The sequence below is a fragment of the Peromyscus maniculatus genome, chromosome 3 (genome assembly GCF_049852395.1).
Source record: "Peromyscus maniculatus bairdii isolate BWxNUB_F1_BW_parent chromosome 3, HU_Pman_BW_mat_3.1, whole genome shotgun sequence".
In the NCBI taxonomy this organism is placed as follows: domain Eukaryota; kingdom Metazoa; phylum Chordata; class Mammalia; order Rodentia; family Cricetidae; genus Peromyscus; species Peromyscus maniculatus.
In genome coordinates, this window is record NC_134854.1 from 112,175,054 (window position 1) to 112,318,828 (window position 143,775).

The following is a 143,775-nucleotide window of genomic DNA, read 5'->3' on the forward strand; positions in this document are numbered from 1 at the left end:
AGCATGGTGAAAAGAAATCTGCTGCACGAATGTGAAATAAGTCCATAAGGCCTTGGAAAGGTATGACTCTCATGCTCAGCAGCCAGTGTCAGCTTCGATAAGGGCTGTCAATTCATTAAGCCAAGTTTGAAATCCACAATGTATAGCATAATAAACCAAACATTCCAACTTTTACAAGTTAATCTTTGTCCTCTCAGAATTTCTAAGAGATAAACAGTACACAAGAGCTGGAAAGAAAGGGAGACACAGACTAAAAAATAAGAGCACCAAACCCTTAAAGGAACCTACACACAATCTACAGCTACCATGTTTAACAAGGGAAGACTTGGGCTTTCTCCTTAACCTCAGGCAAGGACATTACTCTTACCACTTCCATTCAACATACACTGCTGAGTCCAGCCAGTGCAATAAGAAAAAGAGGGTTGGCAACAAGGCTGAGAATAAAAGCACTTGGCATACAAATCTGACCCGAGTTCAATCCCCAGGACCCAAACTGGAAACCGATAACCAACTCCCAAAAGTTGTCCTTTGACCTCCATACACTCACCACGAACCTGAGCACATGCATGCACATGAAGATTAAAAAAAGGGGGGGGGGGGGACTGGAGAGATGGCTCAGAGGTTAAGAGCACTGACTAGTCTTCCAGAGGTCCTGAGTTCAATTCCCAGCACCCACATGGTGGCTCACAACCATCTGTAATGAGATCTGGCTCCTTCTTCTGTACACATAATAAATAAATAAATCTAAAAAAAAAAAAAAAAAAAAAAAAAAAAAAAAAAAAAAAAGGAGAGAGGTGGGCATCCAACTTAGAAAGGAAGAAGTAAAAAGTCATTTGCAGACATCATCTTAACCACAAAATATCCTAAGGAATCAACAAAAAAAGTTTAAAGGAACTAAACAGTCTGCAAGATCAATATGCAAAAATCAACTACATACAAGCAAAGGAAAACCCAATGATAGAATTAAAAAAATACTTCCACTCACAATAACACCAAAAGAACAAAACCCTTTCGAATAGACTGAAGGAAAGAAGCGCACTACTGTGCACTCAAAGCCAAAAGTATTGCTGGGAAAATGAGGGGAGACATACTAACCTGAGACAGTTTTCATACCCACAGGCAGGCAATGCCACTGTTAAACAAATGTGGTGCCTGGGGAGATGGCTCAGGAGATAAAGCACTTGCCCCTCAAGCATGAGGACTGAAGTTTGGAATCCCAGGACCCACATAAAAGCCAATGAAACATGGGGGCCACCTGTATTCCCAGTAGAGACAGGGAATTCTGGGGTATGGTGACTGTACAGACTAGCTAGAAATGGCAAGTGCCAAGTTCATAGTGAGACTCTGCTTCAGTATAGGAAAATTGAGAGCAACTGAGAACCTACAGTCAATTTTGAGTCTCTACAAGCTCATGCACACATGTACATATCACCCATGCACACACAGTACACACATTCACATGCAAAAACAAAAATAGCAATTCCCCAAAGTGGAGTATCCCAACAGAGTTCTTTGTACAAAAGTTGGCAAACTAATCTTAAAATGTAGTACATACACATGCAGAAGGTTCAAGACAATTTTGAAGAACAAGGCCAGAGGTGTTGTACTGCCAACTTCTGAAACTATGGAGCTATAGCAATCCAGACAGAGTGGACCAGGCACAAAGACAGACACAGGGATCAATGGAAAGAACTGAGTATCCAGAAATAACCTCCTATTCACTCGATGCATTTTATGAAGGCTCCACAGTAACTCTGTGGGAAAAACAAGTCTTCTCAACAAACAGTATAGTAAATAAGTATCTCAAGCAAAAAACAAATATGTATTTCTCAGGGTTCAGCAAACTGATACTTGAGTCAAGTCCAACCCACCACTTGACGTCCTACACAGGTTTTCAGTGGCACATAGGTATACCCATGCATTGATGGCAAAACTGGGCAGTTACGATAGACTTTCTGGTCTATAAAACCCAAGTACTTACTATGTCCTTCCTAGGATGATTTTGTCAATCTCAATTTTAAAACTACCTCCATATACACCATACACAAAAACTAACTCTAACAGATGATGGACCTAAATAGCAAAAACTATAAAACTCTAAGTAGAAAAAAAAGGAAGACATTTTCATGACTTTAAAGTAGGCAAAGTTTTCCTAAAGACAATACCAAAAGTACAATCAATGGTTTTTGAAGTTTAAAATTATAAACCCTTGCACTTCAAAGACTGTTATAAAAACAGAAGCAAGCCACATATTGGAAGAAAAAAGCTTCAAATTAGAATGTAAGAAAGGGTTTGGATCCAGCAAAGAGAAAACATTACTCAATGATTAAAAAAGACAACCCAATTAAAATTGGAAAAGACCTGAATAAACATTTCACCAAAGAAAGTATGTGGGCAGCAAAAAAGCCCATAAAAGATGCACATGAATCCTTACTAAAGAAACACAAATTCAAAGGGCTACATGGGTGCTATTTCACAGCACTTCTAGTCACTACAATTCAAACAACAGCAAGAACAAATGTGGGAAGGAGATGAACTTGAACACTCAGGTACTGCTAGTAACACCAGAAAATGGGATAGTCTCGTGAGGAACAACCTAGAAGTTTCTTAAAAAGTTAAACTTAACCCTTTAAGAATGACCCAGAGAATAGACTCTCAGGTTTCTAGCTATAGGAAATGACAACAATAACAAATGTCCACAGCAGCTTTATTCATTATGGCTCAGAATGGAAACAATACAAATGTCCACCAATGACTGAATAAATGAACACGCTATATATCCATACAATATAGTAGCCTTCAGCAACTAAAACTTTCACATGACAGGCATAGACCAACAACAACCACAACAGAGCACTGCCCAAAATGTTTAGCAGGAGCCAGAGAGATGGCTCATTAGTTAAGAGAACTGGTTGTTCTGAGAACCTGGGTTCAATTTCCAACATCCACATGGTGGCTCAAAACTGTATGGAACTCCAGTCCCAGGGGATCCTACACTCTCCTGCCCTTTGTGGGCACTGCACATATGTGACACACAGATATACATGCAGGCAAAATACTCATACACATAAAATTTTTTAAAAAGGAAAAAGAAGAAAAAGTTTAGCTGGGTGTGGCTTAGTAGTGGAGCTCTTGCCTAGAATGCACAAGACTGGGTTCTATCCCTCCCTACACTACAGAAAAAAAATTACACTAAGCAAAAGAAGCCAAGCATCTAAAATACACAAACCCACCTACACGGATTATCCAAAAAAGGCAAACTTACAGAGGAAAAAGGAATAATTGTCACCCAGGGTTGGGGATAAGCAATAGGGAGTGTCCTGGACACAAGATAGCTTTCAGATCTCATAAATGTTCTATAAGTAGATTAGGTGACAGCTGCCCAATCCTGTACATTTACTAAAAAATTTTGAAATGGTAAATTTACATTTAAAATACATCTCAGTACAGTTTAAAAAAAAGAGAGAGAGAGAGAGAAAAACAAAAATCGACATCACCCTTGAAGGCCACTCCTGACTAGAGATCTGCAATGTGGCCTCCAGACTAACGTGTTCACAGCCTTGCCTGGCATCCAGGGCCCAGGCTGATCCTGTCACATGGCAAGCCTTGTAAAGCATCTTCACCCCTCACGGAGGCCAACCATTCTAATGTTGCTTCAGAGTCAGAGCTTGAGCCAAGTCTTGCACTAATTCACTGTATGACCTTTGGGTTACTTCATGTTGCTGAACCGGCCTCCTCCTTTGTGAGATTCAAATGACATCTGACTTCTAAGATGGATGAGGACAATGACACAGCACAAGGTCAGCATGTGCAGAAGAAATGTCCTTAATACACTTGGCACAGCATTAGCACAGTAAACATATGTATTCTTCCCAGGGCTAGCTCAGGTCATACCTAATCTATGTCATCTCCTCAGTGAGGCATTTTCTCAACAACCCACCTCAAACAAATATAAGTTTTGCACGCTTTTAATTCCTTCTCAGAACCTAAAGCTTTTAAATGTTTTGCCTTTTTGTTTTCTCTCTAGTCTCCAAGATGGCAGAGCACCTGGCTTTGTTCCTCATCGTTGTAAGACCAGACCAGTGTCAGGTAAATAATACATTGGCAGCATCGCTGAGCGGCTCCGGTAGTGCTCTGGCAAGTAGCCTCCCTGGCATCTGAATGTTTGGGGACTGTCTCCTGTGTATCTGACTAATCTTTCATCGTATTTCCCTTCCCCAGTGGTCCAGAATCTGCCTCATAGGTGTAATGAGTAATGATAAAGTTTATCTAGCCAGAAGGATGGAATGAGCTGGAATGAGCTCAGGCACCCGGCTGAATAAGTGGGTTCCTGAAGTGTGTGGTGCAATAGGAGGTGAATAGCTGAAAAGGAGAAGTGGTTTGGGAACTATGAGGAGTCTGAATTTCAACAATCAGCCAAGTTCAGCTGAATTACTAGGATGGCAGCTTATACAGGTGGAAAAGAAAAAATAGGCATTTATAAGACATTGTTGCCTTCTCTTAAAAGACCGTGAGGTTCAATGTACTGACCGAAACAATCTTCATGTATTTCATGCATGCTTGCTCTGAAATCAGGAGTTGAATATAATTGCAGCATTTTGCATTAATTAAATTTCTTTTACCTTCCACAGAATTAGGGCTTGAACTCACTATGTAAATGTATTCAAATTCACATGCAAATGAGCAAGGCCCTAACACTTGATTTTAAGGAAACAAGAGCACTGGGATCAAGCCCCAGGGATTAAATACAAGTGGTCTCTAAGAATACTTAATTTCTTCTGAAAGAGCTAGGGCAGACATTCTCTTTTGGAATCTACCTCTTATTGACTTCTCATATGTTCACTAGAGCAATTGCTTTATTGATCTGATTTTAAAATTTTTATTATTGATTTTTACTTATCTGCCTAAAGACCAGGTAAACTCCTCAACCCTCAAGTAACTACTAATAACAACAGACCCTTCACCAAGTATTTCTTTACCTTAATGTCCTTTCTTCCACCTTCCTCTTTAAAACCAGGCACACTGGACATGGTTTTCCCAACATGGGGCCAAGCACCTCACTGACTACCCCTAGACAAGCCATTTAGTCTCCCAGATTAACTATAAAAGGAAGCTAACAACTATTGAAGTTCCACTCAGTTTAATTACCTGTAAACTAAATAGAGTACTAGCATCCCTGTCAGGCCAGGCAGAAGCAAAGTCAAAATTTCAGGCTGCCAAAACATGTATCATCAGGCTGGAGGAAGTCTGATAGATCTTAGTTAGTCCCAAATGCTACTCAAGTGGTGCCTTAGGAAGGCCTTAGCATCTCTAAGCTTGATTTTCTATCTTTACATTGTTTACACTAGGATGTGGAAGGATGATTCAGTGATTAAAAACGCTTATTGATCTTCAAGAGGACTTGAGTTTTGTTCCCAGCACCCAGAGCTGGCAGCTCACAATAACCTGTGACTCCAGTTTCAGGGAGTTTGACATCTTCTTTTGGCCACCCTGGGGACCTGTATGCATGTGGGACACATACAAGCAAGCAAGCATGTGCACATACACACAAAAATAATTTTTTTTAAAAAAAGAGAGAAAATGATTTTAAAGACTTTTTACTCTACAGAATTATTATGAGAACAAGAAAAAAATGTCAGAGTCGCCTCCAATGGTACTTCTCTAAACCTGGGAAGACTCAGGCCTGCATCGCCCCCCCCCCCCAAACAAGAGACCCAGTGACAAAGGTGAAAAATATCCTGAGCCAAGGCTATCTTCCTCAATTCTACCTCAACTTCTTACCTCTCAGCCTTCAACAGAAGCCATCTTCTCCCACTTAATTCTTGCCCCAAGCCAATACCACCTGGGCAGGACCTAATATGCTGCACATTCTGAGAGGCCCTGACAAAACATCCTGCATGTCTTCTCCACAGTTTCCTTGGTAGTACCCAGGATAACCTGCCCCCTTTTATCTCAAGCGGGGCAAATGAAACTCAATAAACAACTCCTTCATGTAAAGTCACACAACTAAGGAGCTTAGATGTCAGACTCCTGGAAGCCTTTTTCTGAACCTCCTCTCTAATTCACCTAGACTCAACTCAGAGTATTTGGTTTATTTCATTGAGTTCACTCATGTAAGCACTTAACTATTCGCCAAGGACGCACTATGTGTCATGCACAGGTATAGAAGGAGGCAGAGCACAGAGGTTTTAGAAACAGCTCTGGAGTTGACCTACTTCAGTACTGGGCCTCTTGCTTTGTTAACTACGAGACCTTGGACAAGTTAGGCCAATAGCACCTCTTAAGTGACAAAATGGGCTCAGAGACCACACATGTGGTGGTGTGTGACTTTAATCCTAGCACTCACGAGACAGAGGCAGGCAGATCTGGGAGTTCTGGGCCAGCCCGAGTTAAATAGTGTGACCCTATCCCAAAACAAACGGGGAGGGGGAGGGCACTAACAATTCTACTTCTCATAGGTCTGTTGAAAAATAAGTATCTGTAAAGGGCTGCCATTCTGCACTAAAACAGGAGCTTTTATTCTTCTAAGTTCTGGGGATAACGTCATGAATCACACAAGAACTTCAGCCAAGGAAGCAGCTAGAGCTCTAACGGGAAACGCAATTTGTTTCAAACTGTGCTGAGTGCTGTGAAAATCATAAACGTGTGACAGTGGTGTGGGAAGCTGCTTGAGACTCTGTGGTCAAGGAAGGATTCTTCGATGACATCTGAGCTGTAACATGATGACAGCCAGATTAACAACTGAAGAAACATCAAACAGCTGGGATCTTCTGGGAAGAACAAGGAGGTCCTGAGGCAAAATAAGAGTATGTATGAAGGTGAGGAACAGGCCAGGGAAGGGATGCAGAGGTCAGGGGGCACTAGGACACCTTGTAAAAGCAAGTGAGGTGTTCCCTCCTCCTCGACAAGGTAGACACTCACTATTAAGGTTTCAGGTAAAGGGTGGATGAGGTATATGGTAGTTAAAATTCCCCCCTGTGGGGGCCTCACGAAGGCACGTGATCAAGATTGGAAATGGAGGAACACCTTCAAGAAGTGCTACAGCACACGCAACCAGACGCACACGCCAGTCGAGATGGGGTGGAGTGCGGAACACATCCGGAAACCGGAGAGTCAAGGCAGTGGAAAAACGACTTGAGGCGGCCGGCTGCCCCTGGGTGCCAGCGGCCTCCCCCATCTATCTGGTCCCCGAACGGCGGCTCCCGCTCCCGCCCACACGCTCCTCGGGCCCGCGCCCTCCCGCCGCGCCGCTCACCCGGATGCCCTGCAGCACCCGGACCCGCTCCTCCTCATCCATCTCGAAGGACACCCTTCGGGCCTCGGCGCTCTCGGCGCTGCCCATGACAGGAGGCGTGCAGGGCGTACGGCCACGCGAGCCGGCTCCACAGCAACCAGGACGACGCCGCTCAGAGCCCTACGCTCTTCACTCGGGACACAGGCCAGCAACACCGCGTTCTATTGGCTGCTGCTGCTAGCGCGCGTTGCCTTGTGGGAGTTGTAGTCTAGCATTCTAGCGCCATAAGAGGCTGGGGGGGGGGGGGCGTGGTTCTCAGAGGCTGAGGTCCTTTGGGCTGGAAAATTGGATGGAGGGCCTAACAGACACTGAGGCAAGGTCAAGGTTTCTTATAAATGTTGTCCCGAAAGCAAAGCAAAGGTCGTGTTCTGAGAAGAAACTAGCAAGGATGCTGAGGCAACTGTCCATTGTCTGTGTTCAAGTTAAGAAGTACTCAGCTGCCAAGTACTGAGCAACGACCTACCCCCCCCCTCCCCCGGGAGAACTGCCTTCCTAGGCTTCAGTCATGAAGGAAACAAATTCCAAACACAAGTGAATTTAATGTAGTACATGGGAAACTGCACTGTAATGCCGTGAGACAAATTAGTAAATCATGGTAACCTCATAGGGGGAGCATTTGAGACCTAAATATGAGTGTAGTCATCCATAAGAAGGCCTTTGTGTACACAAACTGCTCTCCCTATGGCAGGGTTCAAGAGGTCAGACTTGGACATGGGGAAGATAAAGATTTTATAGCTTAGGGGTAGGGAGTTTCCAAATGGGAGGTTGGGCAGGCAAATAGTTGGAGTTATAAAAGCACCTCTTGTGAAATAAAAATATGGTTGGAAAAGTGGTCCTAATAAGATAGTCATAACAAGATGATCATAACAGCAGATAGTCATAATAACCTTTTGAAACAAAAGCATGGTTGCTGTTTCCTGGCACAGGCAGTACAGAACCATTTGTAGTTAAGGTTACAGGTGGGGCATAGCCCAATCCTTGAAAAACAGAGATTAAATCATAAACAGGAATTATCCTAGTTTGTCTTTACTATAAGATAGCTTTGAAGCCTAAGATAAAGGTAGGCTGGTTCATCATTCTCCTCTTATGATCCTGTCAAATCATTGACAGGGTCTTAGCATTTTTTATCTGGGGGGAAATAAAATTTGTAATGCACCAAAAGATTAATAGCCTATTTATAAATTATACCTGTTTGGTTAGCATAGAACAAATTTTATAAGGCCATATAATCTTGTTATGCCAATAGGTACTATAGGCAGCCATCTTGTCCCCTCTTGTTGGAATCTTAGATGGTCTTTTAATAAAAAAAAAAAAAAAAAAAAAAAAAAAAAAAAAAAAAAAACTCAGAGCCAGATATATGGTGAAAGCTGAAATATCAGAGAAGAACAGCCAGCCACTAGTTCTTACCTCTATGAGAGTCTCAGCCTAAAGAGAGTGAGTTCCTGTTTCCTCATGCCTTATATACCTTTCTCTGCCCAGACATCACTTCCTGTGATTAAAGGCCTATGTGCTTCCTAGTACTGGGATTAAAGGTGTGTGCTACCACTGCCTGACCTCTATGTCTAATCTAGTGGCTGGCTCTATACTCTGATCCTCAGGCAAATTTATTAGGGTACACAATATATCACCACATTTCCCCTTTTTTGTCCAAAATAATAAAAGAAGGTTATAACAAATATAAGAAAAACTATATACAATAAGTATATACAACATATATAGTCAAGAATTACATTAACAATGTCCAGTCCATTAACATTTGACAAATTCAAACAAAAAAACTCCATTATTTATTCTATCTTGGTGAGTCAAAATGTTTTACCTAATTCACTTTCTATCCTAATTTGTATTTCCAACCAAAAACTATCTTTTGACATCTTTCAAACTTATACACTTTACACCTCTTTAATGAGTTTCTTTTCTGAATTTGTTAACAAGGAAAACTATAACTGTCTAGTCTTCAACTCCCTCAGAGACCTGAGAAGAAAATAATATTAACTGAGTAAGCAGGAAGTGCAAACAAGCGACTTCCAAAAAACATGAGAAACAACAGAAATAGCTGGCTTCCTGGACAGTCACCAGAGGTTTCTCTGCAACACTGGGGCATCCATCTTCAGCCTACAAGTCTAGCATATCTGACAGACTCATCTGTGAAGCAGGATTTTCTAAAAGGCTTTCCTACCTTGTCTTGGCAAGGTTCAGCAGTCCTTTCTTTTGTGTCCTGCTTGTCCATCTTGGAAAGCATACAATCAGCAGTCAAGGAAAGGCACTTTCTTGCCCAGTGGCTAACTTTTGCCACAGAGAAAGTAAACTCCATATGGAGTTTCTTGAATGCCCATTATCTTCTCTGAAGTATATTGGTGCTACCAGGAACAGACATGTTTCATTGTCATAAAAAAAAAAGAATCTATGTTATTAAAACATCTTAAATGCCATATTCTGTAGCTCTCTGAAGTGTTTGAAGATGACCTGTCTATCTAAAATATATCACTGTTTGACCTTGAAAACAAACCTAATTTGACTAACTACAAGTTCAATTCTAATAGGTAACTAAATACTAACCTGCATTTCTTTATATTCTAATAAGTTGGTTCTAATTCTAATAACTTTCAAGGAATAGCAATTTGCATTGTTAAATCAGATGTATAGGTAGAATATCTTAAACAACAGTAGGAATGTATATACAGTATTTTCTAAGAAAATCAATATCAAATTTGTATTGATATACATAATTTGTATACAATATACAAAAATCCAATCCAATGTAAAATATTTAAAACTAGCAGTTGCTTTTTAAAAGTAGATTCAATAACTTACCTTTTATCTTATCATATCTATATCCTCCCCCTTTTTCATTTCAGAGTAGAGTCAACAACCTACTCTTTATCATTTTTTTTTTTTTTTTTGGTTTTTCGAGACAGAGTTTCTCTGTGTAGCTTTGCGCTTTTCCTGGAACTCACTTGGTAGCCCAGGCTGGCCTCGAACTCATGGAGATCCGCCTGCCTCTGCCTCCCGAGTGCTGGGATTAAAGGCATGCGCCACCACCGCCCGGCTCTCTTTATCATTTCTACATCTTTTTTGAGAGTAGATTCAATAATCTACCTTTTATCATACCTATATCCTCTTTTTTTCCTTTTCTTTTTTTTTAAACAAGAACCCAGAATCTAATTTCCTTTGTTTAGCTTTTTTCCTGACCATTAACAATTAACAACTTATAACCAACCATCCCAAACAATGACAATTATCTGTAACTCATTGAAGGACCAAAAACTACCCACCCCACCTCTCGGGAGTGTGGGCATCATGTTCTTGAAAGTACTTCCTGCTGTCTGAGGGTGAAGGTATCTTTAAGGGGTTCTGAAAAAAAAATTGTGGATTAATTGTCAAGTCCTGGGAGAGGTAGCTCTATCATTTGTTGTCCAGTCTCTACATAATAGGAAAATGCAGGGCTCGTCTCAAGTCCTTGCTTGAGTAGTCTGTGAAGCTAGATTATCTCAACTAGCCATCTCAATATTGTCCTGAGCAGTTTGTAGTCTGAAGCTGATCTTTGGGTTATGCTTGTCAGCTTAATGGTGCTATCATTGTCCTGATGGAATCGTCATTGTGGGGTCCCACCATCTTTTTGGAGACGTAAAAGTCACTATTAGGTGTGGTCGTGGTTCACTGCAGAAAATCTTTTTCCTGGGACATTTTTTTCTCCATGACTTGTCCTTTTCCTTCAGATGTCTCATTTTTCCAGTGTTCTTCAGATTCCTTAGCCTTCATTCTCCCGAAGGACAAAAAAACCCTTTCTCCAACCCTAACTTTGGGGATGTTCTAAATCTATCAATTTTGATTTATGGTTTCTCCTTAAATTTTTGTTTTATTTTCTAAGCTGTTCTATCATCCAGAGCAGTATTTTTTTACATTAGGCATTAGGTTCTTTAATTGCTCTGGGAAGCAGTTTCTTCCATGATGGCAGGAAAGGACTGAACTGAATTTGACATGGGGGTCTGTGAGAGGCCCCTCAAGGAGTTTCCCAATGGCAAAGGCAAAGGATTACCTTGTCTGTTCCTTGTTGATCTACATTTGTTAGTCCAATGTCTGCCTTTGCCACACCTTCTGCATAGTCCAGAAGGGAGGGGCATTCTGTTGGGATTATTTCTTGAGAAAACATTATTTCTACAAATGCCCTGTTTACAGTCCCTTTTTAGGTGACCTTGTTTATCACAGAAACATCTGACATTACTATTTTTCTTCAAACCTCTGGAAATCACCTCTCCTATCCAAGTATCATCATGGTCATGAGATTCAATACTCATTGTATCTCGGATCCATTTCTCCAGGCGTGCTGATCTTGCCTTTAACAGCCTAGTTACCCTATTGCATTGTGCATTAGCATTTTCAAAAGCCAGGGATTCAATTATTATCTGTCTAGCTTTCTGAATTTGGTATCATTCTATTTACTGAGGAAGACAACCTTTGTAAGAAATCAGTGATGTTTTCTTTTGGGCCCTGTATAACTTTTGTAAATGACTCAATTTTCTTTACTACTTCTTCAATTCTGTCCCAAGCATTTAAGGCTGCCATTCGGCATAAAACTAGGGTGTGGTCATCATATAGAGATTGCCTTTCTACATTATCATAATCTCCCTCTCCAGGAAGTTGATCTTGGGAGATTTCCAAGCCTCTAGCCCTACTTCATTGTTCAATGGTCTTAGCCTCATCCTTCTACCAGGTCCTCTATCATAATTGGGGACTGGCTTCTAAGACAGCTGTAACCAAATCTCTCCAGTCCTAAGGGATAATTCTATTACAAGTTGACTATGAGTTTAACATCTGCTTCACAAACAGGGAATACATACCATATGACACTATAGCTTCTTTGAATCTCCTCAAATCTAACATTTGTTCATGAGTCCAGTCAGCTCTTACATAGCCTTGAGCATTTGGCAGTTTCTGTAAGATTAATGGATAGATAAAGTTGGCTGTTTGAAAGCCTTAGGCTGTTTCTCTGTAATCATATAATGCAATGCTGAGATTGGTTCACCTTTAAATTCCTCTGTCTGGGTCTGAATATCTCTATGATCTGTTTTAACAACTTTTTCTAAAATTTTTATCTTGGCACTCACTTTAACCAACTTTTTAAATGATAAAACAGAAAGATCAAACAAATAATATTTATAATTGATATTACATCTATCCCACCTATATTAATTATCCTCTCATTTAATTGTTCCATTTTTAGATTGTCTAATGTACTATCAAACAGAGACCAAACGACCTCCATTGTAAAAAACGTTTCCCATTTTTTTTTAATGTGGGAAAAAACTTTCTTTAAAATAATTTCTCTGTTTAAGAAATCCCAATTGTCTCACCAAATCTGCTGACAATGACAATTCAGATGTGAGGCTGACTGCTTCTGTGTAGAATAGTAGAAGCCTGAGATGGTTTCAACGCAGCTATCTAGTGTAGTAGCAGCTCAAGATGGGGACAGGGAAAGCCCACAACACACCAGGAGAAAAGAAGCCATAGAGCCAGCCATCTGCAGGAGGGAACACAAGAAAGCAACTAACTCCTATGGGTTTGGGAGACCAAAAAACTAATGGAATTTGATGCAGAGAGGCTGCAACAAAAACTTAGCCAGTGGGTTAGGGACTCCAGCCCATATGGGCTGGAGATTTCCCATGTATGCAACTCAGGCCTGAGCCAGGGCCTGCAAGGCCACAGGCAAGAGGCTTTTTTGTGAATTCATGTCCCACAAGTTGGATGCCAGATGTTGTTCAAATCTTAAATGATATTTTTTAATTAAAAAAAAAAAAACAGAACCAGATATATGGTGAAAGCTGAAAGATCAGAGAAGCAGAATAGTCAGCCACTAGTTCTTACCGCTACGAGATCCTCAGCCTAAAGAGAGTGAGTTCCTGTTTCCTCATGCCTTATATACCTTTCTCTGCCCAGACATCACTTCCTGTGATTAAAGTAGTGTGTGCTTCCCAGTACTGGGATTAAAGGTGTGTGCCACCACTGCCTAACCTGGCTGGTTCTGTCCTCTGATCCTCAGGCAAGTTTATTAGGGCACACAATATATCACCACACTCTCTGCCAGGGAGTTTCCTTCTTTTTTAACCTTTGATCTGCATTTATTTTAAGCTGAATTTATTCCTGTGCCGTAAGTTTTGTTTCCTCAGTTTCTTCTGAGATACCTTTTTCTTCTGTAAAATTTCCTCTTCTGACTGTGGAATAATTTGTTCCTTTTCAGTGAGGACCATCTTGATGTGGCCGGGGGAGCACACGTATGAGTTAATCTGGCCATAAGCTTGTAAGTTTATCGATACATTTTTTGTGCTTTGTTCACCTGAATGTGTTCAATGACTAGAGAATCTACATCTAAACCCTTAAGTTCAGCATTACTCTCTGCATTTTTAAGTTTGTGCACCAAAAATTCAGCACTCCTTTTTGGCCACTGACCCTGTGTCCAGCTCCACCATTTGACCTGGGCACACCTACTGGCTGTTAGGATCCTGAACATGCGCAGCTCAGGGTCTTGCATCTTACATCATGGGGGGGGGGGGCTGGCAACTACGTGGTCACACAATCTGTGCCTTAAAAGGCTGGACCCAGACCCCCACCCTCTCTCTCTCTCTCTATTCCCTCTCTGCTCCCTGCTCTCTGCTCTCTGCTCCCACCATTTCTCCCTCCCCCCAGGCCTGGCTCTCCTCCCTCCTATCCCCTCCTTCCTTCTAGGAAAGCCCTCTGTAACTCTAGTAATCATGGCCATGGCTCCTGACTTTTCCACCGGTAACCAGGGCCACCAACCAGCACCATCACCTATCACTGGCTCTACCATTATACTTCTGGAATAGCACACAATACTTCTTTAAAGTGACATCTTTCAGATACTTGGGAATTTTGGGATATGCATACCCTTGATGGCCTGGGCAGTTTCATGGGTGTTCTTAAAGTGAACACGAAGATTTGAACCTCTTGATTTGCATGATTTCTGGGTTAAGAGGGTAATGAACCATTTTCACAGGTCTCCTCGGGCCACTTAGAGAAAGAGCTGGAGTTTTCTTTTGATCTAATATTCCAGCCTTTTGTTGAGGATAAAGGACTATCTGTTCTCTTTTGTAACTCCTTTTTGCTGAAATTATGATGCAGTTGTCAGGGCCCAGGAAGGCTAGAATGTTAGTCAAAGGCTGGGAGGGGATTAGGGTAATAGAGTGTTCATCAGAAACATCTGGTTTGCTGGTCCACCTGAAGAGGCAGGGAGCAATTACATCATCTGTACTGGTTGATATCAGTTTTCAGCAAGTACAGGGCTTTCCAATTTTGTAGGTCTACCTGGGGGCCTGGTGTGGTGTAGATCATGTTTGGAATGATTATGTCAACCAGGCAAGTGGAACTCTGCCAAGACAGATACAGATGAGGGACAGAAGTTAAGTTAAGGAACTTAAAGGAAACTTTTATATTTGGAGATTCCCCCTCAGGAATAGGCAATAGGCAGGGGAACTTAGGCTGTTGGATGACAGGAGTACTAATCTGGAGTCTATTTGACCTGTGAGACATGGATCTAAGTCTTTTGACTTTCTCAATTCCCTGAAGCTTACATTATCTTTGTTTGTAATCTGTTCTGAAATCCACATTGTAGAAAAAGGAAGCTAACAAGTGTTTGTAAATCAGCTGGAGTAGATTAATGCCTTCAAGTCACAGCAAAAGCTATGGATTTGGGTTAAAAAAATTGGCAACTTTTTTTCTGCCCAGAAGATTGAATATATAGAGATTGGACAGAAATTTATTTCTTTTTTAGCATGATGAGAAGCATCTTTAAGTCTAGAAGACACTCAGAGGAAATTTAAAATCATGAGCTTGTGACTGATAATAGTAGTCACTGCTTTAATAGTTTACCAGAACTTCATTGATTAATGTTAAAAATTTGAACTTTTGAAATCTTAGTATAGCAGCAACATAGAGTAACTTGTATTTGTAAACTTTAAATCATTTTAGAGCCTCATTATTTATTTACATTTTTATATCCTCAGACATTTATAATTTAAATTATTTTTAGACCTCTATAATTTATATAAACCTTAAACTTTTTATCCATTTATTGAGTGGTTGATTACTGAGAGTGGTTAAGTTACTTTAAGTAGTAAAAGTTTATTTTGTTTGTTTGTTTTTGTTTTGTTGTTTGGTTGGTTCGTTAGTTTTGGTTTTTTGAGACAAGGTTTCTCTGTTTAACAGTCCTAGCTGTCCTGGAACTCCCTTTGTAGGCCAGTCTGGCCTCAGACTCATTGGGATCCACCTGCCTCTGCTTCTCAAGTGCTGGGATTAAAGGCTTGCACCACCACTGCCCAACAGGACTTGCTTTTTATATATGAAATGCATTGACCAGGCAGCTGCTGCTAAACTGATAAAGCTATAGTTAACTGTCAACACCATCAGAGATCTGAGAAGGATAAATTATAGCAGGAAATATAATCTAGATGGCCTATGTATCAATTAAAATAACAGAGAAACTTACCACTACCTGGGTGGTTACCCTGGACTTCCATGGTCTTGGTGGCTTTGTTGGGGGCAGAAGTAGTCTTTGGCTGTCACACAGGACAGCATTATATCTTCAGTTGCTTCGCATGACAGCATAGACCTCTGACTGCTAGACCCCAAAGGTCTGAGATTTTTTTTCTCTAGAGAAGGAACTTGGAAAAACTGACATACTGTGATGAGGCAGAGCAGGGCAGTTAACCCAATAGTGTCCACAATGTGGGCAGAGCCTTGGTGGCAGGGGTAGTTTTTCCCAGTGGATAATGTCACCATAATTCAGGTGGAGTTATCTGTGCCCTATCCTCTTTTTTGGAGACCCTATGGTCACTGCTAGGAGCTGGAATTTCTGTTTATTATAAGGAGCTTTTCCTTTATACATTTTAAATGCCATAGTCAGCAGATCTCAGAAGGGTTTTGAAGGCCATCTATTAAGTATACCTGATTTTAAATAAACTTTACTTGTTTTTAGTTACTTGTTTTAAGTTTAACTTTGAAAACATATCCAGGAGACTAAATAAAACTTATCAAAATAAAGCTTTGAATCATAAATACAGTCAATAGGGATACTGGCAACGTTATTTTCCTGGTCTTTTTATAGTGCACCATTGCAGAATATCAGTTTCTTGTATGATTCAGTTTATCAAAATAGCTAAAGTTTAACAAAGTTAGCAAAGACAAGGAAGCTAGACATACATTCTTAAGTCAATCCCTGCCAAGCCTTTCTCAGGGTGAGCTTTTAAGCATAAAAACCATGTTGTAGGTTGACATATTTCAGTTAACAAGAAGTGTTAGCCAGAAGCTGGACTACAGGGTTTAAAAAGATTAGTTCATTTGGAGACTTTCCAGAATTACAGACATTGACGAATTAGATCTTTTTTGTTTTGGCTGGTGGTGCTGTTTTTGTGCCAAGTTTTATAGCTTGAATGGTAAGATTACCTATGTATAAAATTTTAATTATTAACCCTGTGTTAAAAGTTTTAAGTCAACTTTTATTATAACTATCTTTCAATCATGTCTCTGTTTCACAAGAGGTTGTTATGACCAACTTGTTATGTTCTGCTTCTGTAATCCTGCCTATTTGCCTACCCAACCCCCTATCTGGAAACCGCTACCCCTGAGCTATAAAACCCTTATCTTCCCCATGTCCAAGAACCCTGCCTTAGGGGGAGCTGTACCTGTACAAATTTAAAAATGTGCTTCAATTAATTGCTTGCTTTAATTTGGCCATGATGATTTATTGTAGAATACTATTTTAAGGTGTGTTACTTTTGTTTATGTTGCATTTGCTTAAGTCTGTGAAACTGTGTTACTGTGCCTGTCTAAAACACCTGATGGTCTAATAAAGAACTGAACAGCCAATAGCAAGGCAGGAGGAAGGATAGGCGGGGCTGTCAGGCAGAGGGGATAAATAGGAGGAAAAAGGAGATGGAGGAGTGAAGGAAGAAGTAGCCAGAGAAGGAGGAGGACATCAAGGGCCAACCACCCAGCTACACAATCAGCAAGCCACGGAGTAAGAGTAAGATGTACAGAAGTAAGAGAACGGGAAAAACCCAAAGGCCAAAGATAGACAGGATAATTTAAGATAAGGAAAGCTGGCAAGAAAGAAGCCAAGCTAAGGCCAGGCATTCATAATTAAGAATAAGCCTCTGTGTGTGATTTATTTGGGAACTGGGTGGCAGGCCCCCCAAAAAGAGCAAAAGCAACAACAACAATGATTTGAGTCGGTGGTCTTTCTCCTCACATCTTTGGAACTAACAGTTGGAGGGTCCGTAAGATCAAGACCCCAACCCAAATTCAGAACTCAACAAAGCCAGACCCTTTCTTCTGGCCCTCTGAGACTGAAGAAATGCTCTCTCGGAGGTTCTCACTCTGGAGACATTCCAAGGCCCCTCGAGGCACACCTTTAGTTTGACGGACTGCCTGAGCTAATGGTAGCAAAAAAAAAAAAAAAAAAAAAAAAAGCACCTGTCTATGGAGGCCTCCTCCTCAAAAACTCCTTAGCCTTGCAGCTTTGGGGCTTTGGGGCTAATATAAACCCCACTTTCTCCTATGTTCAAAGCTGTTCTTTCAAATGCTGCTTTAGAGAGACAACCCTGTCTGACAGAAAATAAAACTTGTTTAATTTGACTAAAAAATTTGAGTAATGGTCTTTACTCTCATTCAGTGAGATTAACAAAAACTGATATTGATGGAGGATACTGTAGAAAACATAAATACAGTATCCTATGTTCATTAATTAGAAGAAGGATATTGTTAAAATATTTATACTTCCCCCAGATAATATCAGACTAACCACTATCAAAATTCCAATGGTGTTTTTCACAGAAAGCCATCTTTAAAAAATAGTTTATGTATATGTATGTGTGCCTAAGTGTACCACATGCATAAGGAATCCATGGATGTCAGAAGCGGTGTCTGATTCCTTGGAACTAGAATCATGGGAGGCTGTGAACCACTGTGCTGGTGCTGTGAACTGAGCCTGGATCCTCTGCAAGAGCAGCAAGTACTCTTAGCCACTGAGCCATCTCTCCAGTCCCAACTATACTATGTTTCTGAGTTGCCTCCAGCTTTATAGAAAATAACACAGAACAGATTCAAACAGCTCCATGCAGTGTGTTGAAATTCATCCCAACTGTAGCCTAGTGACCTGAAGGTTGGAGAGGCTGCCAAGTCCAGAAGCTTCTGTATGTCCCTGGTATTAGGATCTACTTCAATGACCTGATTTAGGGCTGAGCAACCTTGGGAACATAATTATCTCTCCTCTGTCTCCCCCTGCAACTTGATAGAGCTCCCTCTCACCGCACCTCTCTAAATCAGATGCACGGCATGGCTGGCTATCTTGTTGCAATTTCTTGCTGGGAATAATGGTGATCTCCAAAGTGCACTTGGACCAGACACATGTAGTACTTCTCCATGATGATCCAGGCCACCTTCTTCACAGTCTGTGCAAACACAGCTCATGTTGACAGGTCACCAGAATAAACTATTTTAAGAAAGAAGACTAAATTTAGAGCCATCACACTCCCTGGTTTTAAATTTATTGCAAAGCTAATGTAATCAAAACAATACAACACATAGAGTAAAGCCTAGAAATAAACTTATGTATAGTAGTCAGCTAATTTTTGGTGCCAACACACAGTGGGAAAATGGAAGTCTTTAATAAATGATGTTGGGGAAAACTGCTTTTTTACATCAGACCCTTTCTTTTTCTTTTTCTTTTCCTTTTTGGTTTTTTTCAAGACAGGGTTTCTCTTTGTTGATTTGGTGTCTGTCCTGGACCTTGCTCTGTAGACCAGGCTGTCCTTGAACTCACAGAGATCCACCTGGCTCTGCCTCCCAAGTGCTGGGATTAAAGGTGTGCGCCACCGCCGCCGCTGCTGCCGCCGCTGCCACCACCACCACCCAGGGGAGCCTTTCCTGTGCTATGTACAAAAATCAACTACAAATTGGACCCTTTCTTGTGCTGTGTATAAAAATCAACTACAAATAGGTTAAAATGTAAGCTCTAAACCTGAAATACCTCTAAGCATAGCATATATAAGTATAGAATAAAAGCTCCTTAATGTTGATCTTAACACTAATCTTTTAGATATGACACCAAAATCACAATCAACAAATGCAAAAATCAGCAAGTAAGACTATATTAATGAGAGATGACTCAGTGGTTCAGAGCATTGATTCCTCATTCAGAGGGCCCGGGTTTGATTCCCAGCACCTTCATGGTGGCTCACAACCACCTGTATGTCCAGCTTCAGGGGATCTGATGCCCTCTTCTGACTTCTGTGGGAACAGGCAAAAGATTTGTACACATAAAATAAAACAATCTAAAAGCATTTTTTAACAACAATAAAAAAGCGTTTTACAGGCTGGTAAGATGACCCAGCAGGTGAAGGTGCTTGCTGCCAGTGCTGGCAGCCTGAATTTGATCCCTGGGACCTGCATGGTAGACAAGAGAACTGCTCCCACAACCCACAAGCTGTCCTCTGGCTTCTACATGCATGCCATGAATGTGGCTCCTACACACACACACACACACACACACACTGATAAATGCAATTTAAGAATTCAAAAGTTTTGCATAGCAAAGGAAGCAACTAAGAAAGTGAAAACGCAAACTAAAGAATAAAATATTTACCAGACATATAGCTTATAATAAAGGCTTAATAATATCCAAGGTATTAACTCAAAAACAATAAAAAGTAACCCAATTTTAGAATGTGCAATGTACTAAAACAGACTTTTTGCCATATCATGCAAATAGCAATTAAATAAATGAAACAATGCTCAGCATCACCAGTCACCACAGAAATGCAGATCAAAACCACAATCTGTTAGGATGACCGATACCAAAAAGGCAAGCAGTAACAGCTATTGGCAAAAACTGGAGGAAGGGGAACCCTTGCACACAGCTGGTGGAAATATAAATTGGTACACCCATTATGAGAAATGGTCCCTCACACTTTTTAAATATAGTGTATTTAAATATCTCCCAAGGGAATATTATCAATGACTCAAAGAGGTAAGCTGTATCACCATGTTCATTGCAGCTATCCGTAATAGTGACAATGAGGGCCCAAGTGTCTATAACTCACAGATCATTCAGTCTGAGGTGAATAGGGGGTTGTTGATCAGCAGCTATAACTTAGTTATAAGATGAAAAAGCTTGGGGTTCTAGTGTACAGCTTGAGTTGTGAATGACATATTGACTAATTTGATTGTAATAAGCATTATACAGCATGTAAGCGTCAGATTATAGCCCTGTACACCTTGAATGTATAATATCTTTGTTAGTTAAATATATGTAATTGGGGTGAGTTTTTTTGGTTATGTTGTTGTTGTTTGAAACAGAGTCTTACTATGTAGCCCTGGCTGACCTAGAACTTACTATGTACATCATACTGGGCCTCAAACTGGCCTCCTGAGTGCTGGGATTAAAGGAGTGCGATCTGATGCCCTGTTCTTGCCTCCTCAAGCACTGCACACACATGGTGCACAGACATGCATGCAGGTGAAACAACCATACACATAATAACTATTTAAAAAATACTGTCATATGATTAAAATTTGATCATAACTACCCACACAGTGGTAACCAGGGGATCGTCTAACTACCCTGATTGTGGTGACCCTGTCATCATTCATCAAGCCATGTATACCTTAAATATAGCTAATTTTGCCATTTATTCCTTAATAAACTGAGGTGGGGTGGGGGTGCTGTGGTGAACAAACCTAAGCACAGTTCTGATGAAATTTGTGCCCCAGAGCTCCCGTGGGACCAGGTTGAAGCAAGTTACCAGCTTTGACCATGTCATGTCAGTCAACCAGCCATTGGAAGCTGAGGATAGCTCCCTAGAGAAGGGGGCATCTGTGACTCATCAGTGTCCTACACCCACAGCGTTAGGGATAGCATCAATGGTCAGTAAACAAAATTTGGGTGAGAGACCTCAAGTATCCATTACATGTCCCCAGATATTTCAGAGTCTCCTAGGAGACCCAGATGGATTATCTGTTCAGGAAATTCTGGGTCAGATGATGAGGTGATTAATACAATGGCTGCCCCTCCAAATAAGTCAGAAAAAATTAGTCAGAGCCAGAGAAACCACGAGATTGTGCCCTCACCATTGCTGTGGGAAATCCTGGAGGACCTTGGGCTTCCACAAGCCTTCTAGTGGGGGTGTGCACTGAACAGCAGCAGCACAGATAAACCACCGAACACTCCAGCAGTGCCTGTGTCCCCATTTCACAGATAACTGAGCAGCAAGCAGGTAAAAATACTGTGTTATAAATCAAAAGTAAGCCGGTTGTTTCCGGTGCTGGATCAAACCTAGGGCCTCATTGCTAGGCAAGTTCTGTGCCACTGAGTTACACCCCTAGCTCAAGACAGCATTTAAATAAAGGCAAGGTGATAGGAGTGAAGAGGAATGGACATGGCATTATATTATATTATATTATATTATATTATATTATATTATATCCATTATATTTATTATATTATATTATATTATATTATATTATATTATATTATATTATATCCATTATATTTATTATATTTATTATTATATTATATTATATTATATTATATTATATTATATTATATTATATTTTATAGCTGTTCACATTAATCCATGACCAATTCATTGAGTCTGAAAAACTTCAATGCTGTGATTTCACCTAAGACCTGAGGCTCTGGAGGAAGTAAAGTGTGACCCTTCTTAGTGGCTGCCATATACTTATCCCTCTCCCTGCAACAGAACCCTAATTTTCTTCTAGTCATGTGCCCCGTTAGGAAAAGGGGCCTGGTTTCCGCTCGTCAAATGTGGGTCAGTTTGAACATCACGAATGAGAGTAAAGGGGGCTAGAGAGGTGAGTCAACAATTAAAAGCATTTACTGCTCTTACTGAGGACCTAGGTACATTTTCCAGCACTAACATGGCAGCTCATAAAGCCTCTAACTCTAGTTCCTGGGGATCCAACACCTTCTGGCCTCTGTGAACTGCTACATATAAATAGTGTACATAACCTAATACAGGCACATGCATATCCACATAAACATATCTTTTTAAAAAAAATAAATGATAAAAGTAATGGTTTATAAGCATTTAATATTTTTTTAAATCCATCAGCCCAGTGTTTAAATTTTATTTGTGTGTGTTTGTGTGCATGTGTGTACTGGCTGGTTTTGTGTGCCAACTTGACAAAAGCTAGAGTCATCAGAGGAAGGAGGCTCAGTTGGGGAAATGCCTCGATGAGATCCAGCTGTAAGGCATTATTTATTTATTTATTTATTTATTTATTTATTTATTTATTTATTTATTTATTTATTTATTTAGTGAGCAATGGGCGAGGGCCCAGCCCATGGTGGATGGTGCCATCCCTAGTTGGTTGGTCCTGGGTTCTATAAGAAGGTGGAAAGCAAGTCAGTAAGCAGCACCTCTCCATGGCCTCTGCATCAACTCCTGCCTCCAGGATCCTGCCCTGTTTGAGTTCCTGTCTTGACTTCCTTTAGTGATGAACAGCAATGCTGAAGTATAAGCCAAATAAATCCTTTCCTCCCCAACTTGCTTTTGGTCATGGTATTTCGTTGCAGCAACAGAAACCCTGACTAAGACAATGCGCATGCACACATATGGTGTAGAAGGGGCTCACGCACCCACTGTGCACATGTGGCGGTCAGGACTTTCGTGAGTTGTCTCCTTCCACCACGGGTTCTAGGAATCAAATTCAGACTGTCAGCCAGGCATTTTAACCAGCTGAGCCATCTCATCAGCTCCACTATTCCATTCCAATGAAGGAAAAGGAGACATAAAATTATAAAAAAGATGCAAACTTTCCCTTTTAAAAATGAAATGTGTGTGTGTGGATGGGCATGCACATGCCACAGCAGTTATAGAAGTTAGGAGACAGCTTGTGGAAGTAGATGTTCTCTCTCTGCCCTGTGGGTCCCGGGGATTGATACCAGGTTATTATACTTGGCAAAGTGCCTTTGCCTGCTGAGCCATCTCAGTGGCCCAAAATCTCTTCTTTATAAGTAAAAATACCAGTTAGTCAATGCCAAAGAAAATTAACATTTTCTAAACTGTCATTTTTTTCCATCATCAGTAAAATTTAATGAAGTGAGCCCAAATCATCAAAAGATATTAAAGCCACTAAATGGAAAGTTAAGAAGCAAGCAGGCTAGTCTTCTAGTTTCAACAGATTTCTTAACATTTACCAGTAAAAGCTGTATTATAATGAGGAGGCCTGCTGGTCACTACCTTTACCTAATGACCAAACTTTGAAAATCTTGGGAGAAATAGTGTGGCTCCCAGCCCTTCAGCAAGCTGCTGTAGAGTGTCTCAGTCAGTGTGTGACCTGAATGTACTGGAGTGGAAAGAAATCCTGAAACAAATGAACAAAAACAAAGACAAAATAAATAAGCAAAAACAGCCCCAAGAGATTTATTTTTTTAATTATGTGTGTTGGTGTATGTCTGTGTGGGTTTGTGCCTGTGAGGCCAGAATAGGGCATTGGATCCACCCAAACTGGGTGTTAGGAATGAACCCAGGTACTCTGGAAGAGCAGTCAGTGCTCTTCACTACTAAGCTGTCTTTCCAGCCCCTTGGGAAGTTTATATACAATATAATATCCTAGAGTTTTTTTGTTGTTATTGTAACTAGGATTAACACATGGCCTCCCACACACTGAGTGTGCATTCTACCACTGAGTGACACCTCTGGCCACCTGCATGAAGTAATATTGTTCAGTAATTATTATTGTATCAACCTTAATTTTCAGTTTAAAAAGCTTTTATTTACTTAATTTTATATGTGTGATTGTTTGCCTGCATGTTTCTATATGTAGCACATATACACAGTGCCTGTAGAGCCCAGAAGAGAACAGCAGATTCCCTGGATCTTACAGCAGTTGTGAGTTGTCATGTGACTGCTGAGAACTAAACCTATGCCCTGTGCAAGACTGGCAAGTGCTCTTAACTGCTGTGCCATCGCGCCAGTCCCTCAATCTTCATTTTCTTGTTCTTGGGAGACGTGTGCCAAAATATTTAAGAATGCTGTGTCAGAAGTGTCTGCAACTTACACTCAAATGGTTCTGGGGGAAAAAGTGTCAGTAGATGATTCTCAATGAAATATATATTGGAGTCCATTATACTACTCCATTGTTTGAATGAGCTTGAGATTTTTCAGAATCACACTGTGGTAGTTTAAATGTAATTGGCCCCCATGAGCTCATAAGAAGTGGCACTATTAGGAGGTGTGGCTTTGTTGGAGTGGGTATGGCCTTGTTGGAGGAAGTGTGTCACTGTGGGGGTGGGCTTTGAAGTTTCTTATGCTCACGATACTGCCCAGTGTCTCAGTTGATTTCCTATTGCATGCACGATGTAGGACTCTCAGCTACTACTCTAGCACCACATCTACCTGCACGCCACCATACTCCCTGCCATGATGATAATGGATTGAACCTCTGAAACTGTAAGTGAGCCACCCAATTAAATGTTGTTTTTATTTTTGTTTGTTTGTTTTTTGAGACAGGGTTTCTCTGTGTAGTTTTGTACCCAGGCCAGCCTCGAACTCACAGATACCTACCTGCCTGCCTCTGCCTCCCGAGTGCTGGGATTAAAGGCGTGTGCCACTACCGCTCGGCTGTTTCTTGTTTTTGTTTTTGTAAGAGTTGCTGTGGTCATGGTATCTCTTCACAGCAGTGGAAACCCTACCTAAGACAGAAGTCATAAATAGAAAATAAAATTCTGAACTGGGCCAAGGGAACAATTCTCCAAGATGTGCTTGTCTCTTGCAGCTTTAAATGACCTGGTGACCTAGTTTTGACCTACAAGCAGTGTGGTGCCTGGAGGGCAGAACAGTAGAGTGCTAATGACAGCCTTTGTTGTGACTGAGTGCAGTTCCTAGAGCTGAGCTCTTGGGCAAGTTAGGGATGCTCTCAGCAAATGAAGCTAATGTGACAGAGTATTTAACAACCAAGGCTCCATACATAGGGAGCTCATTCATGACAGGGTGAATGGCTAGACTTTCAGAATTAGCAACTTTGGCAAACAGCTTGGAGGATTCCCTGGAGGGTCTTCTGTGAGGCACCTTGTCTTAGGTGAAAGGGGCTGGTATAGAAGCTACAGGCTTCGTCCATTTTAGAAACGGACTGGCAGCTTCCTGCCCTGGCCCCTGTCTCTGCTTCTATTCGTTGTGGTACTAGCAAGCCCAGGCAGCTCAGCGAGGCAAGAAAAGGAACCCAGACCATGCAGATTGGAAGGGAAGCAGCAGTCCGTCCCGATTTCGCAGGTAATATGGTCTCACAGATTGAAAACCTCAAGGGGTTTGTTCAGAGAAAGTGTTGGAGCAGGTTAAGCAGGTCACAGGATAACTTTGTTCCATTTCTATAGGAAGAAGAATCCCAAACCACAAAATGTGAGAGTATACCCCCAAATGACACAATACCACTTCCTGGGGATGGAGGTGGAAAAGGAAGAGGTGGAAAAGGAGGTGTCCTGTTTTGTGGGTCGACATGTTTCTCTTGGTGTCAAGGCCATGCTGCTTTTGTCACTGTGGCTCTGTAGGACAGTTTGTAGGTGAATTTTTGGGGGGGTGTTTAATTTTGGAGTTTTAGATTCTAGATATTAATCTATTGTCTGTGTGCTGTTTGGAGTGACTGTGGTATCAACATTACCAATAGTCACCATGCTAACTATAATATTTTATTTCCCTTTTCTTGGAGTTTTGGGAGTTTGTTTTTAATATATTTACTAATTCTTTAGGAATTTCCTGCACTGTTGTTGGCCCACATTCACCTCCCTTGCCCAGCTCCTCCAGATTCAGCCCCCCATTTCATGCCCACTAAACTTGGTGTCTTCATTTTTTTTAACCCAGTGGATCCAAACTGTGTTGCCCATGCACTCCTGGGTGGTGGTGTTTGGGTTTTACTCTTTTTTTGGGGGGGGGGGCACCACCCAGCTCCCAAATAAATCACACACAGATGCTTACTCTTAACTATGATTGCCTGGCCTTAGCCTGGCTTAGTTTCTAGTCGGCTTTTCTTAACTTACAATTATCCTGACTGCCTTTTGCCTCTGGGCTTTTCCCATTCTCTTACATCTGTAAATCTTAGTCTTACTCTGTGGCTTGCTGTGTACCTGGGTGGCGGGTCCCTGGAGTCTTCCTCCTTCTCTGGCTCCTAGATCTTAGCCTTTCAATCTCTCATCCCAGTTTTCTCCTTCAATATATACTCTCTGCCTGCCAGCCCCGCCTATCCTTTCTCCTGCCTTGCTATTGGCCAGTTCTTTATTAAACCATCAGGTGTTTTACACAGGCACAGTAATGCAGCTTCACAGAGTTAAACAAATGCAATATAAACAAAAGTAACACACCTTAAAATTTTCTACCACACCTGGGTATGTGGCCACCCACTGGAGCATGGGCAACCTACCAGGGTCCACACCATTTAAGGGAACTAACTTTCCCTCTCCTGGTAGCTATCAATTACTAACAGCTTCTCAGCTAGGGGTGGGACTTTGTGTCCATCTCCTCTCTCCATGCTGGGACTTTGTCTGGCTTGATCTTGCTTGGTTTTTGTTTGTTGTTGTTGTTATTGTAGGTGGTGCTGGTGGTGGTTAGATTTTCTTGGGTTTTGTTTGTTTGTTGTTGTTTTGTTATTGTTGCTGTTTGAAACAGAGTCTCACATAATCCAGCCTAGCCTGGAACTCACTCTGCAGCTAAAGATGAACTTGAACTCCTGATGCATCTACCTCCATCTCCAAAGTGCTGATATTACCTGTGTGTACCACCATGCCTGGCTATTTCTCCTTTTTTATTATTAATTTTTCAGTTAGTATACAGAATGAGTTTTGTTATGACATTTTCCTTTAAAAATGTCTTGCGCTTATGTGTTGGGCCGCGGGTACTAGTATAGCATTTATGTATAGGGCAGAGGACAACTGTGGCAGTTACTTCTCTCCTCCCACCATCTGGGTCCTGGGGATTGAACTTAGGTCATCAAGCTTGGTGGCAAGCGCCTTTCCTTGCTAAACCACCCTGCCAGCCCATCACAAGGACACTTTCATACCTTCATACCATTGTACTTTTTTTTTCATATTTGTCCAAGTACCCTCTCACATAGCCACTGGTCGTCTCTCCATTAAATAGTCCCCCCTTTCTTCCATGACAGACAGGCAGATATATCTGGACTTTACAAAAAAGACAAAATACATTATTTTTTTCTCCCCTCATTATCCTCCTGTCTCTCTCTCTAGGCTTTCCCTCTGCCCCCCTCCATAGTCCCTGCTCTTCCGTCATGTCATATATAAGTATGTATATGTGTGTGTGTTCTACAGATGAGGAAAAAATATTTCTGAGTCAGTCTTAGTTAACAAGACAGACCAGTTCAATCTATTTTCCTGAAAATGACATGATTTTACTCTTTTTTATAATTGACTAAAAGTCCACTACTGTGGTGGTTTGAATAGGAATGGCCCCCATAGACTCATGTGTTTGAATGCTTGGCCCATAGGGAATGGCATTATTAGGAGGTGTGGCCTTGTTGGAGTAGGGGTGGCCTTGATGGAGTAGGTGTGGCCTTGTTGGAGGAAGTGTGTCACTGTGGGAGTTGGCTTTGAGGTCTCACAGATGCTCAAGCTATGCCCAGCACACAGTCTCTCCTTCTGCTGCCTGTGGATCAAGATGTAGAACTTTCAGCTCCTTCTCCAGCACCATGCCCCATCATGATGATAATGGACTCAACCTCTGAAACTGTAAGTCAGCCCCAATGAAATGTTTTCCTTTATAAGAGTTTCCAAGGTCATTTTGTCTCTTCACAGCAATAGAAACCCAAACTAAGGCAGCTAAGTGTGTGTGTGTGTGTGTGTGTGTGTGTGTGTGTGTGTGTTTATTTCACATTTTCTTTATCTAGCCACGTGTTGACGGGCATCTAGGTTGGTTCCTTATCTTGGCTATTGTAAACAGTGCACCAACAAACATGATGTACAGGTATCTCTGTGGTATGCTAACTTAGATTCCCTCAGATATACTCAAGGATAACTCTGTTATATGCTGTTCTATCTTCAGATTTGTTTTGTTCATTTAAAATTTTTTTATTATTTTTGTTTATGTGTATATGTGTTTATGGTATACGTACATGGATGCAGTGCCCATCGAGACCAGAAGAGGGCATCAGATCTGGAGCTGTAGTCACAGACTGTAGTAAACAGCTACGGGTATGCTGGGAACTGAACTTGGGTCCTCTGTAAGAGCAGTAAATGCTCTTAACTACTGAGCCATCTCTCTAATGCCTCTCTTTAGTTTGTTGAGGAAGCTCATACTAACAGTTTACATTCCCAACCACAGTGTGGAAGTGTTCCTCTCTCCACTGCATCCTCATATCCTTGTCAGTATTTGTGTCTTCATTTTCTTGATGGTAGCCATTTGATAGGTTCAGAGTTTCAGGTATTACACTGGGGTCTTTGATCAGGTATTAAGGCAGTTGTGGTTTGAGTTTCCCTAATGGCTAAGGATATTGAACATTTTTTATATGTATATATTGGTTGGCCATTTTTATTTCTCCTTTTGAGAACTCTCTGCTCAATTCATTTGATATTTAACCTTTTTGGTGTCTAATTTTTGGAGTCCTTCATAGCTTCTGGATTTCAATCTCCTGTCAGGTATAAATTTCATAGATTCTTTCCTGTTCTGTGGCTCTCTCTTCACTCTGCTGGTTGTTACCTTTGCTGTGCAGAAGCTTTTTAATGTCATACAATCCAATTAGTTAATGTTTATCATTATTTCCTGAGTTAGTGGGGGTCCTTTTCAGAAAGCACTTTCATACCTGAATCTTGACATGTTCTCCCCAACAGTTTCAGAGTTTCAGGTATTACACTGAGGTCTTTGATCAGGTTGGGATTAGTTTTGTTCAGCATTAGAGACTAGTCCAGCTTCATTCATCTTCACGTGGATATCTAATCCCACTTGTCTAAGAAGCCATCTTCTCTCCAATGAATGTTTTTGACACCTTTGTTAAAACTTAGATGGCTGTAGCTACAGGGCTTATTTCTGGGTCCCCTGTTCTCTTCTGTGGGTCTACATGTCTGACATGTGTTGCTTCTATTGCTGTGGCTCCATGGGAGTGTGTGAGCAGGTATAGAGTCACCACAGCATAGCTCTGAGGAAGATCCCTTGTCTACTTGTGGTCTTTTGTGCTTTTACATGAATTTTAGGATTTTTTTCTACTTCTGTGAAGAATGTTATTAACATTTTGGTGAATGTTGCACTGAATCTGAAGATCTCTTTGGTAATATGACATTTCACAACCCTGTTTTATTTCTCACTCAAAATGTGAATAAACAGGGCTAGACAATCCTGGCTCACAGGGCCCCAGCATGCTTTAATTACACCATTGAAAACACATGATTCTCGTGGTCAAGTCAGCAGGAAAGGTGAGGCTGAAAGAATGGAGGGACCATACATGTTCCTGTCATTCCTCAGGTGGGATTTGGTCACAGTTCCCTGTCTGCAGTGCCTGAGAAGTTCTGTCTGCCCTGAAGAAGGAAAGAGGAACTGACCAGTAGCCTCAGACACAGTCAATAACTCACTGACCTCTCTCATCCATCTGAGAAAACAGACTGGTAGCAAGCTAGAGATTCCTCACACTGAAGAGGGAGAAGAACCAAAGCCCAAGCCATTTCAGGGGCAGATGTGTATGGAAGAAGTGTCTGTGTATGTCTCTGATGAAAGTGGTCCTGTCCCTGGTTGTCCCCGGGATCTTCCATCTCAGGAGGATGCGTTATTCGGCCAGGGCTTTGAAAGACATTTGCTTCCACATTCTGCCTTTGTTCTTCTTTCATTTTATTGTTCACTAATTAAAAAAACAAACAAATTTCCTACACTGAAGTTTGAAAACTACTGGTGAGTAACAGGTCCTGCAGCGAGGAGGAGGCAAAATGAAAGCTGGGTGGGCCCCAGATCCAAAGCCTCTGGAGAGAAGGAGCTGGAGAAACAGGTCCCAGGTGGGCCAAGCCTCTCCAACCTCCTGCAGCTCTTCTCCTTTCTGAACCTCAGGTTCCTTGGCCATGCAGTATGGCTGACCTGAGTGCCAGTTCCCACCCCGACACAGTACAAGAGACAGCTGGGTTGGGGGGTGGGGGATGGGGGTCGTACCTTTGAGGCTCTTGAGGATGGGGTGATGCCTCAGTCCACAACATGCATGCTGCACAGGCTTGAGGATACAATACTCTCTCACCACACAAAAGAAATCTTTCCAAAAGCTGTCTTCTGGAGTCACACGGGCCAGTCCTGATCACACACTACACCCCTAGTCCAGACCCTGGGAGAGGACCTTAGAGGAATACGGCTGCTTTAGACCAGCATCACTCACCCCTACAATGCCAGCCCACTCCACCTTTGTTAACAGCCCTTTTCATCCAAGCCTTGATAAGCCCCCATTTGCACAGCCATCTGTTCCTGCCAAGGCTGGATTGTTAGCTGGTTGCTGTGTATGCAGCGGGAGTGTGCTGCATCTGCGCCAAGCGCTCTCTCTCTCTCTCTCTCTCTCTCTCTCTCTCTCTCTCTCTCTCTGTGTGTGTGTGTGTGTGTGTGTGTGTGTGTGTGTGTGTGTGTGTACAGGCTTGTATGCTAGTCACTGCAGACAAGGAGCGAGTCAGCGCAGACAATGAAGCGTCTCAGTCCATTGTTCCAAAGCCCTGTGCTGGGGTCCCCACCTGCTTTCCCCAAAACCAGGAAATTCTTAGTGCAAGGCAAAGCCTCCAGATGGGAGGAATTAGCCAAGCGGTGTTAGCGGCTCAAGCAGAAAGTCAGGAGCAACCTCCTTGGCCCCAATTTCCTTTTTTTTTTTTTTTTTTTTTTTTTGCCTTTCAGACTTTTAAGCTTCAGCTTTCGTCCTGGATTGGACTGTGTAACTGAGAGGATGGCTGCCTAGCAGTGCTACATAGGGGCAGCTTCCCCTGGGGCTGTGCCACGGGAATCACCTTGTCAGAACACTCCCAGACAGGGATGCCTGGGGGTGGGGGAGGACAGGGAACACAGATGGCCGAAAATTTCAGAGAAAAAAAAAAAGAGAGAGAGAGAAGTTGGCTTAAAGCAAATGGCTCAGAGCTCCCAAAGAGAGGCTGAGGTTGCTGTGAGCTTGGCTTGTTCAGCCTGGACTCTGTTTCCTCTCCATACACACACGCACATGCACACGCGCGCGCACACATACACACACACACACACACACACACACACACACACAGAGAGAGAGAGAGAGAGAGAGAGAGAGAGAGAGAGAGAGACTAAAACAGATCTAGCCTTTAGTGGCTAAGGCTGGACTTTTAAGTCTTTGTCACCTAGGTCTTGCTCTGTTCCGGGGTAGTATCTGATGAGAACTGCATAAATTTTAAGCACACCTGGAACAGGCCCAGGCTTGGGTGGCCACAGCCAGACCAAAATTTGGGGGTCTAGCCTCAAGAGCAGCCCTGAGCCCTGCCAGAGCTCACAGGGTCCAAAGAGCTGGGACTGGGACTAGCTGAGCTACTGGCTGTAGACCTGGCACCTAGGATAGCACCTGGTGCACACTGGCATTCATTAAACAGTTGAATCGCTGATTGGGTGAATGTGGGACTTACTTACGTAGGAGTAACTGGTTAATGCCCTACCTGACTGTGACACTCCAGGCCCAGAGCACTGGAAGGAACGTGGGCATCAGGGCTCCTCCCTGAAGAAGTGTGCTTCACTAGCCCAGGCTGCAATAGGCAAGGGGAGAGGCTCACTCACTCCCCGCCCCCCAACCCCTCATAGGGTTTCTGTGACCACAAGCAGTTAAGCAAATGTATGGTTACAGAATTGCATCCTGCCTCCCCACCATGAGATCTGTGCAGTTAGAGTTTTATGAATTCATTAAATGTGCTTGCAAACTTGTAAGGGAACAGCGCTACCCTGCAAGGAGAGCTACAAATTGGCCCAGTCCCTGTGAGAGCTCGGTGGTAATTCCACTTGCCTCCTAGGCCAAATGGTTTTCCTGCTTTTCTTGCAGTTCCTCGGCCTGAAAAGGAAGGTTAGGGCCTCTGGGTACCCTATGAGTTCTGAAGAGCTGCATGGTGTCTTCCTCGGGGACCTGGGGTGATCAGAGTGAAAGGCAGGGAGAGGAGGTTCCCTTCTCAGCGTTCAAGGCCACTGGCTGGATCACACATCCAAACAGGCTGCCCCAGGTGCATTTCGACTCCCTGTCTCTCACCCCCTTTCAGCCCTGCTAAGCAAACCAAAGCACACACCCTGTGTTTCCAATGCAAATGAGAAGATTGGCTCTCTGTGTCCCCAAGCCCTCTACAGGCCACCATGGGGTTGGCATAATTGTGCTCATTTGCATCTGTCTGCCTGCCCCCAAAAAAACTTCACGATGGACTCCTGAAGTTAAAAATCCCATGTGTGCAGGGCCAGGACCCTGGAGAAGTTCTGTAAGCCTGCAGCAAGGGCTGCAGTTGTCTCCTGGATGGATTTGTACTCATTTCAACCTTCTGTCCTCCAAGGAGCATCCCACCCACACAGAGACTTTGTGTCCCACGTTTGTGGTAGAAACCAGGTGAGGAAAGAGTGGACTGTTTGGATGTGGTCTGGCAGCTGTTTCCTGTGTCAGCCAGCACTCTGCTCCTTAACACACATCCGGGACAGTCTGCCTGGAAGGTAAGGTCGTTCAGCCCCAGGTCTGGAGGTCTGGGTCCATGATTTACTGGCTCCATTGCTTTTGGGTAGTGGAGGGACTGTGTCATTGCAGGAAGCATTTGTTGGGGGTGGGGCTGGATCCCACCATCTCCTTTCCTTCCCTTTCCCTTCCCTCCTTCCTTTTTCTTACACTCCTCAAGGTATCTAGCCCAGGCCAGCTACAAACTCCCTATGTAGCTGAGGATGACCTTGAACCTCTTGTCTCACCTCCCAAGTGCTGGCATTACAGATGGGCATCATCACACTCTATTCATGTGGTGCCTGAGACTGATCTCATAGACGGATGGCCTCATGTATGCTAGATAAGTGCTCTACAACTGCTGTATCCCCAGACCCCCACCGTCACATTCAGTGGTATGTCCCTAGTGACCTGAATCTCTTGGTGTCCCTACTTCATAGTGTTCCCATGACCTCCAGTAGCTCCATGCTGGGAACTAAGCTTCAGGAGGCCTTCCAGATCCAAACTACAGACTCCCCATTGCAGAAATGACAACCTTGGGGGCAGGAAAGTACCAACCTGCCCATGTCAACACAGCTGTAACCAGTGAGGACAAGACAGCACCAGGACAGCCCACCCTGCTGCCTGCCGGGGGCTGCTGTGAGAGAACGCACTACACTCCAGGATCCTCTGGGTAGGAGCGGCTCGTGAAAGTCGGAGGAGGCAGATTTGGCCCTGTAGTCCTCTCCCACCATGGCCTTCTCTCCACCTTACTAGTGGCTCATAGTCATGAGCACCAACCTTGCTACCCCCAGAAAAACTGCTGAAGAACAGAACTTAGGAGTGGAATTGCTCATTTATATAAATTCTTTTAGCTTCCATAGATGTTCCTAATTTTTCCATCAAAAATGCTAGATGGACACTCCCATTAACCAATAAAGTCTGAAAATGCTCATTTCCCCACATCTTGACCAACTCTAGTTATTGCTACCTAATTTTCTGTCATATGATAATAAAAAAAATGTGTTTCAATTTCAGTTTTAATTCCCAAAATACAGTATCTAAACTTAAGTGTCTTTTACATTTGATTTTTGGCTATTTATATTTCTTCTGTCTGTGGATTGCCTTTTTATAGATTTCACCTACTTTAATCATTAAATTTGTCTTCTAGGAGGAAGAAATCATCTTGCCGTATATGATTGACATGTTAACTGAGATTTCAGGTGGGGTCTGTTGGGCCCACAGGTACATTCATGAGAGATGTGGTATATCTCACTCTTACAGAAGCCTGTTCCATACATCTTGATTGCTTTCCTTATATAGATCTCAGCTTTGCTACCCCACCCCACCAATCCCTCTGCCTCTCTCTCTCTCTCTCTCTCTCTCTCTCTCTCTCTCTCTCTCTCTCTCTCTCTCTCTCTCTCTCTCTCTCCTCCCTCCCTCTCCCTCTCCCTCCCTCTCTCTCTCTCTCTCTCTCTCTCTGGGTTGGTGCTTTGTCCTTTTGGTTCTGTTTTGTTGTTGTTGCTGTTTTGTTTTGCTTTGCTTTTGAGACAAGGTCTCATGTAGCCTAGGCTGGCATTGAACTCACTATGTAACCAAGGATGGCCTTGAACTCCTGATCCTCCTGCCTTCACTGTCCAAGTAGTGGGAGGCCAGACAGGGCTGCATCCCTATGCCTAGCTTAGTTTTGGCTTTTTGAGACAGTCTTCCTGCATAGCCTGCAACCTTTCACCTGCTGGGATGCAACATGAACCCCTGTACCTGGCCAGTCTTAGGGTTTTTGACAGGGTTTCTTATTAGGTATTTAGGAATGTGTTGCCTTTAATTTTTTTTAATTTCATTTGTGTGCATGTGTGTTTGCCTGTTTGTGTGCAATGCCTGCAGGGGCCAGAAGAGGGCATCTGATTCCCCAAGCTGTCTTGTAGGTTGTTGTTTGGCTCTTTTTGGGGAGGCCTGCCACCCAGCTCCCAAATAAATCACACATGGAGTCTTATTCTTAATTATAAATGCCAGCCTTAGTTTGTTTGTTTGTTTTTTCTAGCCAGCTTTCCTGATCTTAAATTATCCCATCTACCTTTTGCCCCTGGGCTTTTCCTATTCTCTTACTTCTATAAATCTTACTGTTAGGTTATGGCTTGCTGGTTGTATAGCTGGGTGGCTGGCCCCTGATGTCTTCCCCTTCTCTGGCTCCTCCTCCTCCTCCTCCTCCTCCTCCTCCTCCTCCTCCTCCTCCTCCTCCTCTTCCTCTTCCTCCTCTATCCTGTCTCCTATTTATTCCCTCTGCCTGCCAGCCCCGCCTATCATTTCTCCTGCCTTGCTATTGGCCAGTTCTTTATTAGACCATCAGGTGTTTTATACAGGCACAGTAACACAGCTCCATAGAGTTAAACCAATGCAACATAAGCAAAAGTAACACACCTTAAAATCCTCTACTACAAAGCTGGAGTTATAGGCAATTGTGAACCATCAGTTCTGGGAACTGAATATGGGTCCACTGAGTCATCTCTTCAGCCCCATTTGTTGCTTTTAAGAATGAGTTTATTGTTCATTGTTCATTTCCTCATCTAACTGGCTTTTGCTAGTGTATAATTAAGCCTCTTGATCTCTCCTCTTTGATGATGGTGATGGAACCCTGGGCCCTGCTCATGAGAGTCAGGCACCTTCCCACCCAACTGCTGGAGCTATAGCTCTTGAGTGTTAAGCTGATCATAGACCTGCTGGCACTGCCAAGCTTTCTTGATATTTGCCCACTGGCTCCACTGAGCATTCCCAAGGTAGATCATCACCTATCTACTTTGTAGATACCTACTATTGTGCTCAGTAGTATATACTTGCAGATACTACTGATGGTTCTGTCCTTTCATTTCTGGTATATACAACATTTTTCTTCCATACTGTGCTGGTTAGGTTTTTTTTATTTTGTTTTGTTTTGTTTTTTGGTTCTTTTTTGTTGTTGATGTTTGTTTTGTTTTGTTTTTGACAACTTGATACAAACTGGGCATATCTGGGAAGAAGAACCTCAATTGAGAAAATGCCTTCATCAGATTTCCTACAGGCAAGTCTGTAGGGTATTTTTTAAAATTATTGTTTGATGTGGAAGAGCCTAGCCTACTGTGGGTGGTACCACTCCTGGGGAGGTGGTCCTGGGTTTTATAAGAAAGCAGACTAAGCAAGAGTAAGCAGTATTCCTCCATGGTCTCTCCTTCAGTTCCTGCCTTAGCTTCCCCTGATAATGGACTGCAAGCTATAAGCCAAAGAATCCCTTTCCTCCCATTGCTTATCAGATCAAGAAAAACCCTAACTAAGATACATAGTATACTGCCGGCTAGACTCCAGTAGACAAGCTGGACAGAGCCATGATGGTAATACTGGCTTCTTCTGTTTCATCATCCAGGATGCTGATTACCCTATTGTTCTGAAGCCCATTGTTAAACTAAGACGTGGCCTGATCTTCTGGAAGCCTTATTTGGGGACTCCTCACCCCTGACTTTAAGAAGACTGTATTTGTAGAGTAGTTTTAGATTTGTAGCAAAATTGGAAGGTACAGAGATGTTCAATCTACCTGACTCCCACACAGGCCCCACCACCCATATGGTCCCCATCACTAACAGAGGTGTGTTTAATGCAACTGAACAACTCATGTTTGACACATTGTGGTCACCCAAAGTCCAAGCAAGTACTTCCTTGGTGGTGAGCATTCTATGGCTTTGGACAAATGAATAAAAACGTGTACATTGGTGTCACTGTCCTAAGACTGCTGTGGGCCACCTGTTCCACTCTTCCTTCTCCTAGGAGCCCTGGCCAGCACAGGTCCTTAAACTGTCTCACAAGTGTTTTCTCTTTCACAGTGTGTCATGCCGCCAGAATCGCCCTGTAGCAACCTTTTTAAGTTGGCTTCTTCCGTCAGCTCATGTATTTTAGGTTTTTTCATATCTTTCCATTGGTTCATAGCTCATTTGTTTTTGGAGCCACAAGATATTCCATTGCTTGGATGTGCCAGAGTTTATTTAACCATTTACGCACTGGATCACTTCTTGGTCACCTTCTGTCTTGGTGTTTTTGAAGTATCTGTGAGCATTTGTGTGCATATTTTTAGGTAAACACAAGTTCTCATTTCCTCTTGGTAAAAGCAAGGAATACATTGCAACCATGTCTGGTAACTGCATGCTCAGTCTTGACACAGGGCTGCCAAACTGTCTTCCTGTTTCACCTTCCCACTAACACTGAGTGACAGTCCTGTCACTCCACATCCTCACCAGCATCTGAGGTTGTCATGTTCTAGATTCCAGGCATTTTACTAAATGTGTTGTTTGAAGCTTTTTCAGAAAATATGAAACTGTGCATATATATATATGAATATTTTCAAAGGTATTTTTATACTCCGAGGAAATTATGTAGTTCTTGGACTCTAGTAAGAGTGATTTAAGTTGGTAGATTTTTCTAAAATTCAGCACACACTTGCATTTCTAAAATGTCTTTCAGTATGCTGCAGAACTAAGTTTGCCAATTCTTAAAAAACAAACCAATCAAAATTTACCTTAAAAGACAATAATATAAAATGATCGGTTTGACAAGTTAAAATTAAGAACAAGACATGCATTCAATTAAAGAAATTTAAAAATTGTGTTGTTTTCTGTTTTCCCCTTAATTGGAAAAAGAAAAAAATCAAGATCAACACAGAAAGGAGAGTGCTCATGTTCTTAGAAACATCTTGACATAAAGAAAGTAACAAATATGTAAAACTGAAGAAAAAGACAGATTAGAAAGATCCTAAGACTTAGGTGAACCTAGGAAGAAGAGACAGTTCCATTAAAGATGACCAAGCTAGTGTGGTAGCTCACACTATAATCGAAGCACTCAGGAGGCAGAGGCCAGAGGATCAGGGTTCAAGGTCAGCCTGGGCTACATGAGACTATGTCTCAAACCTTTTGTATCCTAGTTTTATTTCTATTGCTTTGACAAATACTCTTGACAGAAAGCAACATAGGAAGAAAATAATTTGGTTGGATTACAGTTCCAAGTTATAGTCCATGGTTTTGAGAATGTCAAAACAGAAACTCAAGCAGCTGATGACATCACACCCACAGTCAGGAAGAAAAAGAATAAACACATACATGCTTGCTTGCTCTCAGGTAGCTCTCTCTTCTCTTATACTGGTCTAGACCCCTTGCCTAGGGAATGGTTCCACCTACAGTGAGCTGGGTCTTCCTACATCAATTACCAATCAAGATAGTGCCTGACAAGCATGCTCACAGACCAACCTGATCTATATTAATTCCTCATTAAGACTATTCACAGGTGATTCTAGATTGTGCTAAGTTCACATTTAAAACTAACCAGCACACCTCCCCCCAAAATAAAAAATAAGGAAAATAAAAATAAAATGTAGGTTTCTGTGTACACAGTCAGAGCATGTAGGGGTCAGGAAATAAATCCAGACTGAGGAAATAAAGATTCTTAAACAATGTTCCCGGTTAACATTCTTGTTCCCTGGATAACCCTTGATGCTGTCTTCTATTTTGTATTCTATTTACATATGTCCTTTGTTTTTATTGCCATTTTCATCACTTCCATGTCATTTTCCTCCTCAGTTTTGGTAGATGTGCACCAACTAACGCACATGTAACTAGATGTGTTTTTATTTAACCATCTTTTTCTTTTGGTTAACAAATTTAGTCTACTCATATATATTGTAATGGCTGATATTATTGAAATTGTTCATGCAACTTCTGTTTTCTATTTAGTATGTTTTTAAGTCATCTAAGTATTTGTTTTATGTGGTGCTAAGGATCAAACCTAGCGATTTGTGCATGTCAGGCAAGTGCTCTGCTACTCCTAAACTATATTCCCAGCATTTACTGTGCCTTTTAGTTATCTCTTTCTTCTTTTCTTATAGTTCAATATATCAAATTTTCAGGGGTTTTGCCTTTTTTAAATAGATAAAGTTATATTTAAAGTGATTCTGTGGCTATTTTGGCCCAGTAGTCAGACAGCACACTTTCACTTCCTCTATTTCATCTTTAACATGTCTCTAGATATTTTTTGTTCCAGTTATTTTATTTTAACTAAATTATCACACACACACACACACACACACACACACACAAACAGAGAAAGAGAGAGAGTCCCTCACACAAATCTTCAGTGTCTGGCTTGGTGAATTTTCCCAAGGTGAATACATCCACACAAACACTCCCTAAGTCAAGATACAAAGCATTCTCAATCATCCAACGGTTTTGTTGCATCCCCTTTCAGACTGCAATTCTGATTTCCATCACCGGCCATTCATTAGTCCTGTTTTCCAATTTTATGTATGTATCTGACATCTGCTAGCCCTCTGAGCCTTCCCCACAGATGTGAGATGGTCCTACTTACCCCTCCCCCCATCGCCCCCGCCCCATGGTATTCTCTGTTATGACTGTTTGGTGAGTTTTCTGGTCTCCTATTGGTGAACATGTGTGGGTACCAGGCTGTGGGTGTTGTAAATGATGTTGCAGACTCTACCTTTTGAGTTCAGGCATCTTCGAGTTCTTTTTGGAGCCACACCCAGGAACAGACTTGCTAGCCTGGGAATGCATATATGTCTAGCGTTTGTGGCACAGTCAGCTTTCTAAGCCGTACCCATAGTATTGCTTAAAACTTCATACCTTATCATTAATACGGGTTGGAGAGATGGCTCAGCATTTAAGAGCACTTGCCACTCTTTCAGAGGACCTGAGTTCAATTTCCAGCAACTACACCTGGTAGTTCCTAACTCCAGCTCCAGAGAATCTGACACCCTCTTCTGGTCTCCAAGGCCACTGCACTTACATGCACAGACACACATTCATCCACATAATTAAAAATACATCTTGAAAAATATTAACGCTCAAGTTTTTTCCCCCAACACTAGGGTTTGAACCCAGGGCTTTCTACATGCTGAATGCTATCCCACTGAGCTACCCGCCCCCCCCCCAGCCTCTCCACACTTGTTCTGGCAACTTCTGCTGTTGTATCTGGTCACCAGTGTTTCTTGCACTCCCTTTTATGCATCTTCACTTTTCTTCTTGCTCCAGAAGCCTTCTAGTGTCTATTTTAGGGAAGTGTCTGTGAGTCCTGAAATGTTAGGTTCCTTTCATTCTTGGAAGATCTTTATTCTGAGTGATAATGTTTTATAATGGGCTGAGTCTATAATTATAGGTTCCAAATGATTTTCACTCTGAACCCTGAGGATGCTGCCCTGTCATCCTGCTCCTCACGTGAGGAATCTGTCGGTCCCAGAGCTCACACCTTCTTCTGGCGGGGAGAATTGCTTCTACAACTTCTTGGGCGATAATTTCTTCATTTTATCTGCTCTCTCTTTCTAGAACTCAATGCCATGACATTTTCAGTTTCTCTCTGTTTTGTGCTCATTCCCTCCGTCTTAGACATGGGACCTCACTATGTTACCCATGTTGATCTCAAACTCCTGAATTCATGTAATCATCCTTACTCAGCCTCCTGAGTCTGGGGGTTACAGGTGTGTGCCACCCATTTGCTTATTACTGAGTTACTTCTGGGGCCCTGGGATAGAGCCCACAACCTCACACATGCTGGGTAAGCACTCTGCCACTGAGCCCAGCCCCAGCCGCCAGCCCCTGCTCTTATTTCTTAATAAAATACTTTCATTTTAAAGATTTATCTTACGTGTGTGAGTGTTTTGCCTGCATGTGTGTATTTGTGTATGCATCCAGCCCAGTACCTGCAAAGGCCAGAAGAGGACACCAGATCCCCTGGAACTGGAGTTACAAATGGCTGAGAGCCACCATGTGGCTGCTGGGAACCAAGAGCAGCCAGTGTAGGAAACCACTGAGCCATCTCTCCAGCGCCTCTTTTTTTTTTTTTTTTTTTTAAATGTTCTGTTCTGGAATAATGCCTTAGCACATCTTCAGGTCACCAATTTGATCTCTGGCTATATTCATTTCACTTCTCAATCTGCCAGCTAAACCATTTTCCTAGTTAAGGAGTTGAAATTCTTGAATTTGTATTTTTATGAAGTCAGTATCCTTGACCAGCATTCTTCAGACATCCCTTATTTGAATTCAAGATCCCTGTTCTTTATATTAGGTCTGATTCCTGAGGGACACGTCCCTGTTGACTGACTCCGGCAGCTGTTCCACAGTGTCACCAGAAAGACTCATGCTCAGATTTTCAATCCAGCGTGTAGATTTGCAAATAGATCTGTGCAGTTAGCAGCACCTACAGCTACATGGGCTGAACAGGGGCGTGGGTAGGATTAAGGTAGGGGCAGTAAGCCCTACCATGCTCCTTTCTTCCAAGTCTCCTGGACTTCCCTGTTCCAGGCACTTCTTGACAGGTTAGCTTGGTGTACTTCAGTGGGGAGGTAGTGAGTCCTTAGGAATCGAGCAAGGTGGAGGTTTCCTCCCTGGTGGAGGGCAGAGGAAGAGGAGAAAGTCAAGCTTTGTTGGAGTCTCAGGTTATGCTAAGGGTTGAGTCAGGAAATGAGATCAGTTGTCCAAATGTAGAAGTGGTTGAAAGAGGGAACCAAGGCTGGTGAAGAACTGGAATGGACCACTCTGAGTGTGGTGGTAGGCGGTGAGTCAGCGCTAGGTGGTATGATGTGCTAACCCTGCTGAACCATGGGGGTCTGGGGGTCAGCCCACCGGGCTGGCCCAGAGACAGAATCTCACTTTTTAGACTTCCAAGTCTTCTTAATTTTGCTTTTGGCAAGACAAGCCATGGCTCTAAGTGAGGTGTCAGAAGGAAAGGAGGGGGGGGGGGGGAGAAAGCCTGGAGTTATTTGTGTTCTTGTGACCTGGTAAGTTCGGGGCTATCAAAACCCCAGAGTTGGTATGTAAAACAGCCTCCAGCTCTTCTTCCGGGCCCCACCTTGGCATCTTTGGAACTCAGATTGACAGTCTTGTGGGCTATAAACATCTTGCTTGTAAGACCTGAGAAACTCTCCTTCACTCCCCAGCTGCTGCGTTCCCCCGGAGCCCAGGACATCCTTCATTCTAACTTGACAAAAGCACTGTGCTTTGAGGCCTGTTTTATAGGTTTTCTGTGCTACAGGTTTGCGGTCCGTTACTATCATCTGTCAGAGTTATAAAGCAGCAGTGTGCTCACTTTCCTGTTGGTTGATTTTATTTAGACACTAATTCCTACAGCTGTTTAAAAAGAAGAAAAAGGACAAAGGCGGACAGGAGCACATTCCAGTCTCTCGGCAAATTCTCCTCACCTGATCCGTACATCACGGGCTCAGGACAAGAAGCACAAATAACTCTGCAAGAAAAATGCATAAACAAAGCCACCCTGACTTTAATAACAGACAATTAGTGGTCTCCTAAGTTGCTCTCAATTTCTGGCTGTCTCCAGATACTGGCTCGTGCAGAAGGCAGTTTCAGGGCCAGTAACTATTACTCTACATCTTTACCAGTAGACAGTGGAGGCCATGGAGGCACCAGAATAAATTCTTGTAGGCAAAATGATTTCTGCAAGTAGCAACCAGATCTGAGAGGCCAATGTGCTGGGCCAGGTTGATGGAGCCATTATTCAGTGCCTGGGAGAAGAAAGGAAGGGGGAAGCACTCTGAGAAGGAACCATGGGTATTCTTGCCCAGATCTGCAGTCAGCTCTGTCCTTCCCAGGCTGTGTCCCTGAGACGGCCATCTCCACAAAACGAGAAAGCTATGCTTTGATCTGTCACAGCCCAAAAGCTGCTCGGGCAGCAGCAAGAGGGATGTCACCTCAAAGGCACGGCTGGTCTCACTCTTTATTTTTATTTTTCTTATTGTGTAAAATCGGTACAACTGCTTAGACATGTGTATGTCTGTTCACTGTATGTGTGATCATTTACATATAATAATTTTCCAGCCCCAGCCTTAGCTGCTAGTGAGTTCTGTCATCTACTTCAGGCCCAAAACTTGAAGCATTTACTTCTCAAAGCAAAAGGGCTTGTCTTTTCTCCTACTCAGCCTTAGTGAAGGATGTTCATTTTAAAATAAATTTACCGTTTTTCTTAGATGTATTTGTATTTATTTTATATATGTGGATGCTTTTGCCTGCATGTATGCATGTGCACGACATGCGTGCAGTGCCCTCAGAGGCCAGAAGAAGGCATTGGATCTCCTAGAATTGGGGTCATAGATGGGACATAGTCATACCTAATATGGATGCTGGGAACTGAACCTGAATCCTCTGCAAGAAAAGCAAGTGCCCTTAACCTCTGAGCCACCTCTCCAGCTCCTATTTAAAATTCTATTTTTGCCGAGTAGTGGTGGTGCAGCCTTTAATCCCAGCACTCAGGAGGCAGAGGCAGGCAGATCTCTGTGAGTTCCAGGACAACCAGGGCTCTGTTACACAGAGAAGTCCTGTCTCAAAAAAGCAATAAATAAATAAGTAAAATTCTATTTTCTACATATTATTTTATTTTTCGGTGTTACATGAGACTTTTCCCACACAAGTATATATGTGCTTTGACCATACCCCTCGCTCCACTTCTCTCCCCTTCCTTCTTCTCCCTCTAGTCCCCTTCACTCACCAGACAGTTTCATGTCTACTTCTATATGTGATTTTATGTGTCTGTACAGTGTAGGACCCACCAGGGTGGGGACAATGTGATATTTGACTTTCTGAGACCAAGACTTTCATATGTGATTTTATGTGTCTGAACAGTGTAGGACCCACCAGGGTGGGGACAATGTGATATTTGTCTTTCTGAGACCAAGTTAATCTGCTTAAAATGACAGTGTTCAGCTGCACCCACTTTCCTGCAAACTATTCATAGGTTTGAGGAAGACTCCGTTGTGCGTATACACTACATTTTCTTTATCTGCTCCTCTGTTGATGGGCACGTAGGTCATTTCCATAGCTTAGCCATGTGACATTTGCCCCTTGCCTTGTGGATCCCCTGTAGGTAGCTCTTCTGTGCAGCATGGATGGACACACCCGTCCATGGGGGCAGCATGCAAATAGAAGAGGAAGCTGAGACCAGAAACCATGCAAACAGCACCCCCAGGCTGCCAGCATCAGCCTCTCCTCTACTGCATTTCATCTGTACTAGGGCAGTGGCTGTGGGCTGGAAAGGGTCCCATATTGTCCCCCAGCTCCCTGCAGGTAAAACACATAAAATGACCCTACTCTGCCATGAGCATTTGGCTAGAAGAACATTGTAAATACTGGTAAAGTGCTGTTAATATCAACAGTAGGGCTTTAGTCTAAGTACCACTTTTAATGTTTATTTTTGCCATAAGTGAGCTAAGGTGCTGGGGTGGGGGACAGCTGTTAGACCTTTTCCTTGTTCTTGGCTGCCTGCAGTGGAGAGCTCTGGGCCTGCACACCCCCTCTGGTGTCCTCCAGACTGGCCCCCACCACAGCCCCACTGCTTCCAAGTCTTCGCAGCTATGGACTACAGCAGAGCCCAGCTCGGAAGGCGCTATCCCAGCCACCCCTGCTTCCATAGTTCAAGGGACCTTTCTGCCATCACCAGTTTTGGAGATCTCTAACAGGATGATGGGGAGAACTCCCTTGGAGGCTCAGCAGAAGGCCTGCAATGGCTGCACAGTGGTCTTTCATTTGCATGAAGGAGTATGGTGGCCGGTGCAAACACTGACCACACCCTCTTCTGGGCAATATGAGCAGGCTGATGAGCTCACTTTTGGAGTCAGTGTGTGGTCTGGTGTTGGGACATTTGGCCCCCAAAAGTCTCCTCTGAAGGTCCCCCCCCCCAAGGTCTTTTTTTTTTTTTTTTTTTTTTTTTTTTTTTTTTTGCTTATTTGTGATGTTTATCATTAGCAAGCCAGGATAGCTGAGATGGGAGGAGCCAGCAGAGTAAGAGGGTGTCTGAGGCTCACCCAAGAGCACTTGGGAGCCAGGAGTAAAGGCCAGGGAGGGAAGGCTGAAAAAAGATGGCAGCCCTATTTATTGGAAGGTTCAAGGGAGCTGCTAAATTCTAAGGGTTGAGGGCCCTGGCATCTTGGCCCAAGAAGTATAGTTACACTAGCTGCTGTGTAAGCAGAGGGGCACACCGCAGTGGCTGCTTGCTGCTGTCACTCATTACTGTTGGGAGCTAAGTATCTTAACAGGTAACCAGTGCTGGGGGAGGGGAAGCCCAGGGCAGTGAGCTGCCAGTCTAAGCACCTGGAGCCCCCGAATCTCTACTGCAGCTTGAAACATCAGGGCTCTGGTTCTCCCGGCTTGAGTTACAAACCTCTGGCTCTGCCAACCCAGGCCCTGGGTCTCTGATGCTCAGGGGCTGGGACACCAGCCCTAGGGAGCACCTCCCCTGCTCAGATTCCTGTCGGGGGTGGGGGGGGATTAGGACATGACCAGCTGACCAGAGGGTCAGTCTCCTGCCCCCTTCCCTGCCTTCTCCCATGGTACATGTCTCCAGAGTCTCTCCCCACTCACATTTCTGCCTCCACATTGACCACTCAACACCATGCCACAAATACCTTAAGCCTCAGTTTCCTTGCCTGAGCGCAGCAGCTCAGTGAGAATCAGAAGTTGCAGTATATGGATGCTAAGCGCTGAGTAACCTAAAGTCAAGGTGCCCTCTACAGGAATACCCTTCCAGCTACTTACCCTGCCCACCACAGTGGGTCTCACCAGCCCACCCAGGACAGCTTTGAGGACCTGCCTCTTTCATTTCATCCCCGTGCAGGCTCCGACCTCTGTAGTTCACAGGACACGCTTACCTACCACAGCGAACCCATGTCATCCTTCCCACTGCATTCAAGAGAAAGACAAGACCCAGAGAGGTGGGGTCAACTGAACTGGAACACTTCTCCCCAGGGAGCTGCTCCGGCTGCCTGCACTGACCACACCTGGGTGGTTGTCGCATGCTGAAGCCAGCCGGCAACCAGCCCCTTGGTATCCTTTTAACAGGGCTACCTTTCTACTTTGTCTTCATCGTAAGAAGCTTTGGCACCACCCAGTGGTCACCTAGAGAACTGTGTCTTAGTACCGCAGTTTTGAGATCAACCTGGAGGGTGGCAACCCTGTCCAGCTAAGGGCTTGCCAGGCTTACAAATCCTGGTCCTGAAAGCTCATCCCTGCCTGGGTAGTCACTAAAAATGGAAATGAGTTTTTTGAGGATGCTTCACAATGTACTGAATTCATGCTAGAACTTTCCACTGATGCCAGGCCCCGTGTCCTGCAATGAGGAAGCAGAGAGACACCACGGGGTGTGGCAGAGAAGGATCTATCTGCCAGAAATGGAAGCAGGAGGGCTTCAGGGCTTCCAAGTGAGGCCAGCTGAACGGTGTGCTGACTTCTAAGCGCCAGGAGTCATGCAAAGTCACCCATGCAGAGGGCGGTCTCCTTGCCCTTATTGTTGATCCAAATCCTGAATGTCAGGCCTGCAATCCTCCTGTCCAGGGTTGTAATTATCAACACTAGTAACATTTGATGTGGCATTGGGGTGCTGTGGATATTACTCTATGTAAATAAAACACTGATGGCCAGTGACCAGGCAGGAAGTATAGGCGGGACAAAGAGAGAGGAGAATTGGGGAAACAGGAAGAAGGAGGGAGAGACACTGCAGCCACCGCCAGGAGAAGAGCATGTAAAGACGCCGGTAAGCCACCAGCCACGTGGCAAGGTATAGATTTATAAAAATGGGTTAATTTAAGATAAAAGAACAGCTAGCAAGAAGCCTGCCACGGCCATACAGTTTATAAGTGATACAAGCGTCTGAGTGATTATTTTATAAGTGGATTGTGGGACTGCGGGGCTTGGGGAACCTGGAGAGAAGCCCTCCAGCAACAAATGGCGCCCAACGGCTCGAGTTTCCACCTTAAACCTGAGAATATTTCATAACCAATTCTAAACAGAGCCAAAAACAGGTTCCTGCTTCTTGTCTCATACGGGCAGCTAGACGCTGCAAAACGCAGGTTTGAACACCGGCGGGTTCCTGGCGTGTGCGTTTGACCAGCAGTATGGCGGGAATGAGGCGTCTGCCAGCGGCACATTATGCTATGTGGTAGACTTATTCTTTACTAGTATTTTTTTTTTTTTAAAAAAAAAGGTTTCTGGGCTACACACTGCTTTGATAAAAGCATAGACCTACTATTTCTGAGACTTGATGATTCCCAGAGCTGACGGAAAACGTACCACCGCCATGTTGGGAAGCTTAAGTGGGCTGCTGACAGTACAAATGCAATGCTGTCCTTCCTGGACAAGCGGGACACAAGGAAAGTGACCACTGTACTCTGCCAAGACAGGGTAAGATGGTCTTTCAGAATTCCTGCTTCTGAAAATGGTCTGTCAGATACTCTAGGCCTGTAGCCAATTTGAATGCACCAATAATGCTGAGAAACATTAGGTGACTGTCCAGGCTGCCAGCTGTCTTGGTCTACTCTTGCAAGATTCCCGAAAGTTGCTTGCATCCATCTACCATTTCTCAGGTACCATTATCTTCCTTCTCAGGTCTTTGATGTGGTTAAAGACTAGATAGTTATAATTTCCTCAGTTATGATAAAAGATAAGTTAGATATAAGACCTTAAACTCACAAATATAACATAGATAGGACATCTTCTTTAATATTGTAACTGTAATTCTTGCTTGATAATTGTTTTGTTATATGTAATTTTACTATGTTAAAGTTAAAACCTTCCTTTTTAAAAAAAAGAAGAAAAGGGGAAGTGCTGTGGATATTACTCTATGTAAATAAAACACTGATGGCCAGTGACCAGGCAGGAAGTATAGGCGGGACAAAGAGAGAGGAGAATTGGGGAAACAGGAAGAAGGAGGGAGAGACACTGCAGCCACCGCCAGGAGAAGAGCATGTAAAGACGCCGGTAAGCCACCAGCCACGTGGCAAGGTATAGATTTATAAAAATGGGTTAATTTAAGATAAAAGAACAGCTAGCAAGAAGCCTGCCACGGCCATACAGTTTATAAGTGATACAAGCGTCTGAGTGATTATTTTATAAGTGGATTGTGGGACTGCGGGGCTTGGGGAACCTGGAGAGAAGCCCTCCAGCAACATTGGAGATTGAACTCAGGGCCTTGCAGATGCTAAGCAAGCACTCTGCCACTGAGCTACACACCAGTCATTCAAAGTTCTTTTCAGCACTTGAGTTGACAACCCTTTCTATGAATTCTTGTCTGTATGCAAAGCCCAAGCACCAGGGGTTGTCATAGAGTGGGCATACCACATGTCACCCAGGTTCTAGGTCTCTGAGTCTGTCCACCCTTCCCTATCCCAAGCCTCAGGTGAACCACACAGCCCTCAGGCTTCCATGAAAAAACAAAAACAAAAACAAAACACAGGCTCAGAATCCAAAGCCACTTTCTCCCCTGAGGGCTCTTGGTGCTTGTGCGGATTTGCCATGGCCTTCTAGCTGGCTTTGCTTGTTAAGGAGGCTGGACAGGCAGGCATTTCCATACCAAAGACAACAGCTTCTCTCTATACCCTTTCTCAAAACAGCAGGGCTGAGGATGCCCTCATTTATACAACTTAAGGGGACTCCAGCGATAATAAGGCGAATCTGTTCCAAGGTGACTTCAGGTCTCCTTTCATAGACAGGGGAGCAGCTGGCATCATTCTAAGTTTCCGCCTGAGTAGGCACTTCCATTACCCTCTGCACCTCGATGGTTCGTTTCTGGAAGGATCGACTCCAGCAGGGAAGGAAGGGCAGGGGGGCTCCTCCTCCCCTGGAGGGCCTCAGTCTGAACCCTCTATGGCTTCCAAGCATCACAGCCGGAAGGCATCTCCTTCTGCAGTGCTCTGCTCCAGTGGGCGATGAACTGGATTTACTCTGGAGGCATCTGTTAGCTCAGGGGAGCCTCGCTGGAACCACCCAAGGGCCTCTCTGCATGTGGAACATAATGACATAACAGCATAAAAATGGTCCATGTGTGTGTGTAAGCCCTGCGGGGAGGAAAGACCAGAACTCTCATGTAGGACGAGGAAGGGAGACTTTGTGCTACCTTAAAAAGAAGGAAAAAGAAAAAAGAAAAATCTTTGCCCATGACAGAATGGTTGCAAAAATGGCCCCTGTCTTGCTGTCCTTCCTGTCCCTATGCCCTTAGCACTATGATCATGCAGCAACTCCTACGACGCTCCTTGTGTCTCTGACCCCTTGGATGGACCTGAGTCAGCCTTGGGACTCAGTGTGGTCAACAGAATGTGGCAGAAGTAAAACAGTTTTCTAGATGTAGGCCTCAAAAGACTGCATGTTTTCTTTCTCTTGGCTCTCTGGGCTGGGCTGGTAGGGTAGGAGGATACCCGGAGCCCAGAGAGTCGGCCCAGTTGCCTAACTGAGCCTCCAGACATGCTAGAGCCTATACAGCCATCCCACAAGGCTTCTGGACACTGCACACTGTTGATACAGGAGACCCTGCAGAGCCCAGCTAAGCAGAATCAGCCAACACTCAGGAGAGACCCTGCATGGTGGATACAAAATGTTACTGCTTGGTGATGCAGCAATGGCTAACCAGCACACCTGCTGTGCCCTTCCACAGCTAGACTTGTTCAAGTTCATCCAGCTGGAGAGCTATGCCTCTGGTTGTCTGCCTGCTGTCTTCTGGAGCCAGGCATTAGGAAGTCCTCCGCTACCGAGGAGTCTCTGTGGACCTGGAGAGGTAGCAGACAATACTCTCAGCTCAGAGGGTGCACCAAACCATGGACAGGCTGCTGGGAAAATGGGCAGAAGTTGGGGTTCAGCCTCTGTGACTTCTACTTGGCTGTCATCTAAGGAGGGTGGTCCTCAGCTCTTCCCATTCTCCAGGAACAGCTTGTCATTTTGCTGATGAACAGCCTCAACAGACTTACTGGGAAACGTGTGCATGGTCAAGCTGAGTCCTGTATCTGAGAATGTCTCTGTTTTGCTTTTAATAGTGGCTTGTGCTGGATGTTTGTGTTTAGAATGATTGTCTCTCAGGCGTTTGAGGGCAATACTCTGATTTTTCCTAGCTCTCAGAATTCCTGGTGAGTATGTGATGTGGAGTGCATGTCTCTGGTTCTCACATGCTTTGGAAGGTTTTAGGAAGGTTCCATGCTCCCTGATAGGCTGGAATTTTGTGCTGAAATGACATCTTTGCCCCTTGGAGTAGGCCTCGGGGCTCTCGTTTAAGCCAAAGGCCCAGGGCTTGGGGTGTAGCTCAGTGGCAGGGAACTTGTTTTACAAGGTGACACATGCCTTTGACCCGGGAACTGTGAAGCCAAAGCAGGAAAATCTGAAGCCCTGTAGCAAGTTCTAGGCCAAACTGAACTACATTAAAAAGAGAAAGGGAGAGACTGGAGAGATGGCTTATCAGTTAAGAGCATTTGCTGTTCTTGCAGAGGACCCAGGTTCAGTTCCCATTACCCACATGTCAGTTCATGACCATTTTTAACTTCGGTTCCAGGGGGTCTCATGTCCTTTTCCGACTTCTGCCTGCACCAGATATGCAAGTGCTGCACAGACACACATGTGAGCAAAACCCTCATACACATGAATTAAAAATAATTAAATGTTAAAAATGAAGGCATGTGTGGTTTTGTATCTGCAAACTGCCCTCTGCTTCTAGGGTTCCTTTAGATGCCTTGGCCTCTGGGCTGATTTTCTTGGTTTCTTTACTTTCCTGGTTTCTGCCTTTTAACATATTGTTTCATGTTAGGGGACACTGCCTTTTTAAAAAATTTTATTTTTGTGTGTATGCATGTTTTGCCTAAATGTATGTATGCATACCATATACATGCCCAGTGCCTTCAAAGGCCAGAAAAGGGTATGAGATCATCTGGGACTAGAGTTACAGATAGTTGCGAGCCATCATGTGGGTGCTGGAACCAAACCTGGGTCCTCTGCAAGAGAAGTTCACTTAACCACTGAGCCATCTCTCCAGTGCCAAGGGCTTTTCTTAGACAAAGACAGATGCATACATGTCTATATACAATAAAAGCATACATTTACTACTTTTCCAAATTTTGCAGTATTTACAAATGCATACAAATGAGTTTTTACAGCACTACTTCAAATCTGCCCTAGTCTTTCTCGAGTCTTTTTTTATTAATCACTTATTTTTCATACCCTATTCTTGCTTTGTTTCCTTATTGTTTTCTAAAGATTGAAGATATAATTCATGTATCTCACAGCTCATGGCCTTAGAGTGGACAATTAAATAGATTTCTGTATATTCACTGAGTTTTTCACCATTCAGGAAAACCAAGTCTCAAGTACCTTTGTTACACATTTAAAAACCCCATGCAACCCGAAGCTATTGCTCAAATCCCCAGCGCCCTATATCCTGTGTCTCCTCTTTCTGCTGGCCTCAGGCAATCCCCATCTGCATGTGCACAGAGTATTCTTGGCTTTATAGTCTGATTTTAATATATTTCTTTTCAACTAATTAAGAATTTACAAGGGATAAGAGGGGATTAATTAGGCCGTATCCATCCTAAGCGGCATATACAGAAGGAAAGGACACGTAAGTAGGAAGGGAAAAGAATGGTGTTACAGTTTGGAGCTTACGTGTGTCTCAGAGGCCAGGGCTTGGAAGCTTGTTCCTCAGCCTATAGCACTAATGAAAGGTGGAGCCTTTGGAGGTAAGGTGTAGTGGGAAGAAGTTAAGTCGTTGGAAACATCTCCATGGAGTGGGTATTGGGACCCTTAACGATTGTATTTGGGAAAAGATGTTGTATTTTTTATTTTTGTGTAACTGTGATCAAATATCTGACAAAGGCAGTGGAAGGAAGGATGGAAGGAAGGAAGGAAGGAAGGAAGGAAGGAAGGAAGGAAGGAAGGAAGGAAGGAAGGAAGGAAGGAAGGAAGGGCTTCTCTGGGCTCTCAGCTGGAGGGTGGAATCCGTATGACTGGAGAGCATCATGGCAGGAGGGTGAGGTAGCCAGCGGGTCACATTGCATCCACAGTCAGGAAGCAGAAGGCAGAAATGCTTGTGCTCAGCTCACTCTCTCTTTTTTGGTTCAGCCCAGACCCCGGACCGTGAAATGGCAATGCCCACAGTTGAGGTGGATCTTCCCACCTCATGTAGCCTAACCTGGAAGCTTCTCATAGACATGCCCAGAGGATAGTCTCTGAGCTGATTCTAGGTCCTGTTAGACTGAGAACATTCACCATCACAATTATAGCTCTGTGTCTTCTTCTATTGTTTAAAGGCCTGTAAGGATAGCTGGAAGGATGCTCATCACACGGACAATGGTTTTATTTTTCCAGAGTTGGCATGATGTTGTCTCACAGTTGCGTTTGTCCTTGACAATTTCATGCACTGCATGAGATTGTTGAGAAAAAACCAGTGAGCACGTGCTATTGCCAAGCAGGTGTTCGTGTTATAAAAGGGAACAAGCTGTAAATGAATTAAATGCAACTTTGGAAATAGGGAAAAAATAAAAATGATTATGAGAAACAAAGAAACCAACAGGTCAAAGCAGAAACTCACGGTTTTGAAAGAAAGCCATGTGAAATTCATCAGTAAAGTAGAAACTATGACAGTCAGAGAACTCTGGTAGAAACAGTTCAACGGACAGTATCCGTTTTTGTGACTGTAGCAGTGACAAAATACTTAAAGCGATCCACTTAAAGGAGGCAAACTTTATTTTGGTGCATGGTTTCTGAGGCTTCAGTCTGGCTGCTTGGTCCTTGTGCGGCGGGCCCCGTGGTGAAGCAGAACCACATGAGGGGAATCCGAGATGGAGCAAAGCTGCTCGCCTTATGTAGCCAGGAAGAAGATGGGGGAGAGAGAGCAGTGGGGATGAACAGAAGAAGGAGAGGGAGCGGGAGAGGAGAGGAGAAGGGAGGAGAGCAAAAGGGGCCTGGGGACTAGATACACCTTTAGAAGGCACATCCTCCGTGGCCTCTCCCTCCATGCAGCTATGAACTCATGAATGAACTGAGCCACTGAGAAGGTTGGTACCCTTGTATTCCAGTCACTTCCCAACAGCACCACCAGCTGGAGGACAAGCCTTTAACAATGAGTATTTTGAGGGGACACTTTATGTACAAACCACAGCAGAGACTAGAGACAAGACAGGGTAACGAGAAGAGTGGGGACATCCCTTTCATTCTGTCATCTTCCTTCCTTGCTTTCCCCAAACCCTAACTCCTATTCAGTCCACAGGGCCGCCATCTTTCTGAGGTCTCACTTCTTTGCATTAGGTTCCCATTTGTTCCCTGGAGACTATACAACAGGTCACGGGCCTCTGCCATCTGCCCCGCTTACTCTGTTGGCATTAATTTTTCCCTCACTGCTGCCCGCTTTTGGACTCCCAATGTGCCCAGCTGTGCTGTCCCTGCTTGGCTTGTGTGATGGCATCTTGGAATTCAGGGGCCATCCTTCAGTGTGTCAGTACCAGCTCCCACGTACCCTCTCTGTGAAGCTGCTCTTAAGGGCTCTGACTCCTGAAAACAGGTGCTGTCATTAAGCCTGCGTCCTAAATCTGACCGTAGCTGGTCGGCATTGTCTGTGGAATAAAGGCATGGCATGGGGTCACACAGGCCCTGGACAGGGGTTGGGGTGGAGGGCAGCTCCTAAACACAAGGTCTATGTGCCACCTGCCTGATTTGTTCTAGATGAGCAAAATAAGGAGGAAAAGAATTTGAGGTCCTGACCTGTCATATAGGGATGGGAGGGTGGTGTGGACCGCATGGTGGATGGCACAGACCCCGTGGCAACCATTGCTGCTTGACTTTGCAGCTCACACTTCTCCAGCACCCTCTGACCTTCGTTTTTAGTAATTCTCACTGTGTGTGATGGGAGTTCCCTTATGCCGCTTCCTTTGGGAAATTCTGTGTGGGCTTTGAGGGGTGAAGATGTATAAAACGGCAGCTATTCTCAGATCATGCCAGTCTCCTCCTTCCCTTCACCAGCTCCACACCTCCTCTTTGGGAGCTGGACTCCAGCAGGAGCAGAAGCAAAGTCACCCGGCTTCGGTACTGTACTCTCTGATGATTTATGATCCAGGTAAATCACTCTGTAAACTTTCACAGCTTTCCTGCGATGAGCCAGGCACTGTAGGGCTAGAGCTGTGAGCCCAAAGATAAGGAAGCCCCTCCCTCACGGAGCTCACATGGGATAGGGGCTGGGGCATAAAGAGCAAACCATTAAAGCCAACATGGTAGAGCTCCGTAGTTCAGCTCTTGGGAGGAGGGAAACGGGAGGGTCTGGAGGTTAGGCTCATTCTTGGCTACCCAGTAATTTCAAGTCCAGACTAGGCTGCTGTATTAGTCACGGTCCCCTGAAGGAACAGAACTGATGGAATGAAGACAGACAGACAAGTGATATGTTGGATGGGGATGTATTAGAGTGACTAACTGGCTGTGGTCCGAGTAGCCCAACAGTGGCTGTCTCCTGACACAGAGGCCGATCGATAATCTGTGAGTTTTTCAACCTGTGGTGCTGGATGTCTCAGCGATCCCAATCTGGCGTGGAGTCCTAGAGGATTCCTAGAGAGCTGGTTATCTTTAGTCTACCTATGAATTTCAAAGACTTTAGTTTTAAAACTGGCAAAGGAATGTCTCAGCAACAGGACAGAGGGACTCGCCTGTGGGAGCAAGGGCAAGCAGGTAAAAAGCAAACATTCCTTCTTCTGTGTCTTGGATCTGGGCTGCCACCAGAAGAGGTGGCCCAGATTTAGGGTGGATCTTCCTGCTTCAAATACTATGATCATGAAAATCCTTCACAGGAGTGCCCAGCAGCTTGGGTTGATTCCAGATGTAGTCAAGCTGGCAGTGAATATTAACCATCACAGCTGGGTAAGAACTCATCTCAAAACCAAAAAAACAGTAATCAGAGCAATACCACCAACTGCGTGGGCTCCTTACACTCTCCCCAAACAGACATCATAAACAGGCCAGGAGAAACTCTAGCCATGCTGTGTAGCAGAAATGGTGACAGTTAGGTAGGTGGGAGCAGCAGCAGGTGACGCCCCCTAGTGTTACATTCCTTCTGCAGGTCACCCACACTGGGACCCTTAGCATTACAGAGCACCCAAAGCTTGTGTGGCCTGGGGTGGTGGTGTCAGGATTCCTCAGCCTTTGGCGGAGGCCTCTGTTACAGCTCTGGTGTAGGTCTGGAGGGCAGTTGAGCCTCCCTAGTCTTTAACACTGACCCCTGTTAGAGCTCAGTACAGAGCCCGACACCCTTGGCCCTATAGCTCTCTGGAACCCTTCTGGTGACTAGGGCTGCAGTTTAGTTCCTGGCTCCTTACTGCCTTCTTTCCTCCAGTGTCAGCTCTCTGCCTTCTCTTGTGGCCTCTCTACGTCCACCACTGTTATGGTTTGGATGTGAAATGTCCCCAGAGGCTTGTGTATTTCAACATCTGGTCCCCAGCTCTTGGTACAGTCTAGGGACATGTTGCACAGCTGGCTGACCCAGGGCTATGGGGATAGAGCTTCTGGCTGTAAGCTGGCCTGAGTTGCATCTGGAGTCTCTCTGTGTCTTGGGTGGCTGAGATGTGAGCAAGCCGCGTGCTGCTTCAGCCACCTGAAAGCCACCACACCTTTCCTGCCACGAGTCTGTGAGCTAAAATAAAGTCTTCTTCCCCTAAATTGCTTCTGTTAGGCATTTTTGTCCCAGTGACAAGGAAAATAATGAACACAACAGCCCTTCACCTTCCCTAGGTCCCTCCCAGTTGCCCTTCCCCCTTCCCTAGCCCCCTCCCATCTGCCCTTTCCCCTTCCCTAGCCCCCTCCCAGCTAAGCCTGCAGACTGCCCAGCCCCCTCCCAGCTCAGCCTGCAGACTGCCCAGCCCCCTCCCAGCTCAGCCTGCACACTGCCCAGCCCCCTCCCAGCTCAGCCTGCAGACTGCCCAGCCCCCTCCCAGCTCAGCCTGCACACTGCCCAGCCCTTGGGGCTACAGCCCTTGCTGCGATGCCACCAGCTGCTTCTTTCTGCATGTTACCGCTCAGTCCACACTACCAAGAGTAGGCAAGGAAAGACCACTCTGGGGGAGCCTGGTGCTGCAACGCCAGGGGAGGCAGCACAGGAGGGCATCTCCCAGGCAGCTCACCACGTGAGCCTGAGCAGCCTGCTTATGTCACCCAAGAAGGGGCAATTGGATCAATCATAGCCATCAGTTTGTGTGTGTACCAATCACAGCCTTGCCACTTAACAACATTGGCCCACTCCTTGAGATGGAACCCATATCTGACACCACCAAAGCATCCAAGAACCTGAGACCAGATAGATCACGGAACCTAGGGGAAAACCTACTACTACCATTCTGCTAAAGGAACATAGCAATAAAGTGACTCCTAATGACGTTGATTTGACTGTTCACAAGATCAGTGCATCTCTCAACCCTCATCAGAGAAGCTTCTTCTTGCAGTAGATGGTAATTAACACAGAGGCCCACAACAAGAATGTGCAAAGAGTGAGAGACTTTGAAGCACTCAGTTCTAAATGGGATGTCTTCAGCAAACTCCTCCTCTCGGGGTTCTATGCAGAAGAGAAGGCAGAAAGGTTGTAAGAGCCAGAGGTGATCATCTTCCAGGCACAACCAAACGGATACACAAATGAACTCAGAGATGCCGTGGCGGCATGCACAAGGCCTGCAACAAGTGCAGACCGAACAGACCCCAGGTTCTCAAGCTGTGGGTCGTGACCCCAAATGGGGCTGAATAAAAAACGTGGCGTTGTGAAAAATTTGACAACAGCAAAAGGTTTCTCAAGGGGGCTGGAAAGATGGCTCAGCAGTTAAGAGCACTTGCTGATCTTGCAGATGACCTGGTTTTGGTTCCCAGCATGTACATGGTGGCTTTCAACAAACTGTAACTCCAGTTCCAGGAGATCTGACACCACTTCTGACCTCTGTGGGCTCTTGTGTGCATGTGGTCACACATGCACTCTATACACACACATTTGCGCACACACCCACACCCACACCCCCCCCAAATTTCAATAAAAGTTTTCTGAAAGCCCAACAACCAATCCAAAATCAAAACATAATGAATCCAAGGTGATTCTGCCAGGCAGGGCTTGCCAGTGTCGGATTACCTGACTTCAGTGGGGCAGCCTTGGTTCTGAACACACAACACATGCATGTGTGTTGTCCTGTGCATCTCCTCAAACCTACACATGGCCCACAAACAGTGCCTGAAACACTTTGCCTCAGAACGGAGACTATGGAATGTTGTGCATTGCAGTGTTTTTAAAGCTACAATAATTTTTTTGTTGCTATAAAAATGAATGATTTAATTACAGAAAACAAAGACTTTTAATATTTTCCTCCCAGCATTCCTCAGCATATAAGGAACAAATTAGTATATATTTAGACTTGTATTGTGTTAGAATGTTTGATTTCAAAAGTTGCTATTTGAGCTGCATACTTGAGTTTCATAAAAAAAATGTTAAATGCATGTTGGCTTGGGATTAGGGCAGAATTTCCAACCATTTCTAAGATAGCTCTAAACATTCTTTGTATTTATGCAAAGCAATAGTCCCATCATTGACAATTAGAAAATTAAAATATTGATCAATTATGAAAAACACTGACAATGTTCTACCTTCTTCGGCATCAAATTTTCAGCCAGTATTTATTTTATGTAAAAATAAACAAGCTTATCCATCTCATTAGAATGCGAATTTTCTCTCATCTTTAATAAATGGAGGAATTATATAGATACCTAAGATCTTCTTAAAAATAAAATTCATTATGACTTATTACCAGCAAACATTTGGTTGGTGTATCCATTTAGTGTACATACACATTTGAGTCATGTGAAATTGTTCTTGTTAAAAGGCGGGTTGCAAGTGAAAATTTTGGACTGAGGCTGGCGACAGCAAGCCTGGTATAAATGTCTGAGACAGTGGAGCCTGCACCTTCAGATGGGGTAGGCAGCCATGTTTGCTGTGCAGTTTTCTCAAGTCCTCTGTCCGGTGAGTGTTCCAGACCACGGGTGCTAAGGGTAGTCTAGCTAACTGTCTGACTAACAGTGGCCACTAATTAGAGTCAGTGTCTTTGCTTATTTACGTTTACAGGAAGATGAACTTCAGAAGGGGTGCTTACAGGAAGAACGTCATAACTTGAGCCTGGGGAGAGGGTCGATAAAACGTGGGCACATCATGTGTCCTTATTTGACTAAGAGCAGGCCAGTTAGCCCTCTGGCCTTCTTTCCAAATGTCGCCCATAGGATTTGTCTGGACAAGGGTGGTTTAGGGGTTCATTAGTTGGGGGTTCTCTAGTTACTTTCTATTGCCATGATAAAACACTGACCCAAACCAGCTTAGTGGAGGAGAGGTTTCATTTGGGTTGCAAGTCCCCAGTCACAGTCCATCATCGGGGAAAGTCGGAAAACTCAAGAAGGAGCAGAGGTCCGCAATGGAGGAGTGCTGCCTACTGGCTTGCTCTTGATGGCTTGCTCAGCCTGCTTTCTTACAATGTAGGACCACTTGCCCAAGGCGTGGTACCCCTCCACGGTGGTCTGGGTGCTGCCACATCAATCATTCATTAGTCAAGAAGATGCCCCATAGGCTTGCCTACAGGCCAATCTGAAAGAAGCATTTTCTCAACTGGGTTTCTCTCTTTCCAGGTGATCCTAGTTTGTGGCAAGTTGGCAAAAACTAACCAACACACTATGTCACAGGGAATGGGGATGGGGGTTCGTGGGTGGTAGTGACCTAGGAATCTCATATTAAGACTGAATTGCAGTGGGGACATGATGTTTTATTCAGTTTCGGTAATACAAACTTAAAAAAAAATCTGTATTTCCTAGATATGGTTTTATTCATGATTTCCAAAATAAAATGTAGACATCTATCCTTCCTGAAAAGCACCTATCTTGAGACTGGTGGAGAATAAGGAACAGAAGGTACAGCAGAGAGGCCTCTGGGCGGCAGAAACGGTAGTAAAATGATAAAACAATCATTTCAAGAATAGCAGAGCATACAAGCTTGATACCGCACTTTCGAAAATGGCAAGGGACTGCGGCTTGGATACACTAGATGGCCTGGTTCACCTGCACACAGGGCTGCGCTAAGGGGGCGTGGCTTAGCCCTAAGAAGGCCTTGGAGGTGGGGCGAAACTGCCCTGGGGGCGTGGCCGGTCAATAGGCAGGCACTCTCCGCGGGTGCGGTCGCGAGGGCGGGATCGTGGCCCCGCAGCTATCCGGTGCGCCGCGTTCTCAAGTTCTCAGTGGCGTTGCCGGCATCGTCCCCTTGGCGGCCGCTCGCGTCGCGGTTCCTGAACAGGCCCGGCCCTGCCGGGAGCGACAACGAAGCCCTGGAGAAGCCACCGTCCCCACCGGCGCCTCCGCGGGCGCAGAAGTCGCCCGGGCTGGGGAAGGCGGCAGTCGCCCCCAACCGCCGCCTGGGCACGGTCCGCGGCGGGCTAATGTCTTCGCCACCGGGCCGCCGCGCCCGCCTGTCGTCCCCTGGGACGAGCCGCCAGACCCCCGACGCCCGCGAGGAGGTGCGGCGCCGCCTGAAGGACCTCATCGAGGGCAACCGGGTGATGATCTTCAGCAAGAGTTACTGTCCACACAGCACGAGGGTAGGCGGGGCCGGCCGGAGCGGAGCTATGGGCCGGGCCTGATGGGCAGGGTCTAAGCAGTTCCTGGTGGAAGGAGCGAAGTGGATGTGGACCCCTGGACCTGGTGGGCCGGGCGGCAGGAGCGTGGTGAAGGGGCTGGGCGAGTTCCGTGAGCCGGATCTAGGGGGTCTGGGCACCAGCTCAGTGGGCGGGGCGGAGGTGGAGTTCCCTGGTTGGCGCCTGGTGGGCGGGGAGGGCGGGTCTGAGCACGCTCAGTGGGCGGGGCGAAGCCAGCACTCAGGGGTTGGCGCCTGATGGGCGGAACCGTTGGGGGTCTGGGAGGTGCTCATTGGGCAGGGAGGAATCATAGTGTAGGGGCAGGACCTAGTGGGCGGGGCTAATGGGGAGGGTCTGCGTGGAGTTCAGTGGGAGGGACCGAGTGGATGGGGGGTCTTGAGTTGACAAGGGCGAAGGTGTGCGGGGCCTGAAGGTGGGCGGAGTAGGCCTTTTGTGGCACTTTCCTAGGCGTGTTTCAGGGAGCTGGTTGAATTCTCGTTTCTGAGCATAGTTGCTTACCTGTTCCGACCGGGTCCTAACCTGCAGACCCCTAGACGCTTGCCTTCCAGCCTGATATGGGCTTAAGTTTATCAAAACTTTAAAAAAAAACAACAACGAGCGTTTAAAATTGCACTACTAAAATGGAAGAGCGAGGGATAGCGAGGTTCGCTGAAGCTGGATCCAGATCATGCTTGTTAATTAGCATGTTTGGCTCCTTGATCAGGTTTCAAAACGAGGCAGGGCTTGATTTCCACTTTTTTTTTTTTTTTTTGAGTGCTGGGATTAAAGGCGTGTGCCACCGCCGCCAGGCGACTTCCACTTCTAAGATGAAGGTAGAGGAGGTTTTAAGTCAAGGCTAGTTTAAACTCTGTTGCACACTCCATAATTTGGGGCTGGGTGGACATTCAGCATTGTTACCATATAATGAGTTAAAAAAAATCATTGTCTTAGAAACAAACCTTTGGAAAGAAGATGCTAGATGGGGATGTTCAGTATTTTGATGTTTACTTAACATTATCAGGAAGTTAAGGGCCTGGTGTGTGACTTAGTGGGAGCAAGGCTGTGGGTTCCATTTCTAGCACTATTTTAAAGAAAAAAAAAATAGATGTTGAGGCAGGGAGGATCATGCATTCTATGCCAGCCTGGGCTACTATAAGAGTCCCTATCACAAGAAACAGAACGAATATTGCCAGCTCTAAGACCCAGGTTCGATCCCCAGAACTCAAAAGTGATAAGCATAGTGGAGTGCACTTTACCCCAGTGCCTGGAAGTTAGAGGCAGGTAAGTCCAGACGACCTAACCTGTATGCTTCAGGCCAGTAAGAGACTTCATTGAAAAGAGGGTGGACAGACAGAGCATCTTCCTTGGAATGGCACCTGAGGTTGTCCTCTGGCCTCCACAGCTGCAACTGCGCGCGCGTGTGCGCGCGCACTCACACACACACACACACACACACACACACACACACACACACACATTCATTTTAAAAACTAATAAAACGACACTGGCAGCAGGGAGACTCCTGGGTGTTCCCTCCCTCCCCGCAGGGTAACCGCATTCCCTGTTCTTCTCTGAGTCACTAGATGCCTACATACCACTGGCAGTACTCTGTGCCTTTTGGCCTGCGTGGGCCTTTTTGTAAGTAGAACCACATACTGTTTTACAGTTGTTCCCTCAGCAGTTTTGCTTAGAGACTCATACGTGTTAGTAGTACCTGTGGCTCTGCTTCGTTGCTTCTCACTGCCGTGACGTTCCCTAGGCTAGCATTGAACTTGTGGTAATCCTCCTGCCTCAGCCTCTCAAGTGTTGGGATTACAGACATGAGCCACCACAACTGGCCGAGTATTTTGATCTTAAAAACAATATGGCTTGATGCCTATCCTTGGGTACATCTAGAAGCACACCCCTGACCGTCTTACCTAGGTAGCACTCGGTCTTAGCTGAAAAGCCTAGAAGCGATGGGTGTCTTTCAGCTGATTGCTTCGTGGACTCAATCACGGAGTCAGGGCGTTTCCAAATGCTTACACCAATTTGGCCTGTGCTAGTGAGTGTGTCACAGTTCTTGCTCTGCAGCCTTGCTGACAGCTGCTGTTTTTCACTTTTGTAGTTCTGGTAGATAATACTCTTTCTTTGTGGCTTGAATTTTTCATTTCCCTAATAAAGTCTGTATGCTTATGACACTGTTGAGTTTTCTCCTGTGAACCATTAAGACCATTATTCTTGTTTTTTCTTTTGTTGTGCTGATTTGTAGGTTTTCTTTATATATTATAAATACTAGTCCTTTGGGAAATGTTGGGAAATCTCCCAGACTCCTTATTGAGTCTTTGGTAATTGAGGTTTGTGAGTTGTGCACAGTGAGACCTGTCCCACTTCACTTCCCTTTCGTGGTGTGTGGCTTTCAAGTCTTATTTAGGACTTATGAACACATTCTTCTGATTTGGCTCCTGCAAGTTTTGTAGTATGATTTCCACACTTGTTTTCTTTAATCCACTGGGAGTTAGTATTGGTAAAATCCAGTTGTTTATGATCTCAGCTGCTCCTGTTTTATACACTGAGGAGTCCATCCTTTCCATCAATCTGATCTTCATATGTGCTGGTCTCTTTCTTGATGTGTGTGTCTGTGTGTGTGTGTCTGTGTGTCTCTGTGTGTGTGTCTCTCTGTGTGTGTGTTGTAGGGGTTAGTTTTTAGCAGGGAGCAAGACTCTTCTTGAGGCAGGGTCTCTTAACAGTCCCTGCTTCAGTTTGGATGGTCAGTCTTCCAGCCAGTTCCTGGGTGTTTTTTTCTAGAATGTACACATCCTGGAAGCCTATCTTTTGGTAACCATTCACTGTCTGGTTTTGTGGTGGTTTGTTCATGGGCTTATTAAATGTATGATCCACAATCCACTGCTGTTTCCACGTATGGTCCATACAGTAATCAAGAATTAAGATTTGTCCCTTTATTGAAGTGGTAATGGCATTTAACAAGCATTAGTTGTTGGGTATTTAGCACTGTAGAGATATGAACATGGGTCTGGCCCCCCAGGAACTCATAATAGCTGAGCAGCCACCAGCCAGCTCTCAAGTGCAGAAAGAAGAGCTTGTGATAAACAAGGGCTGTGGCAGTGAGGCCAACAGTAGCTACTTCAGACGATCTGGACGGGCTAAGGAAAGGACAGGCGGGCTTGTCCTCCAGGGTAAAGAGGAGGTATGCCTGTAAGGGAAGGCACTTGATATAGGGATTTATGTAAGTGAAGACAAGAGGAAGGAAGTGTGGCTGAATATAAGGAGTAAGAAAGGAAACCTGGGTGAGGGCTCCCTGGAAATGACTGGAATTTAATTTCAAAGGTTTAAGTGTCTCAAGATGTTTTACTGATAAGTGTGGACTTAAGATTATTGAGATTATGGTTATATGTTAGCCCAGAGCTGAAAGGACTGACCTGGCTGTCACACAAAACCCAGCAAGCTATGGAGACAGATGGACTCCCAGACAAGATAATCTGGACTAAACCAGGGCAAAATACCTTGATTTTTAAAAAAAAACACATTTGTCACATCAGAAGAGTAGAAGCCAATGACACTGGGTGCAGAGAGTGGAGGAAGCCCTGAGTGAATGTTTGCTGTTGACATGGCAACAGCCGTGCCAAGGACTCAAGTCTCAAACCTATGGGAAAATGGCAAAACCTCCCCCAGGCTATGCTCAGAGAAATATCAAAGCCTTACTCTCCTGGTCTGAGTGCTAAATAAGGAGTGTGTGCATAAATGTCCATCCTAGCTTCCTTTTCCTACCTCCCTGGATATTTGCAGCCTAGAAGACTGCTCCCCTCCAGAGACTGTTCCTACTAATGTTGGTTAAACTTGCGTCCTTGGCTCACCTTTCTACCATAATCCCTGCCTCCTTGGTTCAGTTGTATGCAATAACCCTGCCCGCCAACCCCCCACCATTTTACCTCTATATGATAAAATGCTTGGGTGGGCGAGGGGATGCTGAGGTTTCTCCATTCGAGGACTAGGCCACCATTTTTGTGTATCTGTGTGTTTGTCTTTTCTTCATTCCCTTGTCACCTTGAGTCAGGTTCAAGTCTCTGGAACCACATGCAAGGACTCAGCAATTAGACAGAGTCACATTGTTGGCTCTCATCGCCACAGTCCATCTCCAGAACTTTTCAATCTGAAATTCTAAACTCAACAACACAGTAACCAATGTTTCCACCATCCCAGCCCTCACCAACCATCTCACCAAAAAGTGAGGTTGACCACTCCAAGTGCCACATATAAGTGACATCATCATTCAGCAGTTGGCCTTTTACATCTGGCTTGTTTTGCTTAGTGTAATGTCCTCAAGGTTAGTCCATCTTGTAGCATGAGCTGGAATTTTCCTAGTTCCTCAGGGTAAATAATAAGCCATTGTGTGTGGACGGGAACCTTTCCTATCAATCCAGGCACCAGTTGATACATGCCTTGCTTGTGGCTGGTGTGAGTGATGCTGTAATGAACATGAGTGAACATGTGAATGTTGCAGTATCTTTAATTGTAGTTTTCTGAGGAATTGTTGTCCTTTGCTATGGTGGCTGCCCTCATTCACCGGCAGATTTAGCCTGTCCCTCTTAATGGCTGTCGCCTCCTCCTCTTTCTTTCCTGGTAGTCCATCTCCATTGCTTTTGAGCTGGAACTTCCCATAGCCTGTTTCAAAAGAAGTCACCCAGGAGCTCTCTGCTGTGGTGGCCTGCCCATCCCCTTGCAAAACCCCTGTACGATATCCCTGAGCTGGAGGTGGGGACGGTTCCTAATGGGCCTGCATCATCTGCTCCTCCTGGCTTACTCTTCTCTTCCTGGGACTTGACCTTACACAGAGAGTATGATGAGCACCCTAGGATTTTCCACCAGCTACCTATGTAGAGGGTTTGACCTCAAATAGGGTTGAGTGTTTTGAAGCTTCTGTGACTCAGAGCTGAGAGATGCTGGTGACCTGCCATTTAAGGAGATGCTATTTTGGAGTCACACTCACTTGAAATAGAATTCTTGCTATAGGAGAGGAGAAAGGGGCAGGACCAGGCTACAGGGCCATAGACTCTGCTTTTCCTTAGGAGATTTTCTGGAATAAATGTTCATTTGCAGAATGCTTTTAGGAGATTTCCAAGACACCAAAGGGTTACTCTTAGGTAATTATCATGGTTACAGATGTGTTATCTGCTTAGACCTTGGTGCCTCTGGGTTTTATCTCAAGGGTGGAGGGTGTTTAAGGGTGGTGTCACAAAATGGCTATGAAAAGACAAGTTAGTGGCTGCCACTGGGTGAACTGGAGAAGACAAAGCTGGGAACACCTGAGATGGAGTTACTGTTGGGAACTCGAGAGTGGAACAGTTCAACAGAGAACTAAGACTTAGCCATTGCTGTCCGTATATGGGTGGTGGGGAGGTTAGTGTGACCTGGAAGATGTCTGGGAGGCAGGTGTGCAGGTGAAGCCTAGCCAGAGCTTTGCACAGTGGTTACCATGCAGCTTTGATGCTGAACGACTCATAAGCTTTGGGTGATACCCACACTGTCGTCTCTCAGTCAGACTCTGGGGTATTTTGATGGGCAGCTGGTAAATAGGCTATAGTTAAACTGTCATCATGCTACTGATTTCTGTCCTAGAAGGCAGAGAGTGTGTCTGGTTCATCGTTGCATTTTGTGGCCTTGGAATCATGGTTGACTGGTCCTAGATGCTTGATGGTTGATTTAGTTGGAGGAACTTAATGGCTGTTGAGAGGAAGCCCAGAAAAAGGAAGCGACATGGTTGAAGAAGATTTGCACTGAGGCGTGGCACCCGTGGAGGAGTGCCATGAACCTGTCCTGAACCAGAAAAGAGATTTGGGCAGAAATAGGAGTCATAAGGAGACAAAGAGTAAAAGAACGGAGGTGGCAGACTGGGTTATTCTGGGGAAGTATATGGAGGAAAATGAGAACACTGTGGGCCAGAACTCATGTCCCTAAGATTGCCTGTGTTGGGCAGCTCTTATCACCATATGTCACATGAGCACCTTTCATAGCTGCTGAACCTTTTGAGAGCAAGAGGCTCACAAGGGTTTCTCTTACAGGTAAAGGAACTCTTTTCATCCTTAGGGGTGGACTACAACATCCTGGAACTTGATCAAGTTGGTGAGTAGCTGTCAGTAATGCTGCTATTTGTAGTAAGCGCCAACATGACTGTTCCACTTTGTTCACTGTATTTTCATGTCTGTCTGTCAAATGAGCTTTTGTTTGTGTTCAAGCACACAGAAGATGAACCTTCATATGACAAACAATTTGATAAAGATTTTTCATATTTGAGGGCAGGAAATGGGAAGAGCTGTGGGCTGCTAACTTTAAAGTGTTTGAGGCATTGGATACTTGCCTGCCAGCATTCTACAAAATTGATTAAACTGTCATAACAAAGAATCCACTCCATTTCCTGGTTGCATTACCCATGGGGAAGAGCATGTTAAGTTTTCAGCTTAGTTTTGAATCTTTGTCTTCCATGGCCATGGCAGTCACTGAACACTTCACATCTGCTATTCTTTGCAGGAATTTGGGATGGGGTAGTGACCAGAAAAGACTCTCAACTTTGTCTTCATGGCACCTGTTTTTTACCAAGTTGCCTTAAGAAGCAAGGTGCTCTTGTTTCTTACCAATAAGTGCCAAGTCCCAAGTGTCATGGCCCAGTTGCATCTTTCAAGAAGGAGGGTAAATTGCAGACCATACTTAGAAAAACTTAAATGTAATCATAGGAAGCGTTTTCTTGTTAGTTATTATAACAGGTTTCACTTGGGTTTTGCTCTCTTAAAGGATACTTGTCCCTTGTTTGTGGCAGAGCTATTGTGTATGCAAAAGCGAACCCAAATGTTTTGTCCTAACAGAAATCCGTAGGTAGGCCTTTGGGTTTAAGGTGTCCTCTGAAGGTCTAGCTACTTTCTCATCTTAAGTCATTATTTCATGAAGTCATGGAGCACATTGGCCTGTCACGGATGTGAACTTGTAAGCAACGAGCAGTGAGCATCGTAAGACTTGAACTCTGCAAGGGGATCCTTTATAGTATCTTCATATACTCTTTTATTCTTTAGATGATGGGGCCAATGTTCAGGAAGTGCTGACAGAAATCAGTAACCAGAAAACAGTGCCCAATATTTTTGTGAATAAAGTGCACGTGGGCGGATGTGACCGAACTTTCCAGGTAATGATCATCATCACTCATGGTCCTCGACACTGTTTGTTCACATTGTAATTTATCTGTGTCAAAGGGGGGTACCAGTGGAAAATCACGAGGCCAGTCACCTCCAGGTGACCCTGAAGGCTGCCAGGGAAGTGAGCTTTCCCACCAACTAAACCTGAGGAGTTATACAGTGCTGACTCAGGCACAGGAGGGCCATTCTTACTGAAGTCAGAGTGGCCGTGACCATCATAGGACTGGGTCCGTCACCACTCCCCCTTGTGTGTGTATGTGAGGAGGGAGCATCGTGAGGCTCCTGAGGGGTTCACAGTGGCTCCGGAGCAGCTCATGACTCAGGAGGTGGCTCATGAGGCCCCATCCCTTCCTAGAGATAGATAAGCTGTTAATTCCCATGAAGACAGACCCTTCTTCAGTAGTGCAGCTGACAGCAAGTCCACACTCCCCTAAGCAGCCCAGTTAAACTCATGAGTTCACTAAGCCATACCTGGAATCATATCTTTGTTTTGCCCTATCTGTGGTAAACAGATCTCAGGAAGAGCGACAGGTAGGTCACTGGGGCCAGGACAAGTCTCCTCCTCCTGATAGGGGGTGAAACATGCTGTTCTCCAACAAGCATTGGTCAACACAAACACTGTTGTCCAGGGAGTTAGAACCCCTGTCAAGGCTGCCAATACTGGGTGCAAAGTATGGGGCTTTAACTTCTTGATTCTTAGAATGTGGCCATTGGGCAAGAAACATTGAGATGTGTGTGATAAAGGAAGCCACCCAGCACAGCTGTGGAATGAAGGGTGAGTTTGTGAGAGATCATGAAGACAGCTGTTGATGCATAAAAGCCAGGTTTCAAATGAAGACCAGTCCAGAGGACAAGGACTTGAAAAGTGACATTTGATCATTTATCTGTGCAAAGTGGCCTCATTTGACATGATAACTGTCAGAATGTCTAGGTCATAGTGTGTGTGTGTGTGTGTGTGTGTGTGTGTGTGTGTGTGTGTGTGTGTGTTGGCATAAGTTGTACCCTACTTAGATCTAGGTAGATTTACAATCTCAACACAAATGTTTTGACCCATCATTCCTGAGGTTTTTCTTCGCTTTTCTTTTTTATTTTTGGTGCCAGGAACCAGACATTGGGCCTTGTGTTCCACCACTAAGCTAAATCCCCAGCATTGAGTATTTTTTTAAAAATATTTTTCATTTTTAAGTTTGTGTGTATGTGGAATGGAGTAGGCTTGTGTGTGAGCACATGCACAGATGTCTGCAAGGGGCAGAAATGTCAGGTCCCCTGGAACTTCAGTTTCCAGCAGAGTTGCTTGCCAACCACCTTGGTTCCTAGGAACTGGACCCAGTTTCTCTGCTAGAACAATATGTGCTCTTGACTGATGAGCTGTCTTTCCAGCTCCAGATTTGTTTAGACAAAGAATCCATGCTGGTTGAAAATGGAGTCATGTGCTATTCTGTCTCCTTTGGTAATCTGTAGGCACATAAGAACGGTTTACTGCAGAAGCTCCTTCAGGAAGACTCGGCTCATGATTATGATCTCATCGTCATTGGCGGGGGCTCTGGCGGCCTCTCTTGTGCAAAGGTGTGAACACAAGTGAACCATTAATGACTCTTCCGAAAGTTAACTGTAATCTTGCAATCTAGGCTTTTATAATAACTGGTTCGATTGGGGGTGGAGGAGTATCTGGCAAATTCAGACTGTTCACTTAAGGGAGAGAAAAATGGGAGAGAGAAGGTGGCAAGACACTTTTTATGTGGTTGTTTTTTGTAGGAAGCTGCCAACTTGGGAAAGAAGGTCATGGTGCTAGACTTTGTGGTCCCATCGCCTCAGGGCTCATCCTGGGGTAAGCTGTAGTTCCTGCTTGGCCTTTTAAATTTATTTATTTATTTATTTATTTATTTATTTATTTATTTATTTATTTATTTATTTAATGTGCATTGGTGTTTTGCCTATATGTATGTCTGTGTGAGGGTATCAGTTCCCCTGGAACTGTAGTTACAGACAGTTATGAGCTGCCATGTAGGTGCTGGGAATTGAACTTGGGTCCTTTAGAAGAACAGCCAGTGCTCTTAACTGTTGAGCTATCTCTCCAGCCCTTGTCCTATGCTTTTACAGGCAGCTTCTATCCTGTAATCTCATGTAACCCTGCCTGGTCTCAGGAGGGAGAGCCGTCCAACAGTGTAGACTCTGCAAAGGAACATGCCAACAGTTCAGCTTTACAAAAAGAAAGGTGGTTCTGTGGCCCAGCACCCACACTTCTGTCATAGATTATTTTGGCATACATGCACTGGTACTTTTGCATTGTTGCAGGCACAGTGCATATGCTGTGTCCTGCTCACTCTCTGTTTCTGCCTTAGTCTCCCAGCTGGGCTTGATGGCTGTGTAGTGGCTGCTATTGTCATTGTCCACCATCATTACCCTTTGGTTGCATGAGAAGCACACACAGTCCTGGCCATATACCTCTGCTGTGGGCTGCAGGGCATGGTGCTCACCTTGCCGTGTGGGGTTTTCCCTCCTTCTCAATAAAATAGAACATACAGATTTTGTGCAGAATATTCGTGTGTGTTTCATTGCATTCTTTTGTCTCTGGTCTGCTCTGGCCTAGAACCCTGACCACTGGTTGTCTCTTTTTCTGGTTTCAGGTTGGGCTTTGTCAGTTTGGAGCAGGGGACAGGGAAGGGAAGCTAGGGTCCTGACACTCTTGGCCTCATCGTCGGGAAGGCCACACATGGTTGATGCCACTGTCCTGGGACTCACTCTGGCTCCTTGCCCCTTCTCATAGCCACTGCTATTGCTAGCTTTGTGCACTGCTCTGACCTTTGTTACTCTCCTGTCCCCACTGTGCCCTCATTGCTCTATGGACTCTATTCTGTACCCAGCCTGACTGTGCTGTCTCGTTCCTCCCGGAACCATGGTAGGTAAAGTATGGGGAAAAAACAAAAAAACCAAAAACACTGTTTGAAATTCAAGCTAATTCAAAGGCTTTAGCCTAGAATTTCCAGGGTACAGCAGCACACCTTGCTTGTTCTTTGACTTGTCTGGGTGTACCCTTGACCTTTACCCTCCTGCCTCTTTCCTGTTTCTCTCCTCCCCCATCCAGAAAAGATCCTGCTAATCTGTGCACTGGAAGAGATTGCAGCTGGAGAGAATTCCTTACTTGGCTCCTGCCAAAGGGTGCACTGGCCTGGCCTGTTTCGTGTGGGGCACATGGGGCATACAGGCCTGGCCTGTTTTATGTAGGTCACATGCAGAGTAGATGCCACCAGGCAGCTTTCGCGGACTGACAGTTGGCTCAGAGGAGTGAGGGTTAGAGAGAGGCTAGAAGCTGTCGTTCCAAGGGTGCAGTGCTTTTCTCGTTAGCCAAGGTGGTTCTCATCCCTTGAGCAGCAGACACAAGTGCGTTCTGTCTCCAGAGCTCTTCACGTAGACTTCTATTTTCACTCATTATTGGGTCTTCTCCACAGATTGCAAGTTAGAAAGTTAACTTAACCATTTGTGCCTCGTTTGGAGGATGACAGTTGTCCCTGCCACCACCAGAGCTTATCTTCTTACATATTTTAATAACCCCACATTGATGTGAGAAACATCATACAAGCACACTTGCTCCTCGGGGAATGTTGACATGTTGCTTTCTTTTCAGGCCTGGGCGGTACCTGTGTCAATGTGGGCTGTATTCCTAAGAAGCTGATGCACCAGGCAGCCCTCCTGGGGCAGGCCTTGCAGGACTCGAGGAAATTTGGCTGGGAGTATAACCAGCAGGGTGAGTGGGGGTTGGAAAACCCAGACAGGCTGAGTCCACGACTCCGCGGTTGGTTCTGACAGTCACTCAGTAAGCGTTCCTTAGGTCTGACCACTCTGCCCTTCAGTTGCAGAGGCCACAACGCCGGCTTCTATCCTGGGACTTAGACCTAGAGACAAAACTTGAGCAAGTCCAGCATAAGGTGAAAGGCAGTGATGGCCATTTTCATTTTTTCCAATGTGAAAAAATAGAATGAAAGTTTGTTGTAGCGGTGTGGCGTGGAGTCTGTGTTAAGCATCTTGGCTGAGTCCCATTGCTGTTTGCTGTCGGGACTCTGCCATGCGAGGTAATGACAGCAGATCCTGCCCGGAAGCAACAGCATCTCTGCAGAGCACGTGAGGGGTACCTGGAGTACCCTGTAGCATCAGAGGAGCACTAAGAAAAGCTTTGAGGATGAAGTAACCCTTGACCCACGTTATGTTAGCTACCCTTCTCCCTCTCCTTTTTGACAGGTCTTGCTCACTATGTTCCCCAGGTGGGATTTGAACTTATAGGCTCAAGTGATCCTCTTACCTCTACCTCCTGAGTAGCTGGGATGACAGGCATGCATCACCATGCCCAGTTCAAGCTGCATCTTGAAAGTGACAGGTTGGCCAAAAGTGCAGATGTGAGGAAATACGGTCTCTGGGGGGCAGAGTGAAGATGGTGGAAGAGGTGACCTCAGGGAGCTAAGCAGTTAGCTTACCTGAGAGGTAAAGGGGGTTGAGTTCAGTCAGGAGAGAGGCCCAGGCCACAGCTTGGAGTCCAGATCCCTACTGAAGCACTAGGGAACTTAGAAAGGGGAAGAGAAGGGAGAGATGAGGCAAGAAATGCCACAGGCCTGAGCAGAGATGCTGAGCTGAGAGTGGGAGGTGGATTTAGGGAGGCTGGTGACGCAGACGTGATTGGCTGTGGTGGCCAGCTAGACACAGAGGTAGTCTTCATGGTGGCCCTGTCGGAAGATCTTGTGGAGGTTTTAAAAACCATGAATGAGTTGGCTATCTCCAGAGACCTTGATGCCAATGTGGGTAGTGTTGTCTATAGAGTATTACAGGTGACTGATAGCCATAGACCCAGCAGATTCCCTAAGGTGGAGGAGAGAGGCAGGCATTAGGCTGTACACTGGGCGTGGGCCGTGACTCACCGAGATGGCTCAGTTAGTAGCTGGGATCAGTTGAGTGGTAGTTCAGTTAGTAGCTGGGATCTGTTGAGTGGTAGTTCAGTTAGTAGCTGGGATCAGTTGAGTAGTAGTAGTAGTAGTTCAGTTAGTAGCTGGATGTGGTAGCTGAGACTAGACCCATTTCACCAGGTGACTCACTGGAGAATATTAATTTAGGACCCGCTGGTTGTAGATGGAATCAAGTCTCTCGTTGCGGGTTGGTTTCTGGGTGGGATTTCTGTATTTAAGAATATTCCTCCACTGAAACCATCTGCAGAATGTCCTAGAAGGTTGCTTTCCAGAGAAGGGTCACCTGGAGCGAGAGCTGAGCAAGAACTGTGACACAGAGTCACAGCATATGGTGATAAAGTGGGGACAGGGGATGTACATAGATTGACAAGACTAGGAAACAGGAGGCTGGGATAGTTTAAGACTCGAGAAAAGTTGAGACTGACGTAACTATAATACTAAGTGAATCTAAAATAAAAAAAGTGCATCCTCCAGAGGTGACCCAAGTGACAAGCATGAGTGTCTTAAAGGAGTATGTGTCACAGTAGGTAACAAGAGGGGCCCGACCAGAAGTACAGTGGTGACCCAAAGGCATTTATGAAAACCTCACACCTACTGTGCTTTAAAAACTCTGATAGTAAGGCTAACATTGAAACTTCTTTTCAGGATGAAGAGTGGAAAGCAAAGATTTATTGAAGAGTTTGATTCTGTGTTAAATATGAGTTGGAGCTGCCCAGTGTATGGTCACAGTGCCCCAGAGCCACCTAGTACATGGTCACAGTGCCCCAGAATCACCTAGTACATGGTCACAGTGCCCCACAACCACCTAGTACATGGTCACAGTGCCCCAGAATCACCTAGTACATGGTCACAGTGCCCCAGAATCACCTAGTACATGGTCACAGTGCCCCAGAGCCACCTACTACATGGTCACAGTGCCCCAGAGCCATCTAGTGCATAGTCACAGTGCCCCAGAGTCACCTAGTGCATGGTCACAGTGCTCCAGAGCCATCTAGTGCATAGTCACAGTGCCCCAGAGTCACCTAGTACATGGTCACAGTGCCCCAGAGTCACCTAGTACATGGTCACAGTGCCCCAGAGCCATCTAGTGTATGGTCACAGTGCCCCAGAGCCATCTAGTGCATGGTCACAGTGCCTCAGAGCCATCTAGTGCATGGTCACAGTGTCCCAGAGCCATCTAGTGCATAGTCACAGTGTCCCAGAGCCATCTAGTACATGGTCACAGTGCCCCAGAGTCACCTAGTGCATGGTTACAGTGCCCCAGAGTCACCTAGTGCATGGTCACAGTGCCCCAGAGCCATCTAGTGCATGGTCACAGTGCCCCAGAGTCATCTAGTGCATGGTCACAGTGCCCCAGAGCCATCTAGTGCATGGTCACAGTGCCTCAGAGCCATCTAGTGCATGGTCACAGTGCCTCAGAGCCACCCCATGCATGAATGTAGTACCCTTGGCCACTGCACAGGGAATATGGACAGGAAAGAAAGGACATATGCTTGTAAAGGGGCAATGGGGGAAAGGTCTAACTTTATGATATGATATATGTAGAACATATAAAAGATTGAGCTTAGCAATATTAGAATTAATTAGTTCAGTTAGTGTGAAAATCACATTTCTTACTTGCCAGCCATAACAAGCTAAAAATATAGTGAAAAATGACAAAAATGATGAGATGCCTTGGAGCAAAGCTAACGGTGTACATGGGAAGACTGTTAGTGCACACCAAAAAGTACTGTGAATTAGAGGGCTTGTCTCAATATTATGAAGAGGCCATATCTCAAGATTAGCTCATGACTATGCAGACCCAGCACAATCTGAGACTTTATTTCCCCTCTTCAAAGCTCAAAAGTGATCATTTTGAAGTTTATATTGAAAAATAAACCTGTGAGACTAGCTGAGCTTTTTCTGAAGAGAGGGTGACTTTTTGCATCCAATTTAACAGTGAAGGAATAGACACAGGGTGGAACACAGCCAGGCCCTAGATTTGGCCGGTCTCCTAGGAAAGCTTAGGGGATCTAGGACTTGGTTATCTGCAGGATATGCAGGCCGATGTACAGCTGTGTTTGAAACTCTTACCTTTTACAGTAAAGGTTGTTTGGCTTGTGAAGAGAATGGACAGGACCCCTGCAGTCAAAGTTCCCCAGAGGGTGGAATGAAAGGTCTTTTAGGGCTGGAGTTTGCAAAAATGTGCCACTGTGGAGAACATTGCATCATGAGGGCATGCAGTAACGAAAGGGACCTTTCCAGGCTGCAAACCCCTAGAGCGCTCCTTCTGCCCTGTGCCATGGAAGGCCCATGTCCACACTGACTGTGCTGGGGCTGGGGAGGGGCTTTCTGAGAGAGAGAGAGAAAGAGAGAGAGAGAGAGAGAGAGAGAGAGAGAGAGAGACAGACAGACAGACAGACAGACAGACAGACAGACACGACCCCACCTCTCAGTTGGTGGTTTGTTTTCTGGACTCTCATCCAGTTATGACCAGATTTCTCAGACAGGCCCTTGTGTCTTCTGAATGTGGAGTTACACAGAGGTGGGTGTGAACCTCCATGTCTAGTATCCGTAGAAAAGATGCATTCCTACCTAAATGAGGTGGGGTAGAGGAAAGGCCCAGCAGTTGGATCCTAGCCTCATGCCAGAAAGAACTGGTCAATAATGTGAGGCAACTCTGAGTTCAAGTCTCATTTATTATAAAGAAGTATAAGGACCTGGTAGAGGACTTGCCCAGTGTGCACGAGGCCCTGGGTTCCATTCCCAACACTGAGAAAACAAACAAACAAACAAACAAACAAACAAACAAAGATACTATCATGAAAGCATCTCACAGGGAGCCAAATGGGAGTGGAAGTGGGCAAGGCCAGCCAGGTGAGAGGACTGTGGTCACTGACTGTCAGTATCTGCTGACTGGACTCCCCTGGCTCTCTACCTAGATCCTGGTGTTCAGCAGGGTGTGGATTCAGACAGGAAGGAGCAGCAGCAGATGGCGCCCTCTAGTGTTACAGTTCTTGAGCTTAAAAGGAAGGGACGGGTATCTTGGCAGGCTTAGGAGCAGGAATGGGTGTTGCAGCTTGCTGGCTGCTGCAGCTCACAGCTCCACAGGCATCTCTGACTCTTCAGGAGTCATTGCCACCTCTGCCCCTTGGTCAAGAGCTCTGGTGGTTTCCACAGCCCTAACCTTGGCCTCTAGTTGTCTGTTGCATGCAGAGCAGCCCTGACTCCTTTGCTGTCAAGGCCTTGTTAGGAACATGGCTCCCCCTTTCCTGTTGCCTGGCCTGCTGGCTGCTCTCCACAGCTCCACCTCTGCTGCAGCTGTTACGGCGGTGGCTGCTCCACAGTCTGTTGTCCCTGCTGTTGTTTTCAGCTCAGCCTGCTCCACTAAAAATAAGCAAGGACGACACCTCGGGATAAGTGTTTTCCTTGGCCTAATATTGCAACCCTAGGGGATGCAGCCGAGGAGTCTTTTTGCAGATGATTCACTGTATGAGGGCATGTCTTAGTTAGGGTTTCTATTGCTGTGAAGAGACTCCATGACCACAGCAACTCTTATAAAGGAAAACATTTGTTTGGGGTGGCTTGTGTACAGTTCAGAAGTTTAGTCCATTATCGTCATGGGGGGAAGCAAGGCAGTATGCAGGTAGACATGGTGCTGGAGAAGGAGCTGAGAGTTCTTGCATCTTGATATGTTGTAGACTCCAGGAAGTGAACTGAGAAACTGGGTGTGGCTTGAGCATAAATGAGACCTCAAAGCCTGCCTCCACAGTGACATACTTCCTTCAACAAGGTCATACCTACCCCAACAAAGCCACACCTCCTAATAGTGCCACTCCCTTTGGGGGCCATTTTCTTTCAAACCACCACAGGGGAGCAGTCTTTATGTCCAGAGGAAGGGCATTGCCACCACAAAGACAAACTTTTCATGCAAAGGAAGGTTTCTGTTTGCATCAGTCACAGTCACATTATTGTCCCTTTTACAATAGGCACAATTGTCTCTGCTGGGTCACCAGATGAAGAACTCCCACTCTGGTCTGGGAAAGTGGCTACTGAGTCATCAAGTGTTCACCCAGGCTTGTGACAACAGAAAATCCAGTGCAAACCGAGTCAGCTTGACGGGGCTGTGCCTTTAGGAGCTGGAGCAAGCAGCTGTGATGGGTGTGCAGTTTCTTCAGGGTGTCTGTAGAGTCTTCTGAATGGCTGGTGGTGGCATGAGAGTAGTCTCACTGGCCGTTCGTCCTCTTGTTTAAGGGAGCCAGGGCTCAACCTCGGCTAAGGAGGGAATCAGATCACTCATCTCCAGACCTCTTCATTTATCTATAGGGAAATGGACGTCGGAAACAAAGCTTGTATTGTGAACTTCTTACACTGTGATTTTAACAGTGTTGTACAATGCTCCACACCTGCCTGTGCCCCAGGGGGAGGTGGGTTTCCTTGTCTGTCTCAACCCAAGAACTTCTTCCCACCCAATGGGATGAGGGAAGCAGGCTCCTTGGTGTAAGAAGGGTTTCTGGGTGATGCTTCCTGACAGAGTGGCTCTCCCCTTGCATGCTGGGCATTGCCATGTGGGGTGTGCACTTCTCTGTGGCTTTTTCCCTTTTTCTTCTCCCACACTTAGTAATGTAAAGCAGGAAGAAGAAAGCATAGCAGGCCCAGGAAAGATTTAAGCTATCCCATGTTCTTGCTCTTTAAATCAGTGGTGTGGCTCATGTGTGGACACATGTAATCTGTCTGTGTGTGGTGGTGCACACATAATTCCAGGAGGCAGGAGCATCACAAGGCCAGCCTGGGCTGCAGAGAAGCACCCTGTTTCAAAAATGAAAGAAACATCAGCACCAAACCTCACTGTGTACTTTCCCTGGTTATTTTCCAGTGAGACACAACTGGGAGGCCATGACAGAAGCGATCCAGAACCACATCAGCTCCTTGAACTGGAGCTATAGGCTGACCCTTCGCGAGAAAGGCGTGGCCTATGTCAACTCCTATGGGGAGTTTGTCGAGCTGCATAAAATAAAGGTACTGCCTGGATTCGCCAGGTTCTTTGTCTTCCATTACTATCTACTTGGCCTTGCGCGGAAAGTCAAATTCCATGTTGCACATTAAGGACAACATGTGGCCTCACATATGTGCTTTTCACACCACTGCTTGTTGATTATATGTCAAGATAAACTGTAGCACGTGCATTTTAAAGAACATTTAAAGATATGGTTTGCCTTTCATCTCATTGTTATTCAAAATATTTAAACAGCTCAAAGTACAAAAGACTAAAAGTAAATACTTCAGCAGTGGGGAGCTTTTAGAAAATGAAAATGTAACCTGCAGTCTGCAGTGTCCAATAAAGGCTACTTTACATGGTTCCATATGTGATGTTTAGATAGTATCGGATCTCTGTAAAGAAACAAGGTCATTTGGATGACCACAGAAATTTTAAATTGGAGTTAGGAGAAAACATCAGCCACTGCCCTCCGTGGATTCCTGTGCGATTAGCATCACCCTCGACATCTGGACAGTTTTGTACTTTTCTTTGCAAACACAGCATGAGATAATCTTGACAGGATCTTAGGTTCTTTTGTAGTCAGTTGTTAGACCAGTGGAGACGGGTGCGGGCTGGTCAACTTGAAGTTGCCCCTCCAGACCTTCCAAATTCTGTAGCAGCCTGAGGGAGTTTGTTTCTCCGACTGTCCAAGGCCTGGCAGATGGTCCAGTTGCCCTGCCCCACCTAGCCTCCTCTGGGGACGTCCTCGCCCCCACGGCTCAAGCTCAGAGCCTCTCCCCTCCCACTCCCCCTCTCACCTCACTGTCCTAAGGAGCCGCTGACTCGAGGTGTCGCCTGCCACCTGGTTGTGTCATCCGCTTGTTTAAACGCCATCGTTGGCATTGGAACTTCTTACCTGGAAATGTCTTTTGACTTATTCATGCAATCACCAATAACCAGTAACTCTTGCGGGCTCTCCTTAGCTGAAGATCTGTGGCATGGTAGGTGAGGGCCTTCATTTTTAGCTCCAACCTTCCTTCCAGGCTTACACTTCTAGGTCGTTCAGGGCAGGGATACAAGCAGAGCAGAGGCAGGAACCATGGAAGAAAGCTGCTTACTGGTTTGCTCCCGACTCGTGGTCAGATGGCTTTCTTATACAGCCTGCCCAGGATGGTACTGCCTTCCCACATCAGTTATCAGACAAGAAAACTCAGTGTGGACTTACTCACACCAGTCTGATAGAGGCAATTCCTCAGTACTCTTCCTGTCTCCCGGCCTTCTGTGAAGCCCTCCTAAACTGGCTTTGTAGTCTGCCACCCCAGCCCCAGAGTGAGGCTGTGGCCACTGTGCTGTGTCGACTTGAGCCGTCTGTGTGGGGCCGGTCACATGGCACTGCTGACTTCTGCATCCCCGTCCCTCCTGTGGAATGAGAGGCTGCGAGGGTGGTGATGGGATTGCTAAGATTTATTTTCCTTCATTTCAAGGCTACCAATAAGAAAGGACAGGAAACATTGTACACTGCTTCCAAGTTTGTCATAGCAACAGGTGAAAGGCCACGGTACTTGGGAATCCAAGGAGATAAGGAGTACTGTATCACAAGGTAAGAGTAAATAGACATTTCAACCTGACTGCATTGTGTGCATTAATGTTCCCATTTTATATGCTCCTTGTCTTACTTCACAAAGGATTTGAATTCATGACAAGTAGACACAGCACAGGAAGCTTCAGGTAACATAATAAAGCAGAGATGTAAGGTCAGGCAGGTAGCAGGGTCACTGCTAGAACCCACGCAGAAGCCGTACTGTTTCTAGGTAACTGCCGGAAGAGGCCAAAGCAAAGACTGACTAGCTGCGAGGTTGCATGGCCCAGGGTAGAGATGAGCTAGCTGGTCTGGGGCAGCACTGGTCTTCCTGTGCTGCAGACCCACTCCAGTGTTCCCCAGCTGTCAGTAGGAGACCGTGACACAGCAGGGCCTTCAGACTGTGGAGCAGATGTGTTGAGAAAATACATTTTCATCACACTGTTGTTTGGTTAGACACACATCCACACACACTGCACATAACCATACACACTAGACATACCTCATCCACTGTACACATCCATACACAGACTGCACATACCAAGCACACACATATAACACACATCTCATGCACCGTACACATCTGCACACACCACACATACCATACTACACATATCTTATACACAGTATATACTACACATACCATATACCTTACACATCCATGCATACCACATACCACACATACATATATCTCATACACTCTATACATCAGCTCATACCACATACCACACATACCATACACACGATACACACTTATACATATACACTGTACACATCCATACATACCACATACCACACTTATCAACCAACACACCACATATACCATATGTACTACACATATCTTATACACTATACACATCCACACATACCACTCACCACACATACTGCACATCTCATATATCATGCACATCTGCACATACCCCATACTACACATATCTCATACACCACATACCACACACTATGCATTTCTCAAATACCATGTACATTCACACACACACACACACACACACACACACACACACACACACACCACATACCTCATATACTGTTCACATAATACACAGTGCCCCTGAAAAACAAAATATTTTCTTTTCTATTTTATTATTATTATTATTATTTATTTATTTAGTTTTTTTTTTTTTTGAGACAGGGTTTCTCTGTATAACAGTTTTAGCTATCCTGGAACTCACTCTGTAGACCAGACTGGCCTTGAACTCATAGAGAACCACCTGCCTCTGCCTCCTGAGTGCTGGGATTAAAGGTGTGTGTCATCACACCTGGCCCTATTTTATTTTTTAAATTAATTTACTTAACCACTTACGTTAATTCATTTAACCACTGGGCCATCTCTTCAGGCCCTCTGTTTCATTTTTTAAGTAATTAGCTTGTCATCTCACTTGATTTTGAATGTACTGACCCATGTCTTCTCCACATCCTTTCAAATAGACCTGACTAGAAACTTCTAGAAGCTGTTGTGTTTTTTTGGTGTCTCCACTTAGGCACTGAATCGCCTTTCCAACAGCAGATCAGCACACACTGAAGCCCATTTTGTAATTTCCACCTGCACTCTGTTTCTCTTGTCTCTTTCAGTGACGACCTTTTCTCCCTGCGGTACTGCCCTGGCCGCACGCTAGTTGTAGGCGCCTCCTATGTTGGTCTGGAGTGTGCAGGGTTTCTGGCTGGCTTGGGATTAGACGTGACAGTTATGGTACGCTCTGTCCTCCTTCGTGGCTTTGATCAAGAAATGGCAGAGAAAGTGGGATCCTACCTGGAACAACACGGCGTCAAGTTCCAAAGGAAATTCACCCCTGTTTCGGCAAGTCTGGGCAGCTTGAACCCTTTTGCTGTCTTTTTTATCTTTTAAAAATTTTGCCCCTTTTCATTTCATCAAATAAATTAGTCTGCATGCACTCACACAGTGCTGAAGGTGACATGTTTATCCCAGGTCTGCATGCACTCACACAGTGCTGAAGGTGACATGTTTATCCCAGGTCTGCATGCACTCACAGTGCTGAAGGTGACATGTTTACCCCAGGTCTGCATGCACTCACACAGTGCTGAAGGTGACATGTTTACCCAGGTCTGCATACACTCACAGTGCTGAAGGTGACATGTTTACCCCATGTCTGCATGCACTCACAGTGCTGAAGGTGACATGTTTGCCCCAGGTCTGCATGCATTCACAGTGCTGAAGGTGACATGTTAACCCCAGGTCTGCATGCACTCACAGTGCTGAAGGTGACATGTTTACCCAAGTCTGCATGCACTCACACAGTGCTGAAGGTGACATGTTTACCCCAGGTCTGCATGCACTCACACAGTGCTGAAGGTCACATATTTACCCCAGGTCTGCATACACTCACAGTGCTGAAGGTGACATGTTTACCCAGGTCTGCATGCACTTACAGTGCTGAAGGTGACATGTTTACCCAGGTCTGCATGCACTTACAGTGCTGAAGGTGACATGTTTACCCCAGGTCTGCACACACACACACCCTGAGTCTCCCTTCTTTCTTTCTACGTTTTTAAGGCTGTGACATCTTCAGTCTCCTGTCTTCTCATCAGCTTTCATCCTCAGACAAAGCGGTTCTGTGTGCTTTTTGACTGGCTCGCTACATTCCTTTTCCTCTAAAAACACCCTCTGCACACTACCTCTCATTTGTTGCCTGTTTCACACCAGTTTTTCACTTCTTTAAAGCTGCTTTTCAGAAACCCAGTGGTCACATCTGTGTCCACCATTGCAGGCCCCTCTGCTGTGCGCAGTGACACGTCTCCTCTGCCAAGCGCTTGCTGCTCTGGCTGATGCAGCCCCAGCCCGTGCCTTCCCGTCCAGTCTGCTCAGCCAGCGTCCGATGCTGGTGTCTGCATCTCTTCACTATCCTATATGTTTTATGAATGATCCTCTGGGACCAGGAGCTTTAAGTCCGATGTGAGTGCTCAGGGCACTCATCTCTCCTGAACCCCACGCTCATTCAGAAAAGCCTATGGACAGCCCTGCTTGAGTCCTCATGAGCACTTCAGATTTAACAAGATGACATTTAAGTACTGTATTTCCCACTTAGACTCCTGCTAATCTTTCTGACCCACCCAGTAAGTGGGACCACTTAATAAGCCAACACCTGGAGCCCCCCTCTGTTCCTTTTTTTTTGTCTACAGTCTCAGTGAATCCTTGATAAATCTTGGTAAAACTGCAAAATGTAGACCATGGGTGTTTTCTTTCTCTGCTTAGTACAGAGATCTCTAGTGTGCTCAAACACACATGTGATCATCACCCTGCAAACACACCCACACACGAGTATCCTTTGGTTAGTTTGTTCTCTGCTGCGTTAGAGCCAGTACCTCATGTGTCCTTACAGGTTCAACAAGTGGAGAAAGGCTCACCTGGAAAACTGAAAGTTGTGGCCAAGTCCACTGAAGGACCGGAAACAGTTGAAGAAATATACAACACGGTGAGTGTATGTGGTGAGCATTCTTGTAAATGAGCAGAGGCAAGGTGTTGGGAAATAATGCAAGGTTTAATGTTTCCAGTTCTTTGTAAGAAGAGGTGACAACTGTGAGCAGGGGCTGCCACCGCACTCATGTTCAGTGCTGTGTAAAGAATTCTGTGGTGAAGTGTATACACGTGGGACTGTCCACAGAAAGCTCTGGAAGTCGACATCCAAATCCCATCGGTCTCTTTTTCTGGAGCATCAGATATTTCATACATAAGTTTACTTGGAAATTTTTCTGGTAAATATCAAATGTATTTTATAAACAAATAAATCAAGCTTTCCTTTTCAAAGACAAACAGTCCCCCAATCTTGAACCAGAGTGAAGGACCTGACAGGCTGAAGTGCCAGAGGGTCTCTCAGTTACAGTTTTAGTGGAAGCTGTACACTTGCTATGTACTCTATTTGTGTGCATTATAGAAATATCTAAAAACTAAACATGAGTGTGCGGAGGACCAGGCAAACTAAAATTGCATAACCAAGCCAGAAGACAACTGTTGAGGCTTTGATTAGGCTCACATGGTGTGTACAGATGGTGGCTATTTGCTGTGTTTAGTGGTCCAGGAACATAATCATTCCAAGTGCTGAGATCTCAGTGGCTCCAGCAGGGGTCACCCAGGCCTCTAGGAGATGGATTCATCCCTGGGTGCTTATGTGTTACATGGTCACAGGTGTTTTCTGTGTGTGTGTGTGTGTGTGTGTGTGTGTGTGTGTGTGTGTGTGTGTGTGTGTGTTTAAATTGTCATTGTATATGTTGTTCCAGTTTTAACCAGCTTGATCACATTTTCTACTCCCTCCTCTCCTCACAGTCCCTCCCCACCACAGCCTCCCCCTTCCCCCTCTATCCACTCCTCCTTTCTCTTCAGAAAAGGGCAGGCCTCCTATGGATATCAACTATCCATGGTATATTAACTTGCAGTAAGACTAGTCACCTCCACTCCTACTGAGGCTGGATGAGGCATCCAGAAGGAGGAAAGGGTCCCCAAAGCAGATAACAGAGACAGTCCCTGCTCCCTCTGTTAGGAGTCTCACAAGGAGACAAAGATATACAACCTAACATGCAGAGGGCCTAGGTCAGTTCCATGCATGCTCTTTGGTTGGCGATTCAGTCTCTGTGAGCCCCTATGAGTCCAAGAGTTGATTCTGTGGGTTTTCTTGTGGTGTCCTTAGCCCCTCTGGCTCTCATAATCCTTTTCCCCCTCTTCTTCCACAGGGTTCCCTGAGGTCCACCTAGTGTTTGGCTGTGGGTCTCTGCATCTGTTTCCGTCAGTTGCTGGGTGAAGCCTCTCTGCTGACAATGGGGCTAGGCACCAATCTATGAGTATAGCAGAATATCATTAGGAATAATTGTATTGATTTTTGTTGTTGCCAGTCATGTTTGGTTCTACCCTGGGTCTCTGGGCTGTCCAGCCTCTGGGTCCTGGCCCTCCAGGCAGTGTTGGGGGTGGGTTCACTCTCATGGTATGGGTCTCAAGCTGGGCCAATCACTGGTTGTTCACTCCCACAATTTCTGTGCTGTATTTAATCTAGCATATCTTGTAGGCAGGTCAAATTATAGGGCAAAGGTTATGTGGCTGGGTTGTGGTCCCAGTCTGTTCCCTGGAAGACTTGCCTGGTTATGGGGGAAGACCAGTTCAGGCTCCCTATTTCCCATTGCTAGAAGTCTTAGCGAGGGTCACCCTCATAGATTCCTGGGAGTTTTCATTGCTCTAGGTTTCTAGCTCACCCCAGAGATGCCCCCTGATTTCAGTTGTCTTTCACAGTACTGTCTCCCTTCATCCTCCCCCGACCTGATCTCTCCTGTTTCCATGCCAACCCCCCAATACAGATCTTTCCCCACATCCACCTGTGATGTCTATTCTATTTCCCCTTCACAGTGAGATTCATATGTCCCCCTTGAGCCCTCTTTGTCACTTAGCTTCTTTGGTCTGTGATTGTAGCATGATTATCCTTTACTTTATGGCTAATATCCACCTGTAAGTGAGGACATACCATGTTTGCCTTTCTGGGTCTGGGTTACATCACTCAGGATGATCTCTTCTAGTTTTGCCCTTTTGCTGGCAAATTTCATGATGTCATTGTTATTAACAGCTGAGTAGTACTCCATTGTGTATATGTACCATGTTTTCTTTATCCATTCTTTGGTTAGTGGACAACGGAAGGTTGTTTTCAGGTTCTGGTAATTATGAATAAAGCTGATATGAACATAGTTGAACAAGTGTCCTTGTGGTATGGTGGAGTGTCCTTTGGGTATATGCCCAGGAGTAGTATAGCTGGGTCTTGAGGTAGATTGATTCTCAATTTTCTGAGAAAACACCATACTGATTTCCAAAGTGACTGCACAAGTTTGCAATCCCACCAGCAATGGAGGAGTGTTCCCCTTGCTCCACATCATCACCAGCATGAGCCGTCACTTGTGTTTTTGATCTTAGTTACTTTGAAAGGTGTAAGATGGAATCTCAGAATCATTTTGATTTGCATTTCTCTGATGGCTAAGGATGTTGAACATTTCTTGAAGTATTTCTTGCCCATTTGAGATTCCTCTGTTGAGAATTCTCTGTTTAGATCTCTACCCTATTTTAAAATTGGATTATTTGGTTTGTTGATGTCTAGTTTCTTGAGTTCTTCATATATTTTGGAAATCAGTCCTCTGTCAGATATGGGGTTAGTGAAGGTCTTTTCTCATCCTGTAGGCTGCCATTTTGTCATATTGATGGTGTCCTTTGCCTTACAGAAGCTTTTCAGTTTCATGAGGTGCCATCTATTAATTGTCAGTCTTAGTGTCTGTGCTATTGGTGTTCTGTTCAGGAAGTTGTTTCCTGTGCCAGAGCATTCAAGGCTATTTTTTACTTTCTCTTCCAACAAATTCAGTGAATCTGGTTTTACATTGAGGTCTTTGATCCACTTGGACTTGAGTTTTGTGTAGGGTGGAAATATGGATCTATTTGCATTCTTCTACATGCCAGCATCCAGTTAGGCTAGCACCACTTGCTGAAGATCCTTTCTTTTTTCCATTTTATGTTTCCAGTTTCTTTATCAAAAATCAGGTGTCCATGGATATATGGATTTAAGTTTGGGTCTTTGATTCGGTTCTATTGATCAACTTGCCTGTTTTTATTCCAATACCATTCAGTTTTTATTATTACAGCTCAGTAGTAGAGCTTGGAATTAGGGATGGTGATACTGTTGGAAGTTCTTTCATTGTACAGGATTGTTTTTCCATCTGAAGTTGAATATTGTTCTTTCAAGATCTGTACAGAATTTTGTTGGGATTTTAATGGGGATTGCGTTGAATCTGTAGATTGCTTTTGATAGGATGGCCATTTTTACTGTGTTAACCCCACCAATCCATGAGCATGGGAGATCTTTCTATCTTCTGATACTTTCAATTTCTTTCTTCAAAGACTTGAAATTCTTGTCATACAGATTTTTTCACTTGTTTGGTTAGAGTTACACTAAGATATATTATTTGTGGCTATTGTAAAGGGTGTTGTTTCTCTGATTTCCTTCTCAGCCCACTTGTCGTTTGTATATAGAAGGGCTACTGACTTTTCTTTTAAAGTTTATTTTGTATCCAGCCACTTCGCTGAAGGTGTTTATCAGCTGTAGGAGTTACCGGGTAGAATTTTTGGGGTCACTTATGTATACTATCATATCATTTTCAAATAGTGATACTTTGACTTCCTTTCCAATTTGTATCCCCTTGATCACCTTTAGTTGTCTTATTGCTCTAGCTAGAACTTAGAGTGCTATATTGAATAGATAGGGAGAGAGTGGACAGCTTTGTCATGTTCCTGATTTTAGTGGAATTGCTTTAAGTTTCTCTTCACTTAATTTGATGTTGTCTGTTGGCTTGCTGTAAATTGCCTTTATTATGTTTAGGTATGTCCCTGGCATCCCTGATCTCTCCAAGACTTTTATCATGAAGGGGTGTTGGATTTTGTCAAAGGCTTTTTCAGCATCTAATGAGATGATCATGTGTTTTTTTTTCCTTTCATTTTGTTTATATGGTGGATTACATTGATAGTTTTTCATATGTTGAAACATCTCTTCATGTTTGGGATGAAGCCTACTTGATCATGGTGGATGATCTTGTTGATATGTTCTTTGATTCAGTTTGAGTATTTTATTGAATATTTTTGCATCAGTGTTCATGAGGGAGATTGGTCTGTAATTTTCTTTGCTATCTTCATGTGGATTGAGTATCAGGGTAACTGTGGCCTCATAAAATGAATTTGCGAGTGTTCCTTCTGTTTCTGTTTTGTGGAATAATTTGAGGAGTGTTAATATTAGCTCTTCTTTGAAAGTGTGGCAGAATTCTGCACTAACACTGACTGGTCCTCGGCTGTTTTTGGTTGGGAGACTTTTAATGACTGCTTCTATTTCCTTTAGAGTTATAGGTCTATTTAAATTCTTCAGCTGGTCTTGATTTAACTTTGGTAAGTGGTATCTATCAAGAAAATTGTCCATTTCTTTTAAATTTTCCAATTATGTGGAGTACATGTTTTTGAAGTACAACCTAACGATTCTTTGGATTTCCTTGGTGTCTCTTGTTATATCCCCCTTTTCATTTCTAATTTTGTTGATTTGGATATTATCTCTCTGTCTTTTAGTTAGTTTGGACAAGGGTTTGTCTATCTTGTTGATTTTCTCAAAGAACCAACTCTTTGTTTCATTGGTTCTTTGTATTGTTCTCTTTGTTTCTATTTTATTGACTTCAGCCCTCAGTTTGATTATTTCCTGTTGTCTACTCCACTTGGGTGTGTGTAATGGGTTCCAGACTGCCACACTAGAGGCAGTGTTTTGAGGTCAAAGCTGGAACAGCTACCCACTATAGGTGTGTTTGCTTCTTTTTGTTCTAGAGCTTTCGGGTGTGCTGTTAAGTTGCTAGTATGAGATTTCTCCAAATTCTTTATGTAGGCACTTAGCACTATGAACTTTCCTCTTAGCACAGCTTTCATTTTTGTCTCATAAGTTTGGATATGTTGTGCATTCATTTTCATTGAATTTTAGTAAGTCTTTAATTTCTTTCTTTGTTTCTTCCTTGACCCAGTGGTAATTCAGTATAAAGTTGTTTAGTTTCCATGAGTTTGTAGGCTTTCTGTTGTTTCTGTTGTTGAAATGCAGCTTTAATCCATGGTGGTATGATAAGGTACAGGGGTGAGACTTGCTTTGTGATCAAGTATATGGTCAATTCTGGTGAAGGTTCTGTGAGGTGCTGAGAAGAAGATACATTATTTTGTGTTTGGATGAAATGTTCTGTAGATATCTGTTAGGTCCACTTGAGTCATGAAGTCTATTAGCTCCATTATTTCTGTTTAGTTTTTGTCTGAATGATCTGTCCACTGGTGAGAGTGGGGTATTGAAGTGTCCTACAATTAATGTGTGGGGTTTGATGTGTGATTTAAGGTTTAGTAATGTTTCTTTTACAAAAGTGGGTGTCCTTGCATTTGGGGCATAGATGTTAAGAACTGCAATGTCCTCTTGGTGGATTTTTCCTTTGGTTAGTATGAAATGTCTTTCTTCATCTTTTGATTAATTTTGGTTTGAAGTCTATTTTGTTAGATATTAGAATGGCTACATCAGCTTGCTTCTTAGGTCCATTTGCTTGTAAAATCTTTTCCCAACCCTTTTTTTCTGAGGCAATGTCTGTCTTTGATTTTAAGGTGTGTTTCTTGTATGCAGCAGGATAGATCATTTTTTGTATTCATTATGTTAGCCTGTGTCTTTTTATTGGGGAATTGAGTCCATTGATACTGAGAGAGATTAATGACCAATGATTGTTAATTCCTGTTATTTTTGTCGATGGTGGTGGTGGTGGTAGTGGTGTGTGTGTGTGTGTGTGTGTGTGTGTGTGTGTGTGTGTGTGTGTGTGTGCGTGTGCTCGCGCATGTGTGCATGTACGTGTGTTGTGTGTGTATTTCCCTTCTTTAGGTTTTGCTAGTGTGAGATTATCTATTGTTTGTGTTTTTGTAGGTGTAGTTAACCTCCTTGGGTTGGAGTTTTCCCTCCAGTACCTTCTGTAGGGCTGGATTTGTGGATAAATATTGTTTAAATTTGTCTTTGTCATGAAATACCTGTTTTCCCATTTATGGTGATTGAAAGTTTCACTGGGTATAGTAGTCTAGACTGACATCCATGGCCTCTTGATGAGCAGACCTATTGTACAGTGGATCATTTTTGGCAAACACATGTGCTGGTGCAGGCCACACTCTTTTAAAGCAGTGGGACACGTTTGTGAGTCCAGAAAGCTCCATGTCCTTCCCAGTCCCCAGTCACCCTGCTTGGTTCTATCACCCCAGACTTCATATCACACTATCACATTGTGGCATTTGCTCCTCAATGCCTGGCATGGTGTGTCTAGGTGGCATTTCTAGGGCCACTGGTGTTGTATGTCTCTGTAACTGGGGGCAGGAGGATGGGTAGACAGTGCATGGTTGTTGCCACAGTTCCCTGTGTGTGATTTGGGTTTATGGCAAGGCAGTACAGCATGGCTGGAGTACTTAGTGGGAGCAGTGGGTGAAAAGAGCGTGAGAAAGGGCTGAGGTCCCACAATCCCCATTGAGGGCCTGCTTCTAGTGACCCCACTTCCTCTCTATAGACCCCACCTCTCAAAGGTTCCTTAGCTCCCTGGGCACCACAGGCTGTGATCCACTCTTTAACACAAGAGCCTTTGGAAGACATTTGTCCCAACAATAGTAAGGACACAGCTGTGTGGCCTCATTTTCCTTTAATTATCCTGAAAGCCTTCTTCCCTGTCTCCAAATCCTGTCACAGGCTGAAGTGCTCTGGGCTAGTACAGGAACACGTATGTTTGGAGGGGACACAACCCATACGCTTTGCAGGTTTCATGTGTGAAATTGGTGTTATGGTTAATGCTGGACAGACTCCAGAATTACCTGGGAGATGGACCTCTGGGCATGCTTGGGGAATTGTCTTGATTGTGTTAACTGAGATGGAAAGACTTGCCCACTATGGGCTCTGCCCCTCCCTGGCTGGAACCTTGTCCTGTGTAAATCAAGAAAGAGACCTGAGCAGCCTCTGCATCCATCACTGTCTGCTTCCTGATTGTGGATATGTTATGACGAGTTGCTGCAATCTTGAAGCCCTGATTTTCTCACCATGAACTGTGGCCGGAATAAACCCTTTCTCCTTTAAGTTGCTTTTGTTGGGCTATTTTATCACAGCCACAGAGAAGAAACTAAGACAGTTGCTAAGCCATGTCTTTCAAGGATTCCATCATATTCACTTGTACAGGCTGCTTATGACATTTCACAGTTACCCTTGTAATACCTCCAGTATCTATAGTGCGGTCTCCCTTGTCATTCTCGTGGGGATAATTTATACTTCTGGTCTCTTCTCTAAATGCAGGTTTTGTTAGCAATTGGTCGTGAATCCTGTACTAGGAAAATAGGCCTGGAGAAGATCGGGGTCAAAATCAATGAGAAGTAAGTGTAGGGTTGTGGCACTGTTACTGCACATAACCCCATAAAAACTCCGTAAATTGCTAAGACATAACATTCTGATGCCTCGAATTTCTCACCATAAGCATGATGCCAACTGTATGTTAATTTCTGGATTGGCCAATTAGGGACTTCTAACACAAGCTTTAAAGAGCTTATGTTCTCAGTAGCAATCCAAGAACATATTCGTAGAAATGTTCTCCCACTGTCTGTGATTTAGAGTGAATTCTGATGTCTTTGACCAGTCAAAGAGAAAAATTCTGAAGCCCTTAAAGTGATCATGGGGAATGTGAAAGTTTTAGACCTGCAGGCAGCATGGTCTAAGCCATTTCTTGTAGGTCACTGGGCACCTTGGTGCCCAGGCTGTGCGAGCTGCCATGTTGCTGATCTGCATGGTGCCAGTCACCAGTACAGGGATTTAGTGTGTGCTTTCCTCCTCACTCTACCAGGACTGGCAAAATACCAGTAAATGATGTGGAACAGACCAATGTGCCTCATGTCTACGCTATTGGGGACGTACTGGAAGGCAAACCAGAGCTCACACCTGTGGCCATACAGGCAGGCAAGCTGCTAGCTCGAAGACTCTTTGGGGCCTCTTTGGAAAAGGTATGTTTTTTCCTATAATTGACTATGTGTTTGCATCTATGTGTATCTGTGTGTCTCTCTATGTGTCCATGTGTGTGTCTCTGTGTCTCTTTGTGTGTCTGTTTTTTGTATGCCTGTGTGTATGTCTAGGTGTATATGTGTGTGTATCTCTTTGTATGTGTTTTTTTTTTTTGTTTTTGTTTTTGTTTTTTTTCGAGACAGGGTTTCTCTGTGTAGCTTTGCGCCTTTCCTGGAACTCACTTGGTAGCCCAGGCTGGCCTCGAACTCACAGAGATCCGCCTGGCTCTGCCTCCCGAGTGCTGGGATTAAAGGCGTGCGCCACCACCGCCTGGCTTTGTATGTGTTTGTATATGCATATGCACATGTGTATGTGTGTTTCTCTCTGTGTGCATCTGTCTCCCTCTCACTCCCTCCCCCTTCCTCCCCTCCCCTCTCTGTGAATGTGTATATATCTTCTATGTAAGTATAAATGTATGTGTGCCTATCTGTATGCATGTCTTGGTGTGTGAATGTCTATGTATATATGTGTGTATATCTGTGTGTGTTTGGAGCTGAACTCTAGGTCTCATGAAAGCTAAGTGCTCTACCACTGAGCTTCATCCCGGCCCTGAGATAGTATCTTGACCAAAATTAAGATTTCAAAATTGGTAAATAATGATTCTTAGAGATAATTTGTAGTTGAGTTACTACTGATTAAAGAGTTGATAACACTTGTGTTTTTTACTTCCTTGGGCTGTCCTGTGATAGTGAAAGATTACTGTGGGTCCAGCCCCAGGACTCACCAGATGGGTGGAGGCTGAGTTCAGCAGGCTCAGGCGGTCCACAGATGACAGTCCACAGATGTGGTTATGTGCCAGAGTGCTGTGAGCCAGTTGCTCCAGTGCAGGAAAAGATGCCTGAATTACCTGACAGGCTGGAAACAGGCTTCCTAAGTGGCCTGCTGCAGCTGTCCATGAAGTGTCCCCTCCTGAGCAGGATACTAACCTCTTATACCGCCTAATTGGTAAGCCCCATTCACTTGTGATTTCACAGCCATCTTTTGCAAGGCCACTGCTATGAAGCGTAGTTTTCTGTCTTGGTATTCCTTAGTGAGATACATGGGATCTAGGCAATTCTACAGAGGAAGCAGTGGACTTTTCTAGTAGGTATATCATCAGATGATAGAGGGCATAAGAGTGTCCTCATGGGGCTCACCTTGAGAGGAAAGCACTGCTTTATCAGTAGTACTGGGGACCTGTGGAGGGCTAGCGGATAACAGGTCGTGGCTGTGCTCTTGTGAGCCTGCATATCCCCTCGGTGCACTTGGGGTGTGCCATGGGGGAGGCGGAAGGCCATATGTCCACCAGCTTCATTTAGCAAGACACCAGCCAGCAAGGGTGCTGAGGTGGTTCCTGCATGAACCTCTCACTAGATGCTCAGGTCGCTGAGTTGTCCTGCTCAGCCCGTTCTCCTCTTTGGAATAACTGGCAAGCACATTTTTCTCTTCTGAGGTTTTTTAAGTGGTAGACATCAGCCTAATTTGTCTCTAGCTGCTGGTGCTTCTGTCGCTTAAGTACAACGATACCTGCCTTTCCGATGTTGTTCAGATGTTGTCTGAGAACTCAACAGAAGTTCAGCAATGTGGGAAGGTGGGGCAGTGGTTAAACAATTGCCAGTAAGTGTAAGGACCAGAGTTGGGACCCCTCAAGACCTACGTGTGGTGGCTCACGTGTAATTCCAGCCTTGGAAAGTAGAGATGGGAGCCCTAGAGCAAGTTGGCCAATAAAACTCGCTGTATAGCCAGCTCTGAGTTTGACTAAGAGACGCTGCCTCAGTCGATGAGGTAGAAGAGTGATGGAGGATGATTCCTTGCATCAACCTTGGGTCTCTACATGCACGCGTGCGTGCGCGCGCGCACGCGCACACACACACACACACACACACGCACACCATACACATGAAAGACATGCATACACAAGGGCTGGAGAATTGGCTCAGTAGATAAGAGCACATAGAGCTCTTGGAGAGGACCCAGGTTTAATTCCCAGCACCCACATGGTAGCTCACAACTGTCTATAACTCCAGTTCCAGCGACTCCAATGCCCTCATCTGGCCTTTGTAGGCATCAGACACACATGTGGCATGCAACCATACTTTCAAGAAAATACCCCCCCACACACAAAATGAATAATAAGTACATTTTGGGCGCACTCATTCACATGCTCACCAACACATTTAGACTTCTGCAGTCTTCCATCAGTTGGCTCTCGTAACCGCTGGGTCCCTTTTGATCTGACACAACCCCACTGTCTATGAATCTGTGCCATAGAAACTTGCTGGGAAGCAAGTCATAGGAGTGTTGTGTGTTTCTCTTCCAGTGTGATTACATTAACGTCCCAACAACGGTGTTCACACCTCTGGAATATGGCTGCTGTGGGCTGTCTGAAGAGAAAGCCATCGAAGTGTATAAAAAAGAGAATCTGGAAGTAAGGATCACGGTTCCTTTATCATCAACCTTCCTTCCCTGAAGCCACTTTTTATGTTGTAACTTTGCAAGTCTCTTCCATGCTGTTAGAGAAATCATCCTCCTATTGGGGAGAATTTGAAGAGCATCTAAACTCTGTCACACTCGCACAGTGATACAAAGAACACAGCTTTGGCGCGAGGGCGGGCAGTGGGGTGTATGCATTAGGACTTTGGAGATACAGGTATAAAAGGCCCTCACCCATGCACAGTGGAGACTTGGCTGTCAGAGCAGGTGGGGTGCTGGGGGCTTTGCTGGGGTCAGAAGCACAGATGATGCGCTTCATCTTGGAAGTCAGAACGGTTCTGTGTCTTCTGATCTTCTAGGTTTGGGGTGACCATGCCACTAGGTGGGGTCTCAGTTGTCATCTTCTCAGCCCACATAGTTACTAGTGGGCCGACAACACTCTAAATGTTTGAAAACGGAGTTTTGCTCACAGGAGGCTGTTTCTGTGTCTGACTAATGGCTGCACAAAGCAAATGTGACATGTTGCTGGCATTTCGGGAACCTGGCTCCAGTGCAGCATTCAACATGGCCCAGGTGGGGCCTCGGGCTTCCAGTGCAGCAAGCTGTTATAGTCTGTCACCTTAGCGGGACCGAGGAGCATGTCAAGGAGTGGGTTACATGCAGTGCTAATGTCAGCCTCTCCCTTCTGTCCAGGTGTATCACACCTTGTTCTGGCCTCTGGAGTGGACAGTCGCCGGCAGAGACAATAATACCTGTTATGCGAAGATAATCTGTAACAAATTCGACAATGTATGTAGATGCCTGGATGCTGTGCTTTCTGCTCTGCTCTAGTCTACTCCATTTTCTCTGGGGTTGTGTAAAGCACACTCTGTACCCTGGGGTGCTCCCCAAGCCTCACCCACTGTGATTTTAAAATACAGCTTGGGCCAGGTGGTGGTGGTACACACCTTTAATCCCAGCACTCGGGAGACAGAGGCAGGCGGATCTCTGTGAGTTCAAGGCCAGGCTCCAAAGCTTCAGAGAGAAACCGTGTCTCTAAAAAACAATATATATATATTGGATTCTTGCCAGTTGGGTTTTTATGACCTCTTTAAAGATGGGATTGGGGCAGAAGTAAGCTCTCAGCTCTTTGCAGAGGCTGAGGCAGGAGCAGTTTTCCAGCTCAGCTGTGCCTGCCAGGCAGTGAGCCGACAGTTGGGCCCTGATGGTTTAGAACTGTGAAGGCCAACACTGTGGCCACCATCCGGCACTGTGCGTGATGCATGTGTGTGCGCTTCATCCGTGGAATGGCATGTGTGGAGTGCCAGGGAGAGGCGCTCCCAGAGGGCAACAGGCAGGTGCTGATGGAGCTGAGATGTCTCCTGTGCCTGCTCTGTCGTCGGCTTACACACTGCCTTCGTCTGTCCTCATGGAGGATCAGAATGGAGGCCCGACTCTGATGAAAAGGCGTGTCAGTAGATAGCTATGGCTCACTTCTGCTCTGGACACCCACCACATGCTGCTCTGCTGACAGCCTCTGCCAGCCATTCCTGAGCTCTGCTCAGTGTCAGGAGCAGGCAGCCGTGCACGGGGCCACAAACCCTCCTCGAGTAAGACCTGATGCCTTGGGTACTCCAGTGCAGGCGCTTAGTTCATATGTGCAGTGTTTGTGTGGCCCTGGCTCAGTGATCCAGAAGTCACATCCCACCCATGAGCTCCATCACGGGTGGGCAAATCGAGTGCACTAGTAGATTAGAGTGTGAGTTAGTTCTGACCACACTGTACCGGCTCCTTGGCCAAGTCCTTTGAGAGGCTGTTCCCTGCTCACTTCCTCTCCTGTGGGAGACCCTGTATATCTTAGCTGTCAACAGCAGGGAGTGGATCTCCGTTCTGATCCTGGGTTTATGGGGATTCTCTGTTCTGTCTCTGTATTAAAGGAGCGTGTGGTGGGATTTCACCTTCTGGGGCCAAATGCTGGTGAAATCACACAGGGATTTGCAGCTGCCATGAAGTGTGGGCTCACAAAGCAGCTACTGAATGACACCATTGGAATCCATCCCACATGTGGTGAGGTAAGGAGCAGTGTGTGTGTGTGTGTGTGTGTGTGTGTGTGTGTGTGTGTGTGTGTGTGTGTGTGTATGTATGCACATGTGCGTGCACACGCATGTGTCAGAGGACAGCCTTGAATGTCATTCCTTAGGCTATCTTAACCTCTTTTGGAGACAGGGTGTCACGCTGGCTTGAAGCTTGCCAATAGGCTAGGATGGCTAGCCAGCAAGATTCGGGATGCACCTCTCTGCCTCCATGGCAGAGATTTTATAAGTGTGTGCCAGCACTAGGCTGGCTGGCCAGTAAGACTCCGAATGCAGCTATCTCTGCCTCCATGGTGTGGAGATTTTACAAGCGTGTGCCAGCACACTCAGCGTGGGTTTTGGAACTTGGACTTGGGCCCTCACACTTGCATGGGTAGCTCTTTACCCACGAAGCGTCTCCCCAGTACTGTATCCACTGAAAGCCCCCAAACCCCAGTGAGGTGCTTTCAGTGGGACTCAAGTAACCTAGCTTTATAAACAATTATGAAACTCATTGTAGTGTTTCTTTAATTCTAATATATTTTACATTAGCAAGCTAATTTAATGTGTTCTCTCCGTGCAACTGGAGCATGTCCTTGTAAAGCAGCAGTGACATTGCCACATGTTGTCTTCTTCCTTGTAAACAGGTCTTTACAACATTGGAAATCACGAAGTCCTCGGGGCTGGACATTACTCAGAAAGGCTGCTGAGGCTAGCCCCGCTGTTGTTGGTTTCCCCTGTCACACTCTCGCTCTGTGCCCATGACATCTGCTTGGGAACTAGGGGACCATTTCCGGGCTTTCTCCTGGCCCAGAGATGAGAAGGTGGCAGAGGACCAGCAGCAGCATCTGAAGTCTCCGCTGACGGCATGCAGCGACCAGGTTGCATCCTTGACGCCTTGGTTCGGAACCCACAGAGGTGAGCCAAGGCCGACTCCTGCACGTCAGCCTCGACTTCCCCCCATGAGGCCTTGGATGGCCCAGTGAGCCCGCCCCCTTTCCCAGTTGCCAGCGCTTTGACTCTCTGTTTTCATGAAGATATTATAGTTTTCAGTGTGGACTTGTCTGTGAAGAGGCTTGTGGGCCTGGAGTGTGGCACCTAGGAATTCATGGTGTCTGGAGACCAAGGTCAGAGCAGCTGGCTGCACAGGACTGCTGCATTGGTGGGAGGCCCATGCACTGGATGGCCTTTAAAGGGTACATTTAACCTGCTGTCAGAAGCCTGACTCCTACCTCACCCTTGAACATCTGAAGTGAGAACCCTGAGACCATTCTCCTAGCCTCTGCACTAGCAGAGCACCGCATATAAGAGGAAACTCGTTGTATAGCTTTCCCATGTTAATCTTAAGGTCACTATTAAAAAGATTTTACTATAGTCGGCGTGATCTGATTTCAACCTGTTAAACATGATTTTGTCATGGTGTGTAGTATAGGGTAGTAGATGAACAGGTAACCCCGAGAGTTCCATTCGAACTCACACACGGCAGCATCGAGCAGACCTTTGAAGAGGGTGGGCGCCTCTCGGGTCCTTCTGGAAAACTTCTGAGGAACAGGGCGCCCTGGTACTGGGCTCTTCGAAGCCACCCACCCTCTTGAGTGTGACTAGCCATTTGAGCAGAGTGCCACAGGCTTGCATGGTTCTGTGGTCAGAATTTCTGGATATGAGGGTTTTGTTTTATTTGAATTTTTGAGACAAGGTCTTGCTGTGTAGCCCAGGCTGCCCTTGAACTTCAGATCTTCCTTCCTTAGCCCGAGTGCTGAGGTTACAGTTGTGCAACAGGAGTGGAGTGAGGATGAGAGCCAGAGAAACCCACACAGGATCCGTTAGTGAGATGCTTCTGACTGGAGAGAGAAAACTACCAGCCGTGAGGGAGGACAGCAGGGAGCGGCCTCTGTGAGCGGGGTGGCCGTCGTCCCATGGGAAGTGGGGATACTGTCTCTCCCGCTGGACACGTCGGGGCCAGGGAACTGCAGCAAGTTTAAGGGAGGTAGTGATATTTGGGTGCATAGGAGAGAAGGATTTCTAAGCTAAGAGCCAGTATGACCTCATCATTTTGGGCTAGACAGAGCTTCCTTTTTCTACACAAATCACGATCCATTAAAAATATTTTACTAAAATTTTTAAAATGTCTATTTTGTTTTGTTTTTCAGACATGGTCTGGGAACTCAAAATCCTCCTGCCTCAGACTCCCAAATGCTGGGATTGCAGGCATGCCCCACCAAGGAGGCAGCCCTTTCTCTTTACAAGTTCGTCACCTCTGGTCTCTTGAGCTGACTAACAGCACATTTTGTTGTAAGTCAACCATACTTCAAAACTGATTTTAACCAATGTTCCAAGTACTGGGCTGAACCATTAATTAAACGACAGGTCTGACCAGGTAAGAAGATGTGTGTAGGTAGAAGGAGGGAGGTCTGTTTCCAGCTGGTGTGGCTGGGAACAAGCCATATGGGAAGAAGAACAGAGGGGCAGGTGTGTAGGAGGAGGGGCCAGGGTGTGGTGCTTGGTCTATACTGAGGGGTCTGACTGTCCTGACTCATGGCTCCTGCATCCCAGTGTCATGTCCAGACTATTCTGTGTGTCTCTGTCTTGCATCTAGAATGGCCCATGTGGGAATTAGCTTCTGGGACTGTTGGCTGTCTTCTCACTTACTGGAAGCACTTGCTGTTGGCTCCTATGGGTTGTGCCAGGTCACTTGGACCCAAGGCTGCCAGGATCACTTACCTGTGGTCACTTCCCCCATTTCAGAGGTGGTCCATGGTTGCTGCCCTTTGGGAGCAGTGAGTTGAGAATGCTTACCAAATGTGGGCTGTGTTAACTTTATTGTTGCTTTCTCAGGAAGAGATTTAACCTGGGGACATGCAGTGGCACTTTTGCAGCTGCTTGCTAGGTGGTGTGCATTTCTGCCCAGTCACTGCCAGGTGTCAGGGAGGCCATGCAGCCAGAGGGGTGAAGAGTAAAGGTATTGGGTGCATCTCCTCGAGGTAAACTGACCAGTGCCCAGACAGTTGTCTTTTTTTATTGCTTTATGTGTACGAGTACTTTGCTTCACATACGTCTGTGCACTGTGTGCATGCCTGGTGTCTACAGAGGCCAGAGAGGGTATTGGATCCCTTGTGGCTGGAGTTACAGATGATTGTGAGCCACCATGGGGGTACTGCAAACAGAAATCAGCTGTACAAGAGCAGCCAGTGCTCTTAACCACTGAACCGTGTCTCCATCTCCCCAAAAGTATAAGCCTCCATGTGTGATTGACTTGGGAGCTGGGTGGTGGGCCTCCCAAAAGAGCAAAAAACAACAGCTTAGTCATCAGGGAGTGGCACTACTTGAGAAGGATTAGGAGGTGTGGCTTTGTTGGAGGAAGTATACCACTGGGGATGGCTTTTGAGGGTTCAAAAGCCCAAGCCAGGCGCGGTGGCTCTCCCTCTCTTCCTGGTGCCAAGGATCCAGATGTAGAACTCTCAGCTACTTCTCCGGCACCATGTGCCTCATCATGAGTGCAATGGACTAAACCTCCGAAACTGTAAGCAAGCCTCAGTTACATACGTTCTTTTATGAGTTGCCATGGTCATGGTGTCTTCCCAGCAATAGAACACATGACTAAGACATGTAACTTGCATGTGTCTTCTCATAAAAAATATAATTAAAGGGCTGGAGAGATGGCTCATCAGTTAAGAGCACTGGCTATTCTTCTAAAGGTCTTGAGTTCAATTTCTAGCACCCACATATACCTCAAAATCATCAAAACTGTAGCCCCATGGGATCCAATGGCCTCTTCTGGTATGCAGACACACATACAGACAAAATACCCCTATACATAAACAAATACATCTTTAAAAAATAACATTTAAAAGTTAAATAGGATTGAAAGGCAGAGAGCCCATCTCAGTATTTCTTGGGTGGTAGATCTGCCAGCACTTGGGGTGACCACACACAACTTGTAGCAGCCTAGATGAGGCTCTTGCCAGCTGTTATTTTTGGTCATCACCCTGAAAACCTAGGCTCAGGGACCCCACAGCTGAGCAATGGCCACCATGCCAGCCTCTCCCAGGAGCCTCATCCCCTGTTGCTCTGGCTGGCCCCTGTCCCTCCTGCCGCTAGGCGAAGGCCCTGCCTCTCTTCACACAGCTTCTGGGACCCATGTCTTCCTGTTGGACTTCTAAGGAATTGAGCTACTGCCCATCTGTAGAGTAAGTGAGAAGAACAACAGCCAGTTTATCTGGTGTGAGTTCCAGCAAGAACTCCAGCCAGCTTCTCTGGGCGGACCTATTCCCTTGGCTTCCATCACTCTGCAGAGGTCTGTGCTCACCTTCACTTCTGAAGGACATTTGCTGGATGGGGGACTCAGCTTGATTTATGTTTCCCATCAGCACTGTGAGAATGACGTCCTGGTCATCTTGTCCATTACTACTGTGGCTGCATCACGCCGCCTTGTTGAATTTCTCCTGTGTGTTTCTTTCCCCATTGCTTCTTAGCTGCTCTTAAGACACTTGGATGCTGAGCAGCTGGGCTCCCTCTCACCCAGAAGGGAAGGGCCTTGTCCCAGGTCTCCCAGTGGCTGACCAAATCTACATATGGGACCAGATCTTGTCCCATGCACACACAGAGGGCCTTTCCATCTTATATAAGGGTCTCACTTTACCACAGCTGTTCCACAGTTGGTGTGATAGCAAGCTTCTGCTCCTCAGCTCTGTGGAGTGAAGACTCTACCAGGTCACTACAGCAGTCTTGGCACAGTTATCTTTCCTTATTGATAACTTCTACCATCTCCCCAGAAAAAGCTGTTCCAAGGCAAGTGTGAATCTTCAGGGTCACTGCTTCTGCGACAGTAGTAAAACAGAGTCCGCTGAGAACAGCATGGTGATACGGCAGCAGCTGGTCTGATGAATGGGAAGGTGAAATCTACTGTGGATGCACTGTGAGACAGGAGGATCCACATTACAGGTGGGAGGGAATGGGATGGTGGGAGAGCCTGTTCAGAGTGGAGCATCATTTGAACCAATGAACTGTGTATCGCTGGTCTCCTAGTTCATATTTTCAGACTGCAGTTGGTGAGTAACTGAAACCCGGGCAACTGCACATGGGGAACCATGGTGAATGTTTCTTCATTCTCATCCTTTCTGGGTCCTTCTTGGACCAGTGTGTTGATGTCTTACACCAGTTTGGAGAAATTCCCAGCCATTTCTTCCTCAAATATTTCTTCATATGTTTCTGTTGTAGACTTCTGGTCTCGGGTGCATTGGACTTACCATTTTATGTGGCTCAGTTTGCTTTTGTTTCCATGTGGACTTGCCCCGGGGAACCCTGTCTCCCCCTTCCCTGCCATATGCCATCTGCTGCTAAACTCCCTGCATAGATTTCTGTGTTACTGTATTGTATCTGTGGGTTTGGGTTTTATTGGTAGAACTGCCATGGTTTTTTTTTTTTTTTTTTTAATCTTTCCGTTCAAATCCCCATCATTCTCAAATAGCATCCGCCCTTTCTCTTAGGCCATCTGGTGTGTTTATAATATAGAGGCCTCTATTTCCCAGAGCTGGGCTGCCCCTGTCTGGCGTTTATTGAGTTTTATTCTTATTGAGTTACATTTTCCTGTGTCTTTGCACAACTTCCCAAGTGAATGTGCAGGTGTGATGTATGGCTCTGCTCAGAAGACAGTGCTCACGTTCTCCTGTCTGCTTCATTGTGGGTGGCTCAGTCCATCCTGATATAGTCAGGCAGGGCTGTGCCTGGTTAGAGTCACCATTCCTGCCCTCCATATTTTGAGGGTACAATAGAGCTTAGGTCTGGGGAGACCCTAGTGGCCTCCGGGCTGTCACCTGACCCCTACTTTCTGATGGCAGAGCTCTCCATGACTTGTGGTGGTTACCAGATTGTTTTTTCTCTCCAGTCCTGCCTCTGGTATTCTATGACCTGAGAGCCTTTTTCTACCCAGCTACATGACCTGAGCCATCACGGGGTTACTGCAGGGCATCTTGTAAATGCCTAGGGTGCCTTGGAAGGATGTCACTCAGCTCTACCAGAGCCATTTCATAGTCTTTCTGTGCCAGGATAGATGGCAGTGACCCACACCCCTAAAACTAAGGGGCTGGTCTCCTAGATCCAGTCATCAGGGTGGGATCAGATTCTGAGGATTTCTGGTGGATTGATGATTAAGAATTTGATGGCATTGTCGAGAGATGGTGGAGCCTGGTTAGAGAAATCAGATGATTGGGGGGTGCTTTTGAAGGGCGCATCTTGTTCCTGCTTCCTCTCCCTTTGTCCCCTCCCCTCCTCCACCTCTTTTTCCTGTCCACATTTCCACTGTCTACCATTGTATAAGCCATTTTGTCCTGTTGAATGCTCCCCGCCATGGTGTTCTTTCTCATCGGAATCCAGAGGCAGTAGGGCCCAGTGAGCAGAGGCTGAGGGACTCCCTGAGCCAAATAAACTCTAAAATACACTCCCCCTCCGAAATTGCTTATCTCTGATGGAAAGTTGGCTCAACACTGCACTGTACCCCGGGGCTCTGGATAGTGTGGCTGGCCTGTCCCTCCTGCCCCTTGGTGGCTCTGCTGCCTTCCCCCACTTTGCCTGCAGGGCAGCAGCTTTTGGGTCTCTTCTAGAGGGCTCCTCACTTTGTGGAATATATTTGGGTTCGGTTTGCCTTTGACTGCAATCTCGGCTCTCTCAATACTCACTTCTGGAGCTTAAGCAGTGTTTCTGTCTCTGGAGTAGAACTGGTGACCTCTCCTGACTTCCTCCATTTAACAAACATTCTACAAACTACTCCTTACTGGGTGGGATAGCAAAGCCTTGGATCTGTAGCTTACCAGCTGTCTGTCAACAGCACTTTACTTCTCTGAGGTCCATGTCCCTTTCTAAGGAGTAACCAGAGGACACCCCTGGTGACCGGTTCAGGACCCAAGCTATCTCACCCAGTAAAGGGGTATGGAATTTGTATTTTCCATGGTACAAGAAAACGTAGGCCACACTAGTCTATATTTAAATTTTAATTGGATTTATTTATTGTGTGTTCTAATTGCATTTGTTTATTTATTGTGAGAGTCAGTTATATCCTCCCACTGTGTGGACTCTGGGGATCACACTCTGGTTCTAGGTGGCCCTGCAGCCCCATCCCCTGCCCTCCTGCCGTCTGTGCCCAAGGAGATAGTCTCCAGAACCTCATTGCCAGATACCTGGCTTCAACTTCCAGTGACAGCCAGGGGCTGATTGGTATTGGTACTGCTTGTGATAAACCAAGGAAGGCAGGAGAGAATCTCATTGAACAGTGAAGGGCGAGGGTGGCTCTGGGCTGTGCTGTTAGCCATGATAGGGCCTTCTACTATCCTAGGTGACATCTGAAAATAACTAGGCCCCTGATGGCTAAGGACTGAGTGTGTCTGGGCCTTACTCAGTGGATGAGGCCGTGGGCTGAGTCTGCCTCCATCTTCCTGCTCCCCCCTCACTGGGCCCTCACCCTCTTGGGCCACTCACCTTTCTTAGACAAGATGTCAGCTTGTGTGGTGTGAAAGCCACACATTCGGGATTGTCACATAAGGTGAACGTTGACTAACACATCATCTCAGTGTACTTACTTTGAAGGATGTCAGGCCAACCTAGATGTTTTCAGGATAGACCGCTGTCAGAGTGAAGCAGTCCCTCCATCTTCCAGCCACACAGTCTGGCTGGATTTGATGTTTAGCAACATGTGTGAGTTTCCTCTTTAATACACCCACAGGCTCAGGATTAGACTTTTAAAGTCCCAAGACGCCCCAAGGGACACTCCCTGCTCCTGCAGCCTTGGACATGGTGGGGGGTGGTGGTGGAGGGGGTGGTGGTCGAGGAGGTGGTGGAGGGGGTGGTGGGGGTGAGGGTGGGGGTGGGGTTGGGGTGGGGTGAGGTGGGGTGATAATTATCCCAGATATCTAGGCAGAACCCCAGTTCACAGCCACATCAGAAAAACGTAAAATTAAAAACTGGGCAGGGTGAATAGAGTTCTGTTCATGATGCTCATGAAGGGTGCATCCCACTGTAGGTCACTGGTCAGAAACTCCTGCCTCTGTGCCAGGAGGAACACACCAGAGAAGTGAGGGCAAGCCTACTTACCTAGACACCGAACAGCACAGAAGAACCTAGGGAAGTTCAGGACTTCTGGGCTGCCCGATCCTCGGATAGTCAACATTTCAAGAGGCTGCCGGTCTTGACGTTTTCCAGGGAGCCTGGACACCTGAGCCTGTCCGCTCCTCTTGCTGTTCCCCCTTCATACCACGCGGTGGCACCAGAGAGCAGGGTATGCTCTGTAGAACGAAGGGAGAAACCGCACGGGGAATGTGGCTTCCAGAAGAGACATACTAAATCTTTATGGAGTTTTACAACCTCTGGACGCAGCCCATACCCTCATCAGGGAGGCTTGTAGTCACTCTTCCTCACTTCCTGTGATTTCCCTGACACTGCCCTTGGGGGAGTGTGTCTCTCCCTCATCCATTCCTTTACCCAGCCAGCGCAGGGCTCCCCAGCAGCTCCAGGTACTTCAGTACATTTTTCCCCCTGTAATCTTTGTTTTCCTAAAATTCACACACACGACCAAATACAAGTGGGAACTACAACCTATGCAGGGGGACCTGACAAGTACAGCCTCGAACATGATTTTCTAGATCAGTGGTCATACCAGGAGGCAGCTGAGTATCCATTAACCTCCCTCTTCAGATGTCTCACTATGGTAGCTGAGTCCACAGTGTGGGCGGGGGCTTGGGGGCGTGGTCAGCTGCTGCCCGCTTAGCGCCCCTTTGCAGCTGTTACTGCTGCCCTGGGACTGAAGTGGCCTTTCTTTCTGCGTCCAGCAGGTGGCGACAAAGCATAGAGCCAAGCGTGCTCCTGTGCTTGGTCACCCGAGATGCTTCTTTCCTGAATCCAAACAGAAGTTGCAAACCGGGAGAGAGACCCTAGGCTGGGACCAATTTGCCAAAAAGAACAGCTGATCACATGTATGGCTCTGGATCTTAGGGTGGCTCAGACTCAGTTTCCCCTTCAGAACTCCCAGCCTCTGAAGGAAGAAGTGGCCTAGACGTTACTAGCTGCAGAGCACGCCTAACACACACACACACACACACACACACACACACACACACACACACACACAGTTTCCGCTCGCGTGCTGCTGGCATAAGGTCACTTGACTGACTGAACGTCTGCGCAGAGCATCCAGGCAGAGTCCAGTAACTGTCACGGAATGCAGTCGCCCCATTCCCGGACTCTTTCACAAATTTACAGGAACCCAACGCTGGAAGACAGAGCTTACCCTAAGAGCTTGACCATAACAGTAATTTTAACGGCTCAAAGCCCAGTGCCCCAGGGAGAGGGGCCCGCCCCTCTCGCCCACCCCAGTTCACTTGCCCACCCCAACCTGCGAGTTTGTCACCTATGCGGGGTGAGGGGACTCTCACACACCCCACATTGCTCCAGAGCCCCACGGAGGGAGCTCTACATTATCGAGGGAGGTGCGCAGGGCTGTTGTGCTCTTGGCGGGGTGGCAGTGGCTGAGGTGGCTTTGCGCACTGCGCATTCCTCTGCTCAGTGGCTCCCACTACAGTGAGTCCCCGGCACCTGGCACCTATGGCACCGACAGATGGTATCTGGGCGCCTAGCCCCACTCCCAGAGGGAGTCTCTCGACTCCACCCCGTGAGGACCAGTGAGGACCAGCTCAGCCACATGCTCAGCTCCAGTGGGTCTACCTCCGGATTTTGAGAGCACCTCCAGGTTGGAGGGGGCTAAGCTGGGGCTGGTGTCAGCTTCTCCCAGGGACCCTGAAGGCCACAAGCACAGCAGGTCCGGCAAGACTACCAACCGAGGACTACAGCTGTCCCCAGAGCACTCAGCTCCCAGCAGAAACTCGTGTGTGCGGTGTGAGGGCGCAGCCCCTTTGCAGACAGGGCTCTTTGAGGTAACAAAAGGGTCCCTTGAAGGAAGGACATTACCTGGCAAAAGCATAAACCACCTCTCAGAGCCCTGGCACCGCCCCATTTCCAGCGACCCTCAGACCCCATTCCCAAGCCAGGAGGACAGCATCCTCAGCAAACAGAAATAATTATTAAGAGGTGGTCAATAGATGGTCAGAGACACCAGGGAGAGATGCTCTCTAGACCAGCAAAGGGAATCCAGCCTATATATAGCCAAGCATGGTGACTCACGCCTTTAATCCCAAGAAGTGAGCCTTTAATCCCAGGGAGTGATCGCAGAAAGCAGAAAGATATATAAGGTGTGAAGACCAGAAACTAGAAGCTTTTAGCTGGTTAGGCTTTCAGGCTTTTGAGCAGCAGTTCAGCTGAGACCCATTTGGATGAGGACTCAGAGGCTTCCAGTCTGAGGAAACAGGATCAGCTGAGGAACTGGTGAGGTGAGGAAGCTGTGGCTTGTTCTGCTTCTCTTATCTTCCAGCATTCGCTCCAATAACTGGCCTCAGGTTTGTTCTTATTAATAAGACCTTTTAAGATTCATGCTACAGCAAACCTTTCTTTAATTTATATTTTATAGTGCATTTGGTCCCCATTTTGCTTATTTCAACTTTGAGTCCTGCCTACCATCCTTCCTCCCTTCCTTCCTCCCTTCTTTTCCCATTCCCTCAGTTGCAGTGCTGAGTTGATTATGGTCTCTCTCTCTCTCTGTCTCTGTCTCTCTTTCTCTCTCTCTCTCTTCCCCCCTCTCTCTCACACACACTCACTTAAGAATTTCTTCATTAGTACTGATTTTTGATATTCCCAGGTTTGGGTATTCTGTTCTCATTTTCACTTTTCTCATTGAATTTTAACTTCTCTTGGTTCTTTCTTGACCCTGGGTCGTTTCCTTTGGGTTCACCAGCCCCTTCTTTTGTCCCTGGGTCCAATGCAGGGAAGCACACCATACTCCATACTCACAATTCTCTTCTGTCCTGTAGCAGCATCTCAACCTGTTCTTATTTTTCATTGTCTTGACAGTAGTGGGTGGTGTGTGTGTGTGTGTGTGTGTGTGTGTGTGTGTGTGTGTGTGTTTAGATTGTTATATGACTTCAAGGAACAAATAGAAGTGAAGTCATAACAGGGATTATGTGACATCCACATGCCATCTCTGTGGCTATTTTCCATCATTTGGTCAAGGTTGTCTTTGCCTGGTCCATCCTCTGAGGTTTCATCTTCTCACTCTTCCTGCTTTACTCTTTGTGCCTGCCCACCATCAAAACTGGAAGCTTCGCCTCCCTGAAGGTGTGCCCTATGCACATCAGTTAAATTCTTTCCCGGGACCTTCCCTCTCCCCTCTCACTGTCAGCATGGAGAGATGTGTTCATTCTGTATTTCCAGCTCAGCCTGCTGCTGAGTCTCACTTGTTCTATGGCTCAATTTCCAGTGCTGGCTCTTCGGCGATCTCTCATCTCCACTCCCAAGCCCTTTGCTGAGCATCTCTGTTGTTTGGGAGGACTTCCGTTCTGGTAAAAGACAGCCAAGCTCCTCTGCATTTATCTTGTTATGTCCTTGAACTGGCCAGTTCTGCAAGGAACCAGGCTCCTTTTACTAGCATTTAAATGTTCTTTGTGTGTGTATATGAATGTTGTATACTTACATGTTTGTGTGAATGTACATGTGTATGTACATACATGTGCAAGTGTGTACATGTACATGTAGAATCCAGAAATGGACATTAACTGTTTTCCTTTATCACCCCTACCTTATTTATTCATTTATTTATTTTATGTGTGTGTGTGGGGGCATGTATGTGGAGGTCAGAGGTTAAGCTCAGGTGTCAATTCTTACCTCTCACTTTCTGTGAGACAGGATTTCTTTGTTATTCTCTGCTGTCTACTTCAGGCTAGTTGGGCAGCAAGCTTCTAGGGATTCCTGTGTCTCAATCTCCCTCCTCCCATAGGAGCACTGGATACAGTCTCTCAATCTCCCTCCTCCCATAGGAGCACTGGGTACAGACAGGCTCTCAATCTCCCTCCTCCCACAGGAGCACTGGGTACAGACAGGCTCTACTATGTTTGGCACTCAAGCTCAGGTTCTCACGCTTGTAAGGCAAGCGCTTTACCCACTGGACCAGCTTCCCAGCTTACTCTCAGAGACAAAGCCCCTCACTGGCCTCATCATTCGGCTAGGCTAGATTGTCAATGAGCTCAAGGGTCCCACCTGTCTGCCACTCAGTGCTGGGGTTACAAGAACTCTCATCTTGAGATCTCCATGAGTAAACTGGGGATGAGGGATGGGCAATGGAGGGTAGGGGATGGGGGATGAGAACATGAGGGAAAGGGATGGCTGAGCTGGAACAGGGACGGAGTGGGAGAGCAATGAGATTCTGTATCAATTATTTTTGTACACTTATGAACTTTTGATGGATGATATGCTAATTTGTGGCAATGCTTACATATTTAATTAGGTAAAATACAAAGTGTTGAGATGATCGACTTATTAAAAAGTGCTATATACTTTAGCTTATTGATAAGTGCACCCTAAGCTGTTAAAGTGTCACAGATTTCCCCTACTGACATCAAGCAGAAATGCACAGAATGATGTTTTACTCAAATATCCAGAGGTGTTGGTCATCCATATTTCAAAGGAAGCAGGCTTAACAAATCGTGAGTCATATATACATGTATCCAGAAGCACATTGGCACTAGGCCAGGAATCGCCATTCAGCAGCTAGCATGTTGGTTCCTTAAGTTCCTCAACAGTTAAGCATTTCCTATGTCCTCGAATTCCAAGGATTTCAAAAAGTTAGTAATTCGGTTTTCAGTACAAATGAACAGCAAAGGGCTGGTGGTGCCATGGCTATTGGAGACCATCATCTGAATACTGTGGCAGATTGGGTCCCTGCTGTGCATAAGTCTGGGGCTGAGATGATGCAGTCCAAACAGGACATCAGCACAAAGAAGCTCACGAGCAGCAGGATGGTCCGGGTGGCCCTTTGCTCTGGAGATGCTTTTGGAGAAAGGCTGGTGCTGTGAAGATGCTGGGACTTCTTCTTGTGCCTGCACAGGAGGGTCATCATGTAGAAAGTGGAGAGGACCATGAGACCTATAAAGGACACATCCCGAAATATCCTCAATATGAAAAATAAGTGCCTGCTGATATAACTCATGGGTAAAATAATGCAGGATTCAGTGACAAATATGAGCCCTTGTGAGGTGACATTGTAGTCAGCAACAGAGGAGAATGAGAAATGAGCACCACAGGGCATGCAGAATCCCCACAGCACAAGAAGAGAACACAGGCTGTACTGTGGGGATTTAGTTTTGAACTTTGCCAAACAGGAGCTTCTGGGGCTGAGTGTGACAGCCTGAAGGACACTCAGCAGGCAGGTGGCACAGAGAGAGAGAGGCCCCTCAAATACCTGTGCAAGTGGACAAGGGATTGACATGTGATGTCACCCTGTGTATTCTGAGATGCAAAAATGTCAGCAGCTGTGAGCCCCATCATCAGTAGCATCCCAAGGTGGATGAGGGCCAAGAGACTGATGAGCAGGTCAGTGGTCCGGGGCCTGTGTTCAAGAAGAAACTCAAGGATATGGAAGAGGAGGAGGAGGATGCTGTTGAATGAAATCCCCAGGCCTACTTCAGAGAAAAAAGTATTTTGTATGTCAACAACTCCATAGATACTGTTGATTCTTCTCATCGTATAGGACAAAGAACTAGAGTAAGTATCTGAGGAGAAAACCAAGACAAATTCTTCATTACAAACAATAACAGTATCATTGGTACCCAACACTATTATCATTAGGAAAACTGAAGGACCCAGCCCAGTACCCATCTCAGTACTCAAATCTCCCTGAATCCCAATGCCTCATCATTTTCAGTCATGGCTGGATTATGTGCACATTGATGGGCTCCCTCTGTGCCTAGAGTTCCTGTGCATTAGATGTTCACATATTATAGAAATGCTTCTGTACTATTGCCTCATTTTGAGGTTAAATTTTAGGGACATTGTGATACATGGTTTTGGTTCTTGTCATCTTGCCGGGTATACTTTTACTAAAGCTTCATATGTTTTATTTCAAATGGAATGTGTTCTCATTTAGTTTCTGTTGCTGTGATTAAACAGCCTATCCAAAACAGCAGAGGGAGGAAAGGGTTCCTTTGGCTTACACTTTCAGGTTACAGCCATCATTAAGGGGAAGTGAAGTCAGGAACCCATGGCAGCTATTGAGGGAGGGGAGGCTGGAGATGGGGCTGGAGAGAGGGCTCAGAAGTTAGGAGCACTTGCTGCTCTTGCAGGGCAGTTGAGTTCAGTTCCAGCCCCTAAGTCAAGCAGCTCACAACCACCTGAAGCTCCAGCTCCAGGGGTTTGATATCTTCTTCTGTCCTCCATGGCACCTGCACCCATGTGCATATAATGCATACACATAATTTAAAATAAAAGTAAGTAAATCTTAATTTATCCTAGAAATTTTGATGAAGATGTTTCATGGAATCTTTCCTATAAAATACATGTTGGAGCTGGAGAGATGACTCAGTAACTAAGAACCCTGGATGTTCTTGCAGAAAACCTTAAAAACACGTGGAACCTCACCATTGTCTGGAACTCCAATCCCAGGGGATCCGACGCCCTCTTCTGGCTCCTATGGGCACTGCATGCATGTGGTAGACAAACACAGGCAAACCATACGTAAAGTAAGTTTTTTTTTTAATTTAAAATACATGTTTATATGCCCTGTTTTGCCCTCTGTGAGCACTGCACACACATAGCACACTGACATATACGCAGGCAAAACACCCACACACTTAAAATAAGTTAATTAAAAAACAGTTCAAGGTACATATTTATGTTTTCATTCAGACTTCTTAAACAGGAAAAGCATGTTGCTGCAATTTTTCCAGTCACATATGGAAAAGGAAATTATCAGAAAGTTAAGGTTTGTAAGGCTAATGTCTCACAGCTCATGCTATGTCCTTGGACTTACAGACCCATAAGTTCCTCAGAGAAGATGGATGTGTTTACAGTTCACGAACAAGTGATACTTTTAAAGTTTCAGAACTAGGGCTGATACTTGGTGAAAACCTTGAAATGTGGATTTCCATTCCGTTTTAATTAGCATCAATTTATACTTAGATGCGGGGTACAGTTGTAACATAGTTCAAGACATCCCCGTATCCTGGTCTGACTAAGTCAGGGTAATTCCCACCTTCTCCAACACTGCCATTTCTCTGTGTTTGGAACCTTCAGTCCTTTGGATCCCTTTCAAACGTACAAGCAGTTTCTGTGGACTACAGCTGTGCTGCAGTGCTGCAGGGCATGAGCATCATGACCCTACACCACCGCGCCATCTGTTCGTGTCTAACATCTGTCCTGTCCCACGTTCTCTTTCTGGCCTTGACTGACCGCCATTCTTCTCGCCCCTTTTGTGTAACCGACTTTGTCACTTCCACACTGACTGAGAACAGACAGTATCTGTCTGAAAATGAGTTTATCGCCCCACAGTAATAGCATCAGCAATAGGACATTGTCTTCTCCAGCCACTGGTCCAGTGCACATGGGTTTGCTCCCATGAAAGGCACAGCACAGATGTCAATCAAAGGCGCTCATCTGTGTCCAGTCTTCAGTGGGCCATGGTTGATTACTAGGACACAGCCCCATCTCTTATTCTGTGACATCTATCTATCTATCTATCTATCTATCTATCTATCTATCTATCTATCTATCTATCTATGGCATGCATCTATTTTAGTATATTTGTTTAATAAAAAGTAAATACATATAGATAACATCTTGATTGTGTATATTATACACTGATAATATCTTAAGAGTAACTCTGGGTCTGTATAATATAACCAATGTTTAAAAGTAATTCTAATATTGCCTCTACTCACATCGCTCTTGAGAAAACAGGCTCTCTGCAATTTTCCATATTTTAAACACATGGGATTTACAGACCAAGCAAAATAAGCCTCATACAATATTTAGCTTTAATGTCTTGTGAATCAAATGTGCTATCTGCTGTCATTTTCAGCGAGAAGTGGCTAACCGTCCTTACATGCTTTAAGGGAAAAGGGTGCATGGGTGCTGTGAACTTACCATACTGACCATGATTTGTGGATTTATTTTAGAATCCTCCAAGTTAAAGTTACGGAGACAACAGTGGAAAAAACTAGCCCTTTTTTTTTCCAGAGTATAGTTCAGACTCACTCTGATGCCATCGTAGGCTCCAATTCGCCTTCCTTGATACGGCACCAGGAAAACATCCCACTAGTCATCCCATACAGACAACTGGATCAGCAATCCTGTCCCTCAAGTAAACGTGGCTCATTTGTGCAAATATCATGGATCATTAAAAGAAAGGTATATGATGACTTCTGAGCCAATTCATCACTTAGAAAAAAAGACAATTATTTTTATTTTTATTTTATGTGTTTGTGTCATTTGCTTGATGAATTGCTGAACTGGCTCTTGCATAGCCACCACGTCCTGTGCTAAGACTGCATTTTACCGTGGAGCAAGTCCACTCTTCTGCCTTCACTGCTCTGAATACAGGGAAGCAGATTGTGGGGACAGAGCACGAGTTTCTGAAATGTCACATTTGAATAACCCACATCTGGGAACTTCGTGTCCTGGCATTGTGTGTGCATGTGTGGCAGCGGGAGTTTGGGGGGCACTATGCAGGCAGATTACAAAGCATGCCCAATAAGGAAAAAGAAGCAGCAAGAAAAATCTGCACATTCATCGCTGAGAGCCAGCAGTGAAGGCCAGACCTCAGGAGCAATGTAGCACTGCCCTATATGTGGTTGGGTTTGGACTGCAGTTACATATGGCCTCAGCCCTGTCTATGCTGGTCTGCTTGGAAAAGTAGGGACACTAGGGAGACATGGCTGCACCATGTTGAAGGCAAAACAGGCACCAGGCAGATGTAGATGCTCTGTGTAGACATGCAGTGAAGTAGCTGCTGTCCAGGACTGCCATGAACAAACACCCGGGAGGGTTCACGTTAACGACTGGTGTTGCAGTCCGAAAGACCAGCTTCCAGGCTGCTCCAGGGTTAGAAAGGAAAATGCTGCAGAGCAGCAAGGGCTTCAGGAACTTTTTTTTCATCCGAGGCTCTTAGGAAAGCAACAGACATGTTCTGATGGTAACTTTCTTTATTGTCTCGTTTGCTCTTTCTTCATCTGTCTCTTTTCTCACGTTGGCTCCCCTTCCTCTTTCTTCTTACAGCTGTATATGCTCAACAGAAACCTTCAGGCAATATAAAAGTTACATCTGGGGGTCCCATTACATTTCTTAAGTAAATGATAAGAAACCATGACTACGTAAACATTGTGAACTAACTCCCTGCAGTTAGAGGGCAGCTGGTGAGCAAACACTGAGTCTTCAGGCAAGGAGCCCATAAATCTTTCAATTGAGACTTAATCCAGCAATCATGAGAAACCATTTGTCTTTTAGGTTAAGTCTGTATTCTTCAGGATACTATGGAAATATCATGTTTACACCTTAAAATGTACTTTTTGTCCTGTGTGTAACTTTTAATTATCTAAGAACACCTGCAGTCCTCATTAGGGGCTACAGAGTGAAGTTATTTTCTGTAGCCTTGGCTAGTCAGAATATATTTTCACAAATTGAGGTCAGGAATGGGTGCAAGGACTTAATCATTTGTCAGATAACAGTAATTGGACTGTCTTTGTATTTACAACCTAGCCAGGCATCTCAACCGTGTGCCCTTGTGATATAGCAAGCCACCTGGTCTTAATCTGAAGTTACTTCAAAGCATTAAATCAGCTAATGATATACCATTGTCTTGGAGCTGGGTGGATGTAACTATTTTCTTATGTCAACCTGCGCTGTGAAATAAAACAGTTCTCAGGGACTTATAGTTCCTGACTTGTGTAGAATTTCTTTGTATTCATATTTATTCACCAGACTCTGTGTAAGCTAATATTATAGATATCAAATGGATAATAAGGAGTCATCTTCTAGACAGTCTAGAAGATGCCCAATAAGTGGAATATATATTCATGAGGAAAACACATTACCAATACAGGCTATAGAAAAAAAATCCCACAGCTCTTTAGGGAAAAACTGTAGGAGCATATGAGAAATTACAGACAGAAGCAAACAGTAGTAAGTGGCTGTGGCTTTGTGATCCTTGCTTGAACAAGGTTCCTCCATCAGAGAGTTATTCACCAGGTGTGTTGACACCTGGATATAAATTGTCATCTGCTGTGTTATGCCATGGCCCCGACAGACTGGCAGCTAGCTCTGAAAACAGCTAAGAATTCTCCACCGAGTTTTGTACATTGACAGGGTTGTGAAGTCCAGCTTGGGGTCGCACCTGCAGTTGTAATATTTATAATAATCACTCTTAAAAATTCTCCCCATAAAAGTCAGTGGAAAGAAAAGATTTTTTTAAATAGAGAAACAAGAAGCCATAGAGGAGTTCACCAGTCTCCAGCCGTCAACACTGGACCCTGACAGTGCTGTGGCACAACCTCGTCACCCAGTGACGACTGGTAAGAGGCTCGACTTTGGTGCAAGGCCCCTCTGACCTCCTTGCCAGTGTGTTCATTGACTCAGTGACAAAAGGAAGTGATCAGTTCCTCTCCATCTCTTCACAAAGATCATGAAAGTGTGAATTTGGGGAAAACCTGAAAACCAAGTAGAAACAGCAGGACAGGGTGGAGTTCGGTTGTCCAAAAATTTCCTCAAATAAAATGATATTTGGATTTTGCTATTATCAGAAAAATTATAAGGAATATTTATTCAATGAATAGAACACAGAGCAGATTAATGGATGTAAGTATCGTACTTTTAGGACCATGTTCATGGTGTATTAATCAGTGTCCTGGAACCTTGTCATCACAGTGACTTAGGGGACAGTCCCGTCCCCCCCCACCCCCCCCTGACAGAGCAAGGCTAAGGGCTGACATCACCAATGTGTAATTTGTGAAATTAAACAGAGAATTCAAAGGTTCTTAAGAAAATTCTAGGAGATAAAGGTCAGTGAGGAGCTCTTTGTGAGATGAAGTTTGAACACATAACCCATTTCTTTCCAAAGGCTTTTAGAACTTTTAAGTATTCACACTATCAAAGTCAGTATATCAACAATCATTCCATTTGATGTACATAACAGAAGCAAAATTACTTGTTTAAAATATGAAATTATACCATCACTTCCTCAAGAAGCTACATACAAATGAGCAATTCTTGAAAACTTCTAGAAATTATACCATACAACATGTGGATGATAAAGTAAATTTGGTAATTTAGTTTAGAAAAATAATTCAAACATAAAATTAACTGGCATCCTATAAATAATTAGGTAATTTTAGGAGTTTAAGGAAATGAATATCCTAAGAAAAACACCCTCTTTGCCATGCAGCACACAGTCCTTGTGCTGAGGGGCTGTCAGAGCTCAGCGTCTCCTCTGCAGATGCTGAAAACCTCCCTGAGCCCCACTGCTCCTCCTCCCACAGCCTGCCTGGGACCCGACCACCTTCTGATTCTGCACTTGGGTGCAGAGCACTTACCCAGATGGAAGTGGCAGGGGAGGACTCTGCCTGAGGAGATCTGCACAGGCTTAGGTAGAGGGAGTCTTTAATGCATCTCTACTGTTTGTAATTTTAGTGTCTGTCGAAGGTGACAAGTTCCCGCTGAGGAGCACGGAAATGTGGCATCCCAGTGGAGCATTTTACCTGTTGAGCTGACTCTACTTTGTCTTGGATAATAACCATCTGGGAAGGGTTGAGCACAAACTATTCTCTGAGCTCCCTTGCCACACCTGCTGGCTGGATCAGGTCACATCATGTAGTCAGCCTAAACTTGCTTATTTGCCTCTCAGACCAGATGAGTCCAAACTAGCCCTCTGCTCCATAATTCCTCTGCTTAACACTGAGACTCCGGTGTCTTCCTTGAGCTTTCTTGTTTCTGAGAACGCCTACAGTGAGTGACAGACTGCTTGTCCGTGGTTCCTTAAAACACAGAGCACCCTGTTGTAGAATATTAGTTTAAGATGGATAACATTTGTTTATGCTGTGGAACATTTGTTTGATGATGCAAAGATGTGTTGCATTTTTTTATGTTGCATTTGTTTAACTCTGTAAAGCTGTGTTACTTTGCCTGTCTAAAACACCCGATGGTCTAATAAAGAGCTGAACAGCCAGTAGAGAGGCAGGAGAGAGAAATAGGTGGGGCTGGCAGGCAGAGAGAATAAATGAGAGAAGAGTGATAAGAGGGAGGAGCAAGAAAAGGAGAAGGAGCGGAGGACGCCAGGGGTCAGCCACCCAGCCACCCAGCCAGCCATGGAGTAAGAAGGAAAGAAAGGTATGTAGAGTAGAGAAAGGTAAAAGCCCAGAGGCAAAGAGTAGACAGGATAATTTAAGAAAATCTGGCAAGAATTAAGCCAAGCTAAGACCAGGCATTCATAAGTAAGAATAAGTCTCTGTGTATTTATTTGGGAGCTGGGTGGTGCCCCCCCCCAAGAGAAAAAAAAACTACAGCACCCTGTTTCCAGGAAATCTTGGTTCTATGACTTCCAGATAGCAAGACTTGTGGAGTTTGGGGCTGAGTTAATCCCAGGCAGCTTGAACAGAACAGTGGCTGTGGCTGAGACCAACCCTGAGCTGGATTCTTCTCCCCAGGGAGCTTGGCTGGCCAGCTTCCTCCTCAGTGATAAAGGAGGAAGTCTTAACATGTCTTGTAACAGAAACAAAGTGCAATCATACTTGGGTCCCCTACAGACTTTACATGTGGTAATATAAAGATCCAGACAAAAATGGAGCCCAGAACCCGCAGTCAGAAGAGAGTCTTCTCATCCAGGCTTACCCACTCCTATTCTGGGTCTTAGAGTGAAGAAGACAATGCTTTATAATAACTGCTTAACATGTCAGAGGTCTACACAGGAGCAAAGGATGAAAGATTTGCTATTTCCAGAGAGGACTGGCTACTCCAGGAACTAAACAGATATAAATAAGCAAGTGCTGTAACATCTACTGTCTACCATTCCACACAAGGCACCTGGTGGGGAGTGGAACCCTCAGAGGAAAGACACAGCACATATAAACAGATGCTCAACTCATGGGAGCGGGGGAGTCCAAGTGGTTCCACGAGCAGTCTAAGGGCATACAACAGGCAGAGTTCACCTGGGGAGGAGGAAGCCCACAGCATGTAGAGCACTGGAAAACTTGCATCCCATGCTCATCCTCTGTCCTGAGTGTGCTGGGCTTCTGTCCTAGTCTCTTGCACAGGCCTTTGCCATCCAGCTGTCATCTTGTTCCCTGAAAGACTTCTGGGGCTGGTGTGACAGAGGGGTTGGCCTGGCAGTGGAGGTGACCTTTGTCTCCCCTGCTTTATGAAGCCACTGTTCTCTGGAGGAAGACTCCTCATGGAGAGGGAAAGAGATACAGACACACATTCCAGATCCACCATGAGCTTGCTGTGTGAGTCCACCTTGCTGAATTTTCATTTCTCTGAATTTTTAAAAACATTTTTTAAAATTTTATGAGTGTTTTGCCTGTAGGTATGTAAGTGCACTGCATACTCATTTGGTGTCCAATGAGGTCAAAAGCAGGTACTGGATCCTCTGGAACTGGAGACATGGATGTTTGAGAGCCCCCAAAGGGGTGCTAGGAACCAAACCTGGGTCCCCCAAAAGAGTAGCCAGTGCTTTTAACTGCTGAGATTTATCTCCAGCCCCTGACATCCCAATCATTTTTATGCTAAATAGTCACTGTGCAGAGTATTTTGTGTTTCCATATAAATTCTGAATGTTTTTCCTATTTCTGTGAGATATATCTTTAGAATTTTCATAGAGATTGCACTGAACCCATGGATTGCATTTGATAGTATAGCTATTTTCACAATATTAATCCTGTCAGTCCAGGAGCATGCAGGATTCCCTTTTCTTCTTCTTGCATTTTCTTTATTCAGTGTGTAAAACTTTTCATTGTGTTAAATCTTTCACTACCTTTGTTAGATTTACTCCAAGGTAAGTTATTTGTTTATTATTCATTTACTTGAGGTTCTTGTGAATGGGATTGTTTCTTTCTCAACATGTTTATTATTGCTACACAGAAAACCTACACACACACACACACACACACACACACACACACACACATCTTGCTACTTTGTAGAGATTTTTGTCACCAAAAAGGTTCTTTAGGGTCTCCTAAGTCCATAGAGGATCATGTCATCTGCAAATAGCCTGACTTTTCCATTTGTATCCCCATCATTTCATTCTCAAATTTTGCTATAGCTAACACTTGAAGGGTTGTAGTAAACAAAAGTGGAGAAAGAGGCACCCTTTTCTCACTCTTGAACTTAGTGGAAATGCTTGGGTTTCCCCAATTTAGTATAACATTGACTATAGGTCTGACAACTATAGCAATTATTATATAAAGGTATGTTCATCTCTTCAGGTCTCTTTAAGGGCTTCTATCATGAAGAGTTGTTAGACCTTCACAAAGGCCTTTTCTGCATCTATTGAGATGATCCTGTCATTTCTCCCTTTGAGACCTATGTGCTGTACACAGATTCCTGGGCTCCACCGCTGTCCAGTAACTAAGATATCCTGGGGAGTAGGTCTCAGACATTGATGTCTCCTAGAAACTAGGATGTAGCCACTAGTCTGAAGTTCTTGTTAATGGCTATCGGTCCAGAATAGGGCAGGATGGATGTTAGGTCTGACTCTGTTATGTACTGATGAGACTGAAAACACGGTCAGCCTCAAAGAACCTTTGTTACTGGCTCGTCAAACTGGGAGGTAAGTGCTTACTTCCCAGGGTGTTGGGGAATTAAGGAAGTAGACTGTGTTCTGTACACAGTGAGTGTGCTTCCTAAGGAAGCCAAGGGAAGATAGGATTTGCGTATTCTCACTAGAGGACACCCTGAAGGAAGCGATGTGCTTGGTGGGCACCTCAAACAGACGTCTGCGAGTGAGTGTGAGTGCTGTCAAAGAAAGATGTAAGGAAGCAAATACCAGCCATTGTGAAGACAGAGCTACTCTGTGGCTTCTGACTTCAGGTAAACTACATTTCCCATCATTCTCTACAGGCGGAAGTAGCCATAATGGTTCTTGTCCTTGAGAATTCTGTGGAAGTCAACGTTTGCTTTAACTTCCTTTCCCTCCTTGCCCTTGCAGAGCTGTGTTGAGTAAAAATATGGAATGGAACCAGAAGATTCTGGTGCATGGTGGCTTGGTGTACACCATGGCAGCTCACACTGCCCACTTCAGGGATTATTCTTACAGGGCAAAAGAAATCTCGGTTTTAGCATCACCACCACCCCCACCCCCAACACCCCCCCCCAGTGAAAGGTTAAGAGGCATTGGATTTCCTCATTGCCCTCTTTCCTGTCCTTTGTGCTCAGGTACTGGAAAAAATCTAAGCCCAGAGGACCAGCAGCCTGTCTCACTAATTCCCTCCTTAGCTCTCTGAAGTGGGGACAGAGGCACCACACCTGCCCAGCTCTCTCCCGAGCCCTGTCCAGGCTGCTGTAACTCCTCAGAAGGTTCCCATGCAGAGTGAGTCTCTTCTACCGGTACCAGTGCCCAAGACCAAGATCCCTGGGCTCCTGTGGTTCTTCTGAGCACTATATCTAGATTCCACAAATGCTGTTCAGGATGACATGACTGCGGAAACGAACACGACAGAGCTGGCCATTGTTGCTACAGCCCAGCAGCCACATACTGGGCATGGGTATGATGGCTAATATAGTTAATCTCGTAAGACTCCCAAATCCACTAGTCTTGGATCAGAACTCAAAACCTGAGCTCTAGGCAGGCCTGGGACAAAGTTTCTTGACATACAGGCTTCCTCCACCTACTCCAGGCTGCTAAGGAATTGCCCTGATAGGCACCTCCCACAATGCCCTGCGGCTCGCGCGGCTTGGTGACGTACAGGGCTCCCCGCTGCTCCATGGCGCAGGAAACCCCAGGGAGAGACGGAAAAGCAATGACGTCTCTGCGTCGCGCCCAAGAAGCCGGTGTCTCAGCATGACGTGGACAGAGGATCCCGTTCTGCTCCGGCGGGTGACATCGCACTGAGGGTCCCAGCCGAGAGGCGGGAGGTTTTCCGGCTTGCGCCCTGGAGGCGGTGTGTACTCCATCTCCTGCGGAGTTCCGGCGCCGCGGCCTCGGTCCGCCCGCCCGCCCGGCTCGGCCCCTTCAAGTCCCGCAGAGGCCTGGGGAAGGCGTGGGAGAGTGCGGGGTCAGCATCCACCAAGCTTTCCTCGGAACCTTGTACAGACTTTTCTTGCGTCGGAAGTGACGTGTGTGTTAAAAACATATTTTTGGGGGGATGAGTAAAGGAATAAAAAGTGTCTTGCACGTGCCCTTTCTCTCATAAGCCTACACGCACTGTTGGTTTGGGAAACAAACACTGTTATCTAGAACACTTGCAGGCTTGACAGCCCTGTGCCTTTTGAATCCAACTCTTAGTTGCTCCTTACTCCTGGGACGTAGCCATGTTAGAAGGCAGGGGAGGAGGAGAAATTAAGGAGATAGATTTGAGATTGGAAGAGAGTAGTGGGGGGAGCAGGACGCTGCAGACCATCGAGGCCCAAGGGAGTACCCAGCTGGCCTGTGGGGTGCGAAGTGCCGTGGGGGACAGACTTAGTAAAGGATTCCCCGCCTGCTTCCAGGTCCTGGCACTTGGGATTTTCTCACCTGTGGGAAATGCTTCCTGCTCGGTCCTGGAATGCGCTAGAATCTAGAGTGTAGGAATCCCCCTCTTAGAATATGCTGAGGCCAGCCCTGTGCAAACCTGATAATGGAGCCGCTGTAAAAAGGACTCACAAACTTCCTCGGCATCTGCAGCCTCAGTTCTGCACTTCATCTCGTTTCCCACATCAACAAGGCTATCTATGGCACGAACTGTACACGCCCAGTAACAAGCTAGGGAAGGCCCCCATCTTAGCACCTCCTACAGCGGGTGCCAATCAAATCATGAGGGTGACCAGCCAAAGGTGGCAGACCGTTTGGAAGTGCACATAACACACCCCAGATGCTCTCTGGAATTCACCCTGGTACCTGACCAGTGAGTTATGGAGTACCCCACCACAGGAACGTAAAAGCTGTCAACTTACAACCTGAGAGGTTTTTTTTTTTTTTTTTGGTTTTTCGAGACAGGGTTTCTCTGTGTAGCTTTGCGCCTTTCCTGGAACTCACTTGGTAGCCCAGGCTGGCCTCGAACTCACAAAGATCCGCCTGCCTCTGCCTCCCGAGTGCTGGGATTAAAGGCGTGCGCCACCAACGCCCGGCAACCTGAGAGGTTTTTAACCATCAACACCTTTTCTGTGAATACCAAGTTCTTTTTTTATTGGAGGAAAACTGTCCACACAGAACATGGCTTAGTAAAAACCATGGCTTCTCACTGCAGGCCAGGACAGTGGGTATAGCTTTAATTCCAGAGATGGAAAGTGGTTGTCAGCAGGGAGAGGAGAGGAATCTCCCAGGTGAGGCACCCATGTCCCCTTCAGGCCTTCCCTGGCTGTGGCTTTGGTGCCTTGTGGGTCTATGGGACTCAGCAGATCTTGCCCATATCTCAGGAATAGGAATGGACCCAGAGGACAGTAAGAGTGACAGATCCCTTCCACATCCCTGTGCCTGGTCAGCTGGGGCAGTTCACAGGTGTCCCTGTTGTGATAAACACCATGACCAGAAACATCTTGGGGAAAGTTTTTCTTTTTTCAGCTTAAACTTCCACATCACAGCCCATCATTTGAGGGAAGCTAGGCCAGAACCCAAGGGAGATTTCGAAGCAGAGGCTATGGAGGGACACTGCTTACTGCTTGCTTCTGATGGCTTGCTGTGGGTCTCAACCCTTGCACAGGGGTCCCATATCAGCTATCCTGCATATCAAATATTTACATTATGATCTGTAACACTAGAAAAATTGCTGTTATGAAATAGCAACAAAAATAATGTTATGGTTGGGGAACAGCACAACACAGGAACTGTTAAAGGTCAAAGCCTTAGGAAGGTTGAGAACCACTGTCTTAGTACCACCTGCTCAAGTGTGGCACCATCCACATGACTAATTAATCAAGAAAATGTCCCACAGACTTGCCCACAAGCCAATGTGATGGAGGCTTGAGGTTCTCTCTTCCCAGATGACTAGCTTGTGTCGTGTTGATGAAAACTAACCAGCAGAACAGTGTAGCATGCCTCGGTACACTGTGAGGGGACCTTGCAGGATGCTCTGAAGAGACACTGGTTACCATCAATTGTCAACTTGATACAGACTGGACAGAGTGATCAAGGGAGTAGTCTCCGTAAGAAAGAGCTGAGAAGTCAGCAGTAGAAAGCCTTCCTCTGTGGTTTCTGCTTCGCTTCCTGCTTAGCTCCTGTCATGGCTTCCCTCACTAGTCGACACAAACTGTCTCCTCTCCAAGTTGCTTTTGAGCATGGTGCTTTATCACAGCCACAGAAAAGCAGACCAGTACAGGGAGCGACTTGAATGGTGCTGGTGGGTCTTCGTTTGCTTCTCACAGACAATAATGCAGTCAGAAAAGATGTCTGAAGAATTAACACTCACCTTTACCATTGTAAGAAGTATTTCCATAAAAACTCCTTGGGATAAAAGCCACCATAAATACAAAAATGCATGCTAGAAGAACCTCTCCGTGTTCCACGTCAAAACTGAAAGCCAGGTGGAGCTCTGTCTGTAACGGCGGGATGCACATTTGTGTTTGGTTTTGTTCCCTTCTTTCTGGGTCAAGTATTAGAATATCTTGACAAAATATCCATTGTGGAAGGGAATGATCAAAAGAAACACTGAAAATATAGTGTGAGGAAATAATGACTGTGGAGTAAAAAGACATTGAATTGAATGCTCTTACCATGGTGTGGTGTTGCATGCCTGTGATCCTCACACCTGGTGATGCTGAGACAGGAGGATTTCTGGAGTTGAGGCCAGTCTGGGCTACAGAATGGGATATTGTTCCAAAACAAGCATGAGCCCCATGCCTTTGGAGAGGTGAGAGAAGATTTCAGCACAGATAGGAAAGAAGAGAAGGTTCTTTTCAAAGGGGGAAGACAGTCGGGTCACAGGTCATAGGTGCTAGATGCCATTTCTCTCTGTCTGCTGTCTTAGTTGCATAAAATTGTAACACTGCCACAAGAAAGGGAGAGAGAAGCTGTGAGTAACTCTCCCCAGTTCTGGTCAGCCTGTCAATAAATCCATTTCCCTTTCCTATGTGTGGCCTAATTTATGCAGAAAAGCTAAAGCTATGACTGTGCTCACCTAAGTACCAAATAGCATTTTTAAAATTGGAACCATTGGTTTCTCTTTTTAAAAAAGATACATGTGTGAGTATTTTGCCTGCATGTATGGCTATGTACCACATACACCCCTGGTACCAGTGGAGGACAGAAGACAGCACAAGATCACCTGGAACTGGAGTTACAGACTGTTCTTTGCTGCCACATGGGTGCTGGGAATTGAATCTGGGCAATCTGCAAGGGCAGCCATCACCTTAAGCTCTGAGCCATCAATCCAGCTCACCATTGATCCTTCAAGATTGTGTTACTCTTTTTTATCTCTGTGGAGTTTTAAGAGTTTCTTCCATTTTGAGTCCTCATTTTGTCCCTTAGTGATCAGTGAAGACACAGAGTGTGATAGCTGTTCTCTAAAATCTATTGGGATGTAAATTGCAGTCTGATCAAATGTTTGTCTTAGAGGAAGTCCTGCATCCCCCTGAAAAAAATATGCATTATCCTAAATGTGCATAAAAGTCCCATCAGTTAGCTCCCACTGGCATCTCATGGTGTTTAAGTACTCTATGCTTGGTCCTTTATCTTTTGTCTGGTTGCCCTACCTACATATTGTGGAGCACGTGTTCCCAGGATCTCACTATGGCTTTCCTTGGGGTCCCTGAACCTTGTGACTTCAGTTGAATGGCCTCACACAGAGCATAGTGTAGAAGACAGCAAGAGTTTATTACAGAATACCATGAGGCATTCTCATGGCAACAGTGAGCAAAGGCCAGAGTCCATCGTGGAGGAAATCTGCTATCCAGAGATGAGAGCCAAGGAGCCCATTGTCAGGCTCTACATATTGAGGCAGGCTTTATACTTTCCCAAAGTCTCTGGAACAGAATGTTGGCCTGAGGGCTCTTTTCTGTTCATGGTGCTGACATGCCCACTTGTATTTACTCTTAAGGAAGGGAGTCATAGTATGTCTCTGTCCTTAGTGGATTACTTTCTTCTAGGTAGTTAGGAATCAATCAAGATAACAGTGACTAGCAGTTCAGAAACACACATCTCCATACAGGGCCAGATATGTCTGTAGCTGTGTGTAGTGAAGCCTCATCTTCTGGTAATGTTGAACCTCATCCTGAAACACTGCACAGCTTGGGTTCTAGAAGACTAGAGGTGTGAGGATATGAAGAAAGGACAGGTACATACACGTACAGAAAGGCTGGGTCTGGGTGGCTGGGCTCTCTAATGGAGAAGCCACAGCACCCCAGAAGCTCAGTGTGTTTATGATATTCAGTTGAACAAAGAAGTGATGTTATTGCAGACATAAACAATGATGCAGATTATTGCATACAGCAGAACAAGGAGGCAGATGTAGCTAATCACAGCACAAGACATCTGTAGGGGAACAGTCTTCAGGCTGTAAACATCTTGGGATAGAAGACTATGGTGGACATTTTCTGCACACACAACATTTCTACTTGGATCAGAGGAAGGCCACCATCCCACTTAGCCTCATCCAGGGAGGGTTTTGCTCCTACCATGGGTCTGAGGCATTGGACCTTGGCACAGCCAAGCAGTGTCAATCATTCACACTCACTGACTTCCTACAAAACTGTTTATTAGTCACATTTTTCTTGACATCTAGGTAATGCTCCAGTTCATTTGGGCTAATGGCAACATCATGATAGAAAAGGATTAAAGCAAGCAGCGGGCATGGTGGCTGGAATAGGAAGCTGGGAAATCATATAAAGCAGAGAGTGAACTGGAAGTGGTGGTGGGATGTTAATATAAATGGTCCTTAGCAGCCTTCTGCCTGTGACTGCCTCACCAACATCCTCTGGCTTTGCCTCTCTCCCTCTACCTTTTCATGTCATTATTTTTTTTAATTTACTTGTAGATGCCACTTACAGCTCGAATCCTGAAGCTGAGAGTGTGGAAACTGAGGCACAGGGAACAACACTACATGGAAAGAAGGTGCTCCATGTGAGGACTGACCCAGGCAGAGGCTGCCTGTTAACACTGTAGGGAGAGATCCTCAGAGCCATGGGAGTCACGGAAGAACCAGGAGTCTCTACCCCAGAGCAGACTCATCAAAAAGTATGAAATGGGTTGGGATTGATTACATCTGAGTTCAAAATGAGCCAAGTTAGAACTGTCTATTGGGTTCACACTTTCTGATCCATCCAGCAGCTGTAGCAAGGGAATTGAGACAAAGTTTGTGCCCAGCTCTCCCCAAGTGGCTGTTAAGGACACAGGGAGTAAGATCAACAGGCAGGGAAGATGATGCACTGGGATGTCACAGTTCTGTGCTCCCCAGGGAGAACTTGTCACCTTTGACAGACACTAAAATTACAAACTGCATTAAAGACTCCCTCTACCTAAGCTTGCGCAAATCTCCTCAGACAGAGTCCTCCTCTGCCTCGTCCATCTGGGTAAGTACTCTGCACCTAAGTGCAGAATCAGAAGGTGGTCAGGTCCCAGGCAGGCTGTGGGAGGAGGAGCAGTGGGGCTCAGGGAGGTTTTCAGCCTCTGCAGAGGAGACGCTGAGCTCTGACAGCCCCTCGGCACAGGGACTGTGTGCTGCATGGGCAAGGAGTATGTTTTTTTCTTAGGATATTCATTTCCTTAAGCTCCTAAAATCCATCAGTTTTCCATAGGGGATATAAATTGATTTTTTATTTGCATTTATTTTTCTAAAGTAAATGATTTTCTGCATTAGCACTCAAGTTACACAGTGTATTTTCTTGATTTATCCTTTCCTATACATGCTCTCATGTTATTAAGCAAAGCTTAAACACAAATCTTAATGTAATGCCCTCTCCCTCTGTATCTGTCTAGAACTATTATTGATGGACATTACTTCTGTGGTTTGAATAACGAAGAGATTTGAATCTTTACAAGGAAATGAGGTTGTAGGTTTAAAGCCCCACAGAGGGGAGCCTCACACTGGGGTGCAGTTACTCCCTGCTCATCTTTAGGTACTAGAACGCAGAGGCCGTGCTTAGCCTGGGCTCTGCCCACTGGGATATCTCAGCTGAGGATGACATATCACATTCATGTGAACCTTGTGGTGGTTTCTGCTCTCCAGGTCCTAAGAGCAGAAAACTCCTGGGGCTTGGGAGAAACATTTGAAAAGCACTGCTTTGAGAATACCTGGATTTTGGTTCTTTCTCTAAGCCTGATCTCTGTTCTTAGCTCCCAGAATTCCCCCAACTGTATCTTCTCATGGAGTCAGGAATAGATAAAGGGAAATCTGTGTCCATTTTTGTTACAAAGGGACCATCAAAACTGCCGGACCAGAAAACCTGTAACCCATGTCCCATCACTGATCCACTAGGAAAGCAAAACTCCTGCAGGACAGTTGGGAGTCTCTGTAGTAACAGCAGATGCCCATGACAAATCTCCTGTCAGGGTTCTGTGATGAGGCTCCTCTAGGACTTCCTGTTCCTTCACAGTAAAAGTGCATTGTTTTCTCTTGAAGATGTGTTTTGAAATACTGCAACAGTTTAGTTGAAAGGCTGAGCCCCAATGACAACAAAAAGGTTTGCAGCCATTCCTTAGCCCAAGTATTCTTCATGCTTTCCCCCATCACATCCCTACAGTTCCTTTCCTTCATGGCCTCTCTGGATACAGGACTGACATCTACGGGATGGTTTTCCTTCCAGGAGGCACCGATGGCCTCTCCCCACTGTCTTTTGAGTTTGCCAAGTAGAACTGACAGAGAATACTGTAGGGCTGGAGAGATGGCTCAGCCGTTAAAGGCTAGGTTCACAACCCAAAATAAAAGAGAATACTGCCCATTGTAACTCAATTCTAAACACAACACAACACTGTCGTGAAGCAGGGCCCGTCCCACCTTCCAACCCCCTGTGTTCATTGTACAAGAATGCACAGCAGGGGATGAGAGCTATGACAACATGGTAAAAGTGAGCTGTGTGGAAATGACAAACACGGCACACAATTTCATAAACATATGTGTGGACGGGTATCTGTTCACCCTCACGGAAACCATGATCTTTACACGGCCTCTCAACACCAGGAGATGGGCAGGTGACTCCATGGTGCACAGGAGGAAACAGACATCATCCCACCCTTCTCCTCCCTGGATGCAGTGCACACACAGGACCCTGAGCTCCCCGTCTGCAGTGCCGTCTGCAGAGGGGTTTCCTTCTCCCATTCTACTCTCCTTCCCTCCAGATCACAAGGTCAGGTCATTGTCCTGAGCACCTGCCATTGGTTTGAAGACTATTTGATGATGCCGTGGCTCTCAGGTTCTCCATGATTGATTGGGTAACTGCAGGATGACAGTGTCTACAGTCATGGCTTCCTGGTTCCATGCCAGACAGGGGGCTCTAACTCCAATGTCCTGAGCAGCTGAAGCCTTCACAGTTGGTTCTAACAAGGAATGCTCGGGTGTCTTCTGGACATTTCTTGCTCCAGGTATGCTTTGTTCTCTTTTGCCCTTTACGCCTTTCCTTCCTCTTCCTCAACGTGGCCTCTTCATATGGGACCTAATTTATGAATCCATGTCATTTCCTTATGTTCACAACATCAAGTCTCTCTGGAGCCACCCTGATGGACCAGGATATAAAAGGGAATTTTAGTGCATGGTACAATTGTATTCCAGGGACACAGATGACAGTTGCAACTTGGATGGTTGTGCAAAAGGCTATCTCTTAAGTTGTTTTGCTGATGATAGAGTCTCTGTCTTGTCATCTGATCTCCTATGCTGTGCTAGGTGAGTATAAGTGTCCAAAGAGGAGCTGGAAAGACAGGGAAGGCAACCCCTTTCAGCTAGTTTCTACAAAGGGTCGATAGTCACTAGAATGCTTTATATACAGATGATGCATTAGCCCAGAGTCTTCTGTATACCTTCACATAGACATGTTAAGTGTGCTGCAAAGGCTGGAGCTGGCAGGTGGCTCAGGCTGTTGCTTGTGTCTCCCCTGACAAGCTGGGGCTCACAGTTACATGAAACCTTGTCACTGTCCTATGCCTTTTCTGCAGAAGTGACCGTGAAATTTCACCTCCATACTCATAAGGCTCTCAAGTGACTTCAAAGATATGATCTCCTGAAGCCATGATGCCATGAATATGGCTGAAGAATCCTGGGTCCCCAAAATGCCTGGCTTCCCTGAGTAATTTACATTTTGCAGGGCTGTAGTTACTGAAGTGACCCTAAAAATAACACAGCCTGCACCCCACCCTACAGAGAATGATAACACCCTAACTGGGGAGTTTGACAGTGTGGTGTCTTTGTAAGGATCGTTTCGTGTGTGTGTGTGTGTGTGTGTGTGTGTGTGTGTGTGTGTGTGTGTGTGTGTGTGTGTGTCTGCGCATATATGTCTCTCTGTGTGTGAATTCAGCTGAATATAAAAAGACCTGCATTTCACAAAAATGATTGGAAAAAAACATATTTAAGGATTAATTTGTTAGTAACTGCTAGTGAATACATATATTTCATGTTTTTGGAGCTTTTAAAACTTTACTAGTGTGTACTTTATCTTCCATGACACTTGTGCATGAAACATATACCTTCCATTATGAGTGTGCATGGGTCATAAGCTGATGTTCAGGGTGAGTGCCAGTGATCATCATTATCCCTGTATCTTGAAGGCAAATGGAGTGTTGATTATTGTTTGTTACCCTGGGGTCATCACCACACAAACTCAAACCTGCTGGCTGTGTGGTATAAGCTGTCATGTCACATTATTGCTGGAACTGGACTTCCTCCCCATCCTCTTCTTTTTTTTCCTTGTTTTTCCTTCTCCCCAAACCCTGACTTCTCTTTGCTGAGACTGAGGTCAGGGACAAGCCCTTGTATTATAAGGAATTTCACAGTTCACAGGAGTAAAATTCAGTAGAGCTTAATTAAGACTCTTACTCTCTGGGACTGATGGCCATTGGTCCTTTGAAAGACTAGCCTTTTATACTGATACATAGAATTTTTATTTTAGGAAATCCAAATTATTAGATGTTTTCACCAATTATCCTTCTCTGCTCTGAATTCTTAAATCATATCCAGTGTTTATGAATTTTAATATTTCCCCTTTTGCTTTTTAAAAATATTTCTTTGATTTTTTTGAGATTATAATTATATGATTTCCTCTTCCCTTTCCTCCCTCCAAACCCTTCCAAATAGCTCTCCTTGCTGTCTTTCAAAAAGAAGCTCTCATGGCTTCTTTTTTTCATTAATTGCATACATATGTATTCTTTTTTATTTTGTTTTATAATTTAATTTAATTTTACATATCAGCCACGAATTCCCTTGTTCTCCACCCCCGCCCCCGCCTTCCCCCCAGCCCACCCTCCATTCCCACCTCCTCTGGGGCAAAGACTCCCCTGAGGATTGAGTTCAACTTGGTAGATTCAGTCCAGGCAGGTCCAGTCCCTTCCTCCCAGGCTGAGCCAAGTGTCCCTGTATAAGCCCCAGGTTCCAAACTGCCAGCACATGCACTGAGGACAGGTCCCGGTCCCACTGCCTGGATGCCTCCCAAGCAGATCAAGCTAATCAACTGTCTCACTTATCCAGAGGGCCTGATCCAGTTGGGGGCTCCTCAGCCATTGGTTCATAGTTCACGTGTTTCCATTTGTTTGGCTATTTGTCCCTGTGCTTTTTCCAACCTTTGTCTCAACAATTCTCACTCATACAAACCCTCCTCTTTCTCGCCAATTGGACTCCTGGAGCTCCACCTGAGGCCTGGCCGTGGATCTCTGCATCCTGTTCCCTCAGTCATTGGATGAGGTTTCTAGCACGACAATTAGGGTGTTTGGCCATCCTATCACCAGAGTAGGTCAGTTCCAGCTGTCTCTCGACCATTGCCAGTAGTCTATTGTATTGTTGTGGATTTCTGGGGACCTCTCTAGCACTTTGCTACTTCCTATTCTCATGTGGTCTTCATTTATCATGGTCTCTTATTCCTTGTTCTCCCTCTCTGTTCTTGATCCAGTTGGGATCTCCCGCTCCCCTAAGCTGTCTTTCCCTCAACCCTTGCCCTTCATTACCCCCACTCACGTCCAGGTTGTTCATGTAGATCTCATCCATTTCTCTGTCATTGGGTGATCCCTGTGTCTTTCTTGGGGGTCCTGTTTTCTAGGTAGCCTCCCTGGAGTTGTGAGTAGCAGTCCAGTCATCTTTGTTTTACATCTAGTATCCTCCTATGAGTGAGTACATACCATGTTTGTCTTTCTGAGTCTGAGTTACCTCACTCAGGATGATTTTTTTCTAGATCCATCCATTTGCCTGCAAACCTCATGATGTCATTGTTTTTCTCTGCTGAATAGTATTCCATTGTGTATATGTACCACATTTTATTTATCCATTCTTCAGTTGAAGGGAATCTGGGTTGTTTCTAGGTTCTGGCTATTACAAACAATGCTGATATGAACATAGCTGAGCAAGTGCCCTTGTGGTATGATTGAGCATTCCTCAGGTATATGCCCAAGAGTGGTATAGCTGGATCTTGGGGGAGATTGATTCCCAATTTTCTAAGAAAGCGCCATATTGATTTCCAAAGTGGTTGTACAAGCTTGCATTCCCACCAGCAGTGGAGGAGAGTTCCCCTAGCTCCACATCCTCTCCAGCATAAGCTGTCTTCAGTGTTTTTGATCTTAGCCATTCTGACAGGTGTAAGGTGGTATCTCAGAGTCATTTTGATTTGCATTTCCCTGATGATTAGGGATGTTGAGCAATTCCTTAAATGTCTTTCAGCCATTTGAGTTTCCTCTGTTAAGAATTCTCTGTTTAGTTCTATAGCCCATTTCTTAATCAGACTGTTGGGCATTTTGATGTCTAATTTCTTGAGTTCTTTATATATTCTGGATATCAGTCCTCTGTCAGATGTGGGGTTGGTGAAGACATTTTCCCATTCTGTAGGTTGTTACTTTGCCTTGTTGACTGTATCCTTTGCTCTATAAAAGCTTCAAAGTTTTAAGAGGTCCAATTGGTTGATTGTTTCTCTCAGTGTCTGTGCTACTGGTGTTATATTTAGGAAGTGATCTCCTATGCCAATGCATTCAAAACTGCTTCCTACTTTCTCTTCTGGTAGGCTCAGAGTAGCTGGATTTATGTGGAGGTCTTTGATCCACTTGGACTTAAGTTTTGTGCACAGTGACAGATATGGATCTATTTGCAGCCTTCTACATGTTGATGTCCAGTTATGCCAACACCATTTGTTGAAGATGCTTTCTTTTTTCCATTGTACAGTTTTGGCTTCTTTGTCAAAAATTATATGTTCATAGGTATGCAGATTAATGTTAGGGTCTTCAATTGATTCCATTGGTCCACGTGTTGGTTTTTATGCCAGTACCAAGCTGTTTTTATTACTGTAGCTCTATTGTAGAGCTTGAGGTCATGGATCGTGATGCCTCCAGAGGTTGTTTTATTGCACAGGATTCTTTTGGCTATCCTGGGTTTTTGCTTTTCCATATGAAGTTGAGTATTATTCTTTCCAGGTCTGTGAAGAATTGTGTTGGTATTTTGATGGGGATTGCATTGAATCTGTAGATTGCTTTTGGTAAGATTGCCACTTTTACTATGTTAATCCTGCCTATTCATGAGCATGGGAGATCTTTCCATTTTCTGACATCTTCTTCAATTTCTTTTTTCAGGGACTTAAATTTCTTGTCATATAGGTCCTTCACTTGCTTGGTTAGTGTTACCCCACGGTATTTTATATCATTTGTGGCTATTGTAAAGGGTGATGTATCTCTGATTTCCTTCTCAGCCTGCTTGACAATTGTATATAGAAGGGCTACTGATTTTTTTATTTGATCTTGTATCCTGCTATGTTGCTGAAGGTGTTTATAAGCTGTATCAGTTCCTTGGTTGAATCTTTGGGGTCACTCAAGTATACTATAATGTCATCTGCAAACAGGGAAAGCTTGACTTCTTCCTTTCCAATTTGTATCCCCTTAATCTCCTTATGTTGTCTTATTGCTCTGGCTAGAAATTCAAGTACTATATTGAATAAGTATGGGGAGAGCGGACAGCCTTGCCTCATTCCTGATTTTAGTGGAATCGCTTTGAGTTTCTCTCCACTTAATTTGATGTTGGCTGTTGGCTTGCTGTAAATTGCCTTTATTATGTTTAGGTATGTCCCCTGTATTCCTGATAGCTCCAAGACCTTTATCATGAAAGGGTGTTGGATTTTGTGAAATGCCTTTTCTGCATCTAGTGAGATGATCATGTGTTTTTTCTTTGAATTTGTTTATATGGTGTATTACATTGATGGACTTTCATATGTTGAACCACCCTTGCATCCCTGGGATGAAGCTTACTTGATCATGGCCGATAATTGTTTTGATGTATTCTTGGAGTCTGCCAGTATTTTCTGGAGTATTTTTGCATCAATGTTCATGAGGGAGATCGGTCTGCAGTTCTCTTTCTTTGTTGTATCCTTGTTTGGTTTAGTAATCAGGGTAATTGTAGCCTCATAGAAGGAGTTTGGTAATGTTCCTTCTGTTTCTATTGTGTGGAACAATTTAAAGATTACTGGTATTAACTCTTCTTTGAAGATCTGGTAGAATTCTGCATTGAAACCATCTGGTCCTGGGCTTTTTTTTGGTTGGGAGACTTTTAATGACTGATTCTATTTCCTTAGGGGTTATTGGACTATTTATATAGTTTATCTGGTCTTGATTTAACTTAGGTATGTGGTATCTATCCAGAAAATTATCCATTTCTTTTAGATTTTCCAGTTTTATGGAGTAGAGGTTTTTGAAGTATGACCTGATGATTCTCTGGATTTCGTCATTGTCTGTTGTTATATCCCCCTTTTCATTTCTGATTTTGTTAATTTGGATGCTCTCTCTCTGTCTTTTGGTTAGGTTGGATAAAGGCTTGTCTATCTTGTTGATTTTCTCAAAGAACCAACTCTTTATTTCATTAATTTTTTTGTTTCATTAATTTTTGTATTGTTCTCTTTGTTTCTATTTTATTGATTTCAGCTCTCAATATGATAATTTCCTGGCATCTATTCTTCCTGGGAGACTTTGCTTCTTCTTGTTCTAGAGCTTTCAGGTGTACTGTTAAGCCACTAGTGTGGGATTTCTCCAACTTCTTTATGTGGGCATTTAGTGCTATGAATTTCCCTCTTAACACTGCTTTCATAGTGTCCCATAAGTTTGGGTATGTGGTGTCTTCATTTTCCTTGATCTCTAGGAAGTCTTTAATTTCTTTCTTTATTTCTTCCTTAACCCATTGGTGATTCATTTGAGCATTATTCAGTTTCCATGAGATTGTAGGTTTTCTGTAGTTTTTGTTGTTGTTGAAATCTAACTTTAAACCATGGTGGTCTGATAGAATGCAGGAGTTTATTCCAATTGTTTTGTATCCGTTGAGATTTGCTTTGTGGCCAAGTATGTGGTCGATTTTAGGAAAGGTTCCATGGGATGCTGAGAAGAAGGTATATTCTTTTTTGTTAGGATGGAATGTTCTGTAGATATGTATTAGGTCCATTTGGGTCATTAGGTTTATTTCTCTGTTAAGTTTTTTTTTTTTTTTTAAGCTTTTCTTTTTTTTTTTGTGATATATATTTTTTATTTTACAATACCATTCAGTTCTACATATCAGCCATGGGTTCCCCTATTCTCCCCCCTCCCACGCCCTCCCCTTACCCCCAGCCCACCCTCCATTCCCACCTCCTCCAGGGCAAGTCCTCCCCCGAGGACTGTGATCAACTTGGTAGACTCAGTCCAGGGAGGTCCAGTCCCTTCCTCCCAGACTAAGTCAAGTGTCCCTGCATAAGTTCCTGGTTTCAAACAGCCAACTCATGGAAAGAGCACAGGACTTGGTCCCACTGCCTAGATGCCTCCCAAACTGATCAAGCCAATCAACTGTCTCACCTATTCAGAGGGCCTGATCCAGCTGGGAGCCCCTCAGCCTTTGGTTCATAGTTCATGTGTTTCCATTCATTTGGCTATTTTTTTTTCAATAATTGAGTAAAACTGAAATTTATTATATGCCACAGTCGTCCTAGGGACCTCCATGCTATATATATAGCCTCTATGGTTCTATGGGTTGTGGTCTGATTGTTCATTTTATATCTAGAATCCACCAATGAGTGAGTACATACCATAACTGTCTTTCTGGGTTTGGGTTACCTCACTCAGGATGATTTTTTCTAGTTCCATCCATTTGCCTGCAAATTTCATGCTTTCATTGTTTTTCTCTGCTGAGTAGTACTCCATTGTGTATATGTACCACATTTTTTTCATCCATTCTTCCGTTGATGGGCATCTAGGTTGTTTCCAGGTTCTGGCTATTACAAATAGTGCTGCTATGAACATAGCTGAGCATGTATCTTTATGGTATGTATCAGCATTCTTTGGGTATATGCCCAAGAGTGGGATGGCTGGGTCTTGAGGTAGTTCGATTCCTAATTTTCTGAGAAACCGCCATACTGATTTCCACAGTGGTTGTACAAGTTTACATTCCCACCAACAGTGGAGGAGTGTTCCCTTTGCTCCACATCCTCTCCAACATTGGTTGTCATTGGTGTTTTTGATCTTAGCCATTCTAACAGGTGTAAGATGGTATCTCAGAGTCGTTTTGATTTGCATTTCTCTGATGATTAAGGATGTTGAGCATTTCTTTAAATGTCTTTCAGCCATTTGTAGTTCTTGTTTTGTGAATTCTCTGTTTAGCTCTTTAGCCCATTTTTTAATTGGACTGTTCAGTGCTTTGATGTCTAGTTTCTTGAGTTCTTTATATATTGTGGAGATCAATCCTCTGTCAGATGTGGGGTTGGTGAAGATCTTTTCCCAATCTGTTGGCTGTCTTTTTGTCTTATTGACTGTGTCTTTTGTCCTGCAAAAGCTTCTCAGTTTTGAGAGGTCCCATTTATTAATGGTTGTGCTCAGGGTCTGTGCTGTCGGTGTTTTATTTAGGAAATGGTCTCCAGTGCCAATGCGTTCAAGAGTGCTTCCTATCTTCTTTTCTATTAAGTTTAGTGTAACTGGATTTATGTTTAGGTCTTTGATCCACTTGGACTTGAGTTTTGTGCATGGTGACAGATATGGATCTATTTGTAATCTTTTACATATTGACACCCAGTTATGCCAGCACCATTTGTTGAAGATACTTTCTTTGTTCCATTGTATAGTTTTGGCTCCTTTGTCAAAAACCAGGTGTTCATATGTGCATGGATTAATGTCAGGGTCTCCAATTCGATTCCATTGGTCCGTATGTCGGTTTTTATACCAGTACCAAGCTGTTTTTATTACTATAGCTCTATAGTAGAGTTTGAGGTCCGGGATGGTGATGCCTCCAAGGGTTGCTTTAGCGTATAGGATTCTTTTAGCTATCCTGGCTCTTTTGTTTTTCCATATAAAGTTGAGTATTTTTCTTTCCAAGTCTGTGAAGAATTGTGTTGGGATTTTGATGGGGATTGCATTGAATCTGTAGATTGCTTTTGGTAAGATTGCCATTTTTACTATGTTAATCCTACCTATCCATGAGCATGGGAGATCCTTCCATTTTCTGATATCTTCTTCAATTTCTTTCTTTAGAGATTTAAAGTTCTTATCAAAAAGGTCTTTCACTTGTTTAGTTAGTGTTATCCCAAGGTATTTTATATTATTTGTGGCTATTGTAAAGGGTGATGTTTCTCTGACTTCTTTCTCAGCCCTTTTATCATTTGTGTATAGGAGGGCTACTGATTTTTTTGAGTTGATCTTGTATCCTGCCACTTTACTGAAGGAGTTTATCAGCTGTAGAAGTTCCCTGGTAGAGTTTTTGGGGTCACTTATGTATACTATCATATCATCTGCAAATAGTGAAAGTTTGACTTCTTCCTTGCCAATTTGTATCCCTTTGATCTCCTTTTGTTGTCTTATTGCTCTAGCTAGAACTTCTAGTACTATATTGAATAAATATGGGGAGAGTGGACAGCCTTGTCTTGTTCCTGAATTTAGTGGTATCGCTTTGAGTTTCTCTCCATTTAATTTGATGTTTGCTGTTGGCTTGCTATAAATTGCTTTTATTATGTTTAGAAATGTTCCTTGTATTCCTATTCTTTCTAAGACCTTTATCATGAAGGGGTGTTGGATTTTGTCAAAGGCTTTTTCAGCATCTAGGGAGATGATCATGTGGTTTTTTTCTTTCAGTTTGTTTATATGGTGTATTACATTGACTGATTTCCGTATGTTGAACCATCCTTGCATCCCTGGGATGAATCCTACTTGGTCGTGATGGATGATTGTTTTGATGTATTCTTGGATTCGGTTTGCCAATATTTTGTTGAGTATTTTTGCATCAATGTTCATGAGGGAGATTGGTCTGTAGTTCTCTTTCTTTGTTGCATCTTTGTGTGGTTTGGGTATCAGGGTAATTGTAGCCTCATAAAAAGAGTTTGGTAGTGTTCCTTCTGTTTCTATTGTGTGGAACACTTTGAAGAGGATTGGTATTAGTTCTTCTTTGAAAGTCTGGTAGAATTCTGCACTGAAACCATCTGGTCCTGGGCTTTTTTTGGTTGGGAGACTTTTGATGACTGTTTCTATTTCTTTAGGGGTTATTGGTCTATTTAAATGGTTTATCTGGTCTTGATTTAATTTTGGTATTTGGTATTTATCCAGAAAATTGTCCATTTCTTCCTGGTTTTCCATTTTTGTGGAGTACAGGTTTTTGAAGTATGATCTGATGATTCTCTGGATTTCCTCATTGTCTGTTGTTATGTCTCCCTTTTCATTTCTGATTTTGTGAATTTGGGTGTTCTCTCTTTGCCTTTTGGTTAATTTGGCTAGTGGTTTGTCTATCTTGTTGATTTTTTCAAAGAACCAACTCTTTGTTTCATTGATTTTTTGTATTGTCCTCTTGTTTTCTATTTCGTTGATTTCAGCCCTCAATTTGATTATTTCCTGGCGTCTATTTCTCCTGGGTGAGTTTGTTTCTTTTTGTTCTAGAGCTTTCAGTTGTGCTGTTAATTCATTGGTATGGGATTGCTCCATCTTCTTTATGTGTGCATTTAGAGCTATGAATTTTCCTCTTAGCACTGCTTTCATAGTGTCCCGTAAGTTTGGGTATGTTGTACTTTCATTTTCATTGAATTCTAGGAACTCTTTAATTTCTGTCTTTATTTCTTCCTTGACCCATTGATGTTTCAGGTGGGTATTATTCAGTTTCCATGAGTTTGTGGGTTTTCTATAATTTTTGTTGTTATTGAGTTCTAACTTTAAGGCATGGTGGTCTGATAAAATACAGGAGGTTATTCCAATTTTTTTGTATCTGTTGAGATTTGTTTTGTGTCCAAGCATGTGGTCAATTTTTGAGAAGGTTCCATGGGGTGCTGAGAAGAAGGTATATTCTTTTGTGTTAGGATGGAATATTCTGTAGATATCTGTTAGGTCCATTTGAGTCATAACATCTGTTAGGTCCTTTATTTCTTTGTTAAGTTTCAGTCTGGTAGATCTATCTTTTGGTGAGAGTGGTGTGTTAAAATCTCCCACTACTAATGTGTAGGGTTTGATGTGCGTTTTAAACTTTAGTAGTGTTTCTTTTATGAATGTGGGTGCTTTTGTATTTGGAGCATAAATGTTTAGAATCGAGACTTCATCTTGGTGGATTTTTCCTGTGATGAATATGTAATGTCCATCCTGGTCTCTTTTGATTGATTTTAGTTTGAAGTCTATTTTATTAGATATTAGGATAGCTACACCAGCTTGTTTCTTAGGTCCATTTGCTTGGAAAACCTTTTCCCAGCCCTTTACTCGGAGGTAGTGTCTGTCTTTGGAGTTAAGGTGTGTTTCTTGTATGCAGCATATGGATGGGTCCTGTTTTCTAATCCATTCTGTTAGCCTGTGTCTTTTTATAGGTGAGTTGAGACCATTGATATTGATGGATATTAATGACCAGTGATTGTTAATTCCTGTTATTTTTTTGGTTGTGTTGTGTTGTCCTTCTGTGGTGTATGTTGGTGTAGGATTATCTATTGCTTGATTTTTCATGGATGTGTTTAGCTTCTTTGGGTTGGATTTTCCCTTCTAGTGCTTTCTGTAGGGCTGGGTTTGTGGACAGGTATTGATTAAATCTGGTTTTATCCTGGAATATTTTGTTTACTCCGCCTATGGTGATTAAGAGTTTTGCTGGGTATAATAGTCTGGGTTGGCATCCATGGTCTCTTAGTGTCTGCATGAGGTTTGTCCATGATCTTCTATCTTTCATAGTCTCTATTGAGTAGTCTGGTGTTATTCTGATGGGTTTGCCTTTATATGTTACTTGGTCCTTTTCCTTTGCAGCTCTTAATATTTTTTCTTTATTCTGTGTGTTTAGTGTTTTGATTATTATGTGGCGAGGGGACTTTTTTTTTTGGATCCAGCCTATTCGGTGTTCTGTAAGCTTCTTGTATCTTCATAGGTATTTCTTTCTTTAGGTTAGGAAAGTTTTCTTCTATGATTTTGTTGAATATATTTTCTGTGCCTTTGAGTTGGTATTCTTCTCCTTCTTCTATCCCTATTATTCTTAGGTTTGGTCTTTTCATGGTGTCCCAAATTTCCTGGACGTTTTGTGTTAGGACTTTTTTGTCTTTATTGTTTTCTTTGACTGACGAATCTATTTTCTCTATCGTGTCTTCAGTGTCAGAGATTCTCTGTTCCATCTCTTGCAATCGGTTGGTTATGCTTGTTTCTGTAGTTCCTGTTCATTTAGTCAGGATTTCTATTTCCAGCATTCCCTCAGCATGTGTTTTCTTTATTGTCTCAAATTCATTTTTCAGATCTTGGAATGTTTCTTTCATCTGTTTAATTGCTTTTTCTTGGCTTTCTTTGATTTCTTCCCATTTTTTGTTCGTTTTTTCTTCCATTTCTTTAAGGGAGTTTTTTATTTCCTCTTTAATGGAGTTTTTCATTTCCTCTTTAAGGGAAGTTTTTATTTCCTCTTTAAGGGAGTTTTTTATTTCCTCTTTAAGGAAAGTTTTTATTTCCTCTTTAAGGTAGTTTTTCAATTCCTCTTTAAGGAAAGTTTTTATTTCCTCATTGAGGGAATGTTTTATTTCTTCTTTAAGGGCCTCTATCATCTTCTTAATGTCATTTTTAGGGTTGATTTCTTCTGTTTCTTCTGTCATGGTATGTTTAGGTCTTGCAGGTGTAGAATCACTAGGTTCTGATGTTGCCATATAGGTCTTTATGTTGTTGCCTGTATTTTTGCACTGGCGTCTACTCATCTTTTCCTCTGTGAGGTGCAGGTGGTGTCTGTGTCTGAGAGTGCCTCTCTTGTTCTAATTTTTAGTCTTGGTTTAGTAGTGGTTCTTGGTTAAATTGGTGCTATTGGGCTATTTCTTCAGGGGCAGCTGATTTCGATCGGTGAATTATATACTTATGATTCTGGTGATCTGGTTTGGTGTCTGGGTAGCGCCTTCTTCTGTGTTCTCAGGTCACTTTTTGTTCATTTGTCAACTCCTCAGCTGATCTTGTTTCTTCAGACTTTAAACTGTAGGCATCTGAATCCTCTCCCAGATGGGTTTCAGCTGAGCAGGGTAGTCTCACCAACACCTCCAAGTTGTTGGGTTTCACAGGATCAGCAGCTGGGCCCTGGGTTGTCCTCTGATGGAGTGTTCAGATTCGTTCTGATTCTGACCCACGGAGATAGCTTCTTCCCCAGATGTTGGGGTTAGGGGTGTCCCTGTTCCAAGCTGCGTCTGCTCGTCTCCGTCCCTGGTCTGTTTACCTCTGCGGTCCGCCGCCGGGCCTGTATGTCCCTATCAGCTGCCGCTGGGTCTGTCTGCCTCTGGGGGCCGCCACCGGGCCTGAATGTCCCTGTCGGCCGCTGCCGCCGGGCACGTCTACCTCAGCGGGCTGCCGCTGGGCCCGTCTACCTCCACAGGCCGCCGCCACAGGCCTACCTGCGTCTGCTTGTCTCCACCGCTGGGCCTGTCTACCTCTGTGGACTGCCGCTGGGCCTGAATGTCTCTGCCGGCTGCCGCCGGGTCTGAATATCCCTGTCGGCTGCTGCCGCTGGGCCCGTCTACCTCCACGGGTCCCCGCCGCAGGCCTACCTGCGTCTGCTTGTCTCTGCCGCCGGGCTTGTCTACCTCTGTGGGCCGCCGCTGGGCCTGAATGTCTCTGCCGGCTGCCTCCGGGCCTGAATATCCCTGTCGGCTGCCGCTGCTGGGCACGTCTACCTCAGCGGGCTGTTGCTGGGCCCATCTACCTCCGCGGGCCGCTGCCGCAGGCCTACCTGCGTCTGCTTGTCTCTGCCGCCGGGCCTGTCTACCTCTGTGGGCTGCCGCTGGGCCTGAATGTCTCTGCCGGCTGCCCCTCTGTTAAGTTTTGTTTTGCGAGATCTGTCTAGTGGTGAAAATGGGGTGTTGAAGTCTCCCACTATTAATGTGTGGGGTTTTATATGTGGTTTAAGCTTTAGTAATGTTTCTTTTACATATGTGGATGCCCTTGTGTTTGAGGCATAAATGTTCAGAATTGAAACTTCATCCTGGTGGATCTTTCCTGTGATGAGTATGTAATGCCCTTCTCTATCTCTTTTGATTGATTTTAGTTTGAAGTCTATTTTGCTGGATATTAGGATGGCTACACCCACTTGCTTCTTAAGACCATTTGATTGGAAAGTCTTTTCCCAGCCTTTTATTCTTAGGTAGTGTCTATCTTTGAATTTGAGGTGTGTTTCTTGTATGCAGCAGAAAGATGGGTCCTGCTTTAGTATCCACTCTGTAAGCCTGTGTCTTTTTATAGGTGAATTAAATCCGTTGATATTGAGATATTAATGACCAGTGATTGTTCATTATTGTTATTTTTTGGTGGTAGTGTGTGTATACTTCTCTTCTTTGGGGTTTACTGCTGTGGTATCATCTATTGCCTGTGTTTTTGAGGGTGTATCTGATTTCCTTAGGTTGGAATTTTCCTTCTAGTGCTTTCTGTAGTGCTGGGTTTGTGGATAAGTATTGTTTAAATCTGGCTTTGTCTTGGAATGTCTTGTTCACTCCGTCTATGATGATTGAAACTTTTGCTGGGTATATTAGTCTAGGCTGGCATTCATGGTCTCTTAGTGTCTGCATTACATCTGTCCATGTCCTTCTGGCTTTCAACGTCTCCATTGAGAAATCAGGTGGTATTCTTATGGGTTTGCCTTTATAAGTCACTTGGCCTTTTTCCTTTGCTGCTCTTAATATTCTTTCTTTATTCTGTATGTTTAGTTGTTTAATTATTATGTGGCAAGGGGACTTTTTTGGGAGGTCTAGTCTGTTTGGTGTTCTATAGGCTTCTTGTATCTTCATAGGCATTTCCTTCTTTAAGTTGGGAAAGTTGTCTTCTATGATCTTGTTGAATGTATTTTCTGTGCCTTTGAGTTGGTATTCTTCTCCTTCCTCTATCCCTATTACTCATAGGTTTGGTCTTTTCATGGTGTCCCAAATTTCTTGGACATTTTTGGTCATGACTTTGTTGGCTTTAGTGTTTTCTTTGACTGATGAATCTATTTCTTCTACCGTATCTTCAACGCCAGAGATCCTCTCTTCCATCTCTTGCATTCTGTTGGTTATACTTGCATCTGAAGTTCCCATTCGTTTACTCACATTTTCTATTTCCAGCATTCCCTCTGTTTGTGTCTTCTTCATTTTTTTCTGTTTCCCTTTTCAGGCCTTGGACTGTTTCCTTCATCTGTTTCATTGCTTTTTCATGATTTTCTTTCAGGGATTTATTGTTTTCTTCTGCTTTGTTTGTCCTTTCCTCTAGTTTTTTTTTTTTATAGTGTTCTTCCCATTTTTGTTTGTCTTTTCCTCAATTTCATTTGTGATTTCTTCTATATAAGTAAGCCTCTAACCTCTTCATAATGTTATTCATAAGGTTGCTTTTTTCTGCTTCTTCCATTTTGTGATGTTCAGGTCTAGATGTTGGAGGAGGGCTAGGTTCTGGTGATGCTGTATTGCTCTTTATTTTGTTGTATGTACTTCTGCCTTGACATCTGCCCATCTCCTTGTGGATTCGTTTTTAGTCTTATCAGCACTTTTGGTCCAGACAGAGCTGACAGATTCAGGAAGCCTTTCTCTCTTGTCCAGATGGGAGCTCTTGTCCAGATGGGAGGTCCGAAGCAGGATGGGAGCTCTTGTCCAGATGGAAGGTCCGGGGCAGGAAGGGAGCTGGGGGCTGGTCTCTAAGTCTCAGGAAGTGGCTGGGGTCTCGGGCAGATGAACTTGAGGGCAGGGTGTGGAGATTGCAGGGTCTTCCGGGGGTCTTGGAGAAGGCAAACCTTCCTGGTGGGAGTGGAGGGGATCCTGCCCGATGGCCAGAACCTGGGGCCAAGTTGGGCAGGTCTTTCCCAGAATGGCTGGTGCCCAGGGATGGGATATAGGGGCAGGCCTCTCTGGGTCTGAGCCCAGGCACTCACCTCTTGTCCAGATGGGAGGTCTGGGGCAGGATGGGAGCTGGGAGCTCTTGTCCAGACGGGAGCCATATATAGTCTTAAATGCACAAATGCAACCTGTTCAGTCTGTATAATGTTACTTGTGTGTATGTTTTCAAGGCCATTCATTTGGTTTTGGGCAACCAATCGGTGTACTCTTCCCTGGAGAAGACTATTTCTCCTGCTCTTATCATCCCTTAGTTTATCATAGCTCTCTGTGTAGGGGTGAAGGGTGGGCTTTCCTGTTGTTTGCACGTCTGATTGTTGCTGTCCTTGTTAAGCTCATGGTTTGGCAGTCATATTGGTAATATTTTATTGGTGTAGCTTCTTAACACTACCAGGAGGCACAATATCACAGCACACTCCTCAGTCCCCTGGCTCTTCAGTCTTCCCACCCCCTCTACTCCCTGATCCTGGCTCCTTGATGTTTCCTCCCCTCCTCTGCCATGTTCTCTGAGCCTTGGTTACAGGAGTTCTTTGGTGGATGGATCCGCTGAGACTGGGACCTACAATTCTACATGTTGACCAGTCAAGGTTTTCTGGTCTCTGTCTGTTGCAAAGAGAAGTTTTCTTGATAAGAGGTGAGGAGTACACTTATCTGTGGATTTAAGAACAAATATTTAGAACATTTAAAACATCTTTGCTTCTTGTTAATATATTACAGTACCACATGGTCTGAATAACTATAAAATGATTTCATTCTATACCCTTGATTTTCAGTTGATAATACTTTACTATGAATCTGGGGATTTTTTTACAATATTATATACCTCATATGTATGATAGTTCCTTAAAGGAAAGGATGAATTCTACATGAAGTACTCTCTGAGTTCTTTCACTTACTTTGGGTTGGCTTCTCTAAAGTTGGGAGAAGTCCCCTGCTCCCTGAAAGAGATGGAAACTTAAGACTCCTGTGGAGCCAATCCTTCAAGACTTCTCATTTAACTATGACCTTAGAATGAAATGGCCTTGAGTCTATTATAATTGTAGTTTTATTTACCACACTGATTAAATATCCCAGAAGAGAAAAAGTAAGAGAACGTTCACACTGATCAGATCTTGGGGTCTTTTCTTGGAGGCTACTCATCATGGCAGGAGATTACAGTCATAGGTGGGTGCAGAGTCACTTAGAATTCAGAGAAAGACCTAGATTTCAAACTCTGTGGAAAGCGAACTCTGCTCCATCATTCTACTGTTTTAGTTATTTTTGTCTTTTCTGTTTCAGGCTGGGAAAGAGCTGATCAGTCATCAACAGAGCTGCATTAATTCTCCCAGGCCACATGTACAAGGTACTGTATGAGAAACCCAGCAGCTGACATGTCTGTAGAGATCAGTCTGTACCGAAAACACTTCCATGTTTGGTGTGTATACATCTTCTTTCACACCTGGGGTCTTCTTGACACAGGCACACGAATGTTCACTTGTTCCAGAATAAGAGACTAGAGCTCGATCTCAGAATGCTCAGAACCACACTCCGAGGAAATGGCAGATAGGGGGTGGATTTTGATTCAGAGTTCAAACTGGTAAGCATTTGTTCTTGAGGTTTATTAAGAAGATTTGGACTGGCAGTGAAGGAATAAATAAGAAGGACACTGAAGTACAATGACCCTGTGGTGTGGAGCCCATAGGCACCCTTTCCTTGGGAAGGTCATCTCTCAGGCTGTGTAAAATTTTCTTCATCCAAATTCATCAAACAGGTAGAGCTATTGTGTGTCTGGTAATCAAGATGATGCAGATGAAAACCAAGTAATATGTAGCTCTAGCCGCAGAACAAACCAAACTCATGGAATGGGAGAAGAAATGTTTGTTATAACTGGTTAATGGTTAATGTACAAGAAAGCTTATATTCTGAGGTAGCCCCACAATGGTACACAAATCCAGTCTTGATTGGGAAGCATTAGGACCGTAGGGACAGTGGGGATGCTTTGATGGGCCGTGAGCTGGGAGTTCTATTTGGATGTCATAGAATTGGGATGAATTGAATTCTTGTTGCCAGCTCAATCTTGTTTGGCATTCATGAACAAGGCAGTATTTGTGGTGTTTATAATGAAGAATTTTCTCTTTTTTCCTCAGACTTTTGCTATTTGTTGACTATCCACATACAATGAATAAAGCTAACACACTCCACAATAACACAATCATAAAAATCACCTTGTTCTCTGAAGTGAGTGTTGGGATCTCAGCTAACAGCATTCTTTTCCTCTTCCACCTCTGCATGTTCTTTGGTGGGCACAGACCTAAGCCCATTGATCTCTCCATTGATTTCTTGTCCCTAATCCAATTAATGATGCTTATAACTATGAGCCTCATAGCTGCCGACATGTTTGTATCTCAGGGGAGGTGGGATTCCACCACATGCCAATTCCTTATTTATTTGCACAGGTTTTTGCGGGGACTCTCCCTTTGTGCTACATGCCTGCTGAGTGTCCTTTGGGCCATCACCCTCAGCTCCAGAAGCTCTTGTTTAGTGAAGTTCAAACATAAATCTCCCTATCACATCTCATGTGTCCTTATTGTCCTATGTATCGTCTATATGTTTTTTAGCAGTCATCTCTTAATATCAATTACTGCCACCCCCAATTTGACCTCAGGCCATTTTATGTATGTCACTCAGTCTTGTTCACTTCTTCCCATGAGCTACTTTAGACGAAGCACATTTTCTACACTGCTGGCCTTCAGGGAAGCCTTCCTGATCAGTCTCATGGGCCTCTCCAGCGGGTACATGGTGGTTCTCCTGTGCAGGCACAAGAGGCAGTCTCAGCATCTTCACAGCACCAGCCTTTCTCCAAAAGCATCTCCAGAGCAAAGGGCCACCCGGACCATCCTGCTGCTCATGAGCTTCTTTGTGATTTTCTACGTTTTGGACTCTGTTATCTTCCACTTGAGAATGAGGTTCAAGGACAACTCGATCTTCTACTGTGTCCAGATTCTCGTGTCCCATTGCTATGCCGCAGCCAGTCCTTTTGTGTTAATTAGTACTGAAAAGCGTCTACTTAAGTTCTTGAGATCAATGTGTGGGAGGACAGTAAATATTTGATTATTCAGTGATGGGTATGATCCCCTAATATAAGCAATCTGCTGTCATGAGAGCTGAGAGTCATGGCGTGACGGGAACATCCCTTTTCTGTTGAATCTGTTTACTCTGTGTGGACGGCAGGTTATATAAAGA

At 44.8% G+C, this 143,775-nt stretch overlaps 4 protein-coding genes and 1 long non-coding RNA gene across 6 annotated transcripts in view; 2 read left to right on the forward strand and 3 right to left on the reverse strand.

Annotated features, from left to right (window-relative positions):
- The window catches only part of Chchd6 (coiled-coil-helix-coiled-coil-helix domain containing 6), a 212,837-nt gene extending 205,397 nt beyond the window's left edge, over positions 1 to 7,440 (reverse strand). Inside the window, exon 1 of the mRNA XM_006994771.4 lies at positions 7,256 to 7,440. Coding sequence (XP_006994833.2) covers positions 7,256 to 7,342 — 87 coding nt within the window. The 5' untranslated portion in view covers positions 7,343 to 7,440. The remainder of the gene's footprint in view (positions 1 to 7,255) is intronic.
- Positions 7,441 to 58,905: 51,465 nt separating this feature from the next.
- Positions 58,906 to 95,517, forward strand: Txnrd3 (thioredoxin reductase 3). Of its 2 annotated transcripts, none has more exons than XM_006994768.4 (16): positions 58,906 to 59,360; positions 65,456 to 65,516; positions 66,458 to 66,567; positions 68,039 to 68,143; positions 68,333 to 68,405; positions 70,203 to 70,322; positions 76,385 to 76,527; positions 77,971 to 78,086; positions 79,656 to 79,881; positions 81,422 to 81,514; positions 88,925 to 89,001; positions 89,466 to 89,622; positions 91,980 to 92,087; positions 92,786 to 92,881; positions 94,009 to 94,143; positions 94,791 to 95,517. In XM_006994768.4, exons 1-16 carry the CDS (start codon positions 59,202 to 59,204, stop codon positions 94,851 to 94,853), a joined length of 1,842 nt encoding a protein of 613 aa, XP_006994830.2. In that variant the 5' UTR covers positions 58,906 to 59,201; the 3' UTR covers positions 94,854 to 95,517. The 2 variants fall into 2 exon arrangements, with proteins under 2 accessions (XP_006994830.2, XP_076423432.1); XM_076567317.1 differs by lacking the exon at positions 58,906 to 59,360 and adding an exon at positions 63,615 to 63,720.
- Positions 95,518 to 99,663: 4,146 nt separating this feature from the next.
- LOC121828042 (uncharacterized) lies at positions 99,664 to 105,157 on the reverse strand. Its single transcript, XR_006070469.2, has 3 exons — positions 105,031 to 105,157; positions 102,226 to 102,416; positions 99,664 to 100,326 (listed from the first exon to the last, which is right to left on the reverse strand). It is a non-coding gene; the product is annotated as an uncharacterized LOC121828042 (long non-coding RNA).
- A 1,525-nt stretch (positions 105,158 to 106,682) lies between these two features.
- On the reverse strand, positions 106,683 to 107,765 carry LOC107399681 (vomeronasal type-1 receptor 90-like). Its single transcript, XM_015988277.3, is given in 3 exon segments — positions 106,683 to 106,972; positions 106,975 to 107,458; positions 107,461 to 107,765. Coding segments are annotated over 3 exon segments (936 nt in total). The 5' UTR covers positions 107,755 to 107,765; the 3' UTR covers positions 106,683 to 106,814.
- Positions 107,766 to 141,838: 34,073 nt separating this feature from the next.
- LOC102903197 (vomeronasal type-1 receptor 44-like) overlaps positions 141,839 to 143,775 on the forward strand; it is a 4,380-nt gene continuing 2,443 nt past the window's right edge. Inside the window, exon 1 of the mRNA XM_076566063.1 lies at positions 141,839 to 143,775. This exon is cut by the window's right edge and continues 2,443 nt beyond it. Within this exon, the coding sequence (XP_076422178.1) occupies positions 142,711 to 143,643 (933 nt within the window). The 5' untranslated portion in view covers positions 141,839 to 142,710 and the 3' untranslated portion in view covers positions 143,644 to 143,775.

What these genes read in the sequence shown, in the direction of transcription:
- Txnrd3 (XM_006994768.4), top strand. Translation starts at nt 59,202, where the DNA reads ATGTCTTCGCCACCGGGCCGCCGCGCCCGCCTGTCGTCCCCTGGGACG. An exon ending in GCGGCCTCTCTTGTGCAAAG is followed by an intron (nt 68,144 to 68,332) that starts GTGTGAACACAA and finishes TGTTTTTTGTAG; the next exon opens with GAAGCTGCCAACTTGGGAAA. An exon ending in CTGGGAGTATAACCAGCAGG is followed by an intron (nt 70,323 to 76,384) that starts GTGAGTGGGGGT and finishes GTTATTTTCCAG; the next exon opens with TGAGACACAACTGGGAGGCC.